We start from the raw sequence: 144,179 nt of genomic DNA, 5'->3' as shown, positions 1-144,179 counted from the left end.
CCAACTTTACCTAACTAGCAAAAGTAGAAAAAAAATAAACTAGAAAAGCCACACAATTCAGACAGCGCTGCAACCTGACAAGGATGTTAATCCACCGGGCAGCTGTGCTAACGGGAGAGGGGGCTCGGATGTGATAGCGCGAGCAAGAGAATGAACAGAGAGCGCGCGGCGGTAGATGCACAGCGGCGCGTGAATGCAAGAAATTAACGGTATTTCAGCTCGTTTCATTAGGATACGCCGTACAAACACAAATGCCTCCCCTCAAACACTCGGACCATCGACAAATACGTTCACTATATGCAGTAAATATAAGCGTCCAAGTCTTATTTTAGACTTCATTAACATGTTATTTCATAAGTTAAAACTGTGCTGAAGGATAAAGGGCGAGCGCTGTCTGGAGGGGGAGGGGGGAGTCTCGCTGTCAAACCAGAAAAAACCGGACCGACTTGGACTTGACTGCGTTGCAAGCTAGCTAGTTAACAAATGGGTAACATTAGCCACCAGTTGCTTGCAGGCAAATGTTGAGTTCAAAAGTTTTTTTTATTTTATTGCTCCTGTCACGTCGGAAGCATTTGTAACCTAAATGAACGCCCATCAACGAAAATTTCCCCTATCGACAACAGCTGTGTAATTTACTAATGCGTCATTTCAAACTTCCAGTGACGGGATGGATTAGCAAAAAGAAAAACACGGTAATGTAGTCATATTCGCGAAGCTCTGTCACTGTGCTGATTTTATACCACTTTATCACAGAAGAAACTGACGTTTTTATTACATTTTATCGACAAAGACTCAAAAGCACTTTCTAGAAGATAACTTACCTCCGCCGTGTCTGTTCTCCGAGCAGAATGACGTATCCCTCCGCCCAGGTCAGTTGCAGTCTGCCTGCGTCACTGCGTCAGATTGCAGCTAGCTTGAAAAGTGTGTCCCTCCGCAGCTGGAAGTAGTCCACCGCTGTTTTCTCCATTTTTTCGTCAGTAATTAAGTTGTGGTTGAAATACTATGGTTTGTCCAGTTTGGAGAACTGGTGAGCACGATAATTCTTAGATATCATAGCTTTACAGTTTTATTTTTGACTAATCCCAAAATTGTGGTATTTTTTCAGCAGCACCCCCTCTCCCTCCACCCAGCACCCAGCTTCTTTTTTCAAGGTATAACTTAAATAAGTCAAATCAACACTGGCAGTAGTGATAAAACTTACAAATAGTCAAGACAACTAATTACTTTAAGTTTAATTTTCTAAAACTTATAAACTTGAGTTCAATATTCAAAACTTTCCATGACAATTCGAGTTGAAGAAAACAAACAAGTTCACATAACTTAAGTTAAATATGAAGTTTAAAACTGACCTGAGATCAGATCAATATGAAGTTAAAAACTGACGTGAGATCAGATAAATGCAAATTGAAATATAAAGATTAAAACTTACCTGAGATCAGGTAAATGTAAAGTTAAATATAAAGTTTAAAACTGACCCGGGATCAAATCAATATCAAGTTAAATATAAAGATTAAAACTGACCTGAGATCAGATAAATGTAAAGTTAAATATAAAGATTAAAACTGACCTGAGATCAGATAAATGTAAAGTTTAAAACTGACCTGAGATCAGATCAATATGTTTTAAAAATGGCCTGAGATCAGATCAATGTTAAGTTAAATATAAAGTTCAAAACTGACCTGAGATCAGATAAATGTAAAGTTAAATATAAAGTTCAAAACTGACCTGAGATCAGATAAATGTACAGTTAAATATAAAGATTAAAACTGACCTGAGATCAGATAAATGTAATGTTAAATATAAAGTGTAAAACTGACCTGAGATCAGATAAATGTAGAGTTAAATATAAAGTTTAAAACTGACCTGAGATCAGATAAATGTAGAGTTAAATATAAAGTTTAAAACTGACTGACTGTCTCTAGCTGTTGAGCCAAAGTGTTGTGACCCTACATTATCATTTATTATGTAAATTTAGCAGAGTAACTGAAATATGACACTTAACACCGTTTAATATGATACAAAATACAAACTTACTTAACCTAATTAAATATTCAGGTTAAGTGACTTTAAGTAAATGTTAAGGATAAGAACCTACAATGACATGTTCTCCACCTTCAACCCTACAAACTGCTTTATTAATTTAAAAAAATCAAAGTAAAAACCCTACAAAATTATATCCTGAACCCAAAACAAACCTAATGATCACTTATGAGCAAAGATTGACAAAATGTCGTAAAAATCACAAGCTAAATGTGCATTTTGATTTTGAACTTCTAAAACAAAACATGTTATCGAAGCAACATAGATCAAAAACTTTACGTTCATCAGTGCATGATAACAACATTTAGTGTCTCGCTTTAATCAGGCATTTTAATCACGTTGGGCTTTTCCTTTAATTAAAGCAGCAGTGAAGAGTCCTGCTTTCCTCGGCGTCCCTGAAGGCAGCGCGGAGCTCCAGCGTCGTCCGTGTCGCCGCCCCTCTCAGGCATGCCTGTTGTAGTCTCGCATTTTCCCACTCGCCTCTGTTTATTTTTTTTGAAAAACGGGGCGTTTTGTGCGAAGTGAGACTCGACTTGAAAACGGGACAAACACGGACTCGTTTCCTTCGCCACCTTTACCTGCTGGACTCTCTTGAAGGTACGTGTTGTTTTGTGTCTTTCTCTGTCTTTGTTGCTCCTTTTCTCCCCTTTTTAGCTGCTAATTACAGTCATTAGCATCCATCTTGGCAGGAGCTAATTAAAACCACAGCAAGGAGAGATGCTGAGCCCACTGTAGCCCCCTGAACATTTTTGCGTTTTTTTTAAGGTTTATAACTTAATTTATGCCAAATAGGCTTATTAAAAATTCTTCCCAAACAGTGCTATGTTCCTATAATAAATAAATACAGGTAAAGACAACAGCCCTCTGCACTAATGCTAAATGAAATCTCCATGTTTCATGCAAATAAAATCTCTTTGAACTGCGGTGGTACATTTCCATGAGAGTAATTGGCATATTAATGCACAGTGTCAGGTGCTGGAAGCAGATTAATCACTGCAGCACTCACTCCTGTGGTTGTGTTTGGGTGCTGCAGCCTGCACATGTCAAGGAGTCAGTCATCATCTCCATGGAAACATGAAGGAAAACAGGCATGTTCACTTCCTGCAGACAGGTACCGTTTCATAAATTGCATCCAGGTAACAAGCACCTCAACGCACCACCTCTCTTGTGCCTGTAGCCAGTGAGGATATTAGGGAAAGATAATCTATAAATGTGAACAAAACAACTAATACATGATGATTTAATGAATGAATGAATGTAGAAATATCATGAGCTGCTGTTGCTCAAAGTTACGATCACTTTAACTGTGAGTTTTACACTTGAATGTTAATTTACTCACCATAAGTAGTTCTAGACAACCTGTTTAAGAATTAAAGGTCCCATATTTGCTGGGAAGAGGCAAAATATGGGACCTTTAAGTAGCATAAAGGTCCCATATTTTGCCTCTTTCCAGCAAATTAATGAAAATCTCACGTCACGACGTTGTGTTTTTCTTTTTTTTAGTTAAAATATTGCAAAGATGGTTCATTTTACCGTGACTCTATAACCCATCGCCCAAATTGCAAATTTTTCACTTTAATTATGTACCACAGCTGACCTCACAAAGTACATACTCTTTCGTGCAGTGACAGACTCCTTCGTCTTAACATTGCGCCTTGAACATTCTGTGTTGCAGTCTGTAATGTGAAAGGAGCTATCACATGCCATACAGTATGTTTATACTTTCACGATACACCGCCGTGTATGTGAACTAACTGTGCAGAGGATTTTGGGTCATAGTAGCCAAATGAATATGCTGGTTTACATACTGCACAATCTGACCAAAATCATAGGACATCTGCGTATTTTTAGTTTACTGCATTTGATACACTATGTGTTATGACATGCTAAATCTTTTTTTAGGCATGCTATTTAGTATTGTAGTATGGAAATTGGAACCTACTTCTTGTTTTAATCCTTTCTAAATGGCCTATTTTGGAGTCTGTAGCTTTAAATGCAGCTGCGCTGTTGCTGTCCACGCCTCCTTCAGGAAGAAGACTCTCTCTGTGTCCGTAACTGAGTAAAATAGCTGACGACACAGCAGCCGAACCAGACGTGAATGAGTGTGTGAAACCAGGATCTTACATCGTTTCTAACCTTCTCTCTGGTTCCTCAGTTTCTACCTAAAACTGATTACAATTCTGAGTTGCTTTTAAAGTTCTGAGGCCATCTAGTTATGAAGAATTCTTCATAGTCTCACAGCTCCAAGTTTTTAAGACATTCGTGGTGCAATAAAAATGGACTTTCACCATGTGGGACCTTTATGTTTGTTAACAGAGAAACCTTGTGTTCCAACAATAGTAGAAAAACAAAAAATACTATTCAGTTGCATGGTGGGAAATGTAGGCTCTACAACTTTTCAAACTTAGACTGAAAAAGTCAAGGTCAGGGTTGCATTTTATCCCATTCATCAACAAGCACAGCATAGTTTTTCACATACCATTGCAAGTTTTTGTTTTTTGGTGCACTGTTGTCCTCCATGCTACGCTCTTTTAGCAACAGCAGATGATGGTTACAGCAAAGATGGTTACATCATGCGACGACATCTAAACGTTTGCATGTGATTATCAGCTTCACATTCCTATGAGATGAGGGAAAATCCTGGTATACAGCTTCAAAAATACCCTTTTCTGGAGTTAACAGACACTGATCCACAAAGTGTTAATTATTTAATGGCATAAACTTACATTATAAAGTGATGCAAATTTGTGTCCATGTCGGTTTGTTTTATAAGTCATCGCTACTTCTTCTCTCTTCCATTACAGTTTGTTAGCCATGTTCATATTACAAAACTCTAGTAATTTACAGACTGTGTGTCTACTGATATTTGATCAAACTGCAGTTCTCAGTAGAAATGGTCGGCCATGTTTAGCTGCAGAAACAGATATTTGGTTTGTGTGTGAGGAAGCTGAGCCACACTAGTGACATTTAACATTTGTAGCTTCATGCATTCATCGGTGCAGATCAAAGCTTTATATTTTATGGGAAAAGCCTCTAAACTGACACTTTAGAAACTGTTGGTCTGCAAATGTCTGGAAACTAATCCCTGATGGGAAACAAAGTTCTGACAAAATTGAAAAACATTAAAAGGGATAAACAGCATCATGCAACAGGACAGAATTCTGAAGCCAAAATTAGGGTATGAGCACAAAATCCATGATTCCCTGCTCATTCCTAATTAATGCTTAACTGATGCATGATTCATCGAGTCCTAATGAATGTATTAATGATTGATTTATCTTGAGGCTTAATAAATGATTCGTCCTGTGGCTTAAGTCCAAAGGTAAAAGTGTTGCTCGCTGAAGTAGGAAAACCAAATAGATCCAGTCAGGACTATTTGTCAATCATTAAACATTTTTTTAAATTAAGGTGTTGAAGTTTGACTGGAACATTTGCTTTGCAGGAACATTTGCTTTGCATGATTTCAGTTATTATGAGGATGAAAATACCTGAGTTTTTGCATTATTTAACCCTTTGTTCTTATGTGAAGATGTGCATGACTTGCTGTTAATTCTCCTCCTCATGTGCATCACATGCAGGGATCCAAACATGAACTGGGCTAATTAATGCAGCCAGCTTACAACTTTAGAGCCTTTCTAGCTTGAGGTAACATCTCATTTGTTGCAATCTTTTGCTTTTATGAATATAAATTCTTCATATTGTAAATTACAAATGACTACAGCTGTTTATTCTGCAAAATATGTCTTTACTCATCAAGATAAGGATCCTTGAATCCTTGCATAACAGCCTGTATTCTTGTTCTAGTGGTGCAGCTATAAATGGGAGAATGGAAGCACAATTGCTATCTATGGAGTCTTGATCTCGTGCTTTCAGTAGAAGTTGAAGCTAATTCAGTAGTAGATCTATCACAGTGCATATATATGAAATGCATTCAAGCTGTTTTTGGTAACTTACGCTGTATTCTGTGACTTGACTTTACATTTCAACTTTAATGCCACTGCAAAGGCTTTTATCAGAGTTAATTGCATACTTATATTGGTTATCTATGTACTTATTTATGGTTTAACTGACATGGACAGATACAGTAGACACAAAAAACTAGGGATGCACGATATTGAGATATTCTAGAGGACAGCATCGGTGTCAAAAATGTAAAATAATAATTTAAATCAATTTTCTATATGGAATAGAACTTCCAGTTTGATCTTAAATAGTGTTTTTGCTTTGGGTGGCAGTCAGATCTGGCTTTGCGCTCATCATCCAGAGCGTTGTGGTTCTGATTTAAATGGTCAAACACATCAGTTGTGTTTCTTCATGTAGTACAAGACACTCCCAACAGAGCGCCTGATATCCTTTCTGTAGCTGAAATACTCCCATACAACTGATGTAGGTTTCTTTCTGCTACCAAATCTTCCTTTTCACGGTTTCTCTGCTGCTTTTTGCTCATTTTTCCATGCACGTGCAGCCTGCATGTCAACAAAGTCTGTGTCTAGGAAAGAGTTTAAATAAAGAGCTCTTATATTGGAGTAAAGTATGTGCTATCAGATAAACTTCTCACGTAGATTTGTTGTGGAAAGATGAAACCATCCAAGTGTTTTTTTTCGCAGCAAGAAAAGTTGAGTAATGTAATGCTAATGCTGAGACAATTCATTGTGCAGCCCATTGAAAACAGCAATCAAATGCAAGAATCATAGTGTTTAGAGTGAGTGATAATTTGCAGTTTACCTTCCTAGAAGAGCTTTTATGAGACTTAAGTGGCTGAAAAAATCCCGTAAAATAAAAGAAAGTTAACTTAATGAGAGTGTAGTGTGATAGAAAAATTCACATATTGCATTTAATAAATAGAAAAGAATATTTTTAGAACAGGAATGAAGGTGCTCTGGCAAGCTCTGTACATTTTTTTCTGCCTATTTACTGAGACACTGGTATGGAAGACCATTTAAACACAAGCTTTATATACATTGTTTTATGAGTATTAGTTTTTTTTTTTTTTTTTTTAATTTAAAAGACATAAAATTCAATTCAGTTAAAATGGTGCCCCTGCGTTATTCAAGCCAGGTCCTAAATTTTAAAACTCTTGAGCAAAAGTTGTACCGTGTACGTTCAGCTAGTAAAGTATATTAGTCTATCTGTGCACCTCACAATACAAAATCTATGTCTAAGCCAGTATAAAAGAATGTACCACCATTTTTGTTAACAGCCATCCCAAACTGGGAATAGTGTTTGAAATGCTGCTTGTAAGTATTATTCAAGCATCTGATAGATCACTGAATATCCTGGAGCACCAGTTCATGTAATCATGAGATAGTAAACAAAATTATGAGATACAGAAATCCTAATTAAGAGATAAATTCTGGAGTTTTTCCTGTTGCTCCTATGATAAAGTAAATTCAAGACACTGTTCATGTCACAGTTGAGTCATGCAACAGTATCAGCCATCATATGTGTAAAAATGGGCACTGAAATAATGAAAAAAAGACACTTATCTTCTTCTTTCACCTTATCTTAGTGAGCTGCGTTGCAGTTTAGTCCCTCAAACACATGTATGAAGTGAAAGGAAAAGGCTGCTTCTGTGGCATATTAATGACTGCATCACCCACCACATGATATCAATGTATATAAAGTAATACTGCCTTTATTACTTTAACATAGAGTGACAGGTCACAGTACAGCCATTCATTCATGCATTGAAATGAATTCCTTAATTCAGATGCTAAGATGTTTCAGTGTCACATAAAGGAGTTATTTGTTTGGCGGAGCGTCACAGAAGAAGAACGAACCGCCGACGTTATCGTGTAATTGTGATTTCTGTATCTCGTAATTTTGACGTAGCATCTCATAATTAGAAGATCCACATCTCACAAAAGATCTCGTAATTACAAGATCTTCATCTCTTAATTACAAGATACAGATCTCATAATTACAAGATCCCAATCTTGTTGCTATGGAAACAGCTTCAGTCCAAGTTTACTTGCAGCCAGCTGTTGATGGCAAACAATGTAACTGCACAGGACACCTGAGGTAAAGTTAAAGCATCTTTTTAAAACAGTGACATCGTCTAAAAGAAGAGAGGCTTCCACAATTACAGGATAAAAAATTGCGTCTCCATTTTTTTTCCTTTGCAAATGCAATGTATTGTTTATTTTACTTGTTATGGTAGAGTGTTACCAGAAGCAGGTGGTCATGGGTTTGGATGTTTGGCTATAATTCATCTTTTCTTTGTAAAACCTACTAGTGAATTATTTTAGATTCTTTTACAGTATTAAATAAATGGCTTTTCTCAATGGTTATCTTCAATAAAGTCATTCAACTGACTTGTTGTCATGTTGAATTCACCTAGTTAGAAGGATGTCTTGTGCTATGTAAAGCCAAAATCTATGTATCTTATAAGTGTTAAGTATTCAACACCCTTGGAAGTTTTCTCCTTTTATTGCTTTTTAACACTGAATCTATTTTATTTGGCTGCTTTGACAAGAATTTCCCAAAAAAGACTCTTTCTTGTCAAAGTGAAAGCAGATTTCTACAAAGAAATCAGAAATACAGTCGAGAAATTATTAATGTGGTAAATGACTATTGTAGCTGGAAAAGGCTGATTTTTAATGGAATATCTCCATAGAGGTACAGAGGAACATTTCCAGCAACCATCACTCCTGTGTTCTAATGCTACATTGTGTTAGCTAATGGTGTTGAAAGGCTAATTGATGATTAGAAAACCCTTGTGCAATTATGTTATCACATGGATAAAAGTGTGAGTTTTCATGGAAAACATGAAACTGTCTGGGTTGACACTAAACTTTTGAACATTAGTGTATGTGAAACTTTCGTATTTATTGATGGATCAATGAATTCAGTTGTTCAGGATCTTGTATTTTAACAATGACTTTCTTTAGGGGTGTCCATAACATTGGGAAAACTTACATTTCAGACCCTTCTAACCCACCTCTCATCCACACTCAGGTCTGAAGAGATGTCATCGGTGTGGCAGCAGGAGCCGTCGGGTTACTCCCCCTGTGTAGAGATCGACTCCAGCTCCGTGAGGACCAAAGACCGACTCAGCTCTCCGGCCTGGTTGAAGCAGGAACAAGACGACCTGCGAATCATCAAGTGGGAGAATTTCCATTCGGGGGCTTCGGCAGATGCTGTTCAGGACAACACGCCCAGCAGCGCCATGTCAGGTACGAGCTGCTCAGGTGGAATCAGCTGCTTTTAACTGGCCATTTAACATCATAAATAAAAATAAAGCTTGCTCAAAGGAGATCCAGGGAATATATATGTATATTTTTGTAAGGCCGAAATTTTAGCTCTGAAATTGTAAGATCAATGTCCATAATTAATAGTGCTGTGTGGTCTTGGCCATAATATGTGCATGATTTAGGTCAAGTTCTATAATTTATAATACCATGGAGTCTTAGCTATGTCATTACATTAGTTAGGTTATTCTCCATAATTGATGACACTGTGGGGTCTCAGTATTAACATGTATTACAGTCAGATAAAGTAGTATATCTAATTTTTGGAGGGTTTTATTCCCTAATGATTTGTAAAATCGCACCATAAATAATACCATAAGTTCTTGCTTTGGTAATGGTAATCATAATATGTTTTACACAATGACTGTAGCCTTGAATGTGCTTTACAAAAACAATGTTTTACTCAACTATCTTGTCTTATTACATGTTTTAAATTTTATATATTTGGTTAAATTCATTTCTTAGAATTTCTTTATTGTCGTTGCAAACGTGCAACTAAATTAGTCAATAACCTCTTGGTGCATAATATATAAAAACAAAGTGCATAAATAAGTAGGAGTTACTACTAGGTACTCAGGTCTGGACAGTTAGTGTGGTTTTCATTCCATTCATTTTGTCCTTTTTTTTTTCAATTCTAATTTTCATTTTTCATTCATGTCCACAGCATTTTTCATTTTACAAATAATTTTCATTATTTATCTAATGTCACGTGTTCTTTTTAAAGCACTTTGTAATTAGTTTTCTAAAGGTGCTACACAAATAATAGTTATTTTTACTATTATTATTATCATCTTAAGACATCAATAAGCCATTGTTGGTTGCAATAGAACAAATTTGACAGTGTTTCAGGTAATGGATAGATTGAATAGTTTCAGTAGTTTAAGCCCTTATTGAAGAGTCCTGTAGTAGAGTGTAAATATATTGACCACTAGTCTGCTGTTAACTGAGTAAAAGGTTATTTTATTATTCATTTGTTTGGTAATTGACCTTGAACTTGAACCAATATTTCATTAGAATTGTGAGAAAATGCAATCATATCCCGTTTTCTCTCATTAAGCAATGCAATTACTATTACTTCCCTTTAGCATGTCTCTTAGTCACAATTATAATGATTTATGTGTATTTATTGTGAATGATTTTCACGTGTTTTTGTCGCTAACACATCAACAAATCAATAAATAAATTGGCTAAACAAGGATGCTACACAACCCTTATCTACAAACAAAAATGATGCCAGAGAAACTTTTTTTTTTAACATGACTTAACTTTAACTCTGTGTTTTAAACCTTCTACAAATTGTATGTTTTTGTAAATTTCCCCAGTGAGGGATCAATAAGCTTCATCGTATCTTATCTTTCCTTTTTCTAGCTGCCTCCCAGGTGGAGAGCCTCCCCCCGAAGGTGCTGCTGACCATCACCAAGCTGCAGTGCATGCTGGAGAGCAAACAGGAGCGAATTGCTGCCCTGGAGCGACAGGTGGAGGATCTGATGCAGGACCGCAAGTTCCTGAGGAGCCAGATCGAAAACCTGACAAGCAATCGCTCCATGCCGGCGTTTGCTTCACCCAGTCCAGTGGCTGAAGGTCAGTGATCGAAATAAAGTAGTACGTAATGTTTAAATGTGCTGGATGCTCCTTTTTATGTCATGTTTATTTTTCTTTCTTTGACCACACACAGCTCCTAAACCGAGCAAGGTGCAGCACTTAGAAACCAAATCTCGAAAGAGAGAAAGAGCTTCTTCCACGTCCTCCAACAGCAGCGACAGTGGTTCAGAGGCGTCCGACTCATCAGAAGTGTCGGCGGCTTCAAGCGAACACAGACGGAAGAAACATCACAAGGACAAGAAAAGATCAAAGAAAGGGAAGGACTACAGCAGGAAGAGAGGTAATAATGAATTTAATGATGTCCTGATACCAATATTAAGAGTTTTTCCTGCACAGAGGAACTTTGTGGGCCCCTAAAGAGATTTTAGATGGCACTAAAGTTGGAAAAATTGAGAATTAAAAAAATATTTAACCGGTTTTGTTAATTGGACTTCCATTTACTCAAATGAAATAGACACTTTTATTTATTATATGGTCAGAAATAAGTGGGAAATGCATAGATTTCTGTCAGATAACCTAATACAGATGCATTGCCTTTCCTGTGCATGAACCGATAATGCTTAAAGTAATGGATTGTCACCCCTCAAAAGCCCATTCTGAACCTGCAAAACCCCTGGTATCAGGTGTCGTGTCCAACATCACCATATGATAACAATATCTTCACCTCACCTTGGCTGAACGACATTTCAGAAGTACCAGCACAATGCAGGCTTCAGAGTTTATCTATGCTACCAGCGAGCATTAGCAGCAACAAGCTTTGCAGACAATTCTGAAGAACTGAGACAAAATGTCCCGAGACAATGACAAAAAAAAGTTGGTTGTCGATGATACAAGAGTTTGTTGCTTCATCAGCATATTGGAGCCCAAACATCACCACATCACAGATGATTTTTTCCCATAAAGATGCATGAATTTGTAAAAAAAACAAAAAACAAAAACAACAAAAAAAACATTGACAGCCTCTACCAGCATGTTTTGGTCCAAATTAATGCTGGTGCAGTTTGCAAAATCATTTCACTTTTATGGCTGTTGTATTTTTATAGTAGAAATACTGCATTATTATTGAATACTCGTGTCAGTACCTAGATTTAAGCACTGGTTTGAAAAAAGACGGTCTCTGTGCATCAGTACCAGATTTAAAGGTTTTTAAGTGTCATTGAAGACAAAACGGTGACCAGTCAGTATCAGAAAAGTAAAGTCTGTTTGTGGATTGTGGCAGTGTTGTAAACTGACAGACAGCAAAGCAACAGACTAGTCCAACTTGGAAAAAAATATTTAAATGATGTTGAAGTAGATATGATAAAATAAAACTCTTTTAATGCTGAAGGAAATTCTTTGGTCAGGTGTTGCTCAGAAAAACAACATAACAAATGGCATAACATTACGAAATGCAGAGCCTAAAAAATAGAAAATCAATAAGATTTAAGTACGACATTACTGAGATTTTTTAAAAAAAGCTAAAATAAGTCGATAATAGAACAATAAAGAAGTAATGTTGTTTATTATACTGAGGTCATTAGTAATATCACACATGATGCTGATGAAATATTGCACATGAAAATGAAATTAGACAAATAATGTAGTGAGTTAGATAACTTCCCCCATTTCAGAATTGTTGTACACTCTTATGTGGGGAGAGTAAACTGATGCTTTCCACTAATATCCATTGGAAAGTGAGGCAGCTTTTGATATAGTCATTAGGGCTGGTCCAAAAAGCAGTTTTTGAGCTCTGGATATTCGGGCCCAATTAATGACGAATATCTGAATATTCAGCTCGTCGGCCGGGGATGGGGGAAATCCGAGTATTCGAATCTCAAAATTAGTATTCGGATACCACGACCAGATATTCGGATATTCAGATGTTTGGATCCAGACCTAGCACTCATGCCCTGTTTTTTCTTTCCTCCAGCTACCGGCGTCCAGTACGTCATCCACCGCTACAAACAAGTCCTGTCCGCCTTCATCAAGAAGAAAAGCATGAGCGAGGCCTTCCGCCATCTTGGAATCGACCGGAACACCATCGCCAACACGGCATCAATCGCCGAGCTCCACCTGGCCGGCAAAGACATGGTCCCCCTGGTGGGCATGTTTCGCCAAGGAGAAGAGACTCTGGTCAGCTACGCCCAAAGGTGCACCCTGGTCATCGACAGCGACGCCGACCTTTCCAGGAGAATAGACCAGATGAAGGCCAACGGCGAGCTGCTGCCCATCTCAGGGAAAAGGCCGAGGGTGCTGCATTCTCACCTGCAGCAGCTGGGGGGCGCTGCAGAGAGCATTTTAATAGGTTGATGCTAATTTATTTGCATTGAGGAGAAGTGGAACATAATGCCTTCACAAAATGATATTCCTTGGTTTTATTTCCTGTTCTGAACTGCTGGATTTATGTAGCATTTTATTTAATTCTGCTTTATGTCTCTAGGGGACCAGAAATCTTTCAATGTATACATTTTAATATTCACATTTGGGATATGTTTTTTGTTCTGTATAGCCATAAATAATTTATTGCAGCTGATGGAAAGTTTTTTAAAATTATTATTTGTGTGTGTAGTAACAGAAACATCCACAAGATGGCAGTGCTCACATGTTAGATCATGTTTACAAATCACTTCTCTTCATTTCCTTCAAAATGGTGGATAGTCACTTTCCATTTTCCAGCACTTAAGTTTTGTGTTCATAGAGTTTGTGGGGAAAAAAAAAGATTTTTATCATGTTGTGATTCATCTGCTGTAAGTTGAAGTGAGCGATGTGCAAGCTGCATTTAACAAAGCAAGAAATGAAAATGCTGTTTGTTCATACAGACATTTTCCTGAGTTGTTTCTTTTGTTTGCAAATGTCCTATTAAGATGACATTTCTGTTCATGAGACGGTGTCAAAAGTGCTTGACCCCAAGAACAATTATGTAAAGCATGACATGAAAACTGAGACAGTGGGTTATATGGGTCTGAGCTGTGATCGACAGCAAATGTAATGTGATGCAGGACAGTTGTGTATTATGAGGATGTTTTGAGGTCTGTCTCTTGATGAGGTGGGCAGCAGCGGCTGTTCAGACGTCTCGGTCCTTGGCCGATGGTAAGTGTCAGTGCAAAGTGTTGCTGTTGCCTCTTCTGCTGTTTGCTTTTCACACGGAGTGACAAATTACTCGTGCAAAGCCATTACAGGGGCTGCACCCGGGCTGTTTATCTTTGCATGGGACTCTGTCACTGTCACTCCCATTCGCACGGCCGGCTATCTGCTTTATCTTTCACATCCCAATCTGTCCGTCCCCCTCCGCTTTCCCCCCCATCTTACCTCCCCCACCCTCCTCTTGTTATGAACTCATTCAGTCATTCCTCATTATGCTCCTTTTCTCTTCGTCTCATCTTCTGACCCAAAGCTGGTCAAAAGGTTTGATCGCGTAGACACATTTTTAAAGTTCTTCTCTCTCTCAGCTTCTGCACAGCCAGAGGGGACAGGTGCATGCTGGTCTGCTCAGTGGCATGAAGTGGGAAAAAAAAAGAGGGGTGGGTGTATCTCTCTGCCAGCACTCATCTCTTTCCACCTCCTGAGGCATGCAGATGTCACTTCTGCTCTCCTCATCAACAGATCCAAAGGCAGGGTTTTCTTACAAATCCTGAAATCTAAAAGAAGAGTAAGAAGCAAGGTGTTAGTCCTATTTCCCTTTCTGCACATCACCTCAGCTGGTCAGCGAGTATGAAAAATAAGGCAAGCTGCTTGTGCTCCTGAGTGGAAACTGAATTCAGCGCTAATGACTCTGGGCGATGGAGCTCAGAGCTGAAGATGGAGATAGGATGTGGGCCTAATCGAGCCTGAAGCGTCCTCCACCGCCTCCCCCGGCTCTTTGACTCACGCCACCGTGGGGCCGGCTTGGACTCCATTTTGTGCCTTTTCCTGGCTGCAGGTGCCACGTCACTGCGGAGGCTCCAAGTGCCTGATGGGTACAAAACTCAACCCCACCTCCTCCTCCCTCCACTGCCTCCTCCCTGTCCACCTTCTTGCGCTCCTGACCTTGACAAAAAAAAGAGCATCTGGACGTTCTCACAGAGAGCAGCTTGTAATAACCACCAATCACCGTCTTAATGGTGCAAGTAAAATGTGTTTGAAGTGGTGAGTTCAGATGGGCCGTGGTTATGTTTTGTTGTTACGCTGGCAGGGTGTGCCAGACCTGCTGCATAATAAATGCCCCAGACTTATTACATAAAGGATTACAAGGCTTGTAATGGAGCAAAAGAGCTCAGACTGGCAAATTTAGGGCCTGAAAAACAGCAAGTGCAGTGTCACTATTACAATTACTGAGATTATTGCTAGATGATCAGCAATCAGCTTGCGTTGGCATTTGATTTAGCTTATTGTTTGGGAGACCAATAGATTTAAAATTGTGTAATATTAGGCATCCTGAAGAAAAGGGGTAATAATGACATACTAGGTTTTTTATGTGTGCATGTAACATCCTGTTTTACACATAAATGCCTAATTCTGGTTGTCTTTTTCAACTTGCTATAAAGTGCAAAGTATTTTTTGATCAGTTTCTGTTTTGCAATGATGACAAGAATAAGTCAGTTTTGGTTAATACACAATTCCTCTTGCCAAAAGTTAGATTATAAGGTTGATGCCAGGAACATGATTGTACAGTACATCAGCTGCTTAGCTTAGCACAAAAACAGGCAAAAAGGAGAAAGGTAATCTTAGCAAGGCAGGGTAAATATCTGGAATCACCTTCAAAACAAGACTCGAGGGTGGCCAGAAAGTTCGAGCATGATCCTTGTAAAAACCTCTTTCAGGGCAGTTTTTGGAGGAAAGAGAAACTGGCCCTGGAAAAGTGTTGTTGACGCTCATTGGTTAAACTCAAAGAGGCACTAACCATTTGTAGTAGAGTAGCAACCTTCTCCACTCAAACATTATCAACAATGTAAAATTTGCCATATAGGCTAACATAATAAATCCTTTATTGTTCTCAATCATATGTGCTCACAGAACTGTAGTTACGCCCAGCAATTACACAATGTTTTCATTGTTCTAGCACACTTGAAGTTATAATGTTGGTCAGAGCTGTTGGATCCGAGACCACAATGGTAAGAGAAAGTCTGAAAGGGCCAGTGATGGGCCTGGTTTTTGTAGAAGTTTGTACCACATTGTATTTGCCCCTGCACTGGAAAGGAACCTAAGCTGTTTCCTCTTGTTTCCAGTCTTTGTGCAAAGCTAAACTGAATCCACAGGACTGTTGGTTTGGCCCAATTTACTAGAAAGACAGTGAAAAAACATATAGAACTCTGTCCATGGATAACAATTTTTTAAAAACTTAATTAGAATAATAATTTTTTTTCTAGACATAATAAAATTTCTGTTACAACCCCAAGGATTGGGAAAAGGAAAGAAACGTGTTTTTGGTAAAGTGAATTATTATCAAAAGTGTTTAGATTTGACTAAATGAGGAAGTGGATGCTGTTAAATAAAGATGTGAGCACATCAGCTAGTGTCTAAAACTAACTCAGCGCACAGGTAGTTAAACTAGGGCCGAAATACCCATACAATATGGTTATAAGGACATTAGGGTTAGTGAGGTGTTTGTAGTCTTCCGGTTCCAGATTGCTTTCACAGGATTGGACAGTCGGAGTAAGGGCTACACCAATCAGGAATATCGGTGCATCGGATAAGCCACGCCCCAGGAAGTACAGCCAATCTTGTGCAGGGACCGCGTTTTCTAATCTGCATGGTAAAAAAAAAAAAAAAAACACTACAAAAGCGGGTAAGAACGCGGTTCTGTAATGAATTGCGACTGTGATAGGTTCTCATGCCTTAAAGTGAGTTTTAGAAGTGTCTTTCAGTGTGTGCTAGCTGTTTCCCCCTGGTGGCAGTCTTTTTGGAACGCTAAACTGCAGCCAGTTAGCCTAGCTTGGCTGAAAGCTAACTCAATCCTGTCCAAAGGTAAAAAAAATACTGTCATTTTTACCTTATTTTTGATCACCTATAATGTATTACAGTGAGTTTTGACGCAGCTGCTCGTATGGTTGTTTTATTTATATTTACCTTTGCTAGCTGTTCCCAGTTTTTGTCATATGCTAACCTAATAGGCTACTGGCTTGAGCTTTGATGTTTACAGCTATAAATCTCCTCTTTTAATTCTCAGTAAAAATAGTAAATTTCCTTCAACATTTTTAAACTGTTTTCAGACTTGCTGGGAGATTATTTGTCATTTTGACCATCATTAGGGCTGTTAAATCTGTTTCTAGATTAAACAGACTACAATTTGATTTTAAACTTTAGTAGCCCACCCACATTAATGCATAACCCCAGTCACCTCTTCCATTTAAATTTGTTAGTATCTCCACTATGTCTGCAGGAGGTGTCTGGTGTTTTAGAGCAGCAGTAGTGACAGGATCAAGTTTTAGACTGGGTGATACATCCCCCTCCTAGCAAAAAATGTCACTTCATAACTCAAGGACCTGACAACACACCAGCAGTCATCAGTTACTCATGCTTAGCCGTGCATTTAGAAAGCACATCCTTGAGGACATTCGGTGGCATTTTCCTGTGGCAGGTAGTCTGCACAGAAACAGGATGGAAAAAATGCTTTCACAGATTTGAATTGAGTTGATTTGTGTGTGGGTTTGAGCTTCTTCACCTTTCATTTGCCCTTGGTCCTCCTGCTAATGAAATCTCAAAATAACCTGCTGGCTGCTATAAAAAAAAAAAAAGAAAAGAAGAAAAGTGGGTCAGAGCACCGATGTGACGCCAATTCAATACAAAAGCAACAACTAGTGCATTATGGGTATTTACCCCTGTGGTAGAATTGAGGTGGGGGCCGGAGTCTGCGCACTGGTGGATGCCTATTCTTGTCCTTTTTTTTTTTATCCGTAGTGAAATGACAAACTGGTTGAGCAGTCAACAGCAGTTTTTGTTAGTGTAGTCATAGTTTCAATTTTAGCCTTTAACTGGACATATTTTTGTTCTTCCAGCTGTAGTGTCTAATCCACTGCCTGAGACCCCTGGATGATGATGAGGTTGGTTCGGTGTACACCATCAGGCTGCTGATGTGAGAAGCTCTAGAGGACAGTGTTGTTGTATCCAGTACATACTGTTCTATTGTTTGTGTGGCCAAACGCATCATGCAGACACTCCTCAATGCACAAGTTTGCCATGCTGCAGCTGATTAGATTAAGTCTGATGGGTTAACAGCATATCAGTGTAGGGTTACTCTCATTATTAAATGCATATTTAAGTCAGAGAAACACAGGCACATGCTTTAACAGTACCCTGGTCAGACAAAATGCCATTTTTGCTGTATCATTTTTCAGTTTTCAGCCCTCAAGCTGTCCACGTCGGCAAATAAATCCAGCCAGTGAAATAACTGTAATTAATAAGACTTCTCTTGGCAATCATAGAATAGATTACAAAAGAGCAAAGATGCTAATCTGAGACCACAGAACCTCTCCACAATGACAGCCTTTCTGCCAGCGCCGCTCGATCAACAAGTCTTGAGGTATTGCTGGTGTGCTCTCCATCTGGCTGCCACTGATAAGAACTTACTGGGGGCTGCTGGATAATAGTCTCGCAAGCTTAAAAGCACAGAGGGGGGCATAATGTATTCTGGGGGAATCCAGCAAGCAGGACCCTATAAAGCAAACCTCATCTCCCCCTTCTGAGCACATTTGGGCAGAGATGGCCCCTTATATAGGGCTGGAGGGGGTGGGTGGGGGACATCATGCTGTACTAGTCATGATTTGCCTTGAGCGTGATTTTATTCCCGGAGAAACAAGATGGCTGTCACAACATATGAGGTGCATCCCTTACGGAGTCCCAGCATGTTTACACTGCAATAATCATTTTATTTAGTTCCTGCTATGTGGCTGAACTACTTTTAAAATGGTATATTTCTGCACTGGACACCTCCACAGCAAGAAAATATGTAAAGCTGGTATGACCTCTATTTTCAGGGTCAGAGGCACTGACGATTTTTTTGGGTTGAACTTCCCCCCAGGTGTCCGCAGACAGACAGGGGCTGCCTCCTGAGAGTGCAAAAGAGCAAAAAATGATAAATGGATGTTTGCTGTAGGCTCGAATGGGTTGTTTGTGATGTCTGACCAACTGTACATTGTATATATAATAGTGGCAGCACAAGCAGCAATGGTCACTTTGTGAATATAAATTCTGGCACAAGCTTCAGAGGCAAAAGGCAAAAATGTAAAGAACAATCACACCATGAAACTGTAAGAATCCATTTGTGAGTAAGGTTTTTCTCCTTCTTCCCTAGAAACTAGTAACTTGTCTCGTGTCAGGAGATGATGGTATGTGACGTAGAAGAAAACGCAAGATGACAGCATGAAGGAACCCCAACCCCACCCTCCAATCCTGTTGGTTATTCATCCAGTGACGCAGGGCGAACCAGACGTCTCTGGCACAAAAGACCAAATCATTCGAAGGGGGGAATGGATGCAGACGGACACACAAGTCAGTAAATGCATCACAATGTGTTTCACAATGTTTGCAGATAACTGGAGATGAATTTAAATGTGTGGCATCATCTCAGTGGTAGTGGTCTATCTCTTGGGTGTGTTTCAGCAAGAGAAGATTGCTTGATTTGAAAGATTCACAGTCCTGTGGGTCTTTGGGGTTAATGACAGGAAAAAAGTGTGTGGAGTTAAAAAGAAATAGAGAGAGTCGGGGAATGAAATGACTAAAACGCCACTGGCCATTAACCGCCGATCATAGCTGTCATAATATGTGGAAACAGACAGATGGGAGGTTTGGCCGTAAAGGAGATGATTTGACGGTCTTCCATGATAATAGCCTCGTATGACGAAGTGGAAACTTGGTGGGAAAGACACATTTGGGGATATGATGGTGACTGCATGACACACCTAAAATGATCTAATTGCCCCAGCATTGTCTGCTTTTCCATTTTGTGAAACAGGGATTTGGTCAGATTAGGGGAAGCTGGGCTTTTCTGTATTCTCTTCTACTTGACCTCTATTATGACAACAGATGTTAATTACAGTGCCGGGTTTCCCGATGAATCTGTACACACTGCATGCCCCCTCCTCTGTATTTTCCTCGTCCCTTTATGGTTTCATACTGCATGCATCTGTAGTTGTGTGTGTTTAGGTGTGTGTGTGTAGGTGTGTGTGTGTGTGTGTGTGTGTGTGTGTGTGTGTGTGTGTGTGTGTGTGTGTGTGTGTGTGTGTGTGTGTGTGTGTGTGTGTGTGTGTGTGTGTGTGTGTGTGTGTGTGTGTGTGTGTGTGTGTGTGTGTGTGTGTGTGTGTGTGTGTGTGAGTGTGTGAGTGTGTGAGTGTGTGAGGTATCTGTCTGTTTACCCAGATTTTACTTTGGCTGTGAATGTACACTAAACCTGGCAGCACTTCTGAACACGGAAAATCATGTCTGCAGCCATATGGAGCAAAAGCTGATAAATCAGTGTGCTCAATATGTTTGCTCCATCAGGGAATTCCAGCACGAATAAGCTGAGGAAGGAAAAACTCAAAGTGAAACTCTAGAGGTTAACTAAAAAGTCAGACCTGTTTTTATTTAAGTGTCAGTTATTCTGGCAGTGGCCTGATTTGTTAGCAAAGGGGAAAGGAAAAACGTAGTAGCTAGCTCTGAACATAACATCTATCCTGACTGGTGCATTGGAGTTTGTGATTTCTTTGTGTCCATCCAGAATGCATGACTTCTTCGTGTTTAAAACAAGTAATGAAGCCTAAATAGAGTTACATAAATCGATAACTATATATATATATATATATATATATATATATATATATATATATATATATATATATATATATATATATATATGTATATATGTATATATATATATATATATATACATATTTATATATATATATATATATATATAGGGCTGCACAGTGGAGTAGTGGTTAGCACTTTCGCCTTGCAGCGAGAAGATCCCTGGTTCGCGTCCCGGCTTTCCCGGGATCTTTCTGCATGGAGTTTGCATGTTCTCCCTGTGCATGCGTGGGTTTTCTCCGGGTACTCCGGCTTCCTCCCACAGTCCAAAAATATGCTGAGGTTAATTGATCATTCTAAATTGCCCGTAGGTGTGAATGTGAGAGTGATTGTTTGTCTCTGTATGTAGCCCTGCGACAGACTGGTGACCTGTCTAGGGTGTCCCCTGCCTTCACCCGAGTCAGCTGGGATAGACTCCAGCCCCCCCCCCATGACCCTAGTGAGGATTAAGCGGTGTATAGATAATATATATATATATATATATATATATATATATATATATATATATATATATATATATATATATATATATATATATATATATATATATATATATATATATACTGCAGTGAAATACGAGAATATATTAAACATCAGTGGATGTGGAAATAATTTGGCAAATCAGTGCAGTGCTTCTTTTTAGCTGTAAACCCAGATTTTTTTATCCTTTGACATCATTCTTATTAAGTCAAGTCCACTTTTAGCAAAACTTCAAGGGATGCTAAAACAGAAACTGTCAAACCAACTCATAAATGCAAGGGAGAGAAATGAATACTGAAGAGCAACAGCGGGCATTTGCATCACGGAGTTATACAACTCTTCTCCACTGGTTAACAGGACAAACTCTGTTTTGATGATGAGTCACTGCTGGTACTGTTCAGTATCATGTCATGAACCCCGCTGATTGTACTTAACGTGGGATGGCAGGGGAGTGGGCAGAAATGGTGAAAAGATGTTTATTGTTCTCACTGTACTTTATGTATTTAATGCACTTACTGAAATACCAGCACTGGAGGAGTTTTAGCCATGCCAACGATGTAGCTCTAAGGATGGCAGTGTCGGTCTGTGAGTTGATCTTTTTCAATGATTTACCTTGAAATCTGCTACAATCAGGCTCCCTCACACAATGAATTGTGTTAATTTGATAACTTGATTTAATTTCGCACCCTTCATTAGATCAAAATTTTAACCCCTTAACATGCAAGTTTCCCCTTTTCTTTTCTCATTAGTAGCTTCAAGGTAGTTTGAGTCATTTTGTTCCTCACTGAATGAATTGTTCCAACACTTCATTACCTCTGTGAGATGGTTACAGTGAGGAAAAATTAAATGTTTTGGATACACAGCATAAGTTTGTAATGAACAACTCCCCAGTGGAACACTGACCGCTTACTCATCCATTCAACAAATCTACTGCAAGCTCCCTCTAGTTGTCCGAGTTCCTTACACTAGGAAAGAATTTCATTTCGGGTGCTTGTTTCCAGAGTCTCAGTCTTTTAGTCACTACCCAGATCTCATGACCATAAATGAGGGTTAAAACATAGCCCGTCTAGTAGAGCATTTCTTCCTTATCTTGACGGCCCAGTACTATGCTCGCATTATTGCTGACCATGTCCCAATCTGTCCCACTAAGATCCAGCAATGCTAAAGTTCACTGGTTTGCTGCAGAGAACCATGGCTTCAGATTTAGAGCTGTTGACTCTCATCCCTGGTACACTTGATTGCAAACCTCAGTGCAGAATGGCTCGATGAAGCTAACAGAGCAGCATCATTTGCAAAATGCAGAGACTCAGTTCTGAAGTCCACAAGCCAAAACACCCTTCTCACCATGGCTTCACCTGGACAGTCATCCATCCATCCGTCCATCCATCCATCCATCCATCCATCCATCCATCCGTCCGTCCATCCATCCTCTTTTGCTTACCCTGTTTCAGGTCATGGTGGCAGCAGGCTAAGCAGGTCATTTCCAGATGTCCCTTTCCTTTGGGGTCCCAGGGTGTTCTCAGGACAGGTGAGATATGTAGTTCTTCCAGCGAGTGCTGGGTCTACCCTGGGGTCTCTTTCCAATTGGACATGCCCAGAAAACCTCAGAGGGAAGTTCCCTAGGAGACATCATGATCTGGCCGATCTCATTCATAAATATCACAAACAGGATTAGAGATGAGGAGCAATGTTGACAAAGTCCAGCACCCACCGTAAACATGTTTGTACAGAGAATACAAACACTTCCACTTTGGTTGTATAAGGACCAAATGTCTTGTAGCAGCAGCCCCCATACCCCATACTTCTGCAGTATCCCCCACAGGGTCCCTTGTGACACAGTCTTAGGCCTCCTCCAAGTGGACACACATGTGGACTGGTCAAACACTGACTGTCTGTTATGAAGGTAATATGTTTGAAATACTTGACCAGACAATGTATTTACTGAAAATTAACAAATGCTAGCATGCTAAAACATTAAGATGGTAAACATCTTCAGGCTAACATAATCACTGTGACCATGGCTGGCATGCTGAGGGTATAATTCAGCTCAAAGACCTTCCAAAAATTGGATAATTGGACTTTATATCCCTCCAATATACACACACACTAACCGTGGTTATTGTGCTGTATGCACACATAGAATACAATTAGTTAAACATAATTTGAATGTCACGTCTCTTGAATAGGTCAAATTAACATTTGCAGAGATGCTGAGGCTGCTATGAACAAATCTCTCAAAGAAGCCCCATGCTAAGATCTGCAATTATAGAGATCAAAATGAGAATTCAATTTTTGTATATCAAAGGCTGCTATAAATACACTGCCATTCATCAAACACATCACACAAGCCACAACAAATTCATTAACATCACATGCAAACCAAGGCTCATGAGATATTCCAAGATTAGCCATGTATGTTGAGGTTGTGTTGCACTGAACTGAATTAATTTATGGCAACTGTTATCAAGGCATGGTTGCCTTCACAGTTTAAATAACCCAACAAACAAGGTGAAAAGCTTCACACAGCACTGTCCTCTGCACAAATACCAGTGAAAGGAAAATGGACTGAGCATACAAATTGTGTACTCTCTTTTCACTCTTGTACAAAAGCAGCAGCAAAGTGTCCCAAAATAAGTGCAAAAACACTCTAATCAGCTAGGTTGTGGGATCAGCTGAAGAAAAGCTAGCCAATTGGAGCCTTGTGCATATATATGGTCTAACGAATGATAGCCTAATGATCTTTATATCAACTGCACAATCCCAATACTCATTTCATTGGCTCATGATATGCTCTATACCACAGCTGGGGAAGTCACGGCCCAGTGGTTTGCCACAATGGCAGCCAGTCATTGACGCCAGCCACGGGCCTGTCAGGCATTCACACCACGTACCTACGGCCACAATAGCCTCATCAGTAGCCTTATTCAATCAGTCTTCACAGACGGAGTCGACTCGGGTGCTGCAGACCCAGCGAGCCGTCCACTGATCTGCATCATAGAGGCATCAACAATCAGAGCGTCCCTCCTTAAATCTCCTTGAAGTGATCTCTGATTTCTCCTGATTGTGTCCGACACTCTGCCATTATTCCACTCAGCACTTTAAAGTCTGATCATGTGATTAGTACAGCAGAGGAAGGGACAATGGCACAATGTTAGACTGTTTGTATGAATTGTTTTAGTGGCAGTGTACAAAATAGGCAGACAAGGAAAGACATTTGAGTCAAGAATAGACAAGAAATTCAAGCCATTCACATGCACGTTTGCCTTTCTGACCTTAAAATTGAGGGGAATGAAACACCAGAACGCAAAACCAGCTTCATTTAAGTCATTCAGACTGGAATTAACCTTGTAATGGTGGTGCAGGACAGACACAGCAGGACGTGCTTGGTGCAGCATCGATGGTTACAGAAACCATATGAGGCTGGTATCGATTCCCACATGCCACATACAAAGAGTGTGAGACTGCGGTAATCAATATACTTACCAATCAATTAATCAATCAATCAACCTTCATGAATTGCTGCTTGCCCTTCAGACCAGTGTATCACCACCAGAGTAAAAGTACTGTCACACATACAGAGGTTTGCAAATATTTATGCTCTTTCCAAACCTCCCTGCTTTGCCCTCAAGGCCTGCAGGAGCTACTGAGCATCTAATCTTTATTTTTGTGAGCATTTAAGTTACTTTTTCTTTTCAGTCTGAAAATGGAGTTGAAGTCACGTCCACTAAAGCTGCTTTGAAGAAGTAAATTAATTCTCGAGTTCATTGTTATGGGACCTTGTACAGGTATTGATCAAACTGCAGCAGCTGTGAATTAGATAATCCCAGTTTAGTTTGCTTTCATATACCGTAGAATGGCAAAAAGCCATTAAAAAAAAACACATTGCAGAGATATCCATATAACAATGCAGGGTTTAATGAGTGGGCTAGAGGAGACGAAGCTGAATGACTTGCTCGTCAGTCCACTGCCACTTCATTTTCAACAGCATAATTGTGCTCAACACTTACACTGTTCTGAATCCATAACACATTTCACAAATTATCTGTCAGCCGAGTACACCTGAAAACAGCTTCTTTATTTTCAGGTAAGATACTTTGTTCAATAAATAGCTTGAATGTTCAGTTTAATTTTAAATATGTGGCCTAGTTATTGTGTTATGTGTCTTCAAGTGGTTGTGGATGCATATCTGAGGAATTACTCTGTTTTCTACGTGGCTAATGAAGAAATACGGGAATTATGCAGCCAGACTGTATATGCATGTGTTTGAAGGACCAAATTTTTTATATTTCTTGACTTTTTACATAACTACCCTTGAATTACCATATTCTTTGATTCTATTCTGCTAAAATTCATGAACATGTATGCCCTCAAGATCTTCATTTTGTTAAAGTTCTATTCATTTTTAAGCTTTTGTGACTCCGACATAAGCACACGAACCGCATCAATCTAGGAGGATGTACTGTTCCGTACAGTATGCGAGACGGATTATTTGATTACTCGCAGCCATCTTATGTGTCATAAGATGAGATTTCTCGTCCGTACAGCATCAGTCGGAGAGGATGATTTGTCATGGTGCTGAGACTAGTGGCTCAGAGAGCAGCAGAGCACTATGTAGGTTACCTGTCAGGGAATTAAGCCTATTAACTGCTTATGTAACTCATCACACATTTGGCTGTGTGTGGCGCACATGGGTTCTCATCCAATATTTCATATGTGCTATTTTTATCTAATATTTTATGTGGAGATGGTCAGGAGCAAGTTCTTATCCAACCAAGATATGTAAATTAAATTTGCGCTGCACGTTTTTCCAAAGGATTGCTAATGGTTTAATCCTGGAAAAAATGTTTTTTGTCAGGAAACAATGTCTTACTTGGAAATTTACCATAAATAACCATTTTTCAATCAACTATACACAGCCGTGATTAAATCTGTACCTTAATTTATTGAAAGCTTTTTGTAACCACTACCATGTAATGGTTTTTTGAAATATATGCAGCCTTTAATTTCATGTCAGCAGCATGAAGCTTGCAGTTCTGAGAGACTGTTTAGCAGTACTTTGAGTAAATGCATGGTAACCAAAGGCTGTTTTCCACTGCGGGAACTTGTAGGACATTTTAGGGGAATCTGAATGTGCACATTCCAACTGCAGGAACTTTCCCTGTAGAGGATCTTTCAGGACTGGGGAGAAAAAAGTACCTACTCTGGGGTAGGTAGTTGTGGTTAAACTTGGCGAAGTCGAATGCTATTTGGTTAAAGTCTTCTGCCCTCTTGATGTCCTTGTTGAGCAGCAGTCTTCTCCTCTTTAACATGCCATCAACAACTTAAAATCCACTCTACAAGCTAACAGAAAACCTTCAGTGTTCTATTTACTACGTTCTCACAGAACTGGGAGTTGCCTGATGGCCATTACACTAAATCTTTGTCATTTGGCCTGTTGGCAATGCTAATATGTTAGCATAGATATTTTTCCATCTAATATCAGGGCATTTGCATGATAACACATATATAGCTAATCAACCCTCAACAACTCGACACAAACACTGTTCTAGATAAGTCCAGGGCTGAATTCCTCACCCAGTACACCCCTGTAAATATTGTGTTATGAAACAAAGTATTTGACAAAGCAAAATTCTAATCTGACAACAGTCCTAAAAGAGAAATTAAAGGGGGACAGTGCAATCTTAGAGCGACATCGATGTTTTCAGCAAATTCGTGACAATAGATCAGTTCATAAACTTCACTCAAAATCAGAAATCTTTATGGTGGTGCAGGCAGAAAGTCAGGAGATAATTAATCATTAGGCATCATCCTCCAGCAGCTATGAAAATCTGTTCATTTGGATGTCGATGTTTTGCATGATTAGTGAATATTTTGGCTCGCTAGAGTCAGTGGATTCAACATCTGGGAACCATGAGAGTTGGTACAAAATTTCATGGCAATCCAGTCATTAGTTGTTGAAACATTTCAAGTCCAAACCAAATAGATGGACCAATATATGAACTAGCATTACCCTCCCTAAATGGACTTCATTGATTTTCTTTAGCTTGAAGGATGTCCTTGACAGGACAAAAAGCAATGTTTTTTCAAAATTATCATTTTGTTTTATAGATGTCTCCAAGCATTTGTATGTTTCTGTTCTCCTACTGGTGAAAAAGTGCGACGGGGCAAGGAGAGTCGCCACACTGAGCTGGCCCTACGCCCACTCTAATCATACGGCTATTATGGTCATCAGTGCATCTCCATTCTTGGTCTTGGTTCAGCTTCTAGGAGCCATTTGTAAAGCAGCAGAGCAGGAAATGAGGTTGGTGCACTGCAGTCGCCCGAGCCTGGAGGATGTGCTTGAGGGAGCCACACTTAAGTCGGCACGCTGATTACGCAGGGTCCCTCCCAGACAGACAGGGTGGGGGTCATCACTAGGGGGATGGGGGTGAGGACGGAATTCACAAAGTGGTGGTAATGGACAGAGACATCACTGGTTCCCAGATTTATTATTGGCAAGAAACCAGGTGCCCTGAAGCGAAATGATTGATGAGATTTTATGGCACGGTCAAAGCACTGGGCCCACTGTAGTTCCTCCTTTGAAAGAAGAGATTGCAGCCCTTTTTGAAATTGAGTTTTTGTTGGGTGTTATATTCTTCATCCATCTTTGAAGTCTCATTCATCTTGTTGTCCATTTTTCTGGTCCTTTTCCTCCTTCTTCTTGCAGTCTTTGCCATAATTTGAGACAACGTTTGTCTGAAGTTTATTTGTTGGGTTATCAGGTCAACACCTCCTTTATTTGCAATGCTGCATGTATTGAGCCGCTGTCTTTAGTTACCAAGATCACAAACATAAAATGAAATGTATACAAAGATAGAATTGCTTGGAATTGGCATGAGAAGCTATACAGTTACTGTTGGATGATAACTGAGAGGCTGGCATCAATATTTCAGCATAAGCGTAAAGTTAAATCAGGTAACTGGCTATCGCATGTGAAATGGGTATTGGACACCACTGGTAGACTTTATTAATTACACCAATGCATGAAACCAGTTAGAAAGTCCAAGCATGTATGAAACCATAGTAATTACTGATTCATGATGCAATTTTGGCTTTTTTGCAGTAACACCTCATTAACATCCATTATAACAACTGAATTACTTATATTCTCAAAGATATAATATAAGATCTGTTTTTAGTTTATCTTTCATAGTGTCAGAATTATTACATGCCTGTAATGCTTCTTTTTTTTAACTGAGTTGGATCATTTAACAACTAGCTGAATCCACCTTATTGTCTTTCCTGCTTTGTTCCATAACACAGGATGCAGATATATGATGGAGACGTGCCTCAGAGTGTTTAGGGGAAAACAATCACTGTGCCATCTGTTAGTCTGTATGATAAATTATCAGCTTCACTACTAAAGCAATTAGTTTCTGACAGTTTGAGCAGAATCTATAATTTACAGAGAGTAAATCAAAGCTGCATGAAATCTCACTTTTCCTCTACAAAGAGAGATTGTTATTTGGGCAATGTTTTTAAGTGTTCTGTGAAATCAAAGGTATTATTAATGTAAACAAATGAGAGGACTAAAAGATGAATAATAGCCCGCTTCACACATCATTAGCATTGCTAGTGACAGAGTTTCTCAAAGCTAGGATCATAAAAGAGGACAAACATGCTGTTAATTAGTTGTTTTTCATGAAGTAGCTTTCTGGAGGATATTGACTGAGAGAAGTCAAAGGCCAGGCATTTCTTGCTGTCTAAACCATTAGCAAAAGTTAATAAATCATTTACAATTCTAACTTTTGGTAATGCAACCGTTCCTTAGTTCATGACTACACTCCATTAATGCTAATGAGTTAGTGAGATAAACACTCAGGTACCAACAGGTATTGAAATAATTGAAAATGAAATTTTTTAGCTTGTGGTTGCGTGTCTGTGGAATAAACAGGCGTAGAAATATTAATTTAGCTTTTAAGATTCTGTGTATTAGCAAGAAGAACCATTGTAGAAGTAGCAGGTTAGCCTGCCAAGCAGAAGTGGTTGACCTCAGTGGTGGTCATTGGTTGATGGCTTGCTTGCTAGAATTTCATCTGCAATAAGCAGTTTAGGTTGCTAATACCTTTTGTGTTGGCAAACAAAGCAGCTTTGGAAATAGTGTTTTGCTCTATTAGAAGCTTGGATGGTAGCAACATGAGCGGAAATGGCACTTTAGCTTGCTAACAATGTATGTTGTTAAGCTGAACAAGTGTAGAAATATCAGCTTAGCTTTACAAGAGGTCGCATTTTAGGAAATTAATTTTGTGTGGAGGTTTCATTTGCTCACAGCTGGTATGCTAGCAACACATATTGGGATTAGTAGTCTACCTCGCTAATAGCCAAACTGGTTTCGAAATTGTGGTTTATTTTGCTAAAAGCTTGCATGGTAACTAGGTTTGGAAACAGCAGTTAATCTAGCTGACAGCTTTTATGTTAGCCAGCTAAACAGTTGAGAACATAGCAATTTAGTCTACTAAAAGCTTTTTATGGTAGCAAGCTAAACAGTTGAGAAAGTGGTGGGTGAGTTTGCTCACAGCTTGTGTGTTAGCATGCTAAATGGGAATCAGAACTGTAGCTTAGCTTGACGAGAGGTTGTTTGTTATAAAGCTAAAGACAGTGTGGCAGTGGTTAAGTTTGCTGACAGTTACACAACCGGTGTGGAAATAGCATTATAGCTTGCTAAAAACTATCATGTTGGCAAGCTAAACCAGTGTGGAAATAGTGGTTTATTCTGCTAAGAGCTTGCATGCTTGCAGCAGGTGTCGAAATAACACTTTTTCTTGGAAACAGTTTTTATGTTGGCAAGTTAAGCAATTATGAATATAACAGCTTAGTCTACTAAAATCTTTCTTCATTGACTAAAATCAATATCAGGCTAAACAGTTGAAGAAGTTGCAGTTGAGTTTGCCGCAGCTTATGTGTTAGCAAGCTAATCAGGAATCAGAATTGCACCTTAGCTTGGTTAGAGGTTGGTTGTTAGAAAGCTAAAGACAGTGTGGTTGTGGTTTATTTTGCCAACTGCTTGCACAACTGGTGTAGAAATAGCAGTTTACCTTACAGCTTTTATGTTGGCAAGCTAAACAGGTATGAACATAGCAATTTAGTTTACTAAAACCTTTTTATGTTAGCAAGTCCAACAGGTAAGGAAGTGGTGGTTTAGTTTGCTGACAGCTTGTGTGTTAGCATGCTAAAGAGAAATGAAGATAGCAGCTTAGCTTGACAAGAGGTTGCTTGTTGGAAAGCTAAACATGTTGTAGAAATGGCTTAGTTTGCTAGCAGCTTGCACAACGTGGAAAAAGCAAACCGCTAAACTGCGATTAAGATAGCAGGTTTTTTTTTCCAGCAAGGCTAGACAAATACCTGTTAGGCTAGCAGAGGTTCTAGCAAAAGTCAGATTAGCCTGTCAGATGAAGACTGTGGAAATGCAGACTCCACTGGGTCACCTTTAGTCTTAGTGGAAGGATATTAAATTCCATTAAAAGATCTTGCTGATCTTTACAGCATTTGCTATACTCGTTTGCCATAATTCCACCATTATACCAAAATGATTCATGAATGGTTTTGACATGTTGATGTAAAAATGCTACATCTAACAAACTGACTTTATGTGGAGCAGGTTTCAGATACCATCAGCCCAGGGCCCTAAACTGAACTCTCAGCCCAGCTCTGGCTCGGCCTCTCAGCGGCTCTTCCCCCAGCGGTGCCGGTGTAATGGGACACTGCTAAATGATGCTGAGAGCGCTGCACTGCAGTCATGGCCTGTTACACCTGACTCGCTCCTTGCTGCCGTCCATGCACTCGCCTGTTGTTAGCTTGTCTCCTCCAGGGTAATTTGTGACACTGTCAGATTCATCGGCTGCTGGCGACTGGACGTCCTCATGCTAAAACTAATTACTTAAACTAATTACTTGAGCCTAATAACTTTGATATGCTCTGCAAGTGTTCCTTATTCTTGATGTATAATACATAGCAGAGGTGGCTGGGGCACACAGGAACAACACCCTGCTCTTGCTTGCTAATGCTGCCATCCACAAGCATGTTAACGCACTTTAAAAAGAGTAAGTATGATGCTGACTTGTGGCTTTTTGTGTCAGTAAATATGCTTCTTGTGCGAAATGCTAATGCTAAGAATGGGTGCATCTTTTACTGGCTTCCTCAGCTTGATGCATGTCATGCTGCCTCATTTGGATTTCTTATTTGCAAACTTTGGGAGTGGCTCAGCACATAGTAGCTGTGTGTATGGCAGTGTGTGTGTGCATGTGCATGTGTGTTAATCTATGCTTTATCCTTACCATCTGTGTGTCTTTGTTCGCTTTGTTCCCTTTCACCACCAGTCATCAAAGGTCAGTAGTTATGAATATTGAAATAGTTCTGTTTCTGTAATTAAGTATAATTTAAATCTGTAAATATTTGAAAGCCTACATTATGTTCAGTTATGCTAAATGTGTTCAAGTTTTGTTGCTATTAGCTGCTGATAATGGACTTAGTACCAGATTTGCTTCTGAAGATTTATTGTCTTCTATCTTAGCTGAATCATGTACTAAAAGCAGGGATTTTTTATGTCATAGTGTTACTACTTTTCAACAAATTGCCTTCTTGAAATGTTATTAATAGATCATTTGTTTGTATGTGAGAAAATGCCAAGTTCTAAACTCTTTGCAAGGGGATTATTCTGCTGCGTGTAACTTGAGAATCTTTAGCTGCATCTTTCTATTCACAACCATTCCCGTCACAGTATTACTTTACAAAACTCCTGTTGTCTAAGTGAGAGTATTGTGTTTTTTGACTTTGACGAGCCTAACGCTGGCAGACTGTCTTGGCTCATAAAGCAGCAGTTTTCTCGTGCCAAGGTTAAGCTGCAACTTTAACCCACTCGTCAGCATTACAGATTAGCTTCAAGTGGCCAAACCTTTGCAGAGACATCACTCAGATCAAAGAGGGAATATCCACTAAGGACTGCTCTTTTCCTAGTTTGTCTTTGGTTTCAATGCAAACAGTGGAATTTTCATTATTTCTGCAAAACCTATTATTTCCTTCAGATCCACAGTGATGCATCTGTTCATCCAGTAAACGCATGCTCGTTTGTACACGTGCACTTCATTATTTGTGTGCTCGTACACAGACTGTGGTTAAAGCCACGTCCCTAAACAGCTAATGAAAAGTGACAGCCAGCCAGCGCCACAGGGTACACAAGGTTAGATAACCCCATGCATACAGACACAGACACACACCCGGTCTCCTCTAAGGGGTTATTTCCTTGCAGCCTGTGCTCCTGTTGGAGGTGTCCAGTGTGAGTCCTTAGGTTTCGCCCTCCTGTCTCATGTGTCACAGCATGTTGACACATATAGAGGCAGTGATGTATTATTGAGGGTGTCTGCAGATAGCTTGGACACTGTACATTAGGCAGACACAAGTGCAATTACCTCCACAAGGATACATACATAGGAGTCTAATTGCTGTGCGTAGGCAATGACTGATATTATCGCTGCACAATAGCGTCCGTGTCCACCTGTTTTACCTTCCTGTGCGGAGCAATCGGCTCACACTAACAGTCAAAAGTGATTTAAATCATCACATTTACAAGTACTTTAGATTAAATCACTGCCGGAAGTAAATCTAAGATAGCATCCTGCACAAGCTTCTCTAAACATAAATAAAGTGACAATAAAAAGAGGTTTTGCACCAACATGTGCTTAGGACCTCTAACCAGCTTTCCTTTTGTGTATGAATGGGCATCTATATGGGGAAAGGCTCATGCTGCAACAGTGGCTAATTCCTGCTAATCCCGCCGTATCTCCTACCACTTAGAGATGGGTTCCAGTGGCAGCTCTGGAGCAGGGGAATTGCTAGTGAGATTAGCTCCTGTTAGCTCCTCCTCTGTGGTTTACACTCACAGCCAGGCCGGGCTAGCCTGCCACAGCCTTCACATGCTAACCTTTTGCACAGAAATGGATTAACTGTTTTTCCAAAATGTCCCGTGTTTCATTTAGAGAACAATGTAAGTCTGGTTCAACTTGTTTTGCTTTTATTTAGGCTTTAATTTCCATGCATGTTGTCTTGGTTATTTGACTGTGAGGACAGATCAGACACCCCTGAAGGCTGTATGTAAGTGTGGGTTTTAGCAATATCTTGTTTTCTGTGAATATTTGGTTTGCTCAGAACTTTCCTCTGCACATTTTCATGCAAAGATAACATTCTGTACTATAGTTTATTGGTTTACATAACTTGTGTTTATGTAGTCTGGTAAATATGACATTGGTGATCAGGTATCAGTCTGCTTTGATTTGCTCTGAAAGAAGGAAACACCTCTTTGGAAGTCAAGCTAAGAGGCTGTAAAACTCTCAATTCTACATTTGTCAGTGGTGGCACAGTGTCAATGAAGATTAAAAGATATTTGCTGATTGTAGTTCTGTGTGTTGAAGAGTTTTACAGCTCAATGGAAGAGAGTTTAAAAGGCCTCAACCTTAAAAATCAACCCAAATCAATCTAGATACCGTGGATTATCCTCCAGTTTAACACTTGTTCTCCACTTTAATTCCCAAACAAACCAGCATGGAGCACTCAGAACAAGACAAGCCAATTATCGGGTTATACTTTGAGTACTTAATTTAGAATCTAAAGAAATGTAATATGTGTGTTTTAAATGAAAAACAATTACTGTTTCAAGTGTGTTGGCCTATACATACCATCTTCCTGCACACTTGAATTTAAGTCTTCTTCAGCTGAGCTCTTCACTAATATGTTTACTAAGTTATCACGTGGATTAATAACACCACAGGCACACTAATGCATGCATAATGTAGGTCATATGTACGATGTTCTCTCCCATCTGACACCCGTGTGTGTTCCCCCTCCGTCCTGCAGGAGATCTCTCCTGAAGATGTTTCCACAATCAGGGAAGTCGATTGTCTTTGACAACTTTCCAGATCCTACTGACACCTGGGAAATCATCGAGACAATTGGGAAAGGAACCTACGGGAAAGTCTACAAGGTGCTCAACAAGATCGATGGAAGCAAAGCAGCTGTGAAGATACTGGACCCCATCCATGTAAGTCGTGTGTTTTAGCTAAAACACTTCAATCCTGAGGCCAGAAATGAGCCATGGACAAATTTAGGAATGTGTTATCATTTTATTGTACTATATATGCTAGACAGCTGTTCATTTTAGCCCTCATCTTTGTTAAATGACCCTTTTTCTTAATGTGGTGTAAAGTCACATGTTTGGTCCTGTGCAGGATCATGACCTCGCTTTGCCATATACATGTAGTCGGTTAAAGCAGCTATAAGCCTCTGGTGTGTTCATACTGTTTGTTCTGGCACAAGGAGGGAATGTTACTGAACGTATGGCCCTGAATCTGTCACATTTATAATATCAATAAGGACTAAACATGTATAAGACTAGACACAAACAGAGCTGACATGCGGTCACTGATTTTTTTTCCTTTCTTTTGCTCATTGTTAACCTCACAGTCTTCGGTTCGTCCAGTTGTTTAGTCAGTATATTTCCACCAAGTTTCCTCACAGTTTAATTGCATCATACCTTAAGCTTGATTTAATTTTGTCCCGACAAAATGTGTATTTTCAGGCATTTTTGACTTACAAATGTTGGGTTTTGATCTGATCAATGACACTATAATTTCATAAAAGACCCTTCTATAGTGATATTTATTTGACATTTGCAGTGCCTGTGTTTTATGTGTTCTACGGTTAAGCTTAGTGTATGCCTTCTATTGTATGTTTCATTACAATAGTTTACATTTTAGGCTTTTCTTTTAATGCAACAGTCCACATTTACTCCACCTAGTAGTAAATGAAAATGAACTGAGAACATCTCTACTATCTTGGCCTTCCAGAAAGGATGCAGCCCCTTTACAATAAAAGATTTAATTGATGGAACCGGTGTAAAAAACTTGTGGAAAAGTGTATTTCTCAGATGTCTGCTAAATTGTGAGCACGCTGTCTGAGACATTAGCTCAGCTCTCGGCAGGATACACACCATTCTGCTCTGCTCTATTCACTTCACAGGATGATTATTAAAGGGAGGTTTTTCTAACTATTCCTCCATCTACGACCATCAGCAAATTATCTCAGCAAATTGCCTCAGTTCAGTTCACTCTCATCATTTTGGACTTCTCTGCTTGTGTGGCACATTTGGCACCAAAGCAGAAGTGTCTGAAGTACAAAAATAATTGGCCTAAAGCAACGACACTTGCTTTAGACAAGGTGTGTAGTAGAAAAACATGATGTTGCTACATGATAGCCTGGGACTAATCTGAATTATAAAACACAGATTTTTCATGGTGACAAGATTGACCAACTACAGAATATTACTTAGCAAGATGTACTACATTTCAGAGCAGTAATGTCACACCTAATTAGCTCAGATAAGTTATTATACCCCCTGTTAGATTTCAATTCAATTAAACATCAGCAAAGGTCACAGTTTGTCAGATATCAACATACGTTGTACTGCTAAGCTGTTTCAGTTTCAGCTTGGACAAGTTCTAAAACTTGACAGTACCTCGTCCTTCATAGACAGATCCTCCACTGTTGTGTGTTTTGAAGGTACATTAAACTATACAGTTTATTTAGAAGCTCTAATGAGCAGCCATTTTCATCTGCTAAATACAGACTTCCATCTTCAAGTCTCATTAGTCTTTAGTGAATTTGTTACTGTTTCTCATTATTGAGAAATGATTATCTGCAGACCACTAGTCTGTGAGGACTGTCATTACCATAATATTAATCACTGCTTTGATTGTTTCATGTATAGACCCATTACATTACATTATAACTTTACTGAAAAGTGCCTTCTGTATGTAAGGTTAGGACATTTTGAGGCCTTACAGTGGAGTAATTGTCTTTTTTTTTTCTTGTGTCAGTACCATTGTTGATTAAATAAAATGAGTTATCAGCTATTTTTGCTTCGGCTGAATTGCAGACTGTGGTTTGGGATCCAACTAAAAGGTCATGAGATAAATCTAAGGGGTCAGAGGAGACGTCAAAACCCCAATTTTTTTTTTTTTTTGCCCACGTTTTTTTCTGGCTTTTCTCGAATAATTCTTATTTTGTGAAATACTGGGTAGTTTGTGCTTTTCTGGCCTCTCCTCCGACAGTTTGGCAAGAGGAAATGGCTTTGCCTGAGCCACTTATGATTCAGACATAATAAACCTGTGATAAGGGCTAATACATTTGTTTGTGCTAAACAAAAAAATGTGGGAACCTCTTAAGCAAAGCACTGTACATTCTGATTCTGCAAATGTGTGTCTTATACTCTTTTGTGTCTGTTGTAAAGCGTTAAAGTTGGGAATAGTAATTTTTGCATTTCTTGTCCACATAAAAAAAATATACAAATGGTGATGGAATTTCTGCTGCAGTCTGTACCAAGCAAGCTTGTTCCCTTACATCTAAATAATGGGATTTATTGTCTGAATGCGTCTTTGTAGCACCAAAGTGCTTCATTTATAATGATAATAATGGATGTTGTGACACATTTGACTATTCTAAATCTGCAGCTCCTACAATTTGAATAGTAGTCTTGGCCATAATGTAAGTTTTAAAGGTTTTGATTATATATACAATAGTTCCGTGTTACAGTGCCCTTACATAAAATATTCACCCCACTTTAAAAGTTTTCCCATTTCATTGCTTTTTAACATTAAATCGTGGTCTATTTAATTTGGCTGTTGTGACAAGTGTCCAAAAAAACACTCTTTCATGTCATAGTGAGAACAGATATCTGCAGTGTCATGTCAATTCTCTAAAAATATCAAATGTATAATATGTGATTGCATAAGTATTCATCTTGTTTTTCTTTGTAGCTCATGAATGCTTCATTTATATGGATATTGCACTGGACAATATCATGATTTTGATCATTTTTCAATTAATCATTTGGCCCAACTGGCTGTTATGTATGAATCAGGACACAGGGCATGGTTAGCTTTACTTGATATAATAGCTAAATTTGTCCAACAAATTTTTGTAGCAATCTTACAAACAAATATATTCTGTTATTTTTATTTAGTTTTATTTATTTATTATTGCATTTTAACCGAGCTAGGCTAGCTGTTTTCCTTTGTTTTCAGTCTTCACACACAGCTAAGTTAATCATCTCTAAGTGGGAAGTCATTAGCATAGTATTAATCTTATCCAACTTTGACCAATAAAAAGCAAATAAGTGTATTCCTTTAATCTAGATAGTTTGTAATAATTTATCTGTCTTGTTTATTTATGTCATTTGCAGTTAAGGGTCACAAAATGGAAGCATGATTGATAAAAATTAGCCAAACATAATTTTGTAGGTGACAAAATGCATCTGTTTTGTAATTTTAACTGACCTGTTTGCCTGTTTTTCAGGATATCGATGAGGAGATAGAAGCAGAATACAACATCCTCAAGGCTCTTTCTGACCACCCCAATGTTGTCAAGTTTTATGGGATGTACTACAAGAAGGATGTGAAATGTGGAGATCAGCTGTGGCTCGTGTTGGAGGTAGGAACACAAAACCTGCTGTGTTTGTGCCATTTGACTGAGATGTCAAATATTTACCTGTGTAGCGTGACTATGCGTGGTATTGTGCAGACAAAGAGCATGTAGGTGCAGATTAAAGGTCTGATTGTTCTTCTCGCAGCATGTCTCGTCAGGTATATGCATTGGTGACCAAATCGGGCCAGGGATTATGTAACAGTTTTAGCCACCACAGGCAGTCTTGGTGTTTACTTATAGGTCACCTGGGGGATTTGGTTGCAGGCCAGTTAGCATCATGGGGGCAGGGGTTAGCTTGCGTGCCGTGGGCGCCCTGCTGAGAGCAGCAGAGCAGGGATTTCTGTTCACAGGGGCTGTCGCAGTGCGTTAGTTTATACACCGAGAAGGTTGGAGTACAGGTTGAAATGTCTCCTGTTGTACCTGATTTCCGTTGTTTGTACAATACACTGAAATTGTTTTGTTTTTTATCATATTTGACTTTGCTTTCTTGCACCTGCCGAAGTACAGGAATGGGAAGATGCAGCGGTGAACTTGTGATATTTTTCACAAAAGTTCAAGGGGACCTTAGTGCAGCTGCTGCTTTCTGTATATTTAAAAAAGCTTTTCCCTCCATCTCCCCCAGTGCTCCATCTTTCATATTTCATTGCCTGCTCTAGCCCTTTTGAAATGTCAAGCTCCAGACAAACATGTAATGGAGGTCAACCTCAGAGGAGAAAAAGTGTTTGCGGGGTCCAGTACAGTGTTAGATATCGGTTTTCTTTGCCGTTTGACGTTCTATGTAATTTTTGTTCCTGCTTTGATACAGAGCTGAAGGAACCTGAAGATATCCAGTGAACATGGTTAGCAAACGTGAGGAGATTTGATAAGAACTAATGCAGGAAAGGTGTCACAGCAGCGGTACAAAAGATCTTTGATGTAGCGTTTTTCTGGACTTTAATCTAACATTTTTAATCATGTTAGCAGCATGACTGTAAAATGGCAATATGGGTTGGCTTGTTGATCTATTACTGTAATATCTAATCAGTTCTTACATAAATTATCTTGGTAGTAGTAGAGGAGGCTCAGTGATTTAGGTTTTGGGCCACTAATCAGAATGTTAGAGGTTCAAGCCCCAACAGTGGTGGCTTGGCAGTGCCCTTGAGTAAGACCCTTAACCCTAACTGCTCCAAAGGCACCATAGTGTTACTGATCCTGAGCTTTGATCCAGCTTCCTCAGAAGCTCGGATGTAAAATACAAAAAAACAGTCCCATTTTGAACATACATCTGCGAATCCCAGAGGACAGTTGTGGCTGATTTGGAAATTTTCAAAGTTTTCCTTTGGTGTTGCCATGATTTTCATGATTTAGGCCAGTTTAATAGTTGGACAGATGCAACAGACTTTGGTCTACACGTGCATATTTCCCTTTAGGGATGAGTTGCAGTCACTTGAACAGAGTCTAAAAATGTCATCTAGCTCCATTATCATACCACATTGTTGAATACTTCATCAAAAATGATGACATTTCCATTAGTTTCAGTTGGGTTTAACAGTAATTAGCAAATGTACATGCTAACAGGCTAAATTGAGAGGATCTTAAATACCTGCTCAAAATTATTATTACGAGCATGTTAGCAAGTTGACATTGGAATTTATATTGAAGCATAGCTTTGCATGAACGTAATATATATAGATGGATCTTTGATTTAGCACCTTTGTTTTGCCAACAAAAAATGGTACCTAACTCGAAACCAAACCTAATTTGCTTAGCACATCTGCAAACCACCGCCCTTTTGAAAACCCTCAACCCTATCCAGCCAGAGCCAAAACAGATACACAACCAAGTCAAATGTACACAACAAAAATATGTAACATGAAAAGTTGTTTTTCAATTTACCATTGAATTACTTTCAGTCAATTATGCATGCATTTTACTTCACCTCGACCACATTTTGAAAGCAGCAGCCATCTCTGCCAACTGTGTTCCACAGTGCTGGAACAGAGTCCATATTTCTGTAATCCAAGCTCAGTGGACTTTGCATCAACAGCAGCAGTGTTATGCTAACCCAGTAGATAGTTTTCACTTCTCCATCTTGTGTTTCTTTCCCTTTTCATCACTGTCCTTCCTCCTGACCTTTGCAGAGGACTCTGCAGTTACTTCACTCAGATATCAAGATGCTGAATAATCAGTCTGCACACTACAGGAACACAAAGACGCTCATCTGAAAAGACGGTTGTCATTTTGCACTCCATTAAACATAGTAGTTTCACATCATGTGAGATGATTGAAACTGCCAGGGCTCAAATTTGAGAGTAGAAACACTTTTTTTTTTGGGGGGTTTACTCCATGTTTACTCACTGTGGTTGCATATCCTCTTTCAAAATTTCCCTTGCAAAAATCTGCAGCCAGGACTCCAAATCTGGTGGCTAATCCTGAGGCTGAAATCACTGCCTGACAGTTTAGTGTGTGGCAGTGTTGGAGCTGTGTGTATGTGTGTCTGAGTGTGTGTGTGTGTGTGTGTGCGTGTGCTCTGAAGTAGATGCACATGGAGTTTTAGCAGTGAAAAGACAGGAAAGCAGGGAGTGAGGTGGTCATTCACCATGGTTACTGTCCCTCCTTTCTAAACTGTAATTTTCCATCCTTTAGCTCTGCTGAGAGGAGCCTTTCTCTGCCCTGCACTGACAGCAGACCACTCATTATGAGCAGAATTCATACAAATTGCATCCTCTACTTTGTGAGCCCCTCATTGGGGTCTGCGAGCTTTTGGCTTTGCCTCTGTAGTGCGCTCCTTTATGATGGCAGATGTGGGCAGAGATGAGCAAGCTTTCATGTACGATGTTGCTACCAGAGCGCCTAAAAATACTTCAAAGATAGTGGTGATGGAGCGACTTTTATTCCCTAATTGAAAATAAGAAACTGATTTAGATGTGTGTTCCATTTGTGAGACCTTGTGTTCACTAAAAGAACCTTTTAAATGAAGGCCAATATGTAGTACAACCTTTTAAAAGCTGCTCTTTCAAAGATATTCCATTATGCCAAAGTTAAAACTGCTGTAATGCTAAACTGAATATGCATCACTCTGTGATCATATTGTATTTTAAATTCTGAATTAAACTGATTATTTAAAGAACATAAATTGTATTTTTTTAATTACTCCTTTGTTGTTAGTAGTGTTGATTATAATAGCAATAATTCACCGTTAAATGGAGAAGCTGACTAAAAAACTGCAGATGTAAGACATTGTTTTCCTAATTATGACTTCACTGAACAGGTCTTTGTCAGTATGTCATCACATCTTCGACATCCTTACAATAAATGTTCATTCAAAAAGTCTCAGACTATCATGGCAAAGACTTGAGCCAATTTATTTCTTCTGTATCAGGATATTGCCAAGGTGTTTGGAACTGATGTGCCTTTAAAAAATTTGCATTGAAGTTATAGAGATACGCTGCACGATGAGACAAACTGAACTCTGATTCATTTACTTTGTGTTTTCTAATGACAGCTGGGATTTGATAATGTCAGTACTGAGTGGGGTGAAAGAAATCTCAGCATTCCAAAAGTTTTTTTTTGTAACTTATACTGTCAAATATTTGTCACAATTTGTTGCTACACAGGTTTACTCTATGTAAACATATTATTCTGCTCATTTATTGTGTAATTTAAGTTACTCTGATTTGGAGGAATTTCCCAGAGGTTTTCTCAGGAGCAGGCCTGTCACCTTTGAGCATGACAGTGACTGAAGCACAAAGACAGGATCAGATAGAACACAACGGCCTGAAGGTTCAGGAGTAGCCCTGCCAATGTCTGACAATGCCTGTATGCAAAGCTTGTAGAGATGCACCAGAGAAGATACTGTCATTCTCAAAGGACACTTAAGGAAAACTTTCATTCATCTATAATAAATTAGCAAAACAGAAAAGGGTTCCACTTATGAGTGCAGATTGGTTTGATTAGATAAACATGTAAGCCTTTAATGAATTCACGAATTAGTGAAATAAAAACACACATGGCTTTTTTGTTGTGCACCCCGAGAAAGTCAACAGTGTGTCCTGTATTACTCTTTGTCCTCATTCGTCCTCGCAGCCTCTGCAGTCATTAATTGCCAATGAGGTTTAAAATGGTATTCCTTGTTCAGACTTTTCAATAAACAGCGGCAGAAAGTAGACACCTCGGCTATTATGCCCGTGTAAACGATAAGGCCGCAGCATCAATGGCAGTGGTTTTCTCTGGAGACGATCCAACATGTCACACATGCAGGAACACAAGCGCTTCTCCAGGCATGGCAGCTTCCATACTTCCCATAATGCAGCTGTAAATGAAAGCCACATGGAAACATACATCAAAGATGACTAAAGTCAGCACCTGCGTCTTTTGTTTGTTTCATCTCTTCCTTCTTCTTTTGCTCGTCTTTGATGGACTACTTTCATTAACATGACTAAACAAGCACCTGACCTCATTTGTAATGGAGACGATCCCGCTCAGTATTCAGTGTATTCAGTTTATTCTTTGAAACTGATAGTTCTGTGGGAAGTGACATGATGAGCAAGATGTGGATGGAAAACAGGGATCTTAACAGACCTTTTAGATTATAAGGAAATCTGCGAAGATGCAAATTCATAGCTGTGAAAGATCCACCGGCTTCTGAATTGTCTGCAACTAAAATAATGTTAGTTTTTGCAGCTCATTTTACAGATAGTACTCAATAATGGGCAACTGGTCAAATTTGTTTTTCCTCTTCATGCCTTATATTTCTATTTCATGATGCTTTAAAGGCAACGTTTCCTGCTAAAACTGCATATTTTAGCATGACCATTTTGCGATTTTGTTTTTAATCACACTTCATGGATAACGTAATGATGTCTAAATCTGATACTGATCATTTTCTGTATACTCAAGTGATCTGATCGAATGGAAATTAGAGGTTTGATGAGTTTGTATCACGATTGCAAAAATACCCGCCAAACGAAACCTTAATCTTGTATTTAAATATCAGTGCTCGAGCTCTCACTTCATCGAAAGGTTGGGAAATGCCATTTAATCCGTTAAGGAATTAAAACAAACCAGGTCTGAAGTTTCATATATCGCTTCCTTCCTGCAGGGATTTGGGTCCTCACCACATCTCTAATAATTAATGTTCATGTCCAGCATCGCTTTGTGGACGTGGGCACTGTGGCTGAGGTGAGAGCACCAGCGTTTAGCTCAGCTTAATCTAGGACGCCTCATTAATATGGATTTGTCCGTCTGCCCTGTGTAATTTAATGATGACAGGTGATATGGCAGCAGTGATGTGGACTGACGTCAGGCGTGGCTCATTGTCAGAGGCCTGTGTTGTCTGTGAAAACCTCTGCGGTATTCTCTGCTTAACTGCAGTTTGTCCGCACGTCTGATAGCAGTGAGAAGGAGTGATTAAGCTCCCCATGTGGCTACTGAGATACATGCCATCCATCCTGCAACAGCTCTCTGGGCTCCTGATGGACAGGTAGATTGATAGGCAGATAGAAAACAGACCTGAGGCCGGGTGTTGAAAACTTATGCCAGCGCTTATTCAAGGTCAAAGACTTGATTCACTCTCAGCGTCTAGTGTATAGAAGAATTACTGAACAGGTCCACAGGCCCCCCACGTGGGTCCTTCAGCCGGAGTTTCTGTTGGAAATCACTGTTAGCACCTCTGTCTGGGAAGGCAAATGACTCAAAATAGCTTCAAAGAGACTGAAAACTGCTTACAAAAAGATTAAAAATTGCCACGCGGATACTCCACACACCAGCTGAAACACAGAATTGCTACAAAGAGACTCAAAACAGCCACTAAGAGACTAAAACTACAAAAAGACACAACCATAGTCATAGAGAATTATAACACAGAGACTCCAAACAGCCACAAAGAGACTGAATGACTACAAAGAAACACAAAACTACCACAAAAAGACACAGCACACCCTAAAAGACACAGAATTACTATAAAAATACTTAAAACAGCCACAAAAAACACTGAAACTGATAACATAAAGACACAAAACTATCGCAAACAGACACAACACGCCCATAGGGACATCTAATTATTACAGAGCGACTTAAAACAGCCACAAAGAGACTGAGAATGACTTCAAAGAAACAGAAAACTACCACAAAAAGGACACAACACACCCTAAAACAACAACATATCCACAGAGACACAGAATTACTACAAAGAGACTCAGAATAGCTACAAAGTGACTAAAATTAACTACAAAGAGACATAAAACTAGCACAAAGAGACACAACGCACTCATATACCCACAAAGAGACTGAGACTGACTACAAAGAGATACAAACGTATGACAGAGACACAACACACCCTTAAATACACATAATTGCTACAAAGATACTCAAAACAACCAGATAGAGAAATGAATATCCAGAGCCCAGAAACTGCTCTTCTGACCAGCCCTACTGATTTCATGTTTGTGCCCATTACTCTGTTGTCTCATAAGTTATTGCTGTATTTCCAAAGGGGAAAAAAAGAATTGAATAATCACAGGAAGCTGCTAATTATGATTATAAAATTGTCACCTTGCACTCCTGAGAACCAAGACAGCGATTCCTTACAATCCTCTAATTTTTTTAAGCAAATTGATACATTTTTCAAATCAATAAGCAAATTAATCGATCAGTCCATAATGACAACAATTTGTAGTCATTTGCCTTAAACTAATTACATTTAGTTTGGAAGTATTCCTGGTGGGTTTTAAATGGATGAGGCAGTTTATAGCTTATTTCTGTTAGCACAAAAACACTTGTACGCCCTGTGGGTTGAATCATAATGAGATGACAAAATGAGTCCCAGTTTGGAGATTTGGGCACACAACTGCAAATATTATACTTGTTTTATGATGCTACTGTTGTGTGTCAGCACCTTTTCCCTGAGACTGTAGGGGAAGATATTTTTAGGGTAATTACAGCACCATCATTTTTCTATCGAGTGTCTGCATGCAATATTTTTGGTAAACCTTCCTTTCCCCTAATCATCCTGGGAAAATAAATATTGCTTCATGAGCCCCATGGTGGGCTTTCACGAACAATTCCTGTCATTTTCAATTTGCATTGAAGATTGTTACTGTCGTATTATGGTTGCAGTGCATAAGTATTTTATTAGTAATGTTTTCTAATATATGCTGCACAATCTCTTTGGTATAGCCCCTGCAGGAGACTGATTTTTATCCTCAGTAACCGCACACCCCTGCGTGTTTACTGGCTAATTAGGCTTTCAGTTTACAAGTGTTGGAAATGAGTGTAATTATAAAAGAACAAGTGTTTATTACATAAAGAGACATGGTGGAAATATCCTGTCTACCACAGAATGTTTTGGATGTTTCTTTGCATACAGTTAGGAGTGAAGATGTGTGTTGAAATGGGAAAAAAAGTCTTCATGAGAAGTGGAAAAAGAGGGACGATGCCTCTGTGGATGGTATCTTTTACCACACAAACTTACAAGGTTTGTGTTTACAAACAGCATTCATATGCAAAATCTACAATTTCTGCTCACTTCCAGCCCACAGCACTGTGATTGACATCTTAGAGCTTTTTATATTTCGTATACCTCTGGCATCTTCCGAAGAAAGACCCAAATTAAGGGTTATTATTGTTGCCAAGGCAACCTAAGGGGTAATTTTCTGTAATTTTCCAAGCGGGATTGCTATTGACAGTGGAGTCCATATCAAGATGCAGTACAACACAAGACCTGTAAACACAAAAATGAAGCGTTTCTTGCTCCGACAAGCCTTAATGTCTATTTTTAACCTGGTACGTTCTGTTCTATAAATGGTGTATAATTTCTAATATAAATCTTGGCGTCGTCTGAAAAACACAAGATTATGTGCTTTATTGGAGAATAATTTGCACATGTTTTAATGTTTAGTCATCGCCGCATAGATTAAACCCTGCATACAAAATGTACATTCTCTCCATGGGCACGATTTTCACCTCCCACTAAGCTGCCGCAGAAAGATAAGCCTCTAAAGATTGACAGAATTACTCTCAGCATCCCTTTTCTCACTGTGAAATCTTCTGATCAAAACAGTTTCATCCTCTGCTGTTTCTTTTTCCACGTTTAAATTCTGCATATCTGAGATGCCCCAGATTTCGACACATTGTATAAGCCGAGGTGTATGTGCTGACTCATGTCGAGTGTTCGCTCATTGTCCTCCTTTTTCTTTGTGGATTCTTCTGTTGCAGCTCTGCAATGGCGGCTCGGTGACAGATCTGGCCAAAGGCATGCTGAAGAGAGGAGACAGAATGGATGAAGCCATTATTGCGTACATCTTGCATGAGGCCCTCATGGTAAGTCTGGTCATTTCACTCTCCACGAAGGGAGACAATGGTGCACTGTGGAGCTCAATGGATCCACCTCTCCCCGAGTGACTTCAATGAAAAGAGTTTAAACGAGGTAATTTTGCAGGCAGGTGGTTGTCAGAAAAACGCTGTTAACCTCTTTTTTTTCACAGGGCCTCCAACACCTGCACATCAACAAAACCATCCACCGGGATGTCAAAGGCAATAACATCCTATTAACGACACAAGGAGGCGTCAAACTCGTGGACTTTGGTATGTTATGTGTCCTGTTTTGCAAAAAAAAACAAGCATTAACACCATGTCTTTTTATGCCACTGTCCCTCTATGATCAGTGCAAATCATGTTACAGCTCTATTTAACAGAAGAGGGTCAAATCCATTACCTTCAGCTGTCTGCCAAATAAATTGTGCCGCTAATTAGTTTTCTTGAGTGCCTGGAATACATTTACACAACCCGACAAGGTAGCACATGATTGTACTTTTCCATTACACCCTATCTTTGCCGTTCTACCTCAGACGGTGGAGGGACATTGTTGCTGCTCACCCTGTTATTTTCGCTCATTTGCTTTTTGGGTTTTCTTAACCAAATGAGGCACACTACAGTTCGTGGACTCTCGATAAGCAAAGTGACTATTTCCAGGAGATGACTCACCTCCCCCCCTGTTTTCTTCAGGCACCGAGAAACCAGCTGCCTGTTTTCATTACAAATAAAATCCCCACTCAACTCGTGTGTAGGTTTGCATTTAGCCTGATAATTGTGGGCTTCTCTTGAAAGCCTTTATTCCTAACCATGAAGCCCAAAGTGCTTGTATGTGGAGGGGAAGAGGAGGGTATTAATGGAATCACTTAATATTTGAATGTGAAGTAGCTAACGTGGAGCAGGTCCACCCTTTTGCACCGGAGCATCTTCCTCCTCACGGTGCTGATCTTGTGAGCACCTGTTTATTGCAGCAGTATCGAACAGGAAGTGGTTTAAAAGCTTTGTGTTGCTCCTGGTGATAAGAGCTACTTCCTGGATTCTGGTCTTCTTGAATTGTCTGCCTGTACCAGCAGAAAACATAATAATCTCTTAAAAAAAAAAAAAAAACAAAAAAAAAAAACTGCCATTTAACACACAAAGCTCAACCTCACTCCTATCCCATTACTACAAACCATGTCTCTGTTTTCTTGCATTTAATATTTGGTTTCAGTTTTCACATTTTCACTACCAATTTCCCTTATCATCTGAAATATTGCTTTAATTCAAGTCATAGCCCACAGCAAACACTCTTAATTACTTAATTTTTTCGTTAGGATAGAGCTTCATTCAAAATGCTTTTAGTTAAATGCATGAGTTCGCCATTTCTTGAACTGTATGTTATTCAGTTGATATTAAATTAGCTATTTTTTCCACTACAACTCTGTATGCTGAAAAAACAGCTGCGTCACTGAACAATAAATTCACTCCAGGAGCATCATGAGTTGCTATAGTATTTAAAATAGTCGAATTTCCACAAAAAATTCTTAACTTTGCTGCTTAAATTTCAACCTGCCATTTACATTAGTTAATTCTCAGCTACAGACATCTGCTCATTAAATTAATCCAGTTTTTTTTAAACCTACGCCAAACTTTTTAAACAGGATGAACGTGGTATTTCATAATTACATTATCCACACTGTAAAAGACCAAGAAAAGCTCCAGATAGAGGATAAAGGAGGCGTATGAATGTAGAGCAAGCAAATCCAGCAGAAAGTAACTGCGTTTATCATATGTTGCTCCTTATGAACAGACCAAACCACAGGATTGACAACCTGCTTGAGCTGAAAAGTGTCCTCAGTAATAAGTGATTATACATTGCAAGTCCCTCTTAATAAGAATGACAGCTAAATATCCACCAGTAAATGTCAAACCAACACACTAAGACAGGCAGTTCTGGTCTTTATTAGCATTAAAATATCCTTGGAAATGGGTTGAAATGAATATATTGTCCCAAAAATACATTATATAGTCGAAATATGAGTGTAAATTCCAACAAATGCAAGTGTTTTAAGACTCTTGTACACCCAATTTAGATACAGTTCTTAAGTAAATACTGTATAGGGCTGTTTAAGTGAAGTGGAGATAAAAATTGAATCACACACACAGCTTGAACATAATAATGTGCACAAACACATCGTTTAAATCTGAATAAATGACTATGTTATGCAACTAATGATCACTGATCTTCATGGATGTGAAGAAAAAGGCTTCACCCACATACATTTACTGTAAAACTGTCAGAAAACTAAATTGAACATTTTGAATAATGTAGACTAGTATATATATAAATTCACATACGAACAGCTCCTACTTGATGTTTCCATCACTGTTATTTTATTCTAAATACAGTCAAATGAAATCTCTAAAGCCTCCCAGACAGTCACACTTGCTATCTAAGACTGTTTATTTAGGAAGATTACAATCCAGGCATCTCCAGCATTGTTTATTTATGTAATATAACCACTCTTTTTTATTTAAGGACATCTTATCAGGTGTCTCTGCTTCTCTCCCTAAACCTGTAATGAATATCCAAGATAAGCCCGATGTAGTATCTCTGGAAAGAATTTATTGCATATAAACATTGCAGGATTGAACAGAGAGCAGGTTGAAGATCTCTGTATTGTTTAGCGCCAAGGTCCTTAGATCCAGATAGGAGGTAATTGTGTTTAAAGCTGCAACGTTTTATCATCAATAGATCATTACTGCAATAATTTAAAAGCAGGAGAATAATTGTTGTAAACCAATGACACCATCCGTCACAACCAAGTCTCAGCGCCCCAGTTAGCTTATCGTCTCACAAAATACTTTTTTTTAAAAACAATTTTAAAGTCATCGAATATCCTGCCTTTATATTACAGATATTACCAGATTCCAGACAATTTCCACTACATGCTTATGAAAGATACCTGTATTGCCAGCAATTTATGGTGAGATAAATGTAAATATTTTACATTAAAACTGATATAAATAGTGTGTAAGTATTGTATTTTAAAATAAAGGAAGATCTGGATAGTCTATGCAAGATACAGTATGTATGGCTATCCCTCATAATGGCAAAAATGCAAGTTTAGTAGGAAACGTGATGAAATAACCCTAAAAATTGTTCCATTTATTCCCAAATGCTTGCTGACCTAATGGCGTTGTTAGCACCTATAGCTACACTTAAGTAAAGTTCAGGTATATTGTAGCTATTATTTCTAAAAGTCCACATATTCGTATCAGCATTCTTATGTTAGCCATTTACACAAAATGCTGCCTGATGGACCAATTATCATGGCTGCAGACTTATTCTAGTTCAATTCTGACCTCAACCACGTGAATTTTTTGTCTGCAGTTGGAACCTGAAGCATGCAACAGTCGTGTGACTTGCATTTAGATGCTTAAAATCTGAATCTGAAAGTAAATGTCAACTCATTCTCCTGATACAAATGTGGCAGCAAACTGAGCAGATTGGGCTCTTGTGCTGCCAGTGATCAGAACTTGGCTGGATTCAAAGGGTACACAGGTACATTGTACACGTGTTGGAAGCTTTTCCACAAAATAAATGACTTCTTTTGTGACGTTGCTGACAGTTGAAATTCATACCAGGTCTGTGACGTCATAAAAAAAAATCTGCCGTGCGTAAAAACTCGCACAGTGACGAAAACGGCGATAACAAGGCGTCCGACTTGAGCTTTCTCGCCACGTACACGCAGCGACTGCGTCACGCTGGGATTAATGGTTTCTCATGTGGAGGGGCGCATGCTACACTAAGCAGCTGAAGAGATAAAGCCCCCGCAGTGACTCATCACCAGTGGAGAAACAAAATAGCAAAGAGATGGACCCAAAAAGGAGCAGCAGAAGAATGAGGGGAGCTGTTCGTTCATGGGTCTCTCATGAATATTCTAATTGACAGCGTTATCTCTGTGATGATTATTAAGTGTGGCCCACCAGGCTCCACTCCGGGCTAATGTAGTGGAAAGAGAGGGTCTGTGAGAGCTTTAATAGGGGGGCTCTTTGTGGCTCTGTGTCCTCACATGCTGATATATACGTGTGTGTGTTTAAGCATATGTTGGATTAATAAAAGATAGTCTAATTTTGTGTTTCTTTGTGTGCACCCATGTAAAACTATGGCTTTGTTGCCACTAATGTGGGCTGATGTTAGCGTCTAGCAGCGTTGTGGTTCGATGACAGCATGTGACTGTCCTCCTGTGTGTCAGCCTTGTGCATATATCCCCTCCTGCACATGATTTTAATCCCTTTTGATGTTTGCCACAGAGCCATTTTCCTCTGCACCGCTCATCCTGGCATTTCTCTCCACCCCGAGCACCAACAGAGCATTAGTGTATCACAGCGCTGTACCGACAGTAATTAAATGGGTGCACAGGACAGGCTTCTGCGACATATAGTTGCCGACACGGTTGAAAAAGCATTTATGTTATTTGTTCTTGTTTCTGGATGAGGACAGCGCACATGTCTGCTCAAGTTTTGATTTTCACCACCTGGATATTTTCTCAAATTACCCCTTCATTTCCTCTAAGCCATCATGCTGCACCGCTAGAACACATTCAGCAGGAAATCAGCTGATTTCAATTTCGCAGAATCTTATGTGCTTCTGGTAAAAATGTGAAGCACAGGATGAAAACACTGTTCTGCAGCGGTGTGTCACGCATCAGCACATCACCTTCTGTTTGTTGGTGGATGCTTTTGTCTGGAGGCTTTGCTTTTGTCCCGGTCGCTGCTCTTGATCTGGCCGGCTGCCTCAGTTTAGCCAGCCCAGGGATACATCACAGTGGGGCGTAACACTGATTCGCCTGGACTGGACTGAAGTCACGATCGTGGGTCAGCACGTTCCTTGTCAGGCTTTTTACCGCACATTAACACACACATTAGGACACTTTTCCCTTCTCTGCAGTCCCACTTTATCTGCCCCTGACATGGCTGGTGTATCATGACTTGGTCCACTCTGGCGTGAGCTAATAAATCACTCAGATACATAATGTCTTGTTCTGGGAGAAGGTGAAATGTCCCCAGCTGCCAAAGCCCGTTGAATTGTATTCAAATGTTGTTCTCGAAATGCCCGACAAAGTCACTTGCAGTCACAGGAACATTTGTAATTCAAAACAGTCTATCATTTAAAGGAAGAAAACCCTGCAGATGGAGGTTTCTGAGTAACACGTGAGAGTGTTCATGTATGTCTTGTGTTTCCTCCTTGTCACTATAGTGACAGCTCTATGAGGGAAAACTCTGAGGCAGCCTCTTATCGTTTGAGTAGAATCCTGCTGTTTACTGCTCCCTGTTTGCAGATCATAACCTTTACCAGCTGGTCTGATCTTTGTGGGAAATGAAAACACATCAAGGAAGTTATTGAGAGTGTGTCAACTGAAGCTAAAATGGCTGAAATGTGTGTTCTCTTCCCTGCAGGTGTTTCGGCCCAGCTGACAAATACCCGTCTGAGGAGGAACACCTCTGTGGGAACTCCCTTTTGGATGGCTCCGGAGGTACAGTAAAAGTGGCCTATAAATGCTCTCGCAGCCTCATCTCTTTCCACTACATTAGCCTGGAGCAGATCCCAGTGGGCCACAGTTAATAATCATCAAAGAGATAACACTGTCAGATACAATGTGCACGGGAAAAAATGGACTGGGCAGCTTCCATCGTTCGTCTCCTATTTAATCTTGGCTCAGTGCGCTAACAGTACATACAGCTAAAGTGGTTGCATTAAAAAGTGATCATTCTATACCACTACACTGTCACATCCTCTTGTCCTTTATTTTTATTTTTTTAATAGAAGGTTAATGTAACTTTGTCCTGTCAGATGGCTTCTCAGCTCGAGGCTCCATGAGTTTTCCCATTTTGTGACACTGATTGAAAGGTTTTTATTATATTGTAGTGTTTCCTTGCTGCAGTGATGCAACAGGAAGACAGCGGCAGTTTCTGTGTGTTGTTTATTGGCTTTTCAGATTGTCGACACAGACCAGCTTCCCAAAGAATTACATAGTTGAAGATTCTGAAACCAGAGGTGGAAGAAGTGCTCAGGTCCTTTAAGTGAAATACTCCAACACAAGTAAAAATCCAGTATGAACCTACTTAAGTTTAAGTACACAATGCAAGCATGAGCAGCAAAATAGTCCAAGTACTAAAGTAAAAGCACTGGTTTGGTCAATCTGGTATATACGCTAGTATTCAAAAGTTTGGGTTCACCCAGGCAATTTCATGTTTTCCATGAAAACTCACACTTTTATCCATGTGCTAACATAACTGCACAAGGGTTTTCTAATCAATTAGCCTTTCAACACCATTAGCTAACACAATATAGCATTAGAACACAGGAGTGATGGTTGCTGGAAATGTTCCTCTGTACCTCTATGGAGATATTCCATTAAAAATCAGCTGTTTCCAGCTAGAATAGTCATTTACCACATTAACAATGTCCAGACTGTATTTATGATTCATTTAATGTCATCTTCATTGAGAAACATTGCTTTTCTTTGAAAAATAAGGACATTTCCAAGTGACACCAAATTTTTGAACGGTACTGTATATATATTTATATATGACATCATTAGATTATAAATATCGAACCCTCAGTGTCTTAGTAGCATCTTACTCTTCTAGCTGCTGTGGTTGGAAGTGTGCTTAGTTAGTTTTATATGCATGGACAGCAGATACACTGAGGGTTATGAGTTGATTTAATAGGCGAGGGATTAAAAAAGAAAACACAGTTCTGCTGTACAGTTCAGACTCTGTTTAATCATTAGTTTTTGGTGAAATATCAGATCATTTGAACACTTATTGACATATAACCATGTGAGAAGTACAACTGATTTTATCTTTAACAGTGTGTTGGATCATAAAAATGTATCTTCATCTTAAAATAACTAATAATTTGTCAGATAAGTGTAATGGAGAAGAATATATTCCTCTGATATGCCACGAAGAGGAAGTATAAGGTAGTCTTAAATGAAAATACTCAAATAATGTGCAGGTTCCTCAAAACTGTGAGTTAAATAGAGTACTTGAGTCACTGTCCTCAGTTACTTTCCACTCCTCTCTGAAGCAGATTTGCAACTCAATGCCTATATTTACAGCCAGTGCAGGAAGAAGTGCACCCTCAGCAAGGCGGAAAGAAAAATTTAGTGGTGTGCTGATATGATTTTATTCATCCAAGTCTGTTTACAAGTGTTGGGAAGTACTACTGGATGTATTTGTGCCTCCAGAGGGAGCTGTGTGAAGTCTGATAAACCGCCTCGAGTGCTGTAACCTGCATAGTATAAAAACAGACAGTGTATCTGATTCTTTATACTGTCCACGGTGAGTTTAATGCTGCTTTTTGTCCTAATAGTATTTAAAAAGAGCTTATAAATATGTGTAGCTGCTAAAGCTAACGAATTCTCAGCATACTTGAGACTTTGTTTCATATAATTACCCTAACCCGCGAGAATTTGCACATTTTGTAAAGTAGTAGTGTGGATGTTAAGCAGATGTTGAAATAAGAAAAGGGATAGCAGAACCTGAGTGCACTGCAGATAAAGCAGACTCTCTAGAGCTGAGAGCGCAGCTTAACTTGAGCTGACGTCTTGACTGTGCGGTGAGATGATTCGGTGTGAAGACGGCTCAGCAACAGCTTCAGTAGTGGCAGCATTCACCGACATGCTGGGAGAATCTTAGAACAATTAGCAAGATTAAGTGCATGTTGGGGCGCTCAAGCAGACACCTTTCATTTATATTTCATTGAAGTGAACCTGCAGTACCTCAACGAGAAGAGGCATCGTACTTGCACGTTTAACCTCAACACTGATCAGGTTTAGATTAGACGAGTCCTCAGCAACCTCTGTCGGGGTAAGAAGGGTAAACCTATGCTGTAATACACCACTGCTGGCTTCATTTTGTAACCACTGCTCTTGGCCTAGTTTTAAATCCCTCTCATTGGGGATGATCTCCCCTGGTAACCGTGAATATTCACTTCCCAAATCGAATTGGAGGTTTTTACATGAGGTTTGCATGCTGTGCAAATTTAACATTGTCCGTGCTGCGCGACCTGCTCTGTCAAGATCAAGGATTTCAATGTGATTTGTTTAAGATGCTCATCTGCAAAGTCTCTTGGGTGGACTCTCAAGATGATCTTTGTCAGAAGAGTTAACAGAAGTCAGGAGTGAGATTTGTAAACTGGGATCCAAGACATTAATTTTGTTGTTATTAAAAGAAAAGCAAAGATTTTGCAGGATTTTTTGTGCGTTTCTTCACAAACATCAATATTCAGGATAGCATACAATGTTGTGTTTATACTGAGGAAGATTTGGGGTAAGTTGCATCATGTCTGCTTAATTTTTTAACCAGAGTTACATATGATGGCTACATGTTGACTGATAAATTAGGCTTTGTTGAGTTTCTACTAAAATAATCATCTTCGGAATTGATTTAAATCTGACTTCTTCCTGTTCATTACATGTGTTAGTTAGAAACAAGACAGAATAGTGAAGATCTTTTAGTTTTTGTGTAGTACAGTTGTGTTTTACAGTGTCTTATCGGTTATTTTTCTTGTCCGTTTGAATACATTTATGTCCTTTTGAGAGCTGGGACTACAGATTTTATTGATTTCAGTCATTTTGCAATAATGATAGACGTGTTTTATTGTGTGAGTGTGTGGGTGTGTGTCATTATGTGTACACAAACCTCCCACTCAGATGATTCATATTGTTGATTGGGTAGCATGTAGCCCTCAGGACAATGGTGACAGACGGTGTAGATATGTGTGTGTGCTTCTGTGTGCTATAGCTATGTATAAACACATTGTAAAACAGTTGTAGAACCTAGATAAGGTTAAAAGGTGCTTTATAAGAGTAAACATTGTGCTAGTACGGTCTCTATTAAGTCATTTGATGCTGCATAACTTTATAATGACAGTTATGCTGTGTTTATTTTGGAATAGGGTGATAAAATTATAAAGAAAATCATCTTAACTGCTTTATTACAAAGAAAGTAGCCCAGTTTTTATAACTTTCGCCCCCATTTTGTGTAGAAGTGTGCGTAGTCAGACAATATCAGCGATAATTTCCCTTTCGTTTGCAGGTAATAGCATGTGAGCAGCAGCTGGACTCGACGTACGACGCTCGTTGCGACGTCTGGTCCCTGGGCATCACCGCCATCGAGCTGGGAGATGGAGACCCTCCCCTCTCTGACCTCCACCCAATGAGAGCCCTTTTTAAAATCCCAAGGTGAGCCTGCCGCCATTATCAGGTAGCTGTGACTTTGACCCCAGAACTGTCAGTGATCTTTAATTTATGCTTATTTATGCTGTTCTGAATGAATACTTTAAACCCTGGCGCTGGTCTTGCTGTCACTGTGAGGTGACAGTGCTAGTTATTTGAATCTGAGGCCCGTATTTGCTCACATTTTGCTTTTAAGTTTTACAAAAAACATAGGCTCTAATCTAACGTTGCGTGCAGTTTGGAAATAAGTTTAATTCACAACTATTGCTCATGATTTTGAGTCATGTTTAATCAAACTTCCGCCTCTACTTTAAGACAGTGCAGCACTCTGCCCACACAAAACTGGACATTTGGTGGCATCCATTTCCCAAATCCCTTATTTTGATGCAGATGATTAATGATACTGTCAAAGTAAAGAAACAATGGTTTTATCTTCTCTGCATGTTGTTTTACTCGGAATCTCTTAAATGTGTTGACTTCCTAATTACAGCTTACGGACTGACAAATCAAAGCTCCTTTTGAAAATGTGAATGCAGACACGTTTTGCAGTAATCTCTATTCCTGAATATATAATTGATGCTTCCTTCAACTGACATCATATCTTGGAATTGGGGGTGTTGCTCCTGACTCATTTCCCTGCCAAATAAACTAACATTTTAATTTTGATTAGTCATCTGGTATAAACCTAAGAAAAGTCAAAGTTGTTTTGCTGTTAGTGGCTAAAGTTAGCAGTGCTAGCACCAAAAGACATTTTTCTTTGCAGGTTAGTGTGCTGAATCTAGTTATGCATTGCTCCAAATAAGTGATTTTGTGTGAGTTTGTTCCAGCACAGCCTACATACAACATTATTTTCATTATCTTGACCAAAATACTGGCAAATTGTGCTGTTTTTTTTAAAGATGTCATGCTTCCCACTGCAGACAGGGGGCTACATAACATCTTAGCTGCAACAGTTAGTCAGCGTTGTACGTATATAAAATGTTTATTATTAGTTTAACAGATTAATATTGCAGGGGGCATCTACTGAGGTGACAGCTTTAAGCATTTCATCAAGTGACTGCGTACATTGCTTGTCATAATCCACCTCGAATTTGCACAAAATTGAGCAGCAAAAAGCTACTTAACTTGACTTTATGACAAATATGTAAACTTCACCTGGCAACTACATAATTTACTGTAACTTGTAACTTGCAATTTATTCAATAATTGCAAGCTGTATAGAATTATGAAGCAAATCTCCTATTTTTATCTGCTGCTCATGAAGTTGCACACTCACGTTTTAAAGCTGGACACATGCATGCAAAAAGCCAATCCTTTAAAGATACAGCTCTCACAATAGGGAGGTACAATAAGATAATATTTTATTCACTGCACTGATGCAGACCATCACACTGGAGTGGGCATGTTTTTATTGTGCGACTCTCCTGCCCACAGAATGGAGAGTAAAGACAGGGTAATGCGTAGTGCTGGCACTGCAATCCAGAAAAACCATCTCCTACTCCCCAACGCAGTGATTTGCTTCTCTATGCCGACTGTCACCAGACAAAGTACAGTCTTTTCATTTCAAATGGCTTTTCTCTGCTTGCAGGGGCTTATCCATGAACCACTCCCCCTCCTGGCACTGATCCCATTCGTCCTGTGGGGGAGGCTGAGAGCGCAGCCTCCCTTTTCTCATCTATTTGTATTGTGGGCTGAAGGTGAAAACTAATTGTTTATCGTCTCCTGATTCCAGCGTGAGAGCTGCATAAGCACTTACATTCGTTGTCGTTGTAGCAGCACTTTGTCCATCCCTGCACTGAAACACACAAGTGTGCACACACACAGACTGCTGCTGTGTCGTCCAGTGTGTTTGCTCTGGGGGTCGAGGCATCACACCGCTTTCTCAGAATCTATCTGACTGTTGCACTCAGAGCTTCGGGCTCTCTCTTCACACTCCCACTCACCTCCCTCCTTCTCGCTGCTCCGGGTTCATCCGTCAAGCAGTCGTCGTGGAAAAAGCCACGCTGAGGGCTTCATTCCAGCCACTCCCTGTCTCGTTTCATTTGAATTCGCTAGAGAAACAAAAGATTATCAAGTCGAACCCTTATTTTCATGTCGTCACTGCAACGCTTGACCATATTTTTTTTTCCATTTTCAGTGCCAGTCATCTGCAGTTTTACCTAAGATGTAAAGCACAAAAGTGCTAAAAACATACAGCACGACATCTGGATAATACAATACAAGCCAATGCAGTTTACCTACAACTAATACTGCTTGTCTGAAGGTTGATATTATAATCTCTTTGCCCAATATATGACCTCCACTTGGTGCAGATTCTGATTCTCCCCCTTTATATCGAGTTAGAAATAGACACTGATGCTTATCGAAACTGCTAAAATGGTTTAATTTTAGCCTTGGAAGCTGTTTCTCTGCCGTTGCTACTCTCTGTTGTGATGGGGTTAATTAACACAATTCTAGCTTATGTTCAAATTCAAAATCTTGAACCTGTATTTTGTGGTCTTGCACTATATAATACAGTGTTCTTGTTCATTGCAATATAATGTAATAAAAAAACTAAAAGGCCACAAATTAAGTTGACCCATCGAGTTAAAAAAATATCTTTGGGAACTACATTCTGACTAAATTGTTTTGTACAGTTATGGACTTCTACAGTATCTGCTGTCAGGGAGAATTTTGCTTTTTCATTTGGAAGAATGGAAGTTTGTCAGGGATCTAGTCTTATGTTATAGATAGATAGATAGATAGATAGATAGATAGATCGATAGATAGATAGATAGATAGATAGATAGATAGATAGATAGATAGATAGATAGATAGATAGATAGATAGATACTTTATTAATCTCGAGGGAAATCCAAGATTGTTACTAAATATGTTTAAAAAAATAGCAGGAACAGGTTATTTATTTGAAAAAGACTTTCAGTAACTGATAACTTGAATTGCAGAACTAACCCTTTGCATTTGAAAAGCTCTCTGAGTGCTCTATCGCATTACTTTGTAACATATTACTCCCAAAACTGGTTTGGATTTGGTCTGAGAGGAATTGTGGTGAGTGAAGTAGTTGATCGTGGGTGGAATATGATCATCATTTGGGATCAGTGTTGCCAGATGGGACTCAGAAAAAGTGTCCTAGTCGGAACCTAAAGCACACAAAATCATCATTAAACTAGACCAAGAAGAAAAATAACTGGTGCAATTGCCAGTGGTCTCCTGTTTTGTCAATATAATACGACACAGGTAAACTCAAGATTACATGTAAAGTGATGAGAATAGCTGGTCAGCTAGTTAGTTTTCTAATTTGACCCATTATTACAGTAACACAGCTATATATCACATCCAGTATATTTCACAGCATGAGCAAAACCAACATCAAGTGTAAATTTACACCAATCAAACACAACATTACACGTGTGAAATGTCAAGCTCACAGCAATGCTAGGACCAAAATTTTCCCAGTAGAACATTGCATTGTAATGAGATGGCAAATGTCATTTGCTTTTTATGCTGAATCTGAACAATATGTGTCAAATTACAGGGTTTTTAATGATATTTTGAAACTGCATGTGTAACATGCACCCTACCGTCTCACTTTAAACACATATACCTGAACCCAAAAAGACAAAGACATGCCAAGACAAAAAAATAATGTAAAAGCTACAATTACAATACGGATGTTCTCTGTGTTTGGCTGAAAATTCCTGAATGACTGGGATCACAGCATATATATCCAGATGTCAAACCTCTGCTCAGAGCATCTGACTCTGGAGCAGGTAAAAGTTTAAAAATGATCTTCTAATTATGCTCCAGTGGTAAGAGTTAAGTTTTTGTCCTTTATTATATGTAGCAGGAAAGATTTGAATTGGCCTCCAGTGAGCGAAGTGAACAAATGACTTCAGTAATAAACAGGAAACACTATGATTAAAATGCATTCTCATACTTGTAGTCTATATATGGAAATTAAAATCTGGGACTCCTCCACCTCTCAAGTCATCTCCACGAGCCCATGTTTGTCTTCCAGATAAGAAAAACACTTTAATAGTCTCAGTATTAGTTGAACAGACTCCAAATAAACGTCTGATGCATTCGCTGTCTATATTGCTCGTGTTGTGTGATAAACAGGAGATGTATGTCCTCTCATTAGACCAATTTATCGCTGTCGGAGCCAGCGTGTGAAAGGCCGCGATGCATTAGCAGGCGGCATTGACTTTTCTGCTGTGTGCCAGGAACCCTCTTGTAAAAAGATACTTAAAGCAGAAAGAGGAATTGTAGCGAATTAGTTCAGTTGTTCCACTGCTGCGAGGCCTTGTTAGGTTTAACCCCTTAACCATAAGATCTGGCTAAATTTACAGTATGATTGTTGTTTTCCTGTCATAAAATCAGCTGTATCAACACCACCCAGCTGCACAGGTGGAGCGTCGTTACTTATTGCCTCATGCCAGCACAGAAACGCCTCTGGATGTCGTCAGTGACGGATTGTTCCAGCCTTAAGATTTCACTCCATCGTTCCACCGTGAGCCTCGGCCTTTTGTTCTCCGCCCCGCCCGCCCACCCGCCCGCCCGCGTAAATCCCATCTCATCTTATCTTTCCATTTATCTCTTCCATTTCTTCTTCCAACAGAAACCCTCCGCCTACTCTCCACCAGCCGGAGCTGTGGTCAGACGACTTTAATGACTTCATCTGCAAGTGAGTGCGGCCGCCAGTGTGTTTGTCATCTCTCTGCGAATAATAAACACTTGCACCAACAGCGTGTAACCAGATGCTTTGAATAAAAACTCATCACACTGTTTTTTATTTCTCCTGTACCTTTTGCCCTTTTTCCACTCCACAGATGTCTGATTAAGGACTTTGAGCTGAGACCAAATGTGCTAGACCTGCTCCATCATGTGTTCATCAAACAGATTGTTGGCAGAGAGAAAATCCTGCAGAAACAATTGATTGAACTCATTGATCTCAACCAGCAAATAGGAGTGATTGAAAAAACAAGGTATTGTCCAATATCTCACATTTCCTCCTGTATTTCTGAGCTCTACTACTACTATTTATCTCGCAGAATGAGCAACACACCCTCTCTAAATACAGTGTTAAATATATTTTGTCACGAACCCCATGAAAAACTTCCAGTCTTCCTTCCAGTGGTTATATATGCCAGGCTGCAGCTTAGCTTCTGCAGACAGTAATCCAAATTACCCTCCTTGCCTGATGTTTTACAAGCCCTGTCACCCTCGCGGAAACAACAGCTCCATCCTGCACTAGCTTCGCTTGAGGTGCAGGCTGTGTCACATGAGTCGAAACTGTTGGCCCAGAAAAGTGTGTGTTTGCCCGTGCCATCATAAAATGTTAATCCTATTTCTGTCATTTAAGCTATCATGGAAAGACAGACAGAAGCACAGACAGTAATGACAGGTAACAAATGCATATATGACCTTTATGCCACAGTAGGAGCTTTTTTTTTTTTTTTTAGTCCAGCCAGAGCTCTTGTTGTAGTTGTGATCGCACATGTATTTGCCATTATCAACTACATGGGCGGATTTTTAGATTGTTTACATGGTGCCACCCTGCCGTTGTTGCGCTGTTGTTGTCTTGTTGTCACCATTTCTTCTGTGTTTAAAGCCTCATCTTGATGTTTTGATATATCTGAGGTTATGATGTTTGCTGTAAACCAACTACAGCAGCTCCAAAACTCACTAGCGTTCATCATTAACGGTCTCATGAATGGTGTTTTCACAGGGATAAATTGCAATCACGATGGGAAAATTACCGCCGCTATTAGCTAATCAGATGTGATCAAACTTCTTCTATCACATTATGTGAGGAAACAAAAGACAGCAATAAGGAGTTGCTAAAGTTAAGCTAAAATCTTGGACGGTGAAGTAGATGCAGCACTAAATTTGCTACCAGTAGCAATTTGATATCTTTTTATATTTATTTTACTATTTAAAATGAGTTGTGGCAGTCAAAAGTGCAGATATTAACTATTCAGATGGAGTAAATATATTAACTGCTGTATGCAAAGCTTGCATGGTAATGTTCCACACAGGGCAGAAGAAAAAAAACATGACCGACAGGGAAAAAATTCAACATGAATGCTTTATAGTATTATATTTACATTTAGATGTTTATCTAGTTGAAGTTTTATTCTATTTACACTGTTTAAGTGAAGTCATGCACCACTTTGCCTTAGCAAACACCATCGGCAGCGCTGTGCATTTCTGTAGCAGTGCACATAATGTGTTGAATTATACAGTATTGTTGTGTATATAAAATACTCAGTACGACATGTGGTTGTGCGTCCTGTGAATTCCAGGCATGAACGTATCCACACTAAAAAAGGAAGCCATATGAAGACTCAGACTGACGCAGAAGAGGTGGACGACCTCGCCACTCTGGAAGTTCTAGACGAGGTAGTGAATAGTGAAGCTATTTGACAACTGCTGTAATTTTTTTGTTGATAAATGGACTGTAATTATACATTTATGAAAAATATTAAGGTATTTTGTAAAGATGCTTTTTACTGAACTGCTCAAGACTGTAGATATCTCAATAATGGAATCGTTGTGGCTCAATCAAAACTGAACAATGAGGAATATTTAGCATATATATTGTGATAGTAGTCATATTCTGTATATAAGCTCAGTCTGAGGCCTTTTTCTCCACGGTTAACTAAAACATTTAGCCTCATATCTCCCAATCACAGCAGCCCTTTTGATAACATTTACAGCAATTTATCAAATCTGAGCGCCGCATTGACGTATTGAATGATACAGCCAGCCTCCGTTGCCGGCGGATATTTCCACCCATCCTTCAAGCCGAGAAGCTCCTCTGGTATGAGGGAGTCGGTGCCGCCCTGCTGTTTTTGATGTACCTGTCCCTGGCAGGGAGCAGACAGGAGAATTAATCATCGCATTGTGAAAATAATACATTGACACAACAGACGTCACAGACTTTGACTTGAGGCGAAGCTAAAGCGCCGCTTGCTTGTGTTTATGACTTTTCTGCAGTTATCTTTCATAATGCGGTTCTGACAGTCAACCAGGTATCCATTTGTTTTGCAAGCACCTTGTACCGATTGTATGAATCATACTTGTTTCTTTTTTCTGTCCAGAATACCGTCACGGAGCAGCTTCAGAGCCGCTACGGACGAGATCAGATTTACACATATGTGGGAGACATCCTCATCGCAGTTAATCCTTTCCATAAGATGGAGATTTACACTCCTCAGGTCAGTGGAGATGGGCCTTTTATGTGTGTTTTTGTTTGCTTCCGTGTGTTCCTTTAACGCACGTGTGCATCTACGTTTGGTCAATAATGCACTGAATGCAGTGTGGCGTATCTCATTAGTGCCTCTGCAGTTCTTCAGTCTGCTGCATCCCATTTAGCCTCACACACACATTCACAGACACTGGCCCTGTTTTTCTGCCTCTTCCATACCTCACTGACTGTATTTTCCTCTCAATTATCATGTGTTTGCTTCATATTGGTTGCTATTTTTCATTCCCCTCCTTACCAAACAGAAATAAATATAGCAAATCCACTAGTTTTTCATACATAATACTTATTTTATGGCACTTTTATGCATGTATTAAATATGTTTTTGTCTTTCTTTATAGGATACTAAGATGTACATAGGAGCTAAGCGCACAGCTAACCCTCCACACATCTTCGCTGTGGCTGATATTGCCTACCAGTCTATGGTGTCATACAACGCAGATCAGGTAATATGATCCTCAGAACATCACAAGCAACTGTTAACTTTGTTTTTTAGTTTTCTGAATGGAGAAAGTTGTTTTAATAACTTGTTTTGATGCTACTGCACAGTGAAAACACAAATGTTGCAAATACAGATAACACAACTACATACAGAAAGCTGCTGCACGTGCAAAAATGTTGCAGAAAGCACAACCGAAAGGTTTCCAAGAGACACTAAAGAATAATGATGGAATAAAATAAAAGACAAAAAAAATTCATGTACCTTTCGGCTGAACTGCAGGCAGTGTTTACACAGAGCAAATATGGAAACAAATTAAAAATGTAAGGCGTAAAAAGTAGTAACACCTGTGGGCACTTGGAAAATGATGTACATGATGATTCCAGGTTTTTTCAACTTTCGTAAAATGATTAACATACATGTTAGCTAATTTTCTACCCAAGCTTGCTTCAGTCACTACATGAGACGTAATGGCAGCAACAAGCACATCTCTGCAATACTTTCCCTCTGGAAACATTTAGCATGTGCTATTTGCAACACATTTAGAATACGTTGGTAGCAACGATAGTAATGTTTTACCCGTTTACGTGACGTGACAATGCTTCAGATGTGTCTCCTTGTGTGCAGTGTGTTGTGATCAGTGGAGAAAGTGGAGCAGGGAAAACAGAGAGTGCTCATCTGTTGGTGCAGCAGCTGACGGTTCTTGGGAAGGTGAGTCATCAGGGTCAATCAGCACAATATCAGCGTGTCCTTTCTGTTTATTGTTCTCGTTATCTTGCTCTGCCTCTTCCTCAGGCACACAACTGTAATAGGGTACAAATATAAATCCAAAACAAAAAACATTGGAAATCCAAACACATACTGTATTTGTGTCGGACAAGATATTAAAAATCACTATAAATCACTTCTATGGACATTTCAGACTAAGAGAACTGCAAAATGACAGTTTCGAATGCAGCAGCAGCTGTGTAGACTGTAGATATTTCGAAAATTCTAAATCTAAAATGCTCTGTCCAGGTAATTTAAGCATCCTATGATGAGATTATTGTTGTTCACCTGCTGCCAGTCATGATTTGCAACTTAACTGAATAGAAAATTTCATTTCCGTTCTTCTTTTTGCATTTTGATGAAGGGATAATTGTGGTGTCATTTGACATAAATGTGTATGTCGTCACGGCATTGCTTCCATTATATCGATCTCCCAGCTACTAAACAGGAATAATCCTTTATTCAGGCCAATAATCGGACTCTCCAGGAGAAGATCCTGCTGGTCAACAGCCTGGTGGAAGCCTTCGGAAACGCCTGCACCGTCATCAACGACAACTCCAGCCGCTTTGGCAAGTACCTGGAGATGAAGTTCACCTGCGGGGGAACGGTGGTCGGAGCGCAGATATCTGAGTATCTGCTGGAGAAATCCAGAGTCATCCACCAGGCGATGTAAATATCACCTCCTTCTTTGTCTTGTTTTTCACTGCTACAACCTTCATCTGACTGTGACATTCTCAGAAATGTAAATCATGCTCAGTTTCTGAAAAGAACACAGCAGTGAGTGTTATTTTCCTGCCTGGGATCAGTGCGTAATAGACTGTCTCTCTTTCTCCTTCACCCCCCACTTTTCCATTTGAAACTAGTGGCATTTGCTTTCCACCTGCTCTTCAGTCAGTCCATCTTTTCTTCTTATCTGGTGTCTGGGGAGCGGACCGGGTCAAGTGGAGGGGCTAGCTTATTTCCTGTTTGATCAAAGATTGCGGTCTTGCCGGCGTTCTTAGTAGAACTTCAAAGGCTGACTCAAGTGTTCTATTAGAAAGCAGACACACGGGTCAGAGGCTCTGGTTTGGCTGCGAGCATTATGTGTAGTTAGACTTTTCTGTAGCTTGTTATTGGATACTGCCTGTCGAGGGAGATTGCAAACAAGGCGTATCCACATCTTTTTATGGCATGCGCTATTACACCCTGCATATTTTCTGACCTCTGTGAGGGATTTTTGGATTTTTAGACCATTTGTTCATTAGAATATTTCAATCCAGCAAATACTATACTTTTGAAACAATCAGATTGTTTTCTTAGAAATTGTAAAGATTATTAGACAAGTTACAAATATAACCGAATACATCCAGAAATGATATTATCACTTGAACAAATAAAGTACAGTATACGAAATACAAACCTCTGTACTTTGACTTCAACCTTCCAATCAGTTGGTTAAGAAAGGAAAAAGCTTCCTTTACCAATCATCAGAAATCAAACCTAATTTATTAACCTAACTTACACCTATTTTATGTCTTTGTTTATAATTTTTACATTAAACTGAGAAAACCAGAGAAACTCCATCAGATAATGAAAATTTTGATATTCATTTATGAATTCAACATAAAAAACAGTATTTTTTCTTCATTTTTAAAAAAATGGAAATTTAAATCTAGTTTAATTTGAACATTTGTCTGATTTGTATGATTATGAAGTTACTGACTTGTGTTGCATTTGATAACCCTAAGTAACGTAATAAGAGCGTGAAAATTAATATAGGCAGCAACGTGATCCCAGTTTTAAATTTTTTTTGCATTGAAATTACAGTTTGTCGTTTTATCTATTAAGAGGTTGCTGCGTATCTGAATGCACTGAGAACTGTCAGTAGTACATGCGTACACTGTGATACACCGTGTCCTGCAAATTAAGCCTCATTTTTCAGCCTTCATGTTTACACTTCCTGACGCACACCCCCATTCTTGAACCCCATTATGAGATGTTTTTATTTTGTTTACACAAGATAATGTAATAGATTATTGAGGTGGGAACTAGAATGTTTCAGAAATTACCTGAGAATCTCCCAGTTTTTAAGATTACTTCAGTATCAGAATACTTCAGTGTCAGTGCATCTAGTACCACATAGCAAATCCAAAGAGCTAATAGCTAATTCAGCTAACAAATATAAAGCAAAGCCCACATTGCCAATCAAACTGTAACTCACTGTGTACAAGGTAAAATTATACAAAGTTTCAGCCATTTTGCAACATACTTGTGGAAGAAAAACACTAAATCATGCTTACATTTTCAGATTTTGAATTCTCATTTCAATATGGGATGAACGAATGAACCAGAATAATGTCTTTCATTCATCTTCTATACTTTTTTACAAGCAGTTGGACCAGCAAGTTAACACTAATGCTGTTCACAAGTATCACAGTTATTTATCTAGAAATGTGTATCTGACTTGTGTGATAACAGTTATGAATCCCCGCACCACTAGGATACTACAAAATTGATCTTTACGGATAAAATCATTGTCAGCGGTATGCACTCTCTGTCTGCTCCTTAGCTCTTTGCATGTTTTAGTCTATTAATACATATTGTTTCAAATTTGCAGGACCGCAGTGACATTTATCATATGAGTGCAATAATGACGCTGTACATGTTAGGTTTTTAAGATTTTGTTTTCCCAGCTCCATCTGTGTGTTTCCACAGAGGGGAGCGAAATTTCCACATCTTCTACTACATTTATGCCGGACTGGCTGACAGGAAGAAACTCGCCCACTACAAGCTCTCTGACAGCAAAACACCTAAGTAGGTTTGACATTCCTAAACCCTTCTCCTAAACACTGTTATTTCCTTCTCACATTACGAACTCTGCACTTCCCGGGACTCCAACCCTGACCTTTCTTTGTTTCTGCAGGTATCTGTGTAATGAACACATTAAATTAGGGCCTGACATCGTGAGCAACACCTTCTACAAGGAGCAGTTTGATGCAGTGGAACAATGTTTCAAAGTCATTGGATTCACCCTAGAGGTATAAACTCCTGCATTAATTACTGGAAAAAAAGCTGAGAGAGGCCTGTCAGCGTGGTTTAATAGCATAACCTTGATCCTAACTTTAATACAGACATGTTCTTATGCCCTCACTGTATCACATCTATAACGTATTAACTACAAAAAGCATATGATTAGCATCAAAAGTCGTGCACGTGAGGTTCCTCGGGTCTTCTGTTTGGCTCGTGATGGAGCATGAAGCTACTGGCACATGTATCCAGTCAGCTGTTGGCGTTGTGAAGGATAATGAGGCTCCAAGAACTGATTGCTCTTGGGATCTACACGTCAATAGCACTTATCCTGTAATCACTTGGCAGTGCTGGAGGAGCAGCTTTCTATTCTGCAGTACATCTTGGACGTCTCGTCTTGCACAAAATCACAGAGAGCGTATGACGATGATCTATGAAGCAGGTTTATCCATTTTGACACACAGTTTTCTGACAGTAACAGCCCACCGGGAGAGTTCTTCTTATGTGTCAGACCCGTCAACAAGTTAGACTGGCCCACTTATGTATAAGCCGCAGGTGGATGACAGCTTTTTTGTAGAACGTACATTATTTGTTGAGTATTTTAACCTAAATTTACTGTTAATTAACTGAAGAATTTGGAAAGTATGCTGTTAAAAGATGTTAAAAAATTGTGATTGACTAATACTAAACCAGCATTTTGTAACACAGGATTTACTTGGATGTATAAACTGCAGATTTGCACTGAAAGATAATATTAAATGAGCACACATTTATGAAAATCTTTCAGAATTTCTATCCACTGAAGTCAGTTACACATATTAAGACGTACCCAATGCTATTTTTTATCACCATTCTCTGGTGTTTTCTGCAGACCGTCTATTGTCTGTCTCATTTTTGCAGGAGCTGGGCAGTGTTTACAGCACTCTGGCTGCCATCCTCAACTCCGGAGATATCGAGTTTTCTCCAGTTGCCTCGGAGCACCAAACCGACAAGAGCAACATCTCCAACATTTCTGTCCTGGAGAACGGTGAGAGAGAGAGATATTACGTATGATGACTCTCCATTAACTCTGTAGAGAGCTCCATGGGGAATGAAGATAAATTTACAGTAGGAAATGATTGTTCTAAGATAAATTATCCATCAGAGCAAAGACGCTGTTACTGTATTAGAGAAAATCATTACCAAACATACAGTGAATGGTTTCTGTTTTCTAAATTTAGGCACGTGTTCTGTTCTGGCTGGTAATTTACAAAGATGTGATGAATGGATGTTCAGGTTGCACATTTGCACACCCAACATGTATTACTTCCAGTCATTCCACCTCAGAAATACTAACTTCTACCCCACCCCTTATCTCATGTCCCCTCAGTGGCGTCTCTGCTGTGTATCCGCTCAGACGAGCTCCAGGAAGCCCTGACCTCCCACTGTGTCGTGGCCCGGGGCGAGACCATCGTCAGGCCCAACACGGTGGAAAAAGCGGTGGAGGTGAGGGACGCCATGGGCAAAGCTCTCTACGGCCGCCTCTTCAGCTGGATTGTCAACCGAATCAACGCGCTGCTGCGGCCTGACAGCCACCTCGGGTGAGATCAGGAGCACAGAGTGTGACGGCGTGTGTTTGGTTGTCACGATGAGGTCAGCTCACAAAGTTCCTGCTTCTGAAGAAAAAAAAAAGATTTACACGACTGGGTTTGATTTTCAAGTCTTGAAAGCTGTAGAATTTGCTGGGGAAAAAAAAGAAAAACAAATAAGCAAAGACAACTAACTTTTTTACACATTGATACACATCAGTACATATATTAATGTGGTTATCAAACTGGGGTTTAGGGTCCCTAAAGTGGGTCATGAGCAAAATTGGAGGGGTCATGAGATAATTAATCAACTGTTATTAAAGAATACAATATTTAGATAGATATTATTTAGGGAAATCTGTTATTTCGCTCAACTGTAGTGAACATTTGACACATTAAAAACATTGAAGCTTTTTAAATGATCAGTAGGTGTTATACTGTCTTCCCTATGAGTTTTCTGGTTTCATAGGTAGACAGCTAGCTAACATGTGATTCCTCAAACCCAAAGCGTAATTTTTCTTGTTATCGAAGATCACTTTATTTCCAACGTTAAACTGCAACAAGAACACATTGCAAATAGAAATCAGAGCATGACCAATACATAAACACACAACAGAAAAAGGTAAGTGAAGCAAATTAAGTACTTACAGACAGGTACTGTCAAAAATCTCTTGCTTTAACATAATTTTCTATGGAAAAACCAGCAGGGGGCACTGCCACACAAGAAATTCTGCTGCAGGGTGGAACAGGTGTAATGCTTACCATGTCTAGCATCCTTGTTTAGCATGTTAGCATGCTATCAATGGCTAAATAGCACTAAATGTAAAAAATATATATAGTTTTGACAGAATGCCATCAGTGTTGCAGGTATTTGATCATAAACCAAATTATGATTTGGATCTTATGATGGCGCTAGAAAAAATTCAAGACAATAGTTCTTATAATTGATTATTAGGAGCAGTTTATATCAAATTTAATTGCAGCCCGTCCAATATTTCACTGAAAACCTTATTGTCACACTGGAAAAAAGAAATCAAGGGATCAACAAAAGCCTTCAGGATTCATCCTCTGTGCAGCATGGATGTTTATACCAACTTTCCTATCCCTCTAATCATTTTTGAAGACATGCCACCTAAATCCAAAACTATTAATGTCAATGTAGAGGAAAATTCAGGATAAAAGTCGGCAGGATTTATCGTGCAGAAAACATGGATGTCTGTACTATGTTTCATGGCAATACATGCCAAAAACTTCTCGAGCCATGCTGCTAACAAAGCTAAATGTGTTAAAAAGAACTGAATTTTTCCTCTTTTCACCTCCAGAGAGGATGACAAGGGCCTGAACATCGGCATCCTGGACATCTTTGGTTTTGAGAACTTCAAGAAGAACTCCTTTGAGCAGCTGTGCATCAACATCGCCAACGAGCAGATCCAGTTTTACTTCAACCAGCACATATTCGCTTGGGAACAGGTAAAGTTCACCACCACTAACCCGTTACTGAAATCAAAGAACAGAGGGCTTGAATCCCTCCTGGAGCAGCTGTTCGTATGCAGTTTTCACCTTGGTACTACCTCATTTCCATCTAAATTGTGATAACATGTCATCGTTTGTCACTCGGCGCTTTAAGAGAGATGGCAAGGGTAAAATATGCTGCTGTCTTTATTTACGGCAGAATGGGGTTCGCGATTCTCCCTTTATGCGGTCTTGTGGGAGTGTTTTGCCTTGAGGGGGGTTCAGAGAATGGTTTGCTAATGTTAAATGATTTGGACTCACCCATGGAGAGGTGCCATAAATCATCCCAAACGAGGGTCAATTAGGAGTTGAAGACACTTAGCGTTAGACTTAAATTCACTCTTGGGTATTGTTGGAACCAGGCCCAGAAATACATTGTCCTATAGTGCCAACACATACATTTAGAGCTTAAGGAGAATGTACAGTGATGTGAGATTAATAAACGTTCCCTATCCTGGCACGACTAAAGTAAAATGAAGTAGATTTGAAGAAAAAATACTGTATGTTAAGGTTTTATCAGGAATTTATATGCTTGTATTGTGTATTTTCCTTATATATTTCCACTTGTGGTCACATATTGTCCCAAACTATCCGCTGATTTCCTGACATGCTTTATTTACTTCACAGTGGTAGTTCATGGTGGAATAAGCAGATTGATTTGATGTTGTTTGTTCCCATTTTGTCCTTTTTCACAGTGCAAGTCTCTCCTAATGTTGCTGAGTCATACTAGCAGCTCTGAGTCAGCCTGATCTGATCAGGTTAGCTCAATGTAGAGCTCAGCTTGCCCTTCAGACCAGATTCATCTAAATCAGAATAAAATACAGAGGACAGCACAGATTTTGGCCAATTTATGTATGCAAATTCTGAGTCGCTCTGATTTTAAAGTTTAGGCTTTCAGAACACTCAAGCATGTCGTTAAAGAAATAGAACTGCAGGGTAGGAGGAAAATTGACTCAAGGGCACACTTAATTTGACATAATACTATGAAATCAAAACAAAACAAGGAAAATCCTCATTATTTATCACCAATATTAAGCTACAGGACAGAAAAACATGTTTAAAAAAATGCAAGTTAGGTTTTCCTCATGACTGCCTTTTTTTCGGTGTCTGATAAGAAATACTTCAACACACGATGAAGGCAAATTAGCATTATTTTGCTGTGCTAGCTTCATTATTTACATTTTTTGTTTTTAAATGTAATATGAGCACTGGTAATAATACCTTTATCTTTGTTGTTATCTGAGACCAGCTTATGTTTGACCCATGAAAGGAATGAAAATATTAGAAATTAAAGCTTCCATCAAACTGTATTTAGACCTACAGAGAAAAGAACAATAATATGCCAGAAATGTAATTTTAAATCCATGTCTCTCCCACTACTGCACAGGATGAGTACCTGAATGAAGAGGTGGATGCTCGGATGATTGAATATGAAGACAACCGGCCGCTCCTGGACCTGTTCCTACAGAAACCAATGGGGATGCTGTCACTTCTCGATGAAGAGAGTCGCTTTCCACAGGCCACCGACCAGACACTCGTAGGTCAGTCTGGCACATTTCTGCAGGACAAAATCGTTTTTTGGAGAATCGTTTGTGCACACACAGCTGCGGACATGAAAGACGTGGTTGTTCTTATTATTCTGCTTTCTAGTCCACTTGGAGGATGCAATTCATACATTCAATCTCCATCCACAGTCATGTACATCCACATAGGTGAAGTTCATGTCACTCAGACTCTAGCTGACCCTCAGGTACTTGCAAACATGAAGCTTGAACACTCAGCTTGATTTATTTAATAACAAAAAAGAAAGCACAAAGAAAACCTAGACCTATGGCATCTTAACCCACATTTGCACTATGGAGATGCAGACTTTTTGGAGTTTTTCAAAGAAACACCCAAAGGCATGAGCTAAATAAAGAAGGAAAGAAAGTGTCAAAATCAGAACTCAGAATAATCAAATTTTCAAGTAAGGTAAGTTTCTGACAGTCTTTTATAGTCTTAGATGGTTGTGTGGATATTAAACTGATGTGGGATTTCACATTTTAGAGAAATTTGAAGATAATCTGAAGACAAAAAGCTTCTGGAGGCCAAAGAGAGTCGACCTTGGCTTCGGTATTCACCACTATGCCGGAAAGGTAATAGATTTTTGATTAGATTTACATGTATACAGCAGTTGCATGTATTGATCTCTCACATATTACGTTTTTCCTCTCCGCCACACTATAAGGTGATTTACAACGCTGCAGGCTTCTTGGCAAAGAACAGAGAAACGCTGCCGGCTGACATCGTCCTGCTGCTGAGGTCTTCAGAGAACGAGCTCATTCGCAAACTCGTCACTCATCCTCTCACCAAAACAGGTAAAGTTGGACACCAGGTCTTTTTGGAATCAAGACAAAAATAAGTTTAACATCTACAGGAACAGGAAGGAAGTTTGTGAGCTTCGACCTCGTAATTAGTTTCAAAGCAGCACTAATTACACACTTACCCTAAACAAGGGGCTATTGTTAACCTGTTTAGCGAGGCTTTCCTCTCGTGTCTGCCAGACTTTTGTTGTAATAAGCTGGCCCTGGCAGAGTGAGTATTCTTTGTTGGTGAAGTAAGCTGCCAGCTATGTCAAAATTAAATCACAAAGCCAGTAATCTGCTAATCTGTCTTTTAAAGTAGCCTTAAAGCGCTTGTATCGAGCGTTTAATGACAGTATGAGGTTGTTTTAACACACAATAACTCATAAAAAAGGAAGAACTAAGAACTCTTCTAGTATCTTTTCTGCTAAGTTTTGGTAGGAGTCTATGTTCAGATTTGCTTTATGCTAATATAACCCAAATTATTTATCCCACCCGATAAAAATATGCATTCAGCTCTGTTTCTTTTGATGATTTCTGGTTTTGTGACTAACTCTCCACCCTCTGTTGGGGGCAGTTTGTTAAGTGACTCACTCTGATCCGCTATTTATTTCACAGGCAACCTTGCCCACACCAAGGGTAAAGGCGTAAACACAATGCGGACTCCACGGACCCCGACACGCACCATCACCTTCGCCAAGGTACTTACAGCGCTGTCTGCATTATCACTGTATTAACTCCTACATGAAGAACTTCCTCTGAAAAGTTGTTCCATTTATTTCTTTCACTCCTGCATCCAAGAACTACTCTTGAATTACAGTTCGGTGCACTTCTGTCTCGACTGTTTTGATCAGTTACAGCTGATTTTCTTTATTTTCTTAACTTTTTCTCCCATTTATCTCTTCCTCTGTCTCTGCATTTCTGTCTTAAAAGATGGGAGTGCTAACCTTATACAGTTCTTTTTCTTTCACTGAGGTAATGAACCTATTTCCATATTGTTGGCTCATGAAAAAACCAATACAGCTACCTTTTCTCACTCTAGATATCCTGAAAATGTACAAATGAATCCAGGTTTAATAGTCTGTAGAGCTAGTTATAGCTAATTCCTGTAGAGATGTTGCATAGTTTTGTACAGTTACAGCTATTTTCCCTACATATAGTCAGTGTTCATGTCAGTGAGATATGCATTGGTTTGTAAAAAATGCATAAACAACATTCCCTTCTACCTTCCAATGAATCTCATTTGACTGCAAGAGCTTAGATTGTGTTGATACCTGTTGTTCACATCCATCATTGCAGCAGATTTATAGCACCGTGCCTCATTTTACTAAGCAATCTGAGCAAAATGGCTTAAATAGTGAGTCCAAGTTTTTTAAAAACTTCAAATTTTGCACTCCATGCATTCAATAATCAGCCCGACTCCCTCTCTTTCAGTTGCCAACATCCAATAAAGCTCCCCCTGGCAACTTAATTACGTGACTTTCTTGTGTGCATTAGTTTGGATTGCGGCGGTACACGACTGCAGCGGCTGCTAAATGTAAGCCTCGAGGCAATTTGCTCAACTAAAAAGCAGTTGACAGTAGCTACACCTAAATGTACTGTGTTTGATGAGTTCTTGAATTTATTTCCATTCATCTGCATATTTTAGAGAAAAAAAGAGAAGCTCATCAAAGGCTTTGCTCTTAAGAAGCCACAATGAGCCATTTAAATGGTACAAACAGTGTTAGGCTGATGGTGTGCTATAAAGGTGGTTTCCTCCCATTGTGTTAGTGCTGAGAATTAGATGAAGAGCTTGTGTAAAAGTAATGTGTTGCATTCAGGTTAATACAGTTGTGTAGATGTGTAATTTATTCAGATGTAGCAGTCTGTTGTATTTATGGGACTGTAGGTTTTTGTAATTATAGCCTTTTTAAGCATATAGTTTTTATGATATGGAAATATTTCTTAAATAATACCTTCGGGCAAGATTTTACTCTTGATATGGCACTTTTTTATGTATCTATTTATTTCTTTTTCAGCCTTTTTGGGAATTAAAGCACACTCCTGAGAAAAAATGGTTGTCTGATGTGCCTCTTGATGACACAGTACAAGTGAAAACGGTGATTTCTCACAAGATAAAACGCCCTGATAAAAAACAGCGAAGAATTTTCACATTGTGATTTAAAAGATGGGATTCTTCACACTTATGCTATACTTAAATTTTTCCCTTTTATCCCATAAATATGTGCAAAAAAGCAATAGCAGTGTAGAGAGTAGCCTACCTGTGCAGTTTAGTATGTAGTATTTCTATTTATTTATTTTTTTTTACATTTTAATGTCTATTTTCTCAGCCGGGTGAACCTGGAGACACGCCTTCCCACCCAAGAGAAACAACAAATATGAGAACACAGACTGTGGCCTCTTATTTCAGAGTAAGATTCTATTGTTAAGCATTTTCTCCCATCAGTGAAACATTTGTTTGTGTAGTATACAGCTTTCTGTATTCTTATTACTCCCATTGCTGCTTGAAATCCTCAATCAGTTTCTTACGCTCTTTCTAGTACTCTCTGATGGACCTGCTGTCCAAGATGGTGGCCGGGCAGCCTCACTTTGTGCGCTGTATCAAACCCAACAACGATCGCCACGCCAACAAGTTCGACCGGGAGAAGGTTCTGGTTCAGCTGCGATACACCGGCATTCTGGAGACGGCGAAAATCAGGCGGCAGGGTTACTCTCACCGCATCCTGTTTGCTAACTTCATAAAGAGGTCGGTTTAATGATACCAATCAAAGTAAAAATCAGTGGCCATTGTTGTGAGCATCCAGCTGATTACAGTGATTGTTGCAGGTACTACATCTTGGCTTTTCACGCCCACGAGGAGCCAGCTGTGACTCCAGAAACATGTGCAGCCATACTGGAGAAGGCCAAGCTGGAGAACTGGGCAATGGGGAAAACAAAGGTGACATATTTCATTTAAATAAAGCTGATTGGGTATATTGTAAATAGCACAGCATGTGCTATTAACATTAATACAATTCCTTTCCAGTTTATAGTATTTTGCATAGTTTTTTTACCACAGTACTTTCAGCAAGACAATGACACCCAGTCTTACTAATTCAAGAGAACGAAAGACTGTGGCCAAATCACAACTTAATGCTGTTCACTAATTGTGAACAATGGTTTCCAAATAGCACTAGCCTCATACTAAAGCCCATGAGAGCACGCCTTGATTAAGTAGTCTAATTATTTTCCCATATAATTGCCATGAAGAATTCAAATCAAGATTCAGTACCACTTTACAGCTCACATTCTAAGAATTTACTGCAGAAAATGTACTCTAAGATTATTTGAAAAGACAAAGAATGGGTAAACACTTTAAGATAAGAATTTTTCACAGAAATCTGTGATATTATGTGTTAGACTGCAAACAGGAGCCGCCTCATCGCCTTCTCGTGCACGGATCTTTTTCTGTTGGTTTATCAGGAATTGCACTTGCTGTATAAGTAAATGTAACATGAATTCCATGCTGTGTTGTGTGTATCTTGGCTCTCAGGTGTTCCTCAAGTACTACCACATTGAACATCTGAATCTGATGGTGCAGCAGGCCACACAGCGAATTGTCCTGCTTCAAGCTTGCGTTCGAGGCTGGCTTGGAGCCAAACGTTACCGCCGGATATTAAAAGAGAGAGAACAGAGCACTCTGGTGCTGCAGTCAGGTTAGTAAACGCTTGTTGTGCATCAGAAGATGAACTAGTTATGGAACAGCTGTACCAATTCATGCTTTTGTCTCCAGCTTACAGAGGTCATAAAGTCCGGAAGAGGGTAGCTGACGACAAAAGCAAAGCAAAGCTTGAGGCCTTCATCATCCAGTTCCAAGCTGGTAAGAGCAGTTTGATGTTAAATCAGTTTCCCTACTAAGCTTGGTGTCCACTGGTTTATCTTTTCACTGTCATCCTCTACAGTTTGCAGGGGCTATCTTGCAAAAAAGAAATACAAGGAGTTGGTAGATGAGAAGAACAAAGCAGCAACCAAGATTCAGGCTCGCTACAGAGGACACAAGGAGAGGAAAAGCTTCAAAAGAAAACGGTATGAGAGTCAGAAAATGTAGCACTTGAAAAATTGTCAGAAAATGCTGTTTTACAAAGATGTAACCATTGTGTATTTAGGGAAGCCAAAGAGAAAGAGAAAGCAGAGAAGGCTCTTAAAGGAAAGGAGGAAGAGACGCCAGAACCAGAGAAAAGTACCAATGAAGAAAGTGCCTCCGTTCCGGAAAACGAAGCCAACAACGAGGAAGAGGAAACTAAAGCTGCTGTAGTTCTCCAGAGCAACTTTAGGGGTTACAAGGAGAGGAAAAAGTTTAAGGAGAGAAAAAAGACGATGGCTGGAGCCGAGCTAGAGATTCCAGACGCTGTAGTGGAAGAGAACCAGGAAGAAGATGGCAAAGAGCCGACCAGCAAAGAAGAAGGAGGGGAAAAGGCAGCTGATATCCAAGAGGAGAACGATGAAGATGAAAGCACTTATGAAGCAGAAGAGAATGATGATAGTGATCATACTCAGGTGGCAGAAGATGATGAGCAGACAGAAGTAGCAGATGAAGCGATGATTGAGGACGCCGATGCTGGAAAAGAAGTTCAGGAGGAGAATAAGGAGGAGGAGGCTGAGGGGAGTGGAGGGGAAAAGACTGCAGAAGATGAAACTGCCAACTTAGAGGAGGAAACCAAGGCTGCCACTGTTCTCCAGAGTAACTTCAGGGGTCACAAAGAGAGAAAGAGGTTGCAGGAAGAAGGCAAGATCCCAGCGAAGAAACAGAAAGCTAGCAGTCCTGCAGCTGAAGAAGTGCCAGAAAATGAAGAATCGCCAGAACCTGAAGCTGGAGCAGATGTTTCTTCAAGCGATGTCAAGACAGACGATGCTGATGAGACCAAAGCAGCCGTGGTGCTTCAAAGCAACTTCCGTGGCCACAAGGAGCGCAAACGCCTCGAAGAGGAAGGAAAGATCCCCAAGAAAAGAAAGAAGGAGCAAGAGGTTCCACCAGAACCTCCAAAAGAAGTCAAGCAGACAGAAGAACCAGTGCCAGAATCCCAGGAGGACGTTTCTGCTGAGAACCCAGAGGGACTGGATGAGGAAAAAGCAGCTACCGTCCTTCAGAGTAACTTCAGAGGACATCGCGACCGAAAGAAACTGAAAGCGGAGAGAGAAGCGAAACAGAAGGCAAAAGAGGAGGATGTGACTCCTAATAACACAGAGGAGGAAGCTAAGGAGGAGCAGGAGGAGGCCTTGGATGTTACCGATGTGGTGATAGAACGTAAAGAAGAGACAGATGCCGAAAAAGAAAGACTGGAGGAAGAGCAGGCAGCTGTGAAGATCCAGAGTAACTTCAGAGGCTACAAGGACAGAAAAAATCTGAAGGCCAACAAGCAGACGGCGCAGAATGAAGCCCAGCAGCTGGAGAACTTCTCCAAAGAGGTAACAATTTGAAACAGTCCCCTCTATCATCTAATTTTTCCCGTCCGTATATTGTTTATATTTTCCAATTTCCTCCACAGGTCACAAAGACTTCTCAGGAGTTTCTCGCCTTGCAGCAGAAGTTGAATGAGATCATCCAGGCCCATCAATCAAACCCCGAGAACAATGGCATGTTTGTGAAAGGAAAAGCAGTCAATGGCTACGCTCCCCAGCATCACCAATCAAGTAAGATACGTGAGATCGACTCCGTGAAAGACAGATTATGAAGCAATAAATATAATTCATAATGTTGCCGTGGATTGACCCGAGGTTAATGCACATTTTCGGTTCTGTATTTGAAGCCCTGCACCTCGGGTAATAAAGAAAGACAGTCTGCCTGTCTGAGGAGGAAATGCATCCATTCTCACTCGTCTGCTCATCTTTCATTAGTCTGTTTGAGTCTGCTGCAGCAACGGCATTAGACACAGGGCAAAGCTGAGTTCAGACAGTCACAAAAAATGTCAAAGTACAACTGAGTCACCTTCTGCGCACTAAAAATAAAAAATAAAGGCTTGTACTCGAGCTTTGATTGTAAATGTCCAAAAGTGGTGGCAGGAATTGGCACTAATTCATTGTTAATTGTCTGAAAATTAAAAGATGTGTTAGCTGTTCGTGCTACGTAGAAGATGATGTTATCGGCGGATGCGTGTTCTCTTTTCTCTGTCATCCGACTTCATTAGATCAGGAAACCTGAGAAAGTCAAGTGCCAAAACAGGAAGCACTTCTCTCCCCGATGTGTCATCAAAAATAAAAATTTGATTTGCACAGGTGATAGCTGTAATTGCTTTCGGGGGTGGTGAGAGGAGGGAGGGAGGCAGCAAATTGAAAGTTCAGTCTTTGCAAAACCCAGCTGGCAGCTGAAATGTCACCATCGTCAAAGGTTCAGGTGTCTCGAGTAAATAATGTAATATTATGTGTATTAAGACAGATGATTTCCTTTGGTTGACATTGTGAATATTTTGTCACGCATTTGATCTTTGGGGTCTTTTTGAGTTGTATTTAAAAAGCATGGGGCTGACAGTTTTTCAACCTTCAATGTATGTTAGAGCTGCCAACCCTTACCTTAACTTCAAACAATACTAGACAAATTTTGTCTGTTTCAAGAAATTCTGGATGAATCAAACTGAATTTCTTTTATTTTCAAGAAATTCATGAAGTAGTTGCTTTCGCGACGTGAGAGAAAAGCCATCAAGTCAGTAAACTGATGGCGTTTTCTAACTTTACCTACGTTAGCCACAGCTGGGCTTTTACTGCGTTGGCTTAGGTTCTTATCTTTTTAACATGCTACAGTCCTGTGTCTCTTGTTTAAATCCCAAAATGAATATTCAGTTGCTGTTCTACCATTTTCTGGCTAATACACGACTTCTCCAATGATGCTGGACACATTTTTCTCCAATTAAAAGCTGCCGTTTGATAGCACTTGGCTCTGCCGATTTGGGCACTGATTGGGCAGTGATTGACAAATGGACACTAGTATGTGATTGACTCTCACATATTTAGATATTCTGATAGTGAAACATGTTAAATTAAATGACATTAATTTAAAAAAAAATCTCCCTGATGGGACAATAAAGTATATGGTATCATGTGTTATGTCACGGTATGTTATCGCAATGTGTCATAATGTATCTTAACATATTGTAAAATACCGTAAAGCGTCTTATCATAACGTATCGCATTTTATCATATCGATAAATATGTTAACTAGTCTGTCTTCACTAACCCTCCAAAACCTGAGACATGAATGTTAAATTTTTCATCATCATTTTTGTCCAGTATTATAGCAATTGTGTACATTTTTTCAGAATTACCTCAGCCAGAACCAGGTGTATCATCTTTCCATGATGCACGGGATAACTTACCACTCAGTTTTCATTCTCTTCAACCACACAAATCCTCCTTTTCATGGACACCTCGACTCTATACCCTTAATTACAGCTCCTGAGAGAACAGCTACACTAATCATCCTTTTATCCCTCCACGGTGCCTCACTAAAGAATGAAATGATCGTGAAAAGGTTTGTTTTTGGAACCGGAAAGAGCGTTTTGGCCTGGAAATGGCTTTTATGTCAGGTGTGGTGTGAGACTTTAACAAGCAGACTGAAGTGAGCAACGTTTAATTACATTGCTTTTAAGTGAAATGTTTGTAATTCAGAGGAAGATTGAAATGTTTTTTGTTTCAAATGTTAGCCTCACTTTAACTTTAAGATTAGTTACCGAACCTTAACCATACCTCAACTATGGTTTATTTGCCTCAAATATTATATTTCCCAAAACTTAACTATGCTGTATTTGACATGCACATATATCGTAGAAATAAAACTTCAGAGATATGGAACTTGGCATTTAGTGTTCTGCAGAATTATCCAGTTTCAGTGTTCTAACTATGTCAAGCAATAGTTTGAAATTTGGGAAATTATTCACTTTCTGATTAAGAATTTGATCTTTACTGTTTTAACTGTTCTTATATCTATACAATTAGCATTTATTTAGCTTAGCTATAAGTGTAAAGGCTGGAAATTGGGAGACAGCTTAGTTTTGTTCAAAGGTAACAAGATCCACATTGTGACACTATAAATTACAGTTTTCACACTTCACACTAAATTTATGTGTTATGAGTATATTTTGAAGTTGCTGGGGTGCTGTATTTGTTTACCTTCCCACAGAGCTTTCTAGCCTTTTAAGGCTAGAATCTTAATCTGGCTTAATCTACATATTTATTATACAGAAATGAAAGTGCTTCCACAAAGTGTACAACACAAAGTGCAGTCTTCCTTTAATCTGGGCATGTTTGCCCTTTTACCAGGCTTTTCTCCAGCACTGTGCATCGCCTGAGGTAAAGCAGAATGAATTATCTGTGTTATTTCCACGAAGGCCCGGCGCAACTCCTATGAAATTACACTTCTCAGCCCCACCAAGTCATTTCTCCCATCGACTGGCGCTAATCTGTCCTCATGAATTTCACTGACATGATAAACTGAATCCGAATCGTGTGTGACACACACAATGAAAGCAGAGGGAATGCCAGCCACATTGTTCTTCATGGGGAAGGTCATCAAATGTTAATCACGTTTTGTCAGCCGCCGTTTCCAACAATTATGGCAGGAATTAATAAGACGGTGTGTAAAATTGGCTTTACTGGTTTGAGCAGTGCGGAATGACCTTTAGATGGAGTTGTTCAATAATATTACAAAGTTTTCAACCTTTTTTTTTTTTTTTTTTTACCTGAGAGCTCCTGCACATGATGGATTGTTTTTCCCGCTACGTGAACAGTGATTATTAATGAGCAACAAGCAAAGGTCACGCTAATATATTTAGAATTGCAATAATATAGAAGAGGGATATTGTCGCAGCATATCACTCATGACAAATATGATAGATTGCAATACATCCGGTACAGTATGGGTGATGTCAGGCGTGAAGAGCCGCCCAGCTGGTTGCAAACACACCTCCGTGCCGGGCATCGAACGCGGTTAAAGTTATTGGACGCTTTGTTAGTGTCAAAGGTTGTTTCATATAATCTCTGCTGGAAAATTCCAACCAGCCAGATGCCCTCAGGGGTCAAACTGCAGAATGTATCGGGGGCGGCTCGATAAGCACAACAAAGTCAGAGGTCAGAGTGCTGTCAGTTTGTGCTCGGCAGTCATTCCAGTAATCCAGTCAGCCGTGTGTAATGATCCCACCGGCTCTCTCCAGCCATCAGATCGTGATGACCAGCCGCTAAATCTTCGGCGAGACTTTGAAACGAAACTCAAAGCGCTGACCTGATGTTTAATCCGGCTGTAACCACCGAAACAGAAAGTCGGTTTAATGCTCATTTTTGCTGTTGACCCCTCAAAACTATCGCGTCCGGTCATTATGAATAGGTCACAGAATTCTGCATCGCCTCCTTCAGATAAATCTGGACCGTTGTTTAATGTCACTACCCATTTTTTCTTTTCTTTCTCATTTCCTGAATCTCTCTAATGTTGCAAAAGGCAGAATCTATTAAAATAAATACCAGCTTAAAAGCTGATTTGTATTCAAAGGCCATTTTTTTGATTGTATGTTTCTTGTACTGGTAAATAAATGAAAAATAAATGCAGATATCAATGTTACTTGTGCTTTATGTAGCTTATGTGGTGCAGCTGCAGTTCAGTTTGCAAAGCATCTTTACATATTTCCAGAAATCCATATTCAACAGCAGCATTCTGTTCCTATGGCGCTTTCAGTTTGAACCTAGAAGGTGAAATTTACAAGTTTCAAGTCTGAAATTTCCGCTCAAATGCCCCTTGTCATTGGATTTCCAGGAGTGCTCTGTTCGATTTAACTCAGAAGTTGAAGCTTCGAACGACAGAACACCCAAATTCCAGTACAGCAAGTTGGAAAACCAAGATGGACCCCTTCAGGAGCACCTTTTGTTTCCTGGTTAGCCATGTTAGCAATACCAGGTGATAAAGACGTTATGTGGTATTTTCCACATGCAAACACTGTGGTAACATGTCCACAGATATGATTTTAACAGTACTATGTGTATGATTGATTTATGAGACACAAAAAAGACTGAAGCTCTAATAAAAACGGCATTGCTACAGCTTTTACTACAGTTGATTCATTTAGCATCCATATTTGATTTTGAGGCCTGGTTAGGTGAGGTTTTTTTCGACTTTCCAAGACAGAAATTATTCTTCAGGGGGTCTCTCAGCACAAATTTCAGACTGAAAGTCACTTATTTTCCGACTTGTTGAACTAGAAAATGGTGAAATTCCAGCTCCAACTTCTGCAGTACACAAAAATGGCAGTATTAAGGGTTCCTGAAAGGCATTCTGGGAAATATAGGACGTACGCAGCTACAGAGGGAAATATGGGAACACCAAAATTGTGAATTAATATGCATATTTAAAAATAACTGTTGATGTATAATTGAGAGTCAGAAGTTATACATTTTTGCTTTTACAGCTGCCCCATACAATTCAGCCGCCACCTGACGTTTTTATCCGTCTTTGTTGCTCTTCAGTGACTGACAAACGACTGTCGAGAACCCCCCGCAGAACCCAGCAGCCAAAGACCCTGAACACACCGGAGGACTCCACCTATTACACCCTGATTCATGTGAGTCACAGTCTGAACACTGAACGATTCCAGATACTTTCAACAACAAAGCTTTGCTGTCGACTGCGGCACTGACTGCTGTCCTGGCGCTATCGATTGGCAATTTTTTTCTGTAACTGTAGTACTGTTTACCGCATATATTACTAGGAAGGGAAACATCAGACTTTTTTATTAAGAAACTTGTCTGAAAAAGTATTTTCTTCAACACATTTGTCAATTTTCTCTTTTGTTCCAAAAGCACTCCGGTTTTTCATTGTTCTCCTAATATAATTATTTGTGATCTTACAGAATTTCAGTGCACAAAAGCTTCACACAGACAAAATAGTTCTTTTTGTAGCACTTGAGGTTTGTTTGCAATGCTGTCAGTTTGTTTTGGTGAGCTTCTATATGCTGTCTATAGTACATCTAATCCATAATTCAATCAATGATCAGTGATTACCAGACCTTCCACACCTGAAATAGAATGTTAAACTCGCACTAAATCAATAGTTGTGCTGCATTTTGGGACCATTTATGCCATTAACTTTTTAACACAGAGTGGAATTAGTTGACAACCATTAAAGTAATGACAATTAATGTTTTAGAAATGGTATTGTTGATCGTGGATCTCAACATGAGACACAAGTAAAACAGGAGGTCATGAAGTGATACATGACAGGAATGCAGAAATGTATCCTCAATACAAAATCAGCATTTTCTTTGAGACTTAAATCTTTCCCTTTCCCATCTGACTTCTAAAATAGTATTCAGTAAATAAATCTTAGCAGGACTAGCAGCAGTGTCAGTCGATCTGTGAGGTTGTACGTTGGCATAGCAGTGCTATGAGCTAAATGCTAACATGCTCACAATGACATGCTAACAAACATGGAGATTTGTAGTAATTTGAAAAGCTATTTGTCACGTTGACCATCATTGTTTTCAACATTTTTTAAGTAAAGATGATGGGAAGGGCATTAATTTTGCTGATATTTGGTCATGAACTAAAGTATTGAACAAACAGGATTTTTGGCCAGATTATAGCTTTTGTTGAAATTTAACCGGAGAAACATGAATATCCGGACCAAGCTTAATGGCTATCCATCCAGTAGCTGTTGAGATATTCCACTCAAAAGCCCAATTGTGAGCATCATGGCAGTACTAGAGGAAAATCACAGTATCAAACCTAATTCTGATTATTACTACAGAAAATGCAGCCTAACTGGACTCCAACTGCTGTAATTTTACAATCATCCACTCAACACCCCTACAATGGTTGGAAAAACACAACCACTTTTACTCTGCATGTGTCCCAAATTGGTCAAATCCACTGAAACTTCTTTACTGAGTGAAATAAAACTAATCATGAGAGGACTCTGTATAAAAGCTTAATGTCTCCACAGTTAGTTAGTCTGGCCTTTCCTCGAGATCAGCAGTTTAACTGACATACGTGCACAAAAGTGGGCTTTCTTAAAGTAAACGTACATAATTACTAAAAGACGAATAGATGAAAAGCTTATTCTAGACATAAAATAGAAAAATTGAAGTCAACTTAAATGAAGTGTACTTCATAAATTGTGATTAGTTTCCTTGTAATCTAAAATCCAGTCTTTATCATCTTAAATGCTTCATTGAAGAAGTACAAGAAACCCTTGGTTCATATGAGGCTATATCATCTGGGAACAATGAATGTGTGATATTTTATACCAATCCATCGAGCAGGTGTTGGGATATTTTACTGCTTTTTTTCCCTAATTTTTATGGAGTCAAGGGTTCAGCAGTCTCACAAGGATCCATCCTTTGGGGATCTTGAATATCTGAACAGCATTATAGAGCCTTGCTATTAGCTTTCCACTAAAATATATAATCTGAGGTAACAATTTGTACACATATGCAACCTGAGATGAAGCTTAATAGATACTTGGTTGCACACCTCTGTTCTAAAATGTACTTTTGTTCCTTGTGTAGCACAGACATCAGTAAGGTTTGTCTGGCATGTAGTTATCGTATCTTTGTGTCTCTCCACTCAGCGGTCTGTCCAGGATGACAAACGCAAACCCAGGAAAGCAGAGTGAGTATCCAGTTCCTGTTTCAACTTAATTTTAACAACCTATCACTAGTGTTTTAAGAGCTTGGTCCGCTGCCTGCTGCTTGCCACTCCTGGCCCAGAGTAATGACTGCAGCCTAGTGCCACCATAAGGACAGTGTCTGGGTTCAAACTTAACGACCTGCGACATTACACACATCTCCAGTTAAATTAATTACCCTCATCTTTTACCTGAACTACACTGGCTCAATATACTCAATGAAATTTAATGCGAGGAGTCAGAAATTCTTTCCACTGGTCTTATTTTGTGGGAAGTTGCATGATTTGTTGGAAATCTTTTATATACACTACCTTTCAAAAGTTTGGGGTCACTTAGAAATGTCTATTTTTCAAAGAAAAGCAGTTTTTCTCAATGACGATAACATGAAATGAATCAGAAACACAGTCTAGACATTGTTAATGTGATAAATGACTATTCTAGCTGGAAACGGCTGATTTTTAATGGAATATCTCCATAGGGGTACAGAGGAACATTTCCAGCAACCATCACTCCTGTGTTCTAATGCTACGTTGTGTTAGCTAATGGTGTTGAAAGGCTAATGAATGATTAGAAAACCCTTGTGCAATTGTGTTAGCACAAGAATAAAAGTGTGAGTTTTCATGGAAAATGTGAAATTGTCTGGATGACCCCAAACTTTTGAACAGTAGTGTATATTGGTGAGTTTTCTGGGGAAAAAAATGGAAACAAAAGGACAAGAAAAGAGTGTGTGGATGTGTGTCTTCATGCATATGTATGCGACTTGCAGGCCACAAGGTGAGCATACCGCCCAGAATGAGGGGGTGAAGATGGACCGATAGGGCTGGCTGAACAACCAGGGTCCAGGGTACTTAATCACAGCAGTCTGAAGAGACACACACACAGACCCAGCTTCATGTACACACACACACACACACGCGATGCAACATCGCGCAAAACATCAAGGGTAATAATTTGTTAGCAGATAAATAAAGCCGGCAATGGACAGGAGCAGTTTACATGCATCATTAAGGATGAGAAGGTCAGCAGGAACGATGGCATCTCTGGCTGGAGCTGACAGCAGAGGAGGATGGGAGATGGGAAGACGTGGGTGGTAAAGGAGCGAAAGAATTCAGAGGTGATGATAGTGAACGGGAGTGGAGACGCACAGAAGGAGGAAAGGGGAGGGAAACGGTGATTGTGTACCACAGATAACTGCATTTTAGTGCCACTGTGAACCGCTTTGTATTCTGTCTGTGAAGGATGCAGTGTGATTGTGATCCAGCATATCGCAACCTCTCATATTTGCTATTTAAAGCACCTGAAGTTTAAAGTCTTGAAAATTACACAGGAAGCAAAGTCTGTTGTAGTTCCAGTCGTGGCTGCTGCAGTTTACTGGGTTTATTATGTGGTTAGCACATAGATTGGATAAAAGAGGTAGATGTAGCCACCATGACACCACCCATTGGTTTGTCGAATACCATTTTGAAGCCTTGAATTTGGGATTTTTGGTACCAAAGGAACCATATTTGGACTAGAGGGTGAAAATGGGGAGAAGCGAGGGATAGATCTGACTGACAACCATAGGTCCAATCTCAATCTCCACCTTAAGCCATAAACACTAAAGCCTCACAGACTTAACCTAGTAATGATTGAGTAGGAAAAGCTGGAAGGACTCGAAATAGTATAAATAGAAATTTGACAGCGGTTTACAGCATGTCTATCACATTACCTTGAGAATGCAGCTACTGTGGGTTTACAACTTTCATTTGACATTTTTTAATTTCTTAGCCAAAGCTTTGAAGAAAAACATATTTGGAAATCATCATACCGCTACTGGACAAATAATACACAAAATACTGCGTTTATACTCACATGTAAACTTCTTTTTCTTCTCCCTCCATGCTTGTTTCTGAACCTTTGTCTTTCACGCTTCCAGACTTCCTCTGATAGTTCAGTGTTTAACGTCACAGTGCTATTAACGCTGGGTAGTTCACTTAGGCAAAGTCTATAGAATGCGACTTACGGAAAGATTCCACAAAGGGCTCAATATGTCGATGAGAAGTCGCTCATGCATTTGCAGATCTGACAGTAGAGTCGCTGTGCACTTCAAATTCTGTTTGTCCATTAGTGGAGACACTGGGATTCGACCGTAGACTATCTATGTGGATAACGTAGGTAACCGTAAGTTGTCTGCTAATATTAGCACTAGTTAGCTATCTTGGTTAGCAAGGTGCATCACATTAACTGTGATACTAGTTGGTTTGCTAATTTTGGCAAGAGAAAAACATGGTTTAAACAAACTGTACTGTTGAAAAGCCACAAGGGTCTACTTGATGTAACTTTCATCATTTGGTCAAAAATGCAAGAGTTCATGCCGACATCCCCATTTATGTCTGCGTGCATCCTAAAATTCGTAGCTACAATGGCAGTAGTGTGGATGTACTTAATACATAGATAAAACCTACTGCACATACATGCAAAGGAGTCATCCAAGCTGACTCTAAGCAGAATAGAAAGTAGTATAATTATCACCAACTACACCTCCATAGTGTTTGTAAGGGAGAATAATCAAAGCTTCAGAGTGGCTGTTAAGTACAACTGAACACAAAATTTTTAGGTGAGCACAATATTAGAATTCATGAACAAAAAGCACACTGTGAAAGGGTCAAAGTTCGAAGACGAAAACAAACACCCAAAAGACAAGTTAATGGCTATTTTGTACACATTACTACCCTGATTGGTCGCCGTTGTAGCTGCTTGTCACACAGAAGGTAGCCATGCTCTACAGAATAGCCTTTACAAAGTGAACACCATGTTGTATTGAACAAGACTTTACTAAGGTAACAAATCAAATGAGAAGTAGGGACATTTTGTCTTAGACTTCTATACAATCACACTTCTTTTTGCATACAGTGGTGCTTTCTCCCTGAGCAGTAAAGAACCAGCATCTGTACCAAAACTGGGTCATTTGATGATATGAGGGCATTTGCTTCTTAATAGTAAGCACAGCTGTGGCCCTTGAGATGGAGTTTATTTTAAAAAATTCTTACCAGTGTTGCCAATTCCATGCCAATCCATGCAAGAGATGTCAAGCCATGTCACTCAAACCCACAATTCCAAGAGGATCAAAGCTAGTAGGGTTGATCATCTGGAAAACATAAATATTTGTACACAGTTTCCTTGTGATTCATGAGATAGTGTAGAGATTTCAATCTGGAGTCAACTTTTCCTTTCCTAAAGCCATGCATAGCTAAAAATATCAGCTGTTATTGTCAGAAATCCAAACTAAAAGGTCCCACCTTAACTACAAGCTTTAGCTAACAGCAGTATTACAGAGCACTATGTGTAAAAGCTGACAAACTGATATAATAGATGACAAAAATCTTGTCCAAGCCAATGTCAGTGAGGTTTGCCTGCTTCGTGAGATGGATAATTCAGTGGCCAATGGTCCAGACAACAGGGAGGTAATTACAATCAAGGAGAGATTTTCATTTCAGCCTCGGCACAGCATATTTATCATGATTCATCAGTGATTATGTGGCCAACCCGCCTCCTAAATTGTAAGGGCAGGTCAGGCCTGCAGCTCATCCCGGTGTTCGAGTGAGATCAGTTTTCTGGCCAGTAGTTTGGACAAATGCAGACTTCCAGTAATGTCCATCACCATATGTTAATAATGTGTGAAACGTATTGATCTCCACATGGAAATGGGCTTTTTCACACTTCTATTCAAATGGAGGTCAGAGTGAGGGTTCAGCTGCATAACATCCCACAGAGCTGAGAGGAAAAGCTGCACAGTGCGGATGGACAGTTTACACAGTCTGGTGAGCAGATACTTGCAGACCGGGGGCCTGAAAATGATCCTATTTTTCCTCTGTGATATTTCACTGTACTGTTTCAAAGTCACTACAGCCACAGAGACACATTTTGAAGACGTTATACCAGCTGACAGGACCATAGTTGCTTGGGGATAATGTACCGAGTAAAGAGTTTATATTTCCAGAATGAAGTTGGGGATTTTCTCTGTCACTTCTATACAAAAAGTTTTGTTGGCGCAGCGTAAAGCTGCTGCAGAACTGCATCTGAATATGTTAACAAAGCAAGCTAGAGAGCATGAGGATCTAAAACAGCTACTGAAGAGAAGGAAAATAGAACAAAGTGAGACTAATCCTCTGTTTTTTTGGCCACAAGTTTAACACAACTAGTTTTTTTATGTTGCATTTCTTAAGCGTTTGTTGAAGTGGCAATCTGTGTTAAAGATCAGGATATACACTGTCCACAACTACTGAGGCAAACAACTCCTGTCAAGTGAATAGGTCACTGGCTTGTCCTCTCCTCTCTGAAAGTTAAGGTGGACAGTTTTATCTAGCTGCAGATGAATTCCAAATTGTAAAATAATACACCGTACTGGATGAGAAGTGAAGCAGAATTGAGAAAGGGATAGTTTTAGTTTCCATATTTAGATCAAGAAAGTTGCTGATTCAGTTTTTAATAGCTGAACCAATGTCCTTATTATTATTATTATTATTATTATTATTATTATTATTATTATTATTATTATTATTATTATTATTATTATTATTATTATTATTATTATTATTATTGTTATTATTATTGCTCCGCCAAGGAACGCAGAGGAGTTATGTGACCATCGGTGTATGTTTGTCTGTTAATCTGTCTGTTAGCAACATTTTTTTTTAGTTTACATACAAAGCTGCAATTTTAATCCTCTCTTCAACCAAGTTTTTCATTTGCACATGAGATCTGTCTTCAAATAGCTGCTGTTTTTGAATTGCATGCAGTTTGTGTTTTTAGAGCCTATATTTTATTGTTTACTCTGAGATTTCTCAGTTTATAATTGATTTTAACTTGGAATAACATTAAAAACTGACACTTTTGTTCATTTTTGACTGCATAAAAACTGTCTCAAAAAAGAAACAGTGGCCTGAAAGTGTGGTTAACATCGAGTCCATCCTCCTCTCTTTGCATTCCAGTCCAGGGAAACAGCTGGACGTGGATGACCAGTACTACCAGGCCCTGTCCACCAGCAGGTCTGATCCCTCCATGTCCACAGAGAGAGCTCCACCCAGCAGCATGCCAGAGAGGAGGCAGTCTGTAGGGAGGAGACGGTCCTCGGACAGGAGGAGATCTATGGACAGGAGGCAGTTAGGAGACAGGCGACAGTCTGCAGAGCTGAGACCGACACCTTCCACCCGACAGACCAGAGAGAGAGCCGTCACTGAACCAGAGGCTGCCAAACCTGCCAAAGACAACAGGTAGGACATCGGTGCTTCTCATGCGGAAAAAGGTTCTTTTTATAAATATCTGGGCAGGTTTAGTTGGAGAGTTGGTTTATCTCGATCTCGATCACTAGTTTAAAATGTCCTTCAATACAACATGACATTAAATTTTTAAATTATGGTCTCATTTAGAGTGAAATAGATGATAAAACATGGTAAGTTTTAAGGCGTGGCCGCACTAATAAGTGGTCCTTGACTTCTCCAGTCAGATCCACTAGTTACTGGTTATGTCAACAGACAAAAATGGCAGCAACCAAATTCCACACTCATGGCTTTAAAATGTTGGTCCACAAACCAATAAATAACACACCAGTGAATACATCCATCATTTATTTACAGTCTGTGGCTTCCTATTACAAAAAACCCTCCAAAGATGCCCCAAATGAACAAATTGATTTGATTTGTGATCTGAAGTTTTACTCAGCTCACATCCTACCTTCGGTTGATTAGCAGCTGATGCGAGATGTCTGTATGCCTTTGTATACAGATTATCTTTTTTTTTTCTTTCACAAAAATGTCATATTCCAAGGACAAGTCCACATAGGAATGTCATCCCCCCCATGTCTGGTCATTTCTTTAGACAGCCCATGCACATGATAAATGGCAGGAGACGATAAACAATATGAAAACCTTCTCTCAAACACAAATCTTTTCATTTCCTTTCTACTCGTTCTGGGTTTTTTGTTTCTTTGTTTACATCCTTCAAACTATCTCCTGCTTTTTGTCGTCTGTCTTGGCAGGCGTTCAGTCCCCAGAATGTCGTCCACAGAGAGCCGGACTGAGGACAACCCGTACGACTTCAGACATCTACTGAGGAAGACCTCGCAGAGACGAAGGCTCATCAAACAGTACTGAACACGGGACGGAACATTTTGGACATTTGGCACCGAAACTCTCCAAATCTGAAACACAGCAGCAGTCATATCGTGGTATATGAAAACACGAACACATATTTAGTGTATTTGATCGAATACAGCTTAAAAACACCTTTAAACAGCTGGAATTTAAACTGCTGTGTTTGTCACTGAACAGATTAACTTCCAAGCTAATTACAGTATGTCAGATAGAGAGGGAATGTAAATGTAAATACCAAAATCATACACTTTTAATCTTTAATCTGTAAATTAAGATTTATTTATGAGATCTGTAATTTAGTTATTGATGTACAACATTTTATCTTTTTGATGTCTCAGTTTTCTTGCTCTTGAACTTGAACACTTACAATTCATTTTGAAGAATATCATCCTCTGCAGCGCTGTAATCTAAGAAATGTACATTCTTTCCTCTGCTGCAATGTCTGATTTCTTCATTTAAACATAAAATATATGAAATTACATGACGTGTTTCATCTATTTTATTTTGCTGCTAGCTTGTTCTCCCTCATTTTGAAGCAATAATGTGCATAGATTCATATTCACGGTTTTATTTTAAAGTTCCTTTTCCTCAAATTCCCCCTAATTTTTGCTGCTATGCACACAATAATCACTGCTTTTAAATTGATTATATTTTTTATTTGTTGAAAAAGTTCTTGCAGATGTTTTATGCAAAAAAAAAAACCAAACCAAGCTATTAGATGTGCTTAACAGAAGCAGCTGTGTCATGATGATATCAAAGCAGCCCATGTGAATTCATGTAGTCTTCTTTTCTATACTGACTTGTGCATATTTTTCAGATTCAGCCACTAACCTTTCCAGTGACATTTCCAAGGAGGAAACCCCCCACAGGGGTTGTTAGTGAATCCCCAGCTACACGGTGGCTGCACACTGGTACAAAAACTACATATATGGGACTAAATACATCCTGAGAAAACAGTCAACAAAGGAGAACAACTGGGAAATACAACAGATTCCAATGATCCTGCACAGAATTAGCAGAAATAGAACTAAAAAGTACTATTGCTGTCATTTAAAATGCCAAAACTACACAACACTTTCAAAAAATTTTATCTAAAATTTAAATTATGTTGGAAAAAAATCCAAAACAACGTTGTGATGAATCATGTATGAGAAACCACTAGCCCTACTGTAAACTGAATTATCTTTGCCAAAGGGTTCGGGTTATTTTAATCACTTTTTGGGGGCATTTGAAGGTTGGTCTGGATTGTATTCATAAATCACAGCAGTTACGTCTCAATCTTGACGCCCTCAGGGTCTGTTTGCTCTCATTCACAGACATGATAAGAAAACGGGAGAATGTGAGATTTCTGTAATTTCCCAATTTGCAATTTATATTTCTTGCCTTAGCCAATCCAAACTCTCCAAAACCAGATGCGTAAACAAATCCAGGTCCAGAAAGCATTTGAAAACGCACAAAGGAGCTTGAATTGAATGTTTTTCCAAGCATATTTATGGTATTTTATGTGCAAACAATGCATAGAAAGAGATTTTTGAAAATTGTAAATCGTGCGTAATAAATACTTTGGGAGTAACGCGCCCCGGCGCAGAGCGCAGAGAGGAGGGACCCATGCGCACTTTGTGTATTTGAACCGACTCCTCTCGCCTCCCCGCTGTTTTCCTGCACCGGAGGCGGGCAATTAGAGCAGCCGGTCGCCAAGAAACGGGTCCGACGAATTGGTTTGGCATTCGCTGCCTGTATGGAGTCTAAGTTGGGCGCGCAGAGGGCACAGAAATGTTGGGGATCTATGGAGTCACGACGTACGACGCAAACGCAGCTCGTCATGACCTGAAGTGAATCACGACGGGATTTCTTTAGTGACGTGAAATTTAGGTTGGATGCAATTAGGCATGGCTTGCGTGCTGCATATTTACCAGCAGCTGTGAGCGCCGTCGCTGCTTTTTTTTTTAAACACCACTTTCCATCACCTCGTCTTGTTTCTTTTTTATTTTCTGGCTTTAATTTAATTAGAAATGTAGCTTTCCGTTAAGGGCAGACATTTCCCTGCATCCTGAACTTGCTCCAACTGATTTTCCCCCCCTCTCTTCTCGTGGCTCTGGCGAAGTCAAGTGTTTGCGGATTTCTCTGCTGCTCCATGCTTCGTGCACCTGTGGACGCCCGCACAAGGCACAAGGAGGACGCTTTTCTTTCGTTCCCCACCTCGCTCGCTTTATTTTTTAGGGTGCTTCTTTCCCCCCTTGTAGAATAAAGTCGGATGCACGGCTGGATTTGCAGCAGTCAGGTCACATTCAGCACCACATCACCTCGGAACAGCTCCCGGTCGTCGCGTGTGGATGGGCTCTGCCGGTCTCCGTGTCTCCTGCAGCTCCTAACTACCGGCAACAATGGCATCACACGGTTTCTGGTCTCTCGGCGGAGATAATGCGGGGGCCAACACCGGCAATCAGAGCCCCAGTACGCGTGAGTGGCTTTTTTTAGTGTCTCCAAACCACCTCTAATGGACTCGAGCTTTAATTCCAGCGCATTGTCTCCATCCCAGCCAGACGGGCCTGCTGCTGCGCTTCCAGCTGCTTGTTTTACGCACAAAGAGGCTTCTTTTGTGTGTCCATTTAATTCCAAGTTGCATTTTTGTGTGTGTGTCTGTGTGTGTGTGATAAAGTTGGATTAACCCGGAGCATCCTCATTTGATTTACCCACCTTCCTCTCTCTTGCAGCCAGGGCTTGGTGCCAAGCGGCGGCCCAGAAATTATCCGGAGGAATCGGATCGAAATTATGTGGTATGTTTGGTTTCAGCGTGCTGCTGCTGGTGGTGGTGGGTGGATGGGGGAAGCTATCTGGTGCCTGCTAGTTCCATCATACGTATATGAGGTGATAAAAATGTGATCTCGATGCTGTTTTTGTGGCTTTCCAAAGCGCTGCTCAATGTCGGGGAAGTGGAGAAACCCGCCGACCCGGACGCCAAGCAGCCGCCGCCACAGACCGCTGCTGGAACCTGCGGCTGCAACAAATCCTGCAACTGCACCAAAGCTCCTTTGGTCTTCTCCGACCTCTATTCAACAGGTACAAATCGAAACAAAAAAACACCATGTTAAGATGCATTTTTTTTTTTTAACACTACATGACTCCTGGTGTGTTTTCCTCCATCCAGACGTGGCCCTGCGTTGCGTAATTTCCATTTAAATACCATTTAAATGCTTATTTTTAGTTAAATGTGTAGTTTTTCCTTATAAATAAATAGAAATCATGGCACAACACGTTAAATGATTGCATCTAATAATGCAAACTTTCCTATAATTCTCATTAAAGTGGCACCAATTTGAAAAAAATCAGAAAATATGCAGCTTTTTGGAGAGAATAAAACTATTATTTATACCTATTTGTCTTTTAAATGTTTACAAGATGCAGTGGGGAGTTGTGTGTTGCAGAAGAAGGGCTATTTCGGAGAGGTCACCTTCACAAATATCTCCTGTTTTAAGGTGTTGATCGCGGCAGAAATCAATCAGAATCTAAATACCTGTTTTATTTTTCAACCTGTAAAAATAATTAAAGGTGTCGTCTTTTTGTTTTGCACGTCTACAGGATAATTTCACAGCAAAATAACAGATTTAAAGGCCTGCAAATGTTGCATGAAAGCATTTTTCCCCACACATTCCTTCAAATCCTGGAATATAAATCACAAAATGTCTCCACTGCTGATGTTTTTTTTCCTTCTTCTTCTTTTTTTTTTCCATCCTCAGACCTGCTACCTGCCATGGATGGCGACACCAAAACAATGACCTTCCTGCAAGAAGTTGTGGATATTTTACTGGCCTACATAGTGGAGTCTTTCGACCGGGAAACGAAAGTTATCGATTTTCATTATCCAAACGAGCTGCTCCAGATGAACAACTGGGAGCTGCAGGACGAACCGGCCACTCTGGATGATATCTTGATCAGCTGTCGCGCAACGCTCAAATACGCCATTAAAACAGGTAGGAAATGGTTTGGATTACTGCGTGCATGCGAGATATTAAATGTGCAAGTTTGAAAACGTGCAGAAATTTAGCTTGGCATGCTGGGATTTTTTATTGTTTAGACGTAGGCCTGAAGTGCGGCCTGCTGCATGGCTTTTATGTGGAGATTACAACTCTTAAAATGTCAATTAAAATCAAAGTATTATTAAAAAAAAAACATTTAACACAATGAGAGCAAAGAAAATCATATAATTTGCAAATGACTTTTTAATTTATTTGGTAAATATAACGATTTACATGCACAAGATGCAAAAATGGTGAAAATTAAATGTAATAAAAGGAAATTAAATGCAATATTCTGTGTTTAAGAAATAATAATAGCAATAAATTATGCCTCTAAAGCATCAGCATGGAAGTTGTCCTCCTTTTTTTTTTTTTTTTATTCTCCTCCTGGCCAGCAGACCGATGAATGCAGTGACGCAGTAAATCTGGCTGAGCAAGTAGCAGATAATGGGCTAATAACCAGGCTTCATAGGCCAAGTCCATTATTGTCTCCTGAGTGACACACAGCAGGAGCAAATTTACAGCAACAGCACAGGACAGAACCAAACAAATATACATTTATTTATCTGGATTTTTTATTTTTCACCATTTAATAAAAGGATTTTAATGCAGCTGTCAGTGGATTTTGAGGATTTATGCAAGCAATTCTAATGCCTGCTATAAAAGTGCACACAGGAGAAGATATAACAACTAATATCTGCTTCTGAAAGACTGTTACAAACCTTTTAATCTTTCTATAGTGTCTATAAATGCAGTGTGATGCAGCCTCTCTTACAAAACCTGATCACAAGATAATAATGGATTTTTTCTGAGGTGTGTTTACCCCTTTATAAATCTCCACACCGCCTCATGCAAAACCAACCGTCTTCCCCATTCCCTCACATTTCTAACTAACAATTAAAGCGTTTCCAAGATGACACACTCTGCTCCTTTTTGCACAAACTCAGCCCAAGCCCACGCACGAAGCACATTTCAATTTCCCTGACTCCAGATAAAGCTGCAGCCACCTCACGCCCTGCTTCTCTCCCCTGCATCCCTCTTCCGTTCAGCCCACCCCAGGTACTTCAATCAGCTCTCCACAGGATTAGACATGGTCGGGCTGGCAGCCGATTGGCTAACATCCACCGCCAACACCAACATGTAAGTATGTGGCTCTGCCTCATCCCGATTTTAAACGGTGATAATGATAATGACAATGAATTCCATTTCCGGTCCATCTGCACGCACTCTGCTGTGCGTCTGCACCGACTGATAGCGGCTTCTTTTTCTCTTTTTTTTTTGTCACTCAATCAAGGCAAATGAAAAGGGGTGAAATGAAAGACACCCCTCCTTTACTCCCCCACTCAGCCCCCTCCCACCCCTGCCTTTTATCCCTCCCCCTCACCTCTGATCCCCGTGGGGATTCAAGGGGAGGAAAATTAGCTGTGAAATTAAATTCAGACTGATCTGGAGCTAATTTTTTCAGATGTGTGTTTTTGGGCTGATAAACTCGTTGGCTTTGGCAAACTGTGAGGCGCCGCAACATAAGGCAGCTGTTGACACTGCGGTTTTTAAAATGACTGCAGTGAACACACCATGAATTAATAAGAAATATATATTGCAAGGCACACACTGAAAATGTACTTGTGCAGAGACTTCTACACAGCAGGGAGCACATTTGAGTCGATAAAATGTAGATTCTGTGGCAAAAAAAAATCAATATTCAAATTATATGTTTTTGTGAATGCTAGTGTATTTATTCAAGAGCAAGAAAGCATCGGTGTGTTTTTTCCTCTTTAGAAATGAAGTTGAAGCCAATAATCCTGCACTTCTTGCACAGAATATGCAATTTTGTAAGAATTTGAGCATTTTTCAAAGCTCTGTTTCCCAAAATGCACCACAAAAAACCATCAGTTTCTTGTGGTGATGAGTCACGATAGCATTTGTGTAACCACTGAAGCCATGTGATGCGCCTTGTGTAACGCAGGTTCACCTATGAGGTGGCCCCTGTCTTTGTGCTGCTGGAATACGTCAGTCTGAAGAAGATGAGGGAGATCATTGGCTGGCCGGACGGGCGAGGAGATGGCATTTTCTCTCCCGGTAAGGCGACGCCAATCCCAGCCACCCCTCTGCTTCACTGCGAATGGAACCGCCTCTGTGTGCTGTAATGTGTCAATTTGCATTTTGATGACATAAATGGAACTCGTTTCAAAGCCAATTAGCATAAAATCATTTTTCTTTTTCTAGCTTAAGCCCCCCCATCCCTCCTCCCTCCCCTCCATCCCCTCCCCATCTTTAATTTCTCTCATGCACTTTGCGGTTGACACGATGAGAAGCAATCACTGGAGAATTTAATGACAGAGCCTGTGATTGGCTGCGACGTTGTGGACAGGGAGCAGTGATTCTGGCTGCTGTGTCATCCTTCAGTATAACAGGCTGTAAACAGAGAATTTTGTTGTTGTTTCTTCGTCTTGAACATGCATGGACATCCTGGAAGCCTTGTTTCAGTTAGAAACCCTGCATCACTCCCCTGAGACGCCGCCTGGCTGTAAATCACTGAGTCCTGTCTGTCCTCCAGGTGGTGCTATTTCTAATATGTATGCCATGCTGCTGGCCCGCTTCAAGATGTTCCCTGAGGTGAAAGAAAAAGGGATGTCGTCTGTTCCCAGACTGGTGGCCTTCACGTCTGAACATGTTTGTATTTAAATACAGCTCACTGCATCATCTGTGTGTGTCTGCCGGCATCAAATAGTCAACAGTTTCTCAAATCAAATGCCAAATATATTCTTTTCATGTGCAAAAATGACAAAAAAAACAGACCCATGTTAGCTGCTGCAGTCTTTCAAGAGTGATTTTGTGTCACTTTCATAAGCTGACATTGTGTGTCAGACGCAGAAGGACACGAGGTGACCGCTGTGTCTGTCGCATTATATGTCACCTCTTTCATCTCTGAAGGGCATTTGAAAGATGCTAAAGCCATTAGATGACAGCATACCGTTCATCACTGCTGCATATTTGCTACATATTTACAGATTTGACGTATCTCCTCTGATCTGGTTCCTCTCCTCTCGTCTTTCAGAGCCATTTTTCAATCAAAAAAGGTGCAGCAGCTCTGGGCATCGGGACTGAAAGTGTGATCTGCATCAAAGCAGATGAAAGGTAAAGTCGGCTTTGCATTTGAATCTTTTTCCACTGGTGGGAATAATTTGGTGCATTTACTGGAGTGAGACACATAAGCTCAATTTTAAGACACTTTAACAATAATATTTGCTATTTTTTTTTAAATTTTAAACACAATTCTGAGAATAAGAGTTATCTTCAGGGTAACTGGACGTTCTACAATTAACAAAGAAGGCACTGACCCGCAAACACAATGACACTACTAACGATGCTCATTACCAGTGTTTGTACTAGCAAATGCCTCTAATTAACAAATGACTGGTGTCCAAAATGGCATTAACCTAACACCACTGTTATCATAATATGCTTCATAACTATCATGGCATCAGTGGGAGAGTATATTTGAAGCACTTGAGTAGTAACCGCCACAGTTTTACCATTACTGCTGCATTTGGTGACATGTTGTCAGCAGGCTTCAATCGAATACATTTAGTCCCAACTATATATGCTTTATTGCCATAGTAATATCAATGCACAGAAGAAATGCATCACATTATTCTACTTAGATATTTCTAAACGCGCACATGCAAGAATGGCTTATTGTAATCAATAAAACAAACCTGCAGTGCAAAATTTTTGTCTCCCCCTTCTGGTAGAGAGAGGAATTAAACCAATATGGTCAACTTCTTTCTTTTTTTTTTGGCTGTAATCCTTCTTCTAAATGTTGTTTCTTTTATACCTGTAGGATCAGAAACTTTTCTTAGATGCATCCTAGCTTTTCACACCATAAGCTCCATCATGCTCCTAGCGGCTGTTGCCTACTCTGATGCTCACTCACGTAGATCGTCTATGAATAAACCCTCCATCAGCCATAAGTTCCCTGAATTGTGGTTGTGCAACTCATTGTGGCAAATCTGTTCTTTGTCATTTTGGCAGTGCCCGACTTCTTCTTATTTAATTCAAATATGAGCAAAGAGGCAGAGTTTGAATGGAGCATTTGGACTATCCTAGCTATGATGCTACAGACAAGCAGCCTTGCCCTTAATTATGCATAATTTTAGGCCTTAATACAATTTAAACAAGTGAGTTACATAAAAAATCACCACCTATATAGTTGTCAGGAACTGGGAAATGAGCCATGGAGATTTTTTGTCCATTTTAACAATGGGATTGAGTTGCTTTTGCAGCTTCAGTTTTTGGCATTGGCTTAATTTTTCAGCCATTTGGTTGCTTCCCTTTTTAGGTCCAACAAACGCAGCTTTTGCTGTAAGGTTAAACCTATTGCTACTGGTGCACTAGTGCCAGGATGTCACCGTCAACACTAGATTTAAACTTCTGATATTCTGCAAAACACAGAGATTTATCTGGCAATAATAGGGTTAACCAGCAGTGTTTAAACTCATATAGCAAGAGTTTGAACGTAGTATTTGCAAAAGTGCCACACTGCAGGTTAAAGTAATCATTTGAGGTCCAAACAGGTTAAAAAAATTCACAAATAACATAGAAAATTTGAAAAAATATTATTCCCTCATCTTTCCTCCTACAATAGCCAACTCAAGTTGTCTCACATTCACCTTGTGAGCTTTTTGAAAGGAGCCCAATCTCTAGGTTTTGAACCACTGGACTAAATCCTCAAAAATAAACTGCTGCTTCTGCATCAGTATTAATGATCTTATTATATCACATACGCTACCGTTCAAAAGTTTGAACAGTTTCATGTTTTCTATGAAAACTCACACTTTTATTCATGTGCTAACATAATTGCACAAGGGTTTTCTAATCATCAATGAGCCTTTCAACACCATTAGCTAACACAATGTAGCATTAGAACACAGGAGTGATGGTTGCTGGAAATGTTCCTCTGTACCTCTATGGAGATGCTCCATTAAAAATCCCAGCTAGAATAGTCATTTGCCACATTATCATTGTCTAGACATTTTGATTAATTTAATGTTATCTTCATTGCTTTTCTTTCAAAAATAAGGACATTTCTAAGTGACCCCAAAGGTTTTGAGTAGTGTATATGTCATACTTCTGATATTTTAACCACAATTTTTGCTTAAATATGATTTAAAATGCAGGATTTTCATCTTATATTGACTATTTCTTTAAGAGAGGATCTTGTTTGCCAACTGATGCATTCATAAACAACTCAAAAGGCAGCTAAAGCTTGTTTTCTGTTTACCTTTGCAGTGGTAAAATGATCCCGGCTGACCTTGAGAGGAGAATACTGGAGGCCAAACAGAAGGTACCGTGATGCACGTTTATTTCCCTGCTATAAATAGGCCGATATTACTTCATACAGCTCTGATTTTATGGGATTCACTGGACTGAAGCAGCACAGATGATGAGGGGGGATCTGGAAACATATTGCAACAACAACACCACGGGTGCTTTACGTGCAGCGCTTGGTTTTGTCCTTGTGCAGGGTTTCGTACCTTTCTTCGTGAGCGCGACCGCCGGTACGACGGTGTACGGAGCCTTCGACCCCCTCATCGCCATTTCTGATATCTGCAAAAAGTACAACATCTGGATGCATGTGGACGTGAGTAAAATCTACAGGGAGCTTCCTGCTTCCTCGCACATGTGTGATGCAGAGTATCCGTCCACAGGAGGGGATTTTAGTGCAGGAATACACAGAACCACAGAGCTCACCACTGAGTTTGACAAATCTATTATGTCTGTCTCGCCTCTAACTGCTTGCGGTTGACCCAGATAGAGAGTCAGCCATTTCCTATCTAACACTGGAGATTAGAAAAACTGGAACAGAGGCTGTAAATCATCTCCTCCCCTGACTTTGCCATCACAGGCCTTCTCACTGAAGGAACTCTATCTATTAATGAAGGTGATTTAGGCCTGACAGGGGGACACCTCTATTAGGAGACATAAATGGTTCTTGTCCATCATTCCTCACCTTGCTGAGTTGAAAAAAAAAAAAAAACACATCCCTCTTTTGGAGTATTGTGGCATCTGCTGCTTTTGTTGATATATGTGCTTTTGCGGTGCAGCTTCTTGTGACGTTAGTGGCTTTTTAAGAGGGAGAAGTGACTGAAAATGCACACAGCTTCTTAAATTTAGATCTGTTTTTTGCAAGCTGACACAACATTTACAGCGTGATCGCCAGTCATCACATAGGATAAAGGATTAAGGGTTATTTATCCTCATGTTTAGTCCTCTAATAGCAAAAAATGGACTAATATGCAGCACTAAAACTCAACAGTCATTTTTATGATCATATAATCTGTTTCTTCCTTTCTTAATTAGTTGTATACAATGGTGTTTTATAAGTCAAAGTTAATAGGACACAAGCTGCTGATTGTCCTTAGCTGATAGCCAACACAACATCCTTGAACACTAAATAACCTCCAGGGGCCTGGCTTCACACTGTCTGGGTGTCATTCTGTGCATTTAATCAGAAATTTCTATCACATTTCATTATAAAACATCAGAAAACAGTGATAAATGCAACATTGCAATAGTCATATTGTAACCTTGACTTCTTGTTTGGTAACAATATTCAAACTTTAGTAACTTAGTTACTCAAAACTGCATTTGAGTAACAAAGGCTACAATAAGAACAGTCCAGAACCCAAACATCTGCAATTTACTCAGCTAAAACAAAGCAATCAAGTAATAAATTAATCCTGTAAATGTTTCAGCTTTATTCCTCAAAAAACCCAAACAAAGAGGTTTGGGTTTGCAGCTTTTTAAATGCCATCCATACAGGCTTAATTGTATAAAAAAATCTGCACAAGATTATTCAAATGATGCCACAAGAATATTTTTTGAGACTTGACAAAGCTCCTTTACATCTACAGAAAATATGCAGCTTTCATTATGTACTGAAAACTATAACATGCGTGATAAGTGTCTGTCTTTGTGTCTGTCAGGGAGCCTGGGGAGGAAGTCTGCTGATGTCCAGGAGACACAGGTGGAAGCTGGATGGAGTTGAGAGGCGAGTAACTGTTCACTAAGGAGGGGTGAAGACAATCAAGAGAGCATTAGAAGCTAATGAGCTTTTGACTTAATGATGAATCATGGTTGTTTCTATTAACTGCAGGGCCAATTCTGTCACATGGAACCCGCACAAAATGATGTCCGTCCCTCTGCAGTGTTCCGCCCTGCTGGTCAGAGAGGAGGTAAACTCAATTTCACGACAGCATGCCGCGTATTCCTGTTTTCGGTTTGGGTTGATGCGATGCTGTAACCATTCTGGATGTGACTTCACAGGGTCTGATGCAGAACTGCAACCAGATGCACGCCTGCTACCTGTTCCAGCAGGACAAGCACTACGACCTCTCTTACGACACCGGAGACAAGGCGCTGCAGTGTGGACGCCACGTGGACATCTTCAAGCTGTGGCTCATGTGGAGAGCTAAGGTGGGAGTGGTCAGATTTTCTATGTTTATGATGATAGACGTCCCGGATGGGGTTTTACTACAAAAGAAGTGACACCAGAAAACCAAAGTTTTAATGTGACTGACAAGTATTTTGCACAATTTACTGTATGTGAACAACTGTTAATAGGATTTAAACCATTTTGTTGCAATCAAATGCTTTGTCTTCCTTTTACGTATTTGAGCTGATAAATTAGCTCTTACTACTGCAATTGGTCTTTATTTTGACACTATTATCTTCATTTGTTGCTTTATGGCTAATTCTTGGAATATTATATCCAAATTTCAGGTGTATCAGTGCCAAGAAACAATTAACTGGCAAAAAACTATAATTAATGCCATTTGTCCTTACTCAGTTGCCAAAATTCCTTCAGTTTTAGTCCGAGCAAAGAGATTTCACAAATTGGATTCTTTTCTTTGACAGGGCACCATTGGGTTCGAGGCTCAGATTGACAAGTGTTTGGAGCTGTCGGAGTACCTCTACAACAAGATCAAAGACAGGGAAGGATACGAGATGGTCTTTGATGGAAAAGTATGTTCACATTTATCCTTCACTCTCCACGAGGATAATTCATCCATAGCCACACAATAAGAAAAAAAGCTCAAATCAGTCCATGTTGCTCCTTTTACCTCAGTGTTTTCAGTGTCATTATGGCCGACTTGATTGGCACGCAGAGTGCTCGGGCTTTGTGTTGGATGAATGCCATTTTTACCTCTAGCCAGCCCTATAATGTGCTGCTATTATGCTTAATGAATAGCATAACGGCCTGTAATTGCTCATATGCATATGAATAGAATAGTGTCTGAGATATCCTCCACTAAGCTAAACTACAACACAAACATATGTGGGTATGAAGGGGTTATTAAGCTAAAAGTCTTTTATAAAAAGGAGTGCTTGGACACCCAGAGTCATTCATAATGAAAGCTCTTTAATGTTTCAAGGCTTATTGTTTTCCTGCTGAGCCCCAGAGAGACGAAGAGCATCATAACCCAGAGGGTGATGAGAAAAAGCCAAGTCCTCTGGGCAATGGCCCAGGTGTTCACTTGTCTGCGCCTCCCATTGAGCCATTAAATCAATCTGATGTTGAATATACTACAGCCGAACCAGCCCAGCTGTATAAATGAGGCTGGTGTGCATGGTTAGTCAGCTGTTGGTAATGAATGCCTTTCCACTAGCAGGCAGGCAGTCGGCTCTAGTGGGGATTCAGATGCCAAAAAATAGAGCTATGAGGGGCTTTCAGAGGTCTAGAGTGTATCTGAAAAAGGAGGCAGGCTACCTGTCTAATGCCGGGAACACTTAATGGGTTTCCACAACGTGATGTGAAATGACATTTTCAGTCAAAATCAGCTTTGTCTTGGGCTAGAGTTACTTTTAGTGCTTTTTATTTTGAGGTTTCTGAAGGGCTTCAGGCAAGGTTAGCTTGAAATTCTGCAACGTGGCTGAATATGTATGTATATACTGTGTCTCCTGCATATGGATATAGGTATAGATAATGTTTTTAACATGAATATCTTGTGTACATGACTGGACGGTGTGTTTAAAATCACTATATTGATAATGTTTTCCAAAATTTCCTATACTTAACTTTTAACTTGGTGCAATCTAAAAGTTCAGAATTGGCACTTATAGAAAGCAAAAACGATACCTGATTTAAATTTGGCTTCCATCCACCTTGAAGTAGTCTGCTTGTGCAGCGACACACTGCTCCCAGCGCTCCTGCCACGCTTGGAATGCTTCCTGGAAGCCTCATTCTGGAAGCGCATCAAGCACCATCTGCGACCCCTGCTGGATCTCCTCCACTGTGTCACAACAGCGACCTTTACACTTGAAGTTAATTTCGGGAATTAGGAAGAAGTCACAGGGAACCCAATCTTGGGAGTTGGGAGGCTGAAGAGCGATGACTGCGCTGGTGCGGCCAAAAAACTTGTTCAGCATGCTGTGAGTGCTATCTCACTAAAGTTTATGTCAGTTGTGCAGAATTTTCTCACCTCAGACTCTTTAGAATGTTAGAGTAAAACTCAGGATTTGTCAGTGTGACCCAGAAGAATGAAATCATGATGCACATATCAATGACTGTTGAAGAAAACAATGGGCAGATGTGCCTGTTTTGGTCTTGGAGACTATAGTCTTGGAGTGGCCATAGACCCCACCAGTATGGGGGTTGGGTCATGCTGGGGCCTGTTGACGAAGATCTTTGCGGACTTGACTGTACTGCTTCTGCAAGTCCATGGTGAAATCTCAAATGCACACCTGCAAGTGGTCATAAAAGTGCACATAACAGGTCCGAGTGTTGACTGTGCGATGTCAAGTTACACAGGATGCATCCTTACTACTTGTGCCATTCCTTGTCTATGTAAACAGCAAAGTAATGCATAGTTGCATGAAGAGACATTCGCAGTCTTGCTACCCCTTAAGCACCCAAGATTAAACTAAAATAAAGACAGATTCAGCAGATACGTGAATTATCTCTCAACTTAAATCTTTTTATTAACACATTCTGTTGAACTATTTTTGTAATATAAGAGAAAGTTTCCAAACAAGCTCCCATGTTGGACCAGTTTGAAATCCTGATGCAGTGAAACCATTTGTCCCATCAATTGCAAATTGTATTTATGCGGTTGTAGGAATTTGTATCCTGCATTAGTTTCCTATTTTAGAGCACCTGTGAGTCATCTATCATGAAGCCACCTGGACAGATGCCCATTAGTCGTCCAATGTTGGGAGCAGTGCGACCTCTTAAGTCCAGAAATGTCCCTGTGGATGCAATTACTGTTCACACACTTTTTTGATTGCACTTCATATGTAAGAAGCTATTCACATGCTTCAAGCAAAGTGGGTTCTGTAACTTTGAAGCCACTTTATCTAGAAGATTCACATTTTTATTCAGTAACATCACCCAAGATCTTCTGATTCGTATTAATACGCCAATATCAGCCCCGCTCTGTGCGCATGTTATTTCTTTGTGTTACCAGTTTATTCCTCTCATCACTTGTCGCCTTTGTGTTCCTTCAGCCTCAACACACCAACGTCTGCTTCTGGTACCTCCCCCCTGGGATCCGCTACATGGAGGACAAAGAGGAGAAAAAGAAACACTTGCACAAGGTGGGTGAGCCGAGATAAGAGGCCCGACTGCTGTATCTGCCCAAACACACCTTCCATGTGCCCTACAAGCTCGTCATTCATATCCAGCTCGACCATCACATGTCCTTATAATTAGGGACGGCTTATACTCGGGATTACAAAAAATAAACTTTGCCATGCACATGAGGAAACTGTGACAATCTTCAAGTAGAACAGTGTCACAGATGAAGGGTTAAAAAGAAGTAAGGCTATTCCAGTTAGCTAACGTGGCGGCCACTGGGAGGATCCCTCAGCAGCAGAGGATTGCTAATTGACAATTAGGGCAACCAGATGGTGTACGTGCCCGCCGTGCAAAGACCGCTCCGTTCTCGCTTCCTTTTCTAAACCCCTTCAACCATAAATCGTTACCATCTCTGTCATAGTCCTGCAGATGTTTCCTTTTGTTTGCTAAAGTTTGGTTGGTCGTCACGCTTCCCTGGCTAGACTGACTGTTTGGCCAGCTTTTCCACAGACTGAAGGGATGATGTAATGCTGCCCGATTAGCACTTCGAGGAGGAACCGGAGGAGCTTTTCTCGCAGTTTCCACTCGGCTTAATGACTTCTTCTAACGGACGAGGAGAACTGGAAAATTGTCAAAAGGCTGATTTGACGAAAATGAGCAGCAAGTTGATTATTTTACAGCGGGCTTGCCAGATGCAATAGGACACCTGCAAGAGATTTAGAAGGAATGACTGATTATGTGATGAGGACTGTAGCGCACATACTGGAATCTTTTATACACAGCTAACTGTTCTAACAGACTCTAATCTGACACTGAAACCAACTTTGTTTCCCTCAGGAGTTGGTTGAGAATTTTTCAGCCTAATACCACCAGATTCATTAATAATCTTGCTAGATTATGCTGGACTTTGTGGTTATATGAGTTACAGTTAAAACTGCACCAACCTGTCACTTCAACTTACTGCATCTCATGTAGATCCTGAAGTTGTGTAATTGCTCATTTCTAGCCGCCTTTTTATAGATCTAAAATTATTTTTTCAGGGAAACTTAGCTGCTTTCAGTCACAGTAAGATGTCTGGTGTTGGTCAAAACAAGGCGTGTGAGTTTCAAACTTGAAATTGAATCTGCCACCGCCCGTCACAGCGCAAAATCCACACCGCCATCAACACTCTGCCGAGCACAAAATAAATGACTGTCACCGCTTCGCTCTCGGAGATAACCTCTCAACTTGGCAGCAGCCAGCGATCACAGTGCCGTGTACCCGGCTGGTGTCAGATTTAGTTGTCAGGCTGGTGGGAGATAATGAACTACATGGATCAGGATCACAGTAGTCAGAGAGGAAATGCGAGTCGTGTAGCTGCTGTTCAAACCAAACAAACAAAACCAGAAGATAATCTGATTACACATTTTTCTAAAACTAGAAAGAGAACAAATGTTTGCCATTAGCCATTGTTTCAGACTCACAATCAACAAACTTCAGATAGGCTGCTCATATCAGGGTGAATATACAATTTATTCTCAAAAACTGTGTTGAAGGTGTTTGAAAAAAATGAGTCACTTATGGTTAGTTTGTTGAAGGGGGCCTGGGCTGGAGCATCTGTATGAAGTGACAGTTTGAAAGTCAGAGAGTTCAGTTAAAAGTCACAAAACAACTACAAGAAATCTAAAAAGGGCTAAAAAGACACTCAAATTTACCCCCAAAAATATTCAAAATGACCACAAGGACTCAAACAACTGCTAATGACCCAGAAAAGACCACAAACAGACTCAAAATAGCAGCAAATAGACTCAAAGAGACTCAGAGCAACCACAAATAGACTTGAAATGACCATAAAGAGATTCAAGATGATCACAAAGTAAGTCCAAATTACGATGAGATGCAGAACAGTAAAAATACTCAAAACAACTACAAAAACATTTTGAATGACCACGAAGAGTCTCATAATGACCACAGACTGAGTCAAAATGACCCCACTGAGATGCAGAACTCCCAAAGGACCCGTTTCCCTGCCTTGAATGGATACAGTGTTTTCCTGATTGTCCCCTCCTGAAGCAACACTAATTCATGCTGTATGTGCTGCATGCTGTCAGGTGGCTCCGGTGATCAAGGCCAGGATGATGGAATACGGGACCACCATGGTCAGCTACCAGCCACAAGGGGACAAGGTCAACTTCTTCCGCATGGTGATCTCAAACCCTGCTGCTACCTTCCAGGACATCGACTTTCTTATCGAGGAGATTGAACGACTCGGTCAAGATCTATAAGACTCCTCGAACCGAACCCTCCTGTACTTTTCCCCCCTTGACGGATGAATTGTTTGTCGTGAATGTACTGGTAAACTTTTTCTTTTCTCTCTCTTTCCTTCCAAAGTCACATATTTAAGAGTATATTTGAGAAAAAGATCTACAGATATATCCATATATTATGTATTGTAGCTTTGCCGTGGACTGACTGGGTCCAAAGCTATGTAAAAGTGCTTCTGTCTGCCTTTCCTATAGTGTAGTATATCTCAGAGTAGTGTAAGTGATGTAACTTTATATGTACTTTTTGTGATATGAAATGCTTGTGCAATAAGTTGGTGAGGAAGAGTTTATTTTTGAATCATTTCTCATTTTCCGAGTACGTTGTTAAGTGCCAAATGTGGTTGTGTTCTATTGTAACATTTTAAACTTCTGGTTTAAAAACAAAAATAGCACTTCACCTTACCTCAGCTTGATCAACTGCCTTTACATCTGCACATAGTTCTTCAAAGCAGTGATTCTGGACTAAAATTCTCCTAACCGGTGTAGTACCAGCACATGTTAAAGAACCATCATGGATTTGAAAACAGGAAAAGAAGGTGAGGGACAGATTTCACAACCGCCAAGTCAATTTTAAGCATTTACAATCATGTAAGCTCATTGTGCATCGCCTTGGCCTTTGATAGTTTAATCTGCAGGCTGTTTATTAAGACTTTTTACTCTTTGTCCCTCTTTCTAGTGTATTTAAGGTGACTGTAATGGCTTGTTAAACCCATTTTGTTTGAGCTAGTTACATGCACATATCAAAATGGGAACCATTTCTATCCAGGCTGTATATTTAGCTGTGCTGAGTGTTACTCTTACATGTTAGAATGATGACCAACACTTCAGTTATAATCCTTAAGTTTTCTAACCCAGTTTAATGGACAACATTTTTGGTCTGCAGTGGGGTTGTATCCTGTGTTTGCTGCTCTGTGTAGCTGTGCTCATTGTTACTGGTGGAGAAGTTAGAGCAGTTTACCAGCTGTCCAAAAGTGGGCAGGAAGGAAAACCAAAGCTCTGCATGTCAGCTTGTACTGGTATTTGACATTTTTCAGGGAGTTTGCATTGCTAAAGAACAATATCAATACATTGTTAACTAACTTTGTGGGTATGTCTTTTAAAGGAACTCCATGTCAATATCTAAAAGTGCGAATTTTAAGATTTCAAGTTGTACTTAAAGCTGCAGGAGGCAGAAATCTTTAAAAGACCAAAATAACATAGAATTTGAAAATACTGCCCATTTCCTGCAGTTCTTCTCTGTCTGTCCTAAGCCCCTCCCACCAGATGGACATGGGCATTTCAAATACGCAAAAATAGTCCAAAAGTAATATTCACTTGCAGCCTTTTAATGGGATGCCAACCCCACTTTCCTGAGTTGGAGGTCCATGATTATCCCGTTGCACTGCCACATCTAGCCTCCACTATGGGCTCTCTATGCTGCCTCACCTGATCTGGTTGAAAATACCTATGATTGGCTTGAGAACAGCTCCATAAAGAAGTGCAATACTCTGGTTTCCTCTCTGACTATTTGAATTAAAATAAGCTTAAAGGTAATTATGGAATTTTTACCAAATGATGCCAAAAAACCACTGCCTACCCTAGCTTTAAATAAACTGCCACAGAGCCACAGTGGACTTAATACATTACCCAGAGTGCAGTATGGGCCCAACAGCAAATTCTTGAGGCAGGAAATGCTGGTAGATTTATTTAATTATGATGTTAGGCTGCTTTTTGGGCATTATATGACCTGCAATACCGTCTGTGGCCACTCTTTCCCATGCGTTGCTCTTGACAGATTTCACCTTGAACTGCATTATTAAAATAACCACTGAAATATCCACTGAAATCTTAAGGATTATAACTACAAATCTCATCTTACAGAGATTGTTTGACACTCATGTTTTTGGATGAGCACTTATTGAAAGATCTTGAGAAGCTGGGAACGGGGCAATAAATGGTGTTTTTGTTTGGATACGGGAACTTCGAAAGACTTGCAGCTACTGTATACCTGACATCACTTGCACTAAATCATAGTGGGGAGGAGCAGCGTCCCTTAGCATTGCAACTGAGATTTCTTCTGTATTCATTCACAAGCAATATTTGAGTATGGGTCCAATCTCTCTCTATATATATCCTGCAAAATATCAAAAGAAATTAAAATGTACAATAGTAAAAAGATAATCAAGTTTCCAGACCAAACGCACAGTAGTTAGCAAAAAATAGAAATTAAAAAAATTAAGAACTACAAACATGCTTTCCATAGGTGGGTTAGTTGTTGGAATGTGAACCCTGGTTTAACAAGCAGAGGTTTTGTAGCATTTTCATTAGAACAAGTTAGACAAGCACAATTTGCTCAACATGGTCGCTCAGTGTACAATCACTTTTGATCATAGATTGTAAATAGTATTTCAGTATGTCCTAAGTACATATCTTTGTGTATACATACATGTATATAAGACATATAACCAGAGACTATTTGTGAGGTAAAGTTATTCATATTTTCTCTATCTACGATATAGATTACTTGTATTTTCATCCTGTTAGTCCAGAAGGCTTTTTTCCCTGTGTGTATGTATGTATGTATGTCAGATACTTGACTTGGTTTGTGACTCTTCTAGCTATTTCAAAGAAAACAAGTTTCAGGGACTGGCTTTACAGAAATTGACAGATTTCACCTTGAACTACTTACGAGTCTCCCTCAGCGATACGAGACTCTGGTGTTTGGAATTTTAAACGAATATGCAAAGCCATTTTGACTCTGAAACGCCGTGTTTTTTGTGCACAAGTGATACTTGACGGTATGTGCCAACGTGTACCTTAGTGTGTTTGTAACTGTGTTGCCTTAGTATCAATTTTCCAGTATTGTCTAGTTTTCCTCCAGAGGGGAGGTTGTGCACTTTAGAGTATACACATGACCTAATAACGTGCAATGTCCAATGGTTGTCCATGAGTTGATGTTTTAAAAAAGAAAAATTCTGCTCAAAAAATGTAACTTAAGCTCTTCGGTCTGAATGTGTCTTGAATCAAGGGTCTGTTGGAAATGAAAGCATTTAAGTTTTTTTTGCAGTTTGTAGATATTGTAAAGCTTCTTAACTGTCTCAACACCTAACCTAATTCCTGCTCATATTTCTCTTCAGTCCCCCAAATACAAATGGCGAACACACTGTGACACAGACAACATCAGATTTATTACAACGACAAAGGGATCTCACTGCGGTAGTCTTGGAAAGCCAGACACTTTGTTTCTCTCGCTGCTGCTGCTAGACTTGCTTCCTTTGCACGTGCATGCGATGCCTTGCCTATCCAGCTTGTTTGATATACAGTCTCCTATATATCTATTTCTATATCTATAAATATATATACATATATACAGTACGTGTGGCTCCTGTAATTAGCTTTAGTGTCCAATGTATAGCTTAGCCTGTAGAATAGTGCACTGTCGCTCTAGCCTTTACATGTGATCTCTGTGTCCTGGGCTTCCTGTAAAGTTTCTTTGTGCCGCAAAGCATGCTAACCTCGCCTAGCACTGTAATCCTCTCCGCGCTTGATCTGACTTTCTCTATCCTCCGTCTTTCTGCTTGAAGACTGTCGCAGCTCTGAACGTAGCGTATTATATCTATATGTGTAGTCCCTCAGCATGTCTCTCTGAAAGCTCTTCTCTGCTCTGCACCTGTATGACCTTTTCTCTCTTTCTCTTCTGCTTCGCCCTCTGGTAGCAGTGACAATGTAACCTCGCGCTTTCCTGTAACGTTTTCTTGGCTACCCGCTGTCCTTCTGTTGGCGTGTCTGAGCCGGTATGTTGACTTGTGTCATGGTGCCACAGTGCCACTGATTGTTGCTTTTACTGAGGCCCTTGACTTCTATGGGATGTGTGAGAAACAAATGATCGAGATTTGATTGTCCGAAACTTGCCCCAGCGCAGGTGTTATTAGATTTTAACAAAGGAATAAAGAAGAAATATACCCTAGTTTCCTGCTTACGAGAAATAATGTTTGTTTATGAGAACAACTGAAAACCCCCTAGTACTCAGAGTGCAGTTAATTTCACTGAATATGGTGCAATTTTCAATCATATATTCTGCAAACTGCTGTGCTAGCTTCTAAAACATTCATTTGTCCTGAACTATATGTTACTCTTGGGAAAATAGAAATAAATATTGTCAAAACAAAAATCATGTGCACTTGTCTTTTTATTTCCGATAGTTTTGCATTTTTAGAGCCATGATATTTTATATTATAGTTTATATTATATTATTATTATATATCTATCTATTATTATCTATAGTATTATAGAAGTTATATTCGTCATTTCTGCCTCATATTGGATAAACTTTAGTGTTATGTGAACAGAAAATGTTGCAACCATTACATAAACTTGTGGAAAAGGTCCTTGAACAGTAAAGTGGGACATGAGAAGTGGTACTTTCACAGCACTACAAGGTGAGGACGGCTCAGCGGTGCCAGTAGAGCACTGTTGATGTTTATGCAATCCTTTTCAGACCCCGAAGTTCATATTTTGTCACAATGTCACAATGCATGCAGCGAATGGACTTGGTTGGTAGTCATAGCCCGCAGCAACATTTCAAAGTGCAAAATAACCTTGCAAAAACAGTATTTTAAAGCAAAAGTGTATCTATATAGCACATTTTTAAAAGCGTAGGGTATTGAATGCATACAACAGAAGGGACTGCAGCCCTGTGTGAATGTAAAATGTTTCACAATTGTATGACTTCTTAATAATTGCATGTTTTCCCTAAAAAACTCAATGCGACAAAATGGAATAAGCTTTCTCAGTGTTGGATCTATGGGGTATGTCCATCTGTATGTCTTCATCATGGTGCCACGTGAAAGAGAATCAATAAAGGACCTAAAAAATCTGATTGTGAGACTTTACAAAGATTGAACAAGGTATGATCCGATCAGTGACCAGAAAATTATAAAACAACAGCTGCAGCAGTAATCAGAAGATAAAGAAAGTGCAAAAGCACCACTAATCAGAGCTGCGGTGGTCATCCTCCTAAAGTGGGCACCACAGACAATTTTCACAATCTACCTCTTAAAAACAGACAAGCGGTGTGTTGCTGCCGTGGCACAGATTTCAGAAACCAGAGTTTCTGCTACAGCTCAGACAATGTGAAGGAGATTGCACAATGCCGGCCTCTGGTGAAGGACATCCAAGCAAAAACGATTATGCTTGAACTCTGGCACAAAACTACAAGATAAAACTTCACTAAATAGGAAACTTGATGAATATTGGCTCAGATCAGACCAAGAAAAAAATGTTCAGCTCAGATAGAGTCCAGTACTTTTGGGGTGAGTCTGGCCAGGACCAGTTCAGTCAATGCATAGTCCTGACAATGAAGCACGGCGGTGGAAATGTGGTGATATGGAGCTGTATGAGCGCAAAAGGTGTTGAGGAAATGACATGCATAGATGGCACCATGAATACCTGTGGATTTAACAAAAAACTAGCTGACAAAATGATTTCCAGTCTGCAGAAACTTGGCAGAAGAGGAAAGTGCCACCATGATAACGATCCAACACATGCTGCCAGAATCTCACAAGAGTTTCAAAAGAAGAAAAAACTAAAAAACTATAACCTGGCCAAGCTGGAATCCAAGCAGAACACTTTTGAGGTATATTTGAAGAGAAGGGAGAAGGAAAATGCTCATGAAAACAGCAAAACAGAGAAAAATGCAAAAATTAAATATATTCCATGCTAAAGAGGCTTGAGTCTTACATGAAGATGAACATACAAAGTACTGAAAAACAAGCAGTTTGAATCCCAGTAATGAAAAGTGTGCAGTCTTTTGTTGCATCGAGTTCTGACTATGGGGCTTATATTTTTAATATAGTACATCTAAATTATTAGTTTTTAATTTTACACAAGAGCAAATTCCCTGCTGTTGCTGTAAGATGATATAATTTTGAATCAGTTGACATGAAGTGATGTAGCACAGAGGATGCTCACCACTAATGTATACTGTACAAAGATACTAACAAGCAGTCTTTGTAGGTGAAAATTAAACACAAAAAATGTGCATCAAATGTGCGTTAAAAAGGGGATCTTGTAGCTTATAATACTGTCGAACACCTTAAACTAAACAACAGATTTGAACGCCTCTGTAATAATAGTGTTTGCATTGTCACAGTTGCAAAAAATGAAGGTTCTCCAATGAATGAAGACTCACTGGTAGGTTGCTCTCTCCTCTCTAGGTGGCACTGCTGCCTCACAAGTTCATCATGAGGGAGCAACCACGACTTTGTCTTTACCTTCCTCCCAAACAGTCATGTACAACAAATGTTCCTGGAATTCCAGCCAAAAAGAAATTATTTTCCGGTATCGTCTCTATGAGTTGTTTTCTTATTTACATTTTCCTCTCAATCATTTCTGATTACACCATCCTTTTGAGTCCAAAGGGAAAGAAGAACAGATGAAAAAAAGACAACGCAAAAGGTTCCCAGATGGTTTACCTCATCTCTCCCAGAGAAAGAGACGAAACCACCGCCGTCTCTGTCCGGCCAACCCACAACCAGACAGACAGTTACTCCGTTTGCTTATTTAGGTGACATAAAAGCCTAGATAAGATAGTGATATGTGTGATTTAAACAAAACATCTGGGCAACACACTATCAGCTGGCTCTGACTGAAGGCGCCCGGAGAAAATGGATGGTTTTAACATTACAAATATGACATGTAATCGCTCACTTGGTTAACTGTTTCCACACTGCTGGGTTTGTATGAAGGGCTCAGAGATAGTTCACCGCAGCCGCCGATCGATCTCCTGCATCAGATCAATCCACAGCATGCAGATGAATGAGCACCAACCCGAAGGCTGCTTGTTCTGCACCTCTGCAGCTTCAGACTCTCTGCAGACATGACTTTAGCATGTAATCCGTCTGACAACTGCACCTAATGTTCTTCCTGTATCGCTGTACCGTTGATGGCTGAGGTTGTGGCTTCCATGTTCCAGTGTGTTTCTGTCTACCGCAGCTAAATGCCTATTCGCACATCTGGAATATATTTAGTTTTTTTGGAGATGTTTGAAAGTTCTCGCTTGTTTGCTCGGTTGCCAAATGGGTGAGACGTGTCCTGGTTGTGTTTGAATCTATGTAAAAAAGAGGCTGCAATATTCATCAATAGCATTCTGTTAGAACTAAAGGGATGGTTTATCCTCTTGGAAGCATGACATCACTCATAAATCTAATGGCAATATGGCGAGATTATGCAGTCTATTATAAAAATTATTCAAGAAAATCTACTTCCACTGTAGTTATTTAACAGCTTAAAGTAAGCAATGACTTAACAAGCTATCGCAAGTATAAAGTTATGAAAGGAAAAAGGAGAGGGTTTATCTTCTGTTCCATTAGGTCTATATTATGATCCCATATTGGCACTTTTATTCCAATTTATGAAATGAAGCTTGAATGGTAGCTCAGAATATAGAGGATGAAACGCTGCACTTAATACTGAACATTTCTGTCAAACACATCAGTAAGGCTTCTTTGTTTGTTTCCTAAGATCTTGTCAGTGTTGCTTTTCTCCTCCCCACTTTCTGCCTATAATCTATGTGAGCTGGAGAGAGGCAGCTTTGATTTTGAAATCAATAATCATTGCTTTTGTTTTATCTACGTTCAGCTGCAAATAGGCCTCATCACTAACATTGATCATCTTGTTACAGAGCAATGTTCTACGAGGAGCAACCAAGAGCCCAGGGCCTCAACTTAGCCTCAAATCAGCCAGATCCCAACCTGATCCAGCATCTGTGGGAAACAGCAACACAAGTGTGATCCATGGAGGCCCGAAAAGAATCCACTACCAACAACCCAAGAGGTACCTTGTCCGTGCCCTGACTACAGCAGAGGCTAGAAGTGTAAATAGGATGTGATTTTAGTTCACAAAACTCTTGGAAATCCAGTTATTGGTTTTTAATATGCTTTTGTGCAAGGTGACCTGAAGGTATTATGTGGGTACAACTTAAAATAGAAAGGGTTGATCCTCTGTATGAAAGTGCTCAGAGCATTTTATAAAAACCTACCAACAGGATACTGCTGTATAAGGAGAAATTCTGGCTTTGGGGCTCATTAAAATTGTAAAAATTTGATTCAAGACAAGTAGGTGAGATCAGTGCCAGGATGTGTAGTGCTAAATAAACAAATACCAACTTTAATTTAGCAAATACAATCTGAGTTATCCTAGTTTATAACTTTGTTTGCATGTCTGCATGGTGTTTTTTTTACATGCTGGACGACAGTTAATGAGCAAAACAAGCAGGCAATGCCACGACTGAGCATTTCCACCTTGAAACTGCAGTGTACCAATGACAGTCTCCAAAACACAGATTCACAACTGCCTGGGTTTCATACGGACCAAACCTAAGGAACCAGTCCTGCCAATTTGCAAGGTGAGGGTTTCAGTTTTGTTTCTCTGTTTCAGAATCAGTTTCCGGTTGGCACGTGTAGCTGAATTACTTCAACAGTGGGTAGTGTAGAGAAGTTTTACAGTGTTTTTTGCAGAGGTGTAGGTGAGCTGGTGTGCAAATTATAAAGGAAACAATAGTGTAATGTTGCATCTAAGCCATTTTTAAGGCAGGAAGAGGTTGTTTTCATGGAAGAACCAACTTTGATACACAGAAATGAGCTTCTAGGGGTTAAATCGATGACTGGAAGGGGCGCTTTAGTGACACCTAGTGGGCAGTTTTGGTGTAACAACACAAAGTCACATTCAGAGCTAGTTTGTCCATCGTGGGCTACTGTAGAAACTTTGTGGAACAACATGGTGGACTCCATGGAAGAGGAGCAGCTCCTTCTAAGGTAGCAAAACCCCAACTGTGAACAGTTACAGGTGATTATACACTAGATTCCATTACTCTTGATAAATCTTCCTATCTATAATGTCACACTTTGGTCCTTTAATGGAGAACTTTTTGAATATTAGATTATAAAGCGCTTCAACTAAGACATTAAATGTGATAAAACAGATCAAATCAATTGAGCTATGTATAAAAAGCAAAGTTATGTATCTCATCAGTAGCTGTAAAGTCATTGTTTGAGCCCACACAGGGAGTTTTACAACCCACTGAGCTTCCTGCAGAGCCACACGGAGGCAAAATGACTTGTCAGCTCATTCTCTATTAATTATCATCAAGGGACACCTATGTGTACTCTTGACATCACATTTTGGATTCTTGTGTCATGAGACTTCCAAATTAATTTCAATCAACCTTGACACGCAGCCTCTGTAGATTCTCCGCCGCCATTATTTTCCTGACAGCTGGCTCAGACCTGCACAGAGACTAAAACATTTTCATCACTGACTTTGCAGATTAAGATTAAGCTGGAAGAATAATGACTAAATGACCAGCTCTGGCATTTCCCACGGATTCCCTCTGCGAGGTTCCTCGGTGATCAGAGATGAGGCTTTATCACCTGGACGACCTGCTGAGTGTTTGCAGCAACGTTAACCATGTAGCTGGGACATCACACAGGCCTCATAAAGCTGCGACGCTCTAATCCTGGAGAAGAGCTGCTTGTTCCAAATGCAGCAAACATGTCATAAAGTTTAAGACACTGAAGTGACTCCTTTCTAAAACTTGCAAGTGATTTACGAGCAAAACCAGCAGATGGTAAACTGGAGGTGGCTGGCTTGGGAAGCATTTGGACAGAGGCAGAAAGGATTGTCAGGCTCTTATAAATGTCTTTTTACTGAAAACACATTTGTATGTTTAAGTAGGACATACAGGCAGTCTTTGTTTAACGCTCTTAAATACAACAAAGCCACCAGGAAAGCATGAACTTTAGGCAGATTTCAGGAGTTTAGGCTCTTTGAGTGTCATTTTACTGCATTAAAATGGTTAAGTTTAGGGTAAAGGTCAAGGGGATGGGGTTGTTTTACATTTCTTTGTTGGTTTATTAACTCAGTCTATTAAGTTCACTGTAAATCATTATAAGTTCATCCAGCTTAGTCCCCCTGCTGCCTTAAAAATGAGAGTTATCTGCACATTGACTGATTAATTATTAACAGTGCAATTATATTAACTGAACTTGAGAAAACACATGAAATAGACAGACCTAAGACACTAAACATGAATCAGCAAGTCACACACAGTGGTTACAGATAGACTTGCTTTCCTTTGACATTTTCTAAGCCTAAAGAGTTTCTTTTTCATCGAACATTAAAACTTACATCCTCAATTGTTCAAACTCTTTTTGACCAGAGTCAGTACAAAGACAGTCAGTGACGCTGCTTCCAGTTAAACGGTGATGTCTATGGATATAACTTTGCAATGCTTGGAACTGTTTTGATTAAAGAAACAGCCATAACGTAATCTAATGTGTATCAAAGGCACACAGCAAGTTTCCATCATGTCTCTTTTCTCAAACTACAAAAACAAGAGTCTCTGAGGAGTTTTAACTCTCGACAAATGAATCACAGGAGATCAGCATCTGTTTTTTATGAAGTCAATTTAATGACTTGAGTCAATTCTCATCTGTTTATTTATTCAACTCAGCATTTCAGTCAGAATTACTTAACTTATAAGAATTCTTAAGTAGTCTAAAATATAATTAGACATTTTAAATTCAGATAACTCTTTTGTTTGTATTAAGTTAACAAGAAAAGATGAATTAATTTGACTGAATTACTGTCTTGTGTTTTAGAGTGTAAAATTAATAACTTTTATATAAAAGATTTGGTTATTCTTTCTGCCCTAAAGTGAGGTCAAATATTATCTGCCTAGTACAAGCATTGCTATTGGAGAAATTACCCTTTTGGCTAAAAACTGTGCAGTCTCCTAACTCTGATTCATTTAAAAATGCAGTTTTACATGCATTTATAGCTGCAAAGAGTAGAAAACACTCATTTCCTTTCTTTAACCTGCTGCCCTTGTTGAAATGCATGTGTGTTTGTGTCACTACTTTGAGAGCAAACAAGAAAACAGATTCCTTTCACATACACACATACTTGACCAGTCAAGCTGATTCTGATTCTTTAAGGAAATGCAGGAGATGCAGAGTGTTTAGGCTGAAAGAAAATGACTCGTACCATTGATCCTGTGGGTGCAATAAAATGCAAAAAGCATTCTGGTAAAATGCCAGATGACTTGGTTTGTTATACATGGCCTTTTATGATACCAGGCTGTGAAAACAAGCTAATGTCACAAAAATGACGCGGCGAGAACAAGGCTCAGTTTCATGTCTAAGAGAATGAAGATGGCAACAACATTATGCCACACAGCTGCAAAATTAAAGTAGTAACTGTAACTGATTAATAACTGAATATACACTACCGTTCAAAAGTTTGGGCTCACTTAGAAATGTCTTTATTTTTGAAGGAAAAGCAGATTTTTTCAATGAAGATAACATTAAATGAATGATAAATCCGGTGTAGACATTGTTAATGTGGTAAATGACTATTCTAGCTGGAAACAGCTGATTTTTAATGGAATATCTCCATAGGGGTACAGAGGAACATTTCCAGCAACCATCACTCCTGTGTTCTAATGCTACATTGTGTTCGTTAATGGTGTTGAAAGGCTAATTGATGATTAGAAAACCCTTGTGCAGTTATGTTAGCACATGGATAAAAGCGTGAGTTTTCATGGAAAACATGAAATTGTCTGGGTGACCCCAAACTTTTGAATGGTAGTGTAAGATCTGTAATCACTTTTGTTTTTAACTGCAATATGGACAAATGTAATGTGATTACAGTGTGTACATTTGACTCTGAACACAGCGAAAATGCTAAAACAAAGACAGATGGGACAAGAAACACAGCAGTCTTTTGCAAACATGCAGATTCAACTTCAGCTCTGTGCAAACATTGTTTTCCTGTTTGAGAATGTTTTCAGGTATTCTGATCAAATGAACAGACATATTATCCTCATATATCTGAGGAAACACAATGTTGTTGACAGATCTCAATGCAATTACTTTGGGAGTGCAGAAAAAATAGCCAAAAACATGGACTTAAGATGCACATTTGGACATCATGTTTGCATGTAATCACTGTTTTGGCTGCATTTTCTATCCAGCTATATTTAACTTAGAGAACTTTTCACCTCAGTTCACCAGCAATAATTCCATATTATAAATGCTGAGTGTTGCCGAAGACGACTTGCAGCAGTTTCCCTAAACACACTCCCGTCTTGTTTTCTGAGCTCACTTCTTTAGTCAAAGTCACTTGAACTCATTAGCTTCCCTGACCTCGCCGTGCACCGTGGCTGCAGCCGAAGCAAACACTGTGTTCTGTTGCAAAGCACCAACACACACATGCGCAGCGCTCGGCTAAACTTATTGTGGTATATGCAGAGTCATTTGTATGGATGCATTCAGTGAGATAGTTAATCTGTAAGCGCCTGCCGGAGAAAGCAATTAACCTCCCGGCCCACCGGGGGAGTTGATATGAGTGAGGGAGCATCTCTCCGCCATTTAAATATACACCAGAGGGGCTCGAGCGCTCGCATTCAGCCAACCTATTATTCATCATCAGCGCTTTAAATGGCCTCTTCATGAAGACAGCGAGACAGGCCTCACTCCGTTTTACATATACATACATATGCTGTACACACACACACACACACACACACACACACACACACACACCCCCACACACACACACACACACACACACACACACACAGGTATTTATTTCCACACCCAGCCTGACTGATCCCCCACGGCTCGGGAGTTTCGGATTGCCCTTGACGCAGAAATGATTAAGGTCAGCTAAAGAACAAGAAAATTAAATGCTGCATTCCTGGTGATCAGGGAATTTACCCGACACTGGAGGAAACTATGCCGACTCCTTGCCAAGTCTGGAAAAGGGAGATAGAGAGTGTCCATCCTGATTATTTTCAATGCCAGTGTAGGTTCTGCTCGGCCAAAATATCCACAACTTTTGCTATGGAAGACCTCTTTTTTGGGGGTATTTCTTGATGGACTTCTTCGCCTCTGCTCGGTGATATTAAAAAATCTTTTGTGGTCAACTTTTTCCCCATTTGCCAGAACGAGAAACTTCTCACAGGCTGTTCGATATGAATCTCACTCTGTGTTTGTGGCCACTGACCTGCCAGCTTTTCCCTCATGCATCAGTAAGCTCTCTAATGAGGAGAGAAACACCGGCACAGATGGACCAAGGAGGGGAGGATGCGCCGAAAACGGAGGGGGATGATGCAGAATTTGTGATGAAATGAAAGCTCAGAAACATCCACTTAAAGATGTGCATGCAGTAGATCTTTCCTAGTGTGGAGGTACTTTTGAATAAGTCACGTACTTTTTTGTTAGAGAAACTCTCAGAGGCAGTGCAAGCAGAGATAATGTCAGAATTTGATTTAAACCTCAGCGATTTGAGACAGATGGGTGTATTTTAGTCACACCAGCAGCTCCGCTCTAAGGGTGACCAACTATATACTGTCTCAACAACTATTTAATGGATTTCACTGCCACTGCAATCCATTAAAAACTCATTAAATAGTTGTTTAATAGTTTTGTAGAGATCTTAATGGTTCCCAGAGGAGGAACCATTCTGCGCTGGTGAACCCCTGATCTTTACTGTGGCACCACCAACAAGTCATAATTTCAATTGTTCTGTGAAATATTGAGTGGATTCCAACACTTTGTAGACTTTTGAGGCTGCTGGATGTAGAATCTTTGATATTTCCTCTTTTGTGTATTGTTCAGTGGACATATTTATGTCCCACTATCAATCACAATAACTCTAGCGATCCTATTATTTTACATTTAGACAAATAAATCAAACTTTTAGCCAAAAACACCTCTCTGCATAGGTATAGTCTCACAGAACTGATCGATTCTGACTTTGGTTTGGAAAATTAGCTGAAGTTACTAAACTTTGGAGCATTTTTAAATACACTCACAGCTGAAAACGTGATACAACTGTGGTTTTAATACAGTAAAATCAGAAAAGGTTTCAGAGAAAACACCATCTGGAACCTCACCAATGGGTGATGAACCCTTAAACACAGCATCACTTCTTTTTCATGCACCCTTCAGTTTCCTGTCTAAAGGATTTGCTCAGTTATCTGACTCGTCAGTGGACAAGGTTTAAAGCTTTTGGCAACACAGAGCCCCGACTGTGGTGGTATTCTGTCTAACTGGTTTATGTTCTCTTTCCATGTGGAACAGCTGATCAAAGCCAGGTGTGAGTGTGGTTTCTTATCCAAACTGAAGTGTGCAGGTACCGGTTGGCGATTGGTGGATCAACTGTCGGCTTGCAGACGACTGGTTCTTTGCCAATGACTGCCAGCAAGTGAAGTAGCCTCAACAGAGGTGCTGCTGCAGGAATCATTCATCTCAATCTGCTCCCAACCAGCCACACTCATATCCAGGCTCTACATCTGTACTGTTTTCCCATATGGTTGTCTTTGTTCATCTGAAACTTTTTACATGCTTTCTTCTTCTTAAATTAGGTAAGATGCTGTGTTTTGGTTTGTTACTTGGTTTTCTTGTTGTTTGCTAGTTTGGCCTCTGACCACCCTGAAGCTAAATGTGTCTTGTTTAACCTGTAAATTATTATCAGATCTGCACAATCTGCTTTTGTGGCCACCTCTAGACCAACCCCATCTCTCCAAAGTTACATTCCTATCCTGCATTCTACAATATGTTTTGAACGGAGCATAATTTTGTCATGTGGTTGGAAAAGTGGCTAGTTTTTAAAAGCGACAAGTGGTAGGAGGGAAGGACATAAACCAGCAACCAGACTTTCACCCAGTAGACCAGAGTTTGTGTCCTGTAATGGACGAGAAACCATCAGTCTCAGAATTAAGTTTCATTTTCTGTAATTCAGTTTTGGTTTTCATCAAGTTTCTGGTTAGGTTTAAGACCAAATTTACTTGGTTAGGGTTCAAATACAACCCCTTCATTACAAATTAATCATCTCCTCCATTTTCTGACAAGTCCTGCACCCTGTAATGTAAGATTGTTTGGCTGAAAAGGAGAGACAGTGAAGCACTAAAATACATAGTAAAGATACCTTGATTATTCCAAACAAATGTAATCCGTTAGAAAATAAATTTCCTTCAAAATGAAATCGAAAATGCAGTTTAGCACAATTTTGTGGAGACTGGATTACCTAGACATAGCATAATCAGAGCAAAACTGAAAAATGTAAAATTTGATTCTAATTAGAGTGTGTAATTTCAGCTTCAATGAGCCTCTCGATCAAAAAGTAAAAAGCTGTGTTTTGATGACTCGGGAACATAGACTTTATATGAGACATGAAAAAGACCTACTGGATACCACTGTGCAGCCTTAAGTCTATTTACCTTTTGCCGTCTAGGTCTTTTGAAACCAGAAGTTATGATCGAGTGGTATTAATGTGTGGAGAACCTGAGGACATCACAGGTGATGATACAGAGGCAACTTTTCAATCACAAGGTAACTCCGCCCTACAACATACTAAGTTTTATTGTCCATTTTACTGTAAATGGGACCATAATTTACAAAATGTACATCATGCTGCATTCATGAAGTCTTCACATTAGAGATTGAGACTATAAACGTAGTAGGAAAATGTTTCCTGAGGTAACAGATTAAGTGAGAAGTAGAATCATTTTCTCAGAGATTTTCATATAATCACATTTTTATTTTTGCAACCAAAGGAGTCACTCCCTGCTGGCTGTTAGAAAAAAGTTTGATGATATCTTATATAAAGTACTCCCACATACTATTTTAGCATCTTAACATTAGTATGGAAATTCTGATGCAGCAATTGAATGAAATTAAGTATTTCTCTGGATTCAAACATTGTTGGAAACATCTGGGATAATAGTACACAAGTCAGCAAACTATATAATATTGGTCAATGCAGAAATGTTCCATATTGTACCTTTTAGACTTTTCAACTGTACTATGTGCAGCACAGAAGTGTTTTTCAGTGGTAGACTATAAATCTATATTCCCGGCAACAACCCCCAGAATGAAGACATGTTAAACTCTACAATGGGATTAATGTCCCTATATAGACTCAGTGTAAACAATCTTTGTAGGAAACCAACAATTTAGATTTAAAAAATCAACAACATCATTACAAATTTTCTTAACACCCCATAAATCCGCAGCAGAGCACCACTATAACACACTCTGAGGAGGTTTGCAGCATCAAACCTGATCACATGGTCTAAACATTCCCCTGTAGACAAGAGACCTTGGCTCTTACAGTAACATCCGCTTCTGATTAAAGCAAGCCTGTCTCCGGCTTTGTCCTTTTTAAGTCAACATCGGAGCAGACTGGGGCCACGTTTGGGTTAGGAGGGTGTTCACCCCGACCACAAATCACTGCGACTGATGTGTCTGTTAAAATGATACCATTTTTTTTATACAGCAACATGAAGAAATGATGCTGATGCACATTCAAAGTATGAAGTTAAATACTTTTGAAGCATAAAAAGGGGTAATATTAGACTGTACTGCGTGGTTTAATTGCTGAAACACTGCTGCTTTTGGAATCCTCAGACATTTCTGCTGTGTTTGAGCGACTCACATGCCAGTGACTGTTTGAGTAAAACACAAAAACCCTCAGAAAGCAAATAAACTCGCAACAGATGCATTGCGGCGATGAATGATGCCTCCCTGTTTTGCCACAGATGCACTGGCATGCAAGTCTGCAGCTCATCAAAAATGCATGGCACCTTCTGCGTTGTTAAAATTACCACATTTATGAATTGAATTTCGGAATTCTGAGATTCTTTCGGCTGATTAATTGGACTGCGGTATCGACTCTAAGCCAGCTTTTGTTACCATTTTTTACACGTCCCACAGCTTTAAACCATCGTTCATACTGTTTTGCTGTACCGCCTGTGACTTTACTGTACCAGTTCATTCTTGTTGCAGTTGTAGCATCATTTTTGGAGAAGTTTAGGAGTAAAAAGTTTGCAACAAGCTAGTGAGCGTGGAGCATTTAGCAGCATATTTCCCTTGGGAGTCAGTGGAGGAGCTAAAAGGAGGTCAACATAAACATGACTCAAAATGAATGCAGCCCTACATCTGTTGCATGTGTAAAAATAATGTTTGGAACCATGTTAGCCATATGAGCTTATAAGGTGATGATTCTGTATGTCAGCCTTGTGTTTGTTTGCTTCTGTCCTGCAAAAAAAATTGCCAATGCAGGTCAGAGTTGCTCTTTCTTTGAAACTAAAATTAGCTCAAACTGAGCACCGTCCTGATTCATGATGCTACCTTTGATTTCTGTTGCATTTGTGTGTTCACATGATGCATACTTTTGCTTCTTTAGGTTGAAGGAATGTTGCCGGAGGTTAGCGTTAAGAGTCGTCTCCATATTTTATTGATGATTGCAGAAGTGATGAATGCAACCGTGATAATTCCTCCAGTATGCGTGTGCTGACTGTGGTCTGTGGAATGATGTGTGGGTTGCTCCTGAGCCGTTGGTGGTGGTAATTACAAATTGGCTTTTAAAAAAGTCGCCTGACAGTAGCTTGACTTTATATTTCAGAGGCCGGGCGCCATCGTGATGGATCACCTCCGTGCATTAGGTCTTGCAACAATCAGTGTGCCATCTCCCACAGTCTGGACTCCTGATGAATGTAAGTCCATACTTTCCTTTTAGCTCTCAGCCTTCATCCTTTCCAGAAAGGAGAAAAAAAAAATTGGCTCTTTGGACAAGATGTTTGACTTAGCAGCTTCCCCAGCTAATCACTAACATTGTCTGTGTGCCATTTGGTGCAGACAGGTACCATGAAGTGGGTTTATCAGAGGCTGGTTTTCCTGCTGGAAACAGAGTTAATGGGGGTGAAACTACAACTCAATGCTAAGAAGAAGCATCGAGGAAACTAACAGCGCTTTATCACAACAAGCCTTTTTACATTAAACACAATCAGTTCATTCTTTGTTAGTACAGAAAATACTGACTAGCGGAGCCCTAAAGGCAAATAACACACACAGATTCGTCTCCTTTGTGTTTCTCTCTTTCCTGTTCTGCTTTTCTGTCCCTGTTTCTCTCTCTGATGTCTCTGAAACTCTTGATGTGCTGAGGGTCTCATTTGATCTACAGTGTCAGACATCTGGAGCAATGCTTCACTAAAACACCTGTTTTCAATTCAAGCAACCGACAGAAACATTTGATTGTTTCTCGCAAGCAGATTTTTTTTCCCGCTCCCTCTCTCTCTTTCTCCTTCTCATTGACTCACAGGCTATTTGTTATGTTTAAGCCAAAGAACAGCTCTCCTATAGGTAATAGAAGAATAATTTGAATTTGATTAAGACCAATTGTGAGGAGAATATAGTGTATGATTTTCCAGGTATTCTGGCTGCAATTCTGGCACCTTTGCTGCTGAATAAGGTTGCTTTCAAATAGGTTCAGTATGTATGAGATCAAAGTGAATTTGCAGTATCTGAATGTTAAACTTCTGCCCTTTAATGGAAAATAATAGCTGCTCATGATTGGTATGTTTGATATAAAATCAATGTCAGGGTTTTGGAGTTAAGATCACATAAGAGGTCAAATGATTTGGCTCAGCAGGAGTCTTTTAAATGCAGATTATGCTAAAAAAATATGTTTATGTCCCATAATCATCCGATAACAGTGTGAAATGTCTATTGTGGATGAACAATTAAGACTATTAGTTCCTATTATTCACCCTCAAATTGATGTTTTTCTGGGATGAAACCAACAATGCAGCTTTGCTTTCACAAGTGACAGCGACGTTCCTTTTCTGGCAAAATATATGTATTTTTTATTTGGTGTTGAACACATACACTGACGTTCCACGAGACATGTGCAGGGAGACCAACAGCACCCCAAAAATATCACTACGTGCAGTGAAGTGAGAATAAAGCTGAAGAATTTCAGTGGCGGCTTTGCTGCCAACTCTCTGAAACACTTAATTATGCCTAATTGTTGAGAGGACAGAACACACACAGAGGCAATTAGGAGTGATATGCATGGGCAACTCTTCACAGGGAAACAGCATTTAGGCAAAAGAATAACAAAGTATAATGTTTGCACATTCCATAATGCTATGCTAAACTACATGTGTGCAAATAAACTTATGATAGAGGCTATCACTGCGTGCATCTGGATGTCAGCACCGTCTACTCAGTGCTTTACTATATATGCTTTAGGTGTTTTTTTCACTTTTTGCTCATGTCTGACAAACATGTATTCTATAGTGAAATACAAAGGTCCTGTTTTATAAAATAAATATCATCAAATACATGAAATATCAAAATTCCTGCTTATTTAAAAGTTACAATGCTGCATTATTGAATAGGTCTTTCTTCTTAACAGTAAAGGAGTAATTCAACATTTTGGGAAACAGGCGGGAACAGCTGGCTTGGTTCGGTCAAACTGTTATAAAATCTACCTACGAGCACCTCAGCAGTTTAAAACTTTACACGGTACATCTTATTTGTTTGATCAGAGGAGTAAAAATGTCAGTTAGCTGCTTTATGAGGGCTTAGTGGAAACCAGGAAGAAAGGGCCTTGCACGTACTCCCTTGTACGCGTAAAAGAAATCTGAAACATATTTACATGCTTCACGTTTCCTTTTGCGCTTCACTTCATTAGGGTGACCTGCTCCTTAAAATCGTGTCTGAATGCATCTTGTGTGGAGACACATGGAGGCCTGAAGCAGCTGCTGGTTCTCAGGTCACATGCTACTAATGCTACATGTTATAGGATGGAACAATTAATCGATTTCAAATCAGTTTGCAACAATGCAATCAGCGAATTCCAAAGGCTGCAATGTAGGATACAAGCTGTGCAGCATGTCTGATCCACATTTTAAACTGTCGTGTAAATAGTTTTACACATTCATGCTTGGGTGACAGTCATACTTTTGATAGTTGCCAAATTAGAAATTATTTTTCCCCAACAGCATTTATGACATGCTGCACAGCTGTGTCACCATTCAAAAAAAGATGTGGCACTTGCAGAAACGGCTGTTTCCACGTTCTAAACTCCTTCAGATACATCCTCTCATCTCAAATTGCATTTAAGTAATGGGAAAATCCTCCATGATGGCGGAGGGGGAATGATTTCTGGATCACAGGAGGAAAAGTGCAAGAGATACCCACAGATTCCCTTGCCAGGTTAGCCGTTTCCCCTTGTTCAAGTTGTTGTGCTAAGCTAAGCTAACCAGCTAATGGAAGTAGCAGTATTTCCCAAAATGTCAAACTGCTCCTTTAAAGGTCTAATGATATAAAAAAAATGACTATTACATACAGTGTGTATGTTAAATATATGCAGGAATGGAAGGATATACATATTAAATGTCTCATATGCAAAAGTAGGCATGCCGATGTGTGTGTACATACGCACATACATACAAAAGCACCATCACACATGTACGTACACACACTCTCACACACACTCACACACACATTCAGATGTACAATTGGTCACTGCTCAACCAGCCGAAGTACTTCAAGCAAAAGCAGTACTTATACTAATAGTTTTCCACTAAAAACAAAACTCACAATTAAAGTCTAAACAGGTGAAGAAATATACATTAGAAATAACAGAATATGTGGACTAGATGACTGTGTTTTTCATCAACCAGTATTCTTCCTTAGTTTGGTAAATGTTTTTGAATCTGCTCTGCGATTCAATACTGTGCAAAACTGTCTTTATTCACAAAATGTACTGATGAAAAAAGGATGGGCCTCTTCTCGGGGGTCACACTGCAACCCAGAGAATTGAAATGTTAGTGCCGCCCTCGTGCGTTATCTGGTTGACTCGTCCTCGGATACAGTCCAGCGTGACATAAAGAGCGGTACCGTTCTGGACCGGAAAGGAAGCTCTGAGTCCTATACTGGCCCACTCGCTCCCTTCAGGCATAGATCCAGACACCTGCTGAGCCACAGGACCTGCCTGCCTGCCCTGACCCGCCGGCCGCTGCAGAGTGAGTTTGACTATATTACAGGAGTGGATCAGCTTCAGGTTGAGGGCTATGTTCGCCGTCCCTTTCTCGTGGAATATAAAGTTCTTCCGGGCGTTCGGCTCTCCTGAGCGGGCCAAGTGGACCTGCGGTGTGTCCGGGCTGATCTGCTGGAACAACAGCGGCTTATTCCTGACCGCTCCGAAGGGAAGACCGGTCCTGGACACGGTGGCGGTCAACGCCGACGACACGGCTGAAGGAATCCAGATGAGGCTCAACATGCTGATCCCAGTGTTGTCCCCGAAGTAGCGGAGGTTGCACTGGGACGGGGACGTGATCTCGAAGCCTAGGGTGTCTCCGCTGTTGACGCTAACGGCACCAGAGAGGGTGATGGAGGTGTCCCTGTAGTTAACACCCGTCTTAAAGGCTTGCATTGCCTCCTGGCCGGTCCCGTTGCGGTTTGTGTATGCGATCAGTGAGAAACCCTCTCGAATGCAGGTGTGGCCCATGGAGTAAAGCGCCTGCTGGAGGACGAACTTCACCACGCCGCTCTCCGTGAAGCGAACCCCGCGGTTGTCGTGAGTCAGGGTGATCATGTAGGGGTCCGACACCGAGCTCAAGCGGAAAGTTGGCCGGTAGCTGGTCTGGTAGTGAGCCAAGAGTAACATCTGAGCCGTCATAGCGACAGCGCCGGTATCATGAGACAACCAGAGGAGGCTCAGAGAGGGAGCGGCGACGTCGTACACGTGGAGATCCTTGCTCTGGTTGCAGTGTTGGTTCGGACTCTTCAGCAGCAGCGTGAAGGTGTGGTTCGGCTCCACCTCCACGCCGCTACTGACGCTGACCCCCTGGAAGTACTTCCCATCCGGCTGCTCGATCCGAACCCCACTGATGTCCTGACCCTCCTCCTCCTGGCTCACGTTGAGCCTCATGCCCACCTGGAGGAAATTCCTGCAGCTGTGCTTTATGGCGAAGTTGTGATCCATCCACACCAGGCTGTGCTGCAGGAAGGTCACCTGCCCCGCCTCGTTGGACAGCAGATCGCTGCTCTCTTTGCCTCGTATGTTCAGCTGAAGCCCGGGGAAGATATTGGCGACGGAGGTCCTGGCAGGGGGAACTGCAACGTTCGCCACCCAAGACCCGGAGAGGCGGCTCTCCGAAAGCAGGCCGCAGACGGCGTCACTGACCGCCGTGCAGGGAACAGTGACGGGTTCTCCGTCGCAGTCCGAGCAGGCCTGACACTCCTGCAGCTCCTGATTGTAGAAGTAGTCGTGTCCACACAAGCCTGTTACTGCTTCTCTCTCAGAAACTCCCAGACACCGGAATCCTCCTGCACAATAAAAACACCAAAACAGCCTCTATAACAGCTGCACAGACACCCGATTCAGCACATTACTATTGCTTTCTCAGTACAAACAATGCGCCAGTTTACTCCACTGTGGGCAAATCTGTGAGAAAATGGTTCTAAAATAAAAATGGCTTTGATGTCTTTTTCACTCTATTCATGATTAGAGATGAAGTTGCTGCTGCTGATTGTCAGCAAAATGAGTGATGAGCTCACCTGGAGTGTTAAGGCACTTCACTCGCTCTCCACAAACGTTTGGGAGTTCCAGGCATTCGTCTCTGTCCTGCAAGTTACACAAATTAAAACGATCATCAGGAACACATTTGGAATATTAATGACAGGGTTCAGCTGATAGTTTCTGTGAAGCTTTTTATGCTTTCCCTGGAATTTTTATTCAAGTCAGGGATGAGATGAGCCATTTAGACCCAAGAGTATAAACATTTTCATTACAAATCAGCTATGGGATTTGCTGGCGTGTGCTTGAAAACCACCAACTGATGAGAAACCTCAACTGCTGGCTGAAACGAGGGCTTACTGATTTGAGGAAATGTCTAATTGCGATTTTTCTGACAGATACTGCTATTGCGATTTGATTTGCGATAGTGAAGGTCTGCTTCAGTTCAATATCTGATGAGTAATAGATTTAAAACATGTGATGGAGCATTACCATGAGATAATATCAGAAGCACCACTGTCACACAAGCAAGAGGCATACATTTGGGAAAACAATTCACATGATAGTTTAAATCCTGGATCAGATGTGCTGCAAATCAAGACTTTGATTGAAATGAATGTATTATTCAGCCTGACTGGAACCACACATCACAGATAACACCCTAATAGAACAGACGTGTTTCACTGTTTTAAGGGACAGTACCTGGCACATTCTATCTGCCGTCGGGGAGCACTGTGAGATCAGGAAGAAGCCTGGTGGACACATGGTGCACTTCTGACACTGAGGTGGGTCCCTCTGAAAATCACAGTACTCCTCTGACCCACAGGGCGAAGGGCATCCCAGCAGCGGTTGAGGAAAGTGAGCCTCCCCGACCACATCCATCACCTTGGAGTCGATGTCCATTTTGTGGACGGCGTAGGATTTCTGCAGGTGGCTTCGGGCCTGGCTCTGCAGCCCAGCCAGGTGGCTCTCAAAGTAGCTCTGCAGCTCGCTCTGCAGGCCCTGGAAGGAAACCTGCTTGACGGTGTCAGAAAGGAGGCCGTACTGGGCCTTGACCACGTCCATCTGCTCGTACATCCGCCGCTGCTGCTCCAGGATCTCGCGCTGCTGGGACAGCAACGCCTCCTGTTGGTCGGCCAGCTTCTGCTGCAGGTCACGAATGATCGCCTGCTGGGCTCGAAGGGCCTCCACCAGCTTCTCCTGCCCCTTGGTGAGCTGGAGGTGCAAGATGAGGGCATCTTCTGACGGAACTTCATTCTCCCCTGAGATGAAAATGCAGAATTAAGATTGTTTCTGGTTTTAAAAAACGGATAAACGACATTAAGCCTGATTTTGATTTCTCCCAACAATGCCAAGTGTGAACACCCACTGACCCTATTTGCTTAGCCCAGCCAAGTGCACTGAAAGTTTCCTATATGGACCCACATCAAAGCACTCTACATTTTCTGGACAATTGACTCTGAGACATTTTTCCAGTCCAGCTACTCCAGTTGCTCTGCAGGTATCATTTTTTTTAACTGAAGGTCAACAAAGTCGTGCTTTTCCTTTAGAGGAAAACCCTTTTGCTGATCACTGGTGGGAAAATGGGGCTTAAAGTCAACAGAGAGTAATATGTGTTTGGTTAATTTATAGACTGGCTGTTTTCAGACCAGGATAATGATTCATCAACTTTTTTTTAAAAGACCGTGCAGTGTTTTCTGCTTGTGCATGCAGTATTTGGATAAACTTAATTGGTTTATAATCTCAAAGCAACGCTCTTGGTTAGAATATCGATGATAGTAGACCTGGTTTGATGTCACATGTGAGCTGGACACCCAAAGGCGCGCCGCCAAGTTCCGAAGACGGATATCCCAACTCAGGGAAATCTCCCAGAAATTGCGCGGCTCTGTCGGAGAGATGGACAGGAGGAAGCTGGCTCTCCTCCGAGCCGCTCAGACATCCCTCTCCAACGCAGGACTTCGCCCGAGCTTTCGGCCGGATCCTCAGCGGCAGCCTGCACTCGATCCCTCTGCACTCCCGGGTGTCGTTGTTGGGCTGAAACTGCCTGAAAAGCGCAGCGCAGTCCGCATCGGTGCATCCTGCAGGGAAAACTTCAGGCGCTCTCACGCGTGTGCCGCGGAGGATCTGGACGCTGGAGCTTGGAGAGCCCGAGTGCGCATGGTGGTGGCTGACCGCTTTCCCCTGCGCGTTTGGGTTAAACTGCCGCGGAGGTCTGGAGGATCTGCTCCCCGGACAGTGCGCTCCCGTGCACGGTCTTGGATCGCTGGTGTCCCCGCCGTGGCAGTGCGTCCCCCGGCAAACCTCCGCGCTGTGCAGTGACACCCAGGAGATGAGCAGCAACAGAAAGGGGGCTACTGAAACCATTTTTGCGTAAAATATCCTGCAAAGGAAGAAAGTACAAGATTTAGAAAAAATATCTCTCCTGTATCACATCTGGAGACAAACTTTATCACACTTGGCACAGAAGCTCCAGATCTGCATCTCATCACAGAACATTACCTTCAGCTCCAGGCTTTGGTGAGACTGGCTTTTCCCGACTGTCAGTACAGAATAAAAACATTAGACGCACGCGTTACTGCTGGCTCTCTCCATGCCTGACCCACTCTGAGGGCTTCTGCACTACAATGTCAGTATATGGCATTCCTAAGACTTAATTAGCATCAGGTTTCCCCGGCCACAAATTAACCCTTCACCCTCCCTGCTCTCTACAGAGTCCCCATCTGAAATAAAACCACGATCAAACTGTATTTTTGATGCGTAAAATCGAAATTTGCGACCTATTTTGACGATAAAATGAAAGAAAAGGGGACATTTTTCAGTCTCCAGATCATTTTAGATCTTAGTAATCTCTCTGCAGATGACTGTCACTTCTCATTTTGCTCACTGTTGACTTTTCTATGACCCTGCGGCCATCCGAGTTGCAAAAAAAAAGTGGCAGCACTTTTTGTTCGGTACATCCCGAATGTTGGGACAGCTGCTGGTCCTCAACCCCTGCGTCCTTCATGTTATACTTGCCTTGTCAACAGCTAGCGCCCCTTTTTATAGACGAAGCCAGTAGAGGTCAAACTTTTGTTGAAAGGGACCTATGGCTCAAGTCAGGAATGCGAAACTCACAGCTGGTTTTTGGACCTTCTCCTGCGCTCTGGTTTCAGCGCTTGTGCACCAGCAAGCAGCCAGTGGGAGGTTATCTGAGGCTGATGTTTGTGTGGAGGGGGGGATGTCTGAGGTTTGGCACTTCTGATGCATTTGTCTGGTTATTTCAAGGTCAGGATGAACAAAGACAAACAAAATAGATGCAAACGTTTGGTGTGCTACCATTAAAAATACACGTGTCAAAATTTAGAGCATATGTTGTCATAATGTTGACTTATTTGTGTGATATTTTTGGCTTCGTAAGTCAAGATTTTTGACTTTCCTTGAGAATTTTGAGTAATTATCTAATAGTTGTGTCTCGTTATCACACAATCCTGATTTGTTCTCTCATAATTTTAACTGAATATATCATATTCTGGACATTTTCTCTCATAATTGTACCTTATAATTTCATATTTTGGGCATTTGTCGTCGTAATGTTGTCTTAGTATGTCATATTTAGGCAATTTTTTCCTCATAACTGTATCTTACTTTATCACATTTTGTACATTTCTTTAATACTTTTAACTTGTAAATCTGTATTTTGGATATTTGTCTCATAATTTTTGACTTAGTATATCAATTTTGGGCATTTTTCTCATTTTGTTGACTTAATATATCATTTTTCAGACATTATTTTGATCATTTTGATTACTACATGATATTTTGGACATTTTGTCATATTATTATTACTTAACATAATGTATTTGGGACTAAAAATGTAGTATTTTCCCACAGCTTGACTTAAGTTATTGTTTTTCTGCCATTATTCTCTCCTTTTTTTTGCACTTTTGTCTCACAATGTAGAGTTAGTATATCATATTTGAACTTTTTTTTAACCTAACATTTGATTCCATTTAATGGATTTCTTGACATTTTTCTCATAATTTCACTTGGTATATAATATTTGAACATTTTTCTGATAAGTTTGACTGAATATATTAAATTTTTGGCATTTTTTGTCATAATTTATATATAGCGTATCATATTTTGTTTTTTGTCATAATCTCGACAGTCTATCTTCTTTTTTTTGCAATTTTTCTCATAGTTGGGACTCAGTATATGAAATTTTCATAATTTTATTCTCATATTTTGGACTTTGTACATCATATTTTGGACATTTTGTTCTAATATTTTTAGCAATATATCCAGTTTTCATTAAAGTCAAAGAATTTGACTCGTATTAATGAAAACAGACTTGAACTGATGAGAAGTTGTGCTGTTGAGAAACACAAACTGTCTGCTTACATGCAAAAGCAATACAGCAAAAAGACATCCAGCCAACTGTTAGTTATTTTTCTGGTGTAAACTTGTGGTGTGGATCAGAAAACCACAGAGAAAAAAGCAGCAGGTCGGTGGCTTGAGCTGCTCCACACCACCCACTGAGTTCAGTAGCGTTTGGCATGTACAGTACAGCCGAGTACAAACAGAGGGCACTACAGCACTCCTGGACACATCGCTTCACACGTCGTCATGGTGACGGTCTGTCATCTGCAGTACTGCTTCCAACTAACGCTCTATCGGTTTGCAAGGTGCCCACTGGTTTTGTCATTATCACCCCGTTCTCTTTTAGTGCCCAGGCCCGAGAAGCGTATTTGGAGGTGTGCTGGAGCGCTCAGGTATAACATGATGGAGACTAATGGCTTAAAAGAATGCCTTGCACCTCACACCTGACCATCTGGGGTTCTGCAACAGCTTTGAACAGACTTCTCTTTGTCGAGTAGGACTTGTTTGACATTGCAGCTGCCGCTTTATTTGACAAACACGCAGCGTGATTAAATTACTTAAAAATAACAGTTTCTTGCCTCCGTACTCTGATGTATGAGCTGCAACGTCTACCGGCACAAACTTTTATCAGAATCCACTCTGTTGGACCACCCTCAGTCTGTAGAGAGACTGAAGAGACACAACAAAGCAGAAAAATCACCTCACTGTGCTGCCGAGCTCCACAGCCGTTAGTCAGTGTATTTATTTGAGAAATGTTCTCCGAGGCACCGGCGTGTTTAGGGGATGCTCGGAGCTAATGGGAGGCTGCCTTTTGGCGTCCATCTGTTTGTCAACCCCTGAAGAGAGGCGGAGGGAGGAAATGAGGGTGGTTGGGACACTAGCCTGTACCCGGAGTGTTTGTTTAATACATCACGAGTCACGAAAGGCTCTTGGAAGCATTCAAGGTTCTTTAGTTTCCCCCCGTGGCGCTCAGCTTTACCGTATGATGACAGGACTTCACCACAGAGAGGGTGGTCTGTCTTTCCCATCGGAGCCGAGGCTGGTCTGGAGGGAAAATGGGACACAGGAGTGCTAAAAATAGCAGAATAATGCAAATGGAGACTAATATTTTCCTAGCGATTGAGAGAAGTTGTTCTTGCGAGCATAATTTTGCATTCTTTTTGTGATATTTTCTGTGCATTAACTTTAAGCTGCAAGATGATTTTTTTTTTTAAAAGGATGTGAAATGTTGATTTTTGGCCTCCCAGGTTGACTCAAGGAGAAATGCAAATAAATAGAGCTATCTGTGTCTGCATGGTCAGATAAGAGCCAGAGGCTATTCATAGCTTGACAGTCTGACTCTCCTTGCTTCCCCACTGAAGATGACCGACCTTGTTGCACCACACCAGTGTCTTAAGATATTCCTTCCTGGTTTTAAGCAAAGGGAAAAAAAAGACTTGCACGCGAATTAAAGCAATTTTTATGTGTTTTGTTAACCTGGAGACACTGTAAAGCAAATAATTCAGGATTTATGTTTATTTGTGTAGGTGAAACTGTATTTTTTTAGTGGATTTCAGAGCAGTGGAGCTCAGCTGGACTCTCACTGCTATGACGTGCCACATTACCACTCCTGTCTAAAGACCTGCTGTAAATCAGTATCAGCGAGGTGAATTATTAACCCAGACCCGTCACATTCATTGTGCTGATTCAGCCGTTTCTCTTGTTCCAACTCCTTTTTTTTTGTCTCCTACAAACTTCATCATCTGCTCAAGTGGTTGCCAGTCACCGCTGCAATCTCCACCCGACGTTAACTTGTCCTGGTCCACGTTTTGCAGCTTGAAAACAGCCACAGTGGCGATAAGCAGCTCTGTGGAAGCGGAGGGATTGGCCCATCGCTGCCCAGACAAGACTGTTGTGAAAGTGTTGAGCTCTTAGCAGGAATGTAGTGACAGGTCTAGACCTGAACTTCCGCATTAGGCAGGAAGAAGTCAACAGACAGCCAGATGCAATCCACATCAACACACCCAAATCTGCCTGCTTATGACCGTTTTTGTGCATTTTTGGTGTTGAGCTTCGTTAGAGAATAACATTTCCAGGTGGAACTATTGTCCATGAAGCTGTTATCTTGAAACTAACTGGTGAACAAAAAGGGGATATACACATTTGAAAAGGTGAGTTATATCTCTGAGTTACCTTCAGTTAACGGTGAACACCCTGAGTTTATAAGCGAGGCGTTGTGTTTGTTGCCGTGCTGCCAGATTACACACCGAGCTGCAGCACGTTGACCTGAACTAGAGAGGTTTTGCACACAATCTAAATGACAGAAAATCTGTCAAATTGTGTGATTTAAAAGCGTTCTCTGCGATACAGACTCTGAAAACTTGTCAAATTGTGTGATATCAGTGCAAAAGAAATGACAGAAATCAGTGACTGTCATGAGATATTTTCGTTCCCATGAAATCAAACTTAATTAGTTGACTGTACAGCGATAAGGCAGCCATTAGGAGTATTTTAATAAGAATGTAAGTTTATATGTGCGCTTGTCTGCTTTCCGACTGGGTGGACCCCGCTCTAATGTCAGACTGCTCTATGACTCAATAACCACATGAAACTGATAGGGTTGGCCTCTTATTTTAAAGCTAATACTGCTGTCACCGGCGATAGGAACATTTTGTACGTTTGGCTTTTGAGATGGGAAATATGAGCTGAATTAGTCTAAAAGCGTGTAATTGAAAGTGTCCTTTTGGAAGGATGGAGTAAAAGCCTTTTAGATGAGAGGGTGTTTACTGTTTTTTCTGTGTTTTCAGTTAGAAAAACTGATCGTGACTCATGTGCAACAGAGGTTTTGCGTTAAAATGTACATAGAAGGAGCTGTAGGAGTCTTTAACATGCAGGTTTGATTTCGAAATCTGCTCCTGATAAGAGCTTGTGTGTTGTCGCATGTCATTCTTGAGTCTTGTTTTTTACCCCCTTCGGCGGTTTGTTTCTGCTGCCGAGTCCCTAATTTGCCTTCTTTGCAGCAGAGTACATGCAGTTCTGTAAACACAAAACCCGAGTACAGATATGTGATCCGAGTAAGAGAGGGAGTTTCTTTACATTGTGGTAAACACTCACTGCTTCGATACGGCCACTTAGAGTTGATGTCTGGTTTCCATTTTCTTGCCTGAAGCTTGACTTACACATGTGTGGACTTATAGAGAGGCTGAAACATATATTGGAGATTATTTAGAGGGTAATTGTGTCTTTGGATATCAGAAGTGTGGTTTTGTGTTGTTTTGGGCTCAAATGTTTCCAGTAAGTTTGAATTTGAATGCCGGGCAAATCACGTTTTTCGGTTTCTGGAGAGAAAATGGAAATGGTGCAAAAAGGCAGTGACTTTTTTTTTTTTTTTTTTTTACACAACAGTGTCATCCAAAGCTATGTAAAAATAAGTTCACAAACTTTCTTGTGTTAAATACAAAACCAACTTGTTTTCTCCATCTCACGTTACAGATGACAAACCTCAGCTGTCAGCAGTTTGATCTCTTTGTTGTAACGTGTTCGATCAAAATGGAAAACTGAGCTCACTTCAAAGAGCTTTACGTGGCAGTAATAGTTCTCTCAGTTAGCGTTAAGTCATGCTGGCCTTCCACTTCCAACCAAGAGAGTTCTTCAGAAATCTTTCACAACGGATGAACATATCTGCTCTGATATCTTGAGCCAAAGACGTTCTTTTTTTCTGTCTTTATTTGTAACAAGTGGAAATTTGGGGGAAAATGCATTTTTATTCTTTCTTGCTGACAGTATGATGATAATAAGATTGATATACTCTCTTTTTTGAAATATGTAGCAATACAAAAGCTAGTTAGCTTAGCTTAGCATGATGACCAAAGATCAATGCAAACAGCCAACCATTGTCAGAACATCACATAGTCTAACTCTGAGGTTTAAAATCAGAGTTAAATAGTACAATATATGCTTTTTAAAGCAATATAGTGAGTTGAGCGTCATTTTTATGCCACTCAGGCACATTTGTGTCATATCTGTGCATTTTGTGGTTATTCTGTGTCATTTTATGGTGTAAAAATAACATGCAAAAAGGTTCAGGGGGTCACTATGGTAATTAAAGGGTTTTAGCAAACAGGTGACAGTTGTAACTTTTCTGAATACAACACTAAAGTCAACTTTTTATCTGCAATTTAGGTTTGTAAATTTCTGAATGACTTCAAATCCATTACTATCCATGTATGTGTTTAGGGAATGCAGTTTGGCTTTTGAGAAGTTTAAGGATTCGCATTATAGTATTTTACCCATTAAATGTGAACAATTCTAGGATACATTTATGACTGTGACTATATAGAGAGACTTCTAACTTTCTGCTTGTTGTGAAAATTGTCATTCAGTGGAGTGATATTTTGCAATCCAGAGTTACAGCCACTTCCTATTTAAGATGGCATCACTTTCTAGTATCAAAATGCAAATAAATGCATATTTGCAAGTTAGCGTGCATGAGCCTTTTTAAAACTTCTCATTATTGCCAGAATGTCAACTTGTGGCAACATTTTCTGGAAAACTAACATCTTTGCTGCAAATCAGACAAACTTTTGCAGCAATCTGCCACAAATAATTTGTTCTTATAAGGTGAGAGTTTCATCTTTCGAGAGTAGATGGTGTGAAATGACACGCTAAAAGTGTGATGTTACAACATGTGAAGACACCTGGGATGTTATTTATACACTATTTCATGAGGCCAAGCTGTTCAGTTGATTTTGTTACCTTGGTAACTTGCAGGCTGTTCCTCCATGTTTCCAGGCTACATGCTAGGCTAATTACAGACACCACAGTTCTATGAGTCTTATCATCTCTGAAAATATCACAGTGCGTCTTCGAGTGATACTAATACCCTACTGGCAGTTATTTTGATATTGTTGCAGTGACTCTATTTGGCTCTCGATCTCTAACTTTGCCACATGCTGAAGATACGACTCTTTTCATACGCCTATTTGAGGAGGAAGTGACTTTAAAATTGTGTCAAATATTGCCTCCGTCTGCAGATGTTTGTTTTGACATTGTGACCACATGCTGCACTCACCCTTTCTTACTTCTCTTTACTGTATGAGAGCTGGGAGCGGTCCACTTAATGCATTTGGCCTCTAAAAGCAGCAGCTCACAGAGATCTGATTGATGGACTAAACTTTTCCTTGTGTGACTCTAAAAGTCCACATTAGCATTGTCATCAGCGTGGCTGTCAACGAGCACAGAGCTAATGTGGAAAACTGGGTTTATTGCAAATAAAAATGATAACAAAAGAAATATTTTAAGTAATTACAGCAGGAAATTAGTTAAGCTGTATCTTGTTTAGTCATTACGCTGGATACTAATGCAAACTAGGCCCATGCAATTTAGGTTTTCCAACCATTAGAAAGTGACATAATGAGAACGCAAGAAGCAGAACCATTAAATTTGCAGGTGGTTGTTCATGTCACCATTTCCGATACCGTTTCAACACTGCAAGTAGCAGGAAGTTACCCACTTCACCACTTCCTGGCATGTAAAAGGTGGAGAGAGTGGGCTCACAGCTACAACAGAAAATACCCACACATGCACGTCTCATGGAAATGAGCACGTTTTAATCTGCAATCCACCCAATCCAATACAAGACAGCAGAAGACACAAGGTTTCTAAAAGTGCACGTCATCCGTCAGATGTTGAGACGATATCGATCCTGTATGAACTTTTGCCTGGAACGCAATCAGTCACACTTGTCTTCTCCGCAGAGTGACTGAGGGATTTTTTTTTTATTATTAAATTCCTTTTTCTCTGTTCCTGTTGGAGCAAAAACCCAATAAACAGATTCCAAACTGTGTTGAGTGAAAGCAGTGAGTTACACTGTCCTAAAGATCATGTTTCCATATTTAATGTACCATAGCAGCAGAGAAAAGGTGAAGACTAGAGAATTGGTTATGCAACTCTTTGGGGAGAAAAACCAAGGAGGCTAACAGTACAATGAAAGGGAGGCCTGCAGAAAACAATTGGAGACTCTGAAGCCATTAATGTGGTTCAAGAAGTCAAACACAAAGATTGTTGCATAACTTCAACCAAACTAAACTTTAAACAAACCCTGGTTTGAAGAGAACCAAACCTTTCAGTTTCATCACAGACTTCAAAGTTAATAGAGCAATGCTGTGTGGCTTGTAGGAGGTCTTTCAGTTTTTTGATTGTCAATTATTCTGTTAATTATTTCCTCAATTGATTGATTAGATTTTGGTCAATAAATGTCAAATAGTTGTGAAAAATGTATTCCGAAAGTCAGCGATGGCTTCCTCAGATGTCTTGTTTTGGCCACAACACAAAGATGTTCAGTTTATTGCCATAGAAGAGTAGAGAAACCAGAAAATATTTAAATTAGAGAAGCTGGAATCAAAGACTTTAAACTTAACTTTTTATTGAAAAATTACTCAAAAAATACAGATTAATTTAAAAGCTAACAACTAAATGATTAACTCTCTCTAAAATCATCAATAATGACTTGAATTAGGAAGAATGTGTTTGTTTTATTATTATTTTGTTCCAAACCAATTGGAATAATTACAGTTAGCGTCAAACCAACATGAAATAAGGATAATACAATAACAAAAAAAATGTGTTTTGCCATGTTTAGCCACATCTATGCCTGTTAACCATTGCTTCAGTCTACAGTCACGCTTAGATTGTGCAGCTGTATTTATGCAAAACATTATCATATTTACATAGGCAGGCTGTGTTTACCGTGATCGCTTTAACTGATAGTGTTACTATGCTGACATTTGGCACAAAGCATAAAATACAGCAACAGTCCATGTAAGTGCCAATATAGTTTTGTTTGATGTGATTTAATACCATAAAGTACTGGAGAAATTCCTATTTTGCCCTGATGGTGGCGCTAAATGAAAAGTCAGGGGATCACCAAAGCTTCCAATTTATCCTGAGATTAACATTAATGGTTGTGCCAATTTTCATGGTAATCCCTTCAACAGTCGTTGAAATACTTCATTCAAAACCACTAATGTTGACCTCATAATGGAAAAACTAGGGTATCAAAGTCATTATGGTACATCATCTGGGAATCATGCATGCTTCAGTAGATACTGACATGGAAAAAATAAGAAAATATCAGTAAATGATCAATATAGACATTATGATTCATCATCTGGGAAACCATGAATATTATATCTTTAATAGCAATTCTTCTAGTAGTTGTTGGTATATTTCAATCTGGACGAAAGTGGTGGCAGCATCTGACTAGTAAAGAGGTAGAAATGAAACTGAAAAACTTTAGTTGTTAGCTGCCAATGCGACTAAAATGAGGCTGATATGACACCTTAACAGCCACAGCAGCAGGGCTTAGAAGGTGCAACCAGTGAGCTGATGTCTTTCTCACCACTAGTCTGGACATTACAGTGGTTGTTGAGTTCAACCAGCTTCCTCGAAACTTACTGGTCCAGCATTAGCAGGAGTCAAGCTTTCTGCAAATGCATCTTAATCAGAATGCATTTAAGTAACAGTGGATGAAGTTGCCATAAAAATGCTACAGGGAGGAGCTTGGACATGTAGCGTATTTCACTATATTTCATTTTTCCCATTGAACTCTTGCTGACACTTCCACTGTTTTTAACTACTACCACTTATGTTCCACTGTAAGAAAAGAAAACAGGGACTCTGTTTTGACTCCACATTCTATCACCATCATAACATTTGCTTTGAGAAATGAAGCTTCAAATATTACATGTAACAGAGAGACAGCTTACTGTATATAATCACAGATGTAAATCTCAAGTGAGTCTTCTGCAGCTGTTTTCAGTGAAAATACAGCTACCATAGAGGCTCCTCGGGTTATCGTGACTTTAAAGTCAAGTAATTAACCTAAATTATGCTGACTTTTCCTTCCATACGTCCACGTCAGGGTTAAACAATATAAATCTGTAACAGTTGGATGTATGAGTCAGTCGAGACTTGATCAGCAGTTTATACCAAAGCACATTATGCAAGCTTGCATACTTTATGCTGTCAATGGTTTCATTTTCTTTAGGGCTCAGCATGTTTCAGAGATCAATTTTTATGGTAGTGAAGCACTTTAATTTTAATTTTTTTAGCATACAGTGTTTGAAATGAACCGGCGCTGTGACATTTAATGATTGAAACAGTGGCTGTACTCTGTAGTCATGCATGATTTCAACATATAATGAGACTGATGGAATGTTTTGAACTGGAACTGATGTGAGACTCTTTCATTTGGTTTCAAATGAAGGAAGATGGCATTTATAAACATGTGAAAATCATACTAGATCAGTGGGTTTAATCAAAACACCATAACATATTCCAATGACCTGATGGACACGAGTCTGTCAACTCAAAAAAAGTCAACTTTCCTGAACGTGATAGAAATGCAGAAGTGAAAGAATACTGAGCTCTTCAACATGTGCAACAAGGCTCAACATGTTCTGGCAAATAATGAGTGCCTGAAGTTATGCATACATACTTTTCATCCTTCAGTCAGAGATGTTTTGCAAGATAGCGTAGCCTCAGGGAGCGTATTACATCTGCACACACTTCACAGGAAAGCAACAGTGCTGTGTCTCAACACAGGAGTGTAAAATGCATGTGGATTTAACGTTTGTTTTCTCCATGCAAATGGATTTACCTCCTCATTCCACACATTCTTTCACCATCATCAGTCACGTCAGCCGTATCTAATCAATGAAAATTCTTGGGTTTCCTCGCAGCACCAATCAGTACTTGTCACTGACACACATGGTGTCCTGGTGGTGGAAAATCCTGGAAACAACTTAGCAAGTCTGATGTCTGAGTGTCTTTTCTGTGTCTGACGCTTCTGTTGTTGCTTTAACCAGATGGATGACATTGACGCCATGTTCAGCGACCTGCTGGGGGAGATGGACCTCCTCACTCAGGTGAGTTCAGGCTGTTGCCATGACAACTATAAGACACAAAAACAGTTTGATTGCAGGTTGTCGTTCTATTTTTCTTTGTAAGACTGAGAAAAATTACTTCGTTTTTTTTGTTTTGTTGGGGTTTCTTTAGCTTTTATGGCAGAAAACTAATAGAAAATTATTTCGTAGGGAGAATCCGTTGTTGAACTTCTTATTAGCTTTCCTATAATTTATGATTTTTTAAACTCACCTGCTTCCTGCATATATCAGTTTGCAAAATTAACTTAGAATCATAGCTATAAAAATAATATAAAACAACAGGAACACAACATAAGCAAGTATTTTTTTTAGTTTTTACTAGTTTCATAGGCCGAAGAAGTAGTTTTGAATAAATGAGTGCAAATTTTTAAGGTTTTTGTGCTTAATTTGAGTGTATGAATGATTTTTTTTTAAACTATTTTTTTTTACAAATATATTGTGCATAAAGAGCATAAAATCGATAAAATGACAAGAGTGTTTAAAATGAGTAAATTAACATTGGGGTTTAACCTTTTCATTATTAGGTCATTTTTGAATGTAGGTCATAGCTGACAACACATTTTTTCATGACCACTAATAGTTAATTCTCTCAAATAGTCTGAACCTCTTTTGAGGTGGATGACAAAGTTGATAAAACCCGCCATCGATCACCGAGATGCTTTAGACTGGCAAACACAACAGGAACACTCTTTGTTGTCATCTAACAACCGTAAATTACACTGAGAAGGTCAAATGGCAAATTCATGAGCCAGCGAGAGATTACACTTCCCCCCCCCCCAGTGAAAAACCCTGCTGATCACTTTGATGTTGTTTTCCAGCCCAACAGTCATTTTA

At 39.9% G+C, this 144,179-nt stretch overlaps 5 protein-coding genes and 1 long non-coding RNA gene across 10 annotated transcripts in view; 5 read left to right on the top strand and 1 right to left on the bottom strand.

Moving 5' to 3' along the window:
• Window positions 1-2,437: 2,437 nt before the first annotated feature.
• On the top strand, window positions 2,438-13,693 carry LOC111570924 (coiled-coil domain-containing protein 106-like). Its single transcript, XM_035949837.2, has 5 exons — window positions 2,438-2,637; window positions 8,998-9,215; window positions 10,659-10,871; window positions 10,966-11,172; window positions 12,802-13,693. Exons 2-5 carry the CDS (start codon window positions 9,008-9,010, stop codon window positions 13,179-13,181), a joined length of 1,008 nt encoding a protein of 335 aa, XP_035805730.1. The 5' UTR covers window positions 2,438-2,637; window positions 8,998-9,007; the 3' UTR covers window positions 13,182-13,693.
• Window positions 13,694-32,983: 19,290 nt separating this feature from the next.
• On the top strand, window positions 32,984-91,292 carry myo3a (myosin IIIA). 5 transcript variants are annotated; one of them, XM_055006971.1, is made up of 38 exons: window positions 32,984-33,132; window positions 33,999-34,182; window positions 37,494-37,628; window positions 45,816-45,920; window positions 46,085-46,184; window positions 51,354-51,430; window positions 55,002-55,147; window positions 59,760-59,825; window positions 59,971-60,126; window positions 60,504-60,545; window positions 61,447-61,543; window positions 62,245-62,361; window positions 62,750-62,854; window positions 63,475-63,558; window positions 64,082-64,284; window positions 66,310-66,408; window positions 66,518-66,632; window positions 67,522-67,648; window positions 67,991-68,201; window positions 69,512-69,659; window positions 71,089-71,242; window positions 71,748-71,836; window positions 71,929-72,058; window positions 72,662-72,744; window positions 72,977-73,018; window positions 74,062-74,142; window positions 74,374-74,454; window positions 74,584-74,789; window positions 74,870-74,981; window positions 75,576-75,738; window positions 75,816-75,902; window positions 75,985-76,108; window positions 76,189-77,488; window positions 77,569-77,713; window positions 82,523-82,617; window positions 84,624-84,664; window positions 89,651-89,932; window positions 90,697-91,292. In XM_055006971.1, coding segments are annotated over exons 1-38 (5,649 nt in total). In that variant the 5' UTR covers window positions 32,984-33,130; the 3' UTR covers window positions 90,812-91,292. The 5 variants fall into 5 exon arrangements, with proteins under 5 accessions (XP_054862946.1, XP_054862945.1, XP_054862947.1 ...); XM_055006970.1 differs by having other exon boundaries at window positions 33,094-33,239; XM_055006972.1 differs by lacking the exon at window positions 74,062-74,142 and having other exon boundaries at window positions 33,095-33,239.
• Window positions 91,293-92,423: 1,131 nt separating this feature from the next.
• On the top strand, window positions 92,424-111,859 carry gad2 (glutamate decarboxylase 2). Its single transcript, XM_023273937.3, has 16 exons — window positions 92,424-93,271; window positions 93,526-93,588; window positions 93,725-93,871; window positions 94,549-94,782; window positions 95,877-95,967; window positions 96,794-96,906; window positions 97,385-97,500; window positions 97,886-97,965; window positions 100,120-100,174; window positions 100,355-100,471; window positions 101,817-101,881; window positions 101,987-102,065; window positions 102,157-102,306; window positions 102,748-102,855; window positions 105,337-105,426; window positions 107,497-111,859. Exons 1-16 carry the CDS (start codon window positions 93,196-93,198, stop codon window positions 107,668-107,670), a joined length of 1,758 nt encoding a protein of 585 aa, XP_023129705.1. The 5' UTR covers window positions 92,424-93,195; the 3' UTR covers window positions 107,671-111,859.
• A 3,517-nt stretch (window positions 111,860-115,376) lies between these two features.
• On the top strand, window positions 115,377-125,598 carry LOC118470538 (uncharacterized). The gene is made up of 4 exons (XR_008600452.1): window positions 115,377-115,521; window positions 115,943-116,092; window positions 117,013-123,083; window positions 125,158-125,598. It is a non-coding gene; the product is annotated as an uncharacterized LOC118470538 (long non-coding RNA).
• Window positions 125,599-126,372: 774 nt separating this feature from the next.
• On the bottom strand, window positions 126,373-132,954 carry nell3 (NELL (neural EGFL like) family member 3). Its single transcript, XM_035949832.2, has 5 exons — window positions 132,562-132,954; window positions 131,847-132,442; window positions 130,765-131,324; window positions 130,104-130,170; window positions 126,373-129,872 (listed from the first exon to the last, which is right to left on the bottom strand). Exons 2-5 carry the CDS (start codon window positions 132,424-132,426, stop codon window positions 128,341-128,343), a joined length of 2,739 nt encoding a protein of 912 aa, XP_035805725.2. The 5' UTR covers window positions 132,427-132,442; window positions 132,562-132,954; the 3' UTR covers window positions 126,373-128,340.
• Window positions 132,955-136,206: 3,252 nt separating this feature from the next.
• The window catches only part of apbb1ip (amyloid beta (A4) precursor protein-binding, family B, member 1 interacting protein), a 38,739-nt gene continuing 30,766 nt past the window's right edge, over window positions 136,207-144,179 (top strand). Inside the window, exons 1-2 of the mRNA XM_055007344.1 lie at window positions 136,207-136,571; window positions 143,268-143,327. Of these exons, the coding sequence (XP_054863319.1) occupies window positions 143,268-143,327 (60 nt within the window). The 5' untranslated portion in view covers window positions 136,207-136,571. The remainder of the gene's footprint in view (window positions 136,572-143,267; window positions 143,328-144,179) is intronic.

Source organism: Amphiprion ocellaris, chromosome 22, assembly GCF_022539595.1.
Source record: "Amphiprion ocellaris isolate individual 3 ecotype Okinawa chromosome 22, ASM2253959v1, whole genome shotgun sequence".
Lineage (NCBI taxonomy): Eukaryota > Metazoa > Chordata > Actinopteri > Pomacentridae > Amphiprion > Amphiprion ocellaris.
The sequence above is the reverse complement of the archived record's forward strand: the minus strand, read 5'-3'. Positions and strand labels throughout refer to the sequence as shown.

Coding starts and splice junctions, on each gene's coding strand:
- LOC111570924 (XM_035949837.2), top strand. CDS start 9,008: ATGTCATCGGTGTGGCAGCAGGAGCCGTCGGGTTACTCCCCCTGTGTA. Junction 9,216..10,658: donor GCCCAGCAGCGCCATGTCAG/GTACGAGCTGCT, acceptor TCCTTTTTCTAG/CTGCCTCCCAGGTGGAGAGC. Junction 11,173..12,801: donor GGACTACAGCAGGAAGAGAG/GTAATAATGAAT, acceptor TCTTTCCTCCAG/CTACCGGCGTCCAGTACGTC.
- myo3a (XM_055006970.1), top strand. CDS start 33,184: ATGTTGTCTTGGTTATTTGACTGTGAGGACAGATCAGACACCCCTGAA. Junction 61,544..62,244: donor CTCTGGAAGTTCTAGACGAG/GTAGTGAATAGT, acceptor TTTTCTGTCCAG/AATACCGTCACGGAGCAGCT. Junction 67,649..67,990: donor CATTTCTGTCCTGGAGAACG/GTGAGAGAGAGA, acceptor ATGTCCCCTCAG/TGGCGTCTCTGCTGTGTATC.
- gad2 (XM_023273937.3), top strand. CDS start 93,196: ATGGCATCACACGGTTTCTGGTCTCTCGGCGGAGATAATGCGGGGGCC. Junction 96,907..97,384: donor AGATGGCATTTTCTCTCCCG/GTAAGGCGACGC, acceptor TCTGTCCTCCAG/GTGGTGCTATTTCTAATATG. Junction 101,882..101,986: donor AAGCTGGATGGAGTTGAGAG/GCGAGTAACTGT, acceptor TATTAACTGCAG/GGCCAATTCTGTCACATGGA.
- nell3 (XM_035949832.2), bottom strand. CDS start 132,426: ATGGTTTCAGTAGCCCCCTTTCTGTTGCTGCTCATCTCCTGGGTGTCA. Junction 130,171..130,764: donor CGGCAGATAGAATGTGCCAG/GTACTGTCCCTT, acceptor TGTAACTTGCAG/GACAGAGACGAATGCCTGGA. Junction 129,873..130,103: donor GAAGTGCCTTAACACTCCAG/GTGAGCTCATCA, acceptor TTTATTGTGCAG/GAGGATTCCGGTGTCTGGGA.